At 32.4% G+C, this 140,151-nt stretch overlaps 16 protein-coding genes and 3 long non-coding RNA genes across 28 annotated transcripts in view; 10 read left to right on the forward strand and 9 right to left on the reverse strand.

Annotated features, from left to right (window-relative positions):
* LOC112324985 (uncharacterized) overlaps positions 1–1,651 on the reverse strand; it is a 5,571-nt gene extending 3,920 nt beyond the window's left edge. The window contains exons 1-2 of one of the 2 annotated variants that reach the window (XR_002978989.2): positions 1,089–1,651; positions 493–687 (exon numbers count right to left, since the gene is read on the reverse strand). This is a non-coding gene — a long non-coding RNA (uncharacterized LOC112324985). The remainder of the gene's footprint in view (positions 1–492; positions 688–1,088) is intronic. The other variant, XR_002978988.2, reaches the window with a different exon arrangement.
* A 5,978-nt stretch (positions 1,652–7,629) lies between these two features.
* Positions 7,630–12,444, reverse strand: LOC7461618 (very-long-chain aldehyde decarbonylase CER3). The gene is made up of 11 exons (XM_024589785.2): positions 12,062–12,444; positions 11,698–11,918; positions 11,355–11,590; positions 11,044–11,263; positions 10,596–10,723; positions 9,879–10,138; positions 9,681–9,788; positions 8,916–9,122; positions 8,679–8,789; positions 8,330–8,503; positions 7,630–8,026 (listed from the first exon to the last, which is right to left on the reverse strand). Exons 1-11 carry the CDS (start codon positions 12,110–12,112, stop codon positions 7,844–7,846), a joined length of 1,899 nt encoding a protein of 632 aa, XP_024445553.1. The 5' UTR covers positions 12,113–12,444; the 3' UTR covers positions 7,630–7,843.
* A 17,427-nt stretch (positions 12,445–29,871) lies between these two features.
* On the forward strand, positions 29,872–32,208 carry LOC7493357 (WAT1-related protein At4g30420). 2 transcript variants are annotated; one of them, XM_002324469.3, is made up of 7 exons: positions 29,872–30,095; positions 30,197–30,262; positions 30,376–30,492; positions 30,763–30,973; positions 31,052–31,210; positions 31,322–31,473; positions 31,573–32,208. In XM_002324469.3, exons 1-7 carry the CDS (start codon positions 29,917–29,919, stop codon positions 31,802–31,804), a joined length of 1,116 nt encoding a protein of 371 aa, XP_002324505.1. In that variant the 5' UTR covers positions 29,872–29,916; the 3' UTR covers positions 31,805–32,208. The 2 variants fall into 2 exon arrangements, with proteins under 2 accessions (XP_002324505.1, XP_052304907.1); XM_052448947.1 differs by having other exon boundaries at positions 29,974–30,095; positions 30,205–30,262; positions 31,573–32,206.
* A 7,991-nt stretch (positions 32,209–40,199) lies between these two features.
* Positions 40,200–42,632, reverse strand: LOC7461621 (amino acid transporter AVT1I). Its single transcript, XM_002325061.4, has 3 exons — positions 42,138–42,632; positions 41,137–41,744; positions 40,200–40,990 (listed from the first exon to the last, which is right to left on the reverse strand). The coding sequence occupies exons 1-3, from the start codon at positions 42,196–42,198 to the stop codon at positions 40,472–40,474; spliced, it is 1,188 nt and encodes a 395-aa protein (XP_002325097.1). The 5' UTR covers positions 42,199–42,632; the 3' UTR covers positions 40,200–40,471.
* A 3,304-nt stretch (positions 42,633–45,936) lies between these two features.
* Positions 45,937–48,229, reverse strand: LOC7493358 (tetraspanin-8). The gene is made up of 2 exons (XM_002325062.4): positions 47,528–48,229; positions 45,937–46,489 (listed from the first exon to the last, which is right to left on the reverse strand). Exons 1-2 carry the CDS (start codon positions 48,032–48,034, stop codon positions 46,175–46,177), a joined length of 822 nt encoding a protein of 273 aa, XP_002325098.2. The 5' UTR covers positions 48,035–48,229; the 3' UTR covers positions 45,937–46,174.
* A 5,455-nt stretch (positions 48,230–53,684) lies between these two features.
* On the forward strand, positions 53,685–54,223 carry LOC112324950 (uncharacterized). Its single transcript, XR_002978940.2, has 2 exons — positions 53,685–53,850; positions 53,993–54,223. It is a non-coding gene; the product is annotated as an uncharacterized LOC112324950 (long non-coding RNA).
* Positions 54,224–55,575: 1,352 nt separating this feature from the next.
* Positions 55,576–58,160, reverse strand: LOC7493359 (cytochrome c oxidase subunit 6b-2). The gene is made up of 4 exons (XM_002325063.4): positions 57,926–58,160; positions 57,454–57,542; positions 57,272–57,353; positions 55,576–55,818 (listed from the first exon to the last, which is right to left on the reverse strand). Exons 1-4 carry the CDS (start codon positions 57,935–57,937, stop codon positions 55,765–55,767), a joined length of 237 nt encoding a protein of 78 aa, XP_002325099.1. The 5' UTR covers positions 57,938–58,160; the 3' UTR covers positions 55,576–55,764.
* Positions 58,161–58,853: 693 nt separating this feature from the next.
* Positions 58,854–60,374, forward strand: LOC7493360 (tetraspanin-15). Its single transcript, XM_002324472.3, has 2 exons — positions 58,854–59,495; positions 59,952–60,374. The coding sequence occupies exons 1-2, from the start codon at positions 58,920–58,922 to the stop codon at positions 60,237–60,239; spliced, it is 864 nt and encodes a 287-aa protein (XP_002324508.1). The 5' UTR covers positions 58,854–58,919; the 3' UTR covers positions 60,240–60,374.
* A 3,113-nt stretch (positions 60,375–63,487) lies between these two features.
* Positions 63,488–64,622, forward strand: LOC112324958 (glycine-rich cell wall structural protein 2-like). Its single transcript, XM_024589857.2, has one exon. The coding sequence runs from the start codon at positions 63,854–63,856 to the stop codon at positions 64,340–64,342; it is 489 nt and encodes a 162-aa protein (XP_024445625.1). The 5' UTR covers positions 63,488–63,853; the 3' UTR covers positions 64,343–64,622.
* Positions 64,623–68,344: 3,722 nt separating this feature from the next.
* LOC18107777 (glycine-rich cell wall structural protein 2-like) lies at positions 68,345–69,471 on the forward strand. The gene has a single exon (XM_006372045.3). It carries the CDS (start codon positions 68,709–68,711, stop codon positions 69,189–69,191), a length of 483 nt encoding a protein of 160 aa, XP_006372107.2. The 5' UTR covers positions 68,345–68,708; the 3' UTR covers positions 69,192–69,471.
* Positions 69,472–74,774: 5,303 nt separating this feature from the next.
* On the forward strand, positions 74,775–75,715 carry LOC18107778 (cell wall protein IFF6). Its single transcript, XM_006372046.3, has one exon. It carries the CDS (start codon positions 75,097–75,099, stop codon positions 75,511–75,513), a length of 417 nt encoding a protein of 138 aa, XP_006372108.1. The 5' UTR covers positions 74,775–75,096; the 3' UTR covers positions 75,514–75,715.
* A 4,714-nt stretch (positions 75,716–80,429) lies between these two features.
* Positions 80,430–82,280, forward strand: LOC7461623 (UDP-glucuronate 4-epimerase 1). Its single transcript, XM_002324474.4, has one exon. It carries the CDS (start codon positions 80,762–80,764, stop codon positions 82,055–82,057), a length of 1,296 nt encoding a protein of 431 aa, XP_002324510.1. The 5' UTR covers positions 80,430–80,761; the 3' UTR covers positions 82,058–82,280.
* Positions 82,281–88,874: 6,594 nt separating this feature from the next.
* Positions 88,875–91,166, reverse strand: LOC7459838 (cinnamoyl-CoA reductase-like SNL6). Its single transcript, XM_002324564.4, has 6 exons — positions 90,656–91,166; positions 90,399–90,556; positions 90,105–90,293; positions 89,571–89,724; positions 89,248–89,440; positions 88,875–89,168 (listed from the first exon to the last, which is right to left on the reverse strand). Exons 1-6 carry the CDS (start codon positions 90,777–90,779, stop codon positions 89,087–89,089), a joined length of 900 nt encoding a protein of 299 aa, XP_002324600.2. The 5' UTR covers positions 90,780–91,166; the 3' UTR covers positions 88,875–89,086.
* Positions 91,167–93,010: 1,844 nt separating this feature from the next.
* LOC7493362 (uncharacterized) lies at positions 93,011–104,272 on the reverse strand. Of its 4 annotated transcripts, none has more exons than XR_008058008.1 (17): positions 104,109–104,272; positions 103,986–104,022; positions 103,490–103,681; positions 103,021–103,400; positions 101,734–101,835; positions 100,408–100,572; positions 100,142–100,252; positions 99,258–99,355; positions 98,087–98,210; positions 97,029–97,118; positions 96,880–96,924; positions 95,217–95,537; positions 94,286–94,469; positions 93,913–93,953; positions 93,489–93,815; positions 93,344–93,401; positions 93,011–93,214 (listed from the first exon to the last, which is right to left on the reverse strand). XR_008058008.1 is itself a non-coding variant. In XM_052448948.1 (14 exons), exons 1-14 carry the CDS (start codon positions 104,151–104,153, stop codon positions 94,440–94,442), a joined length of 1,647 nt encoding a protein of 548 aa, XP_052304908.1. In that variant the 5' UTR covers positions 104,154–104,271; the 3' UTR covers positions 94,080–94,439. The 4 variants fall into 4 exon arrangements, 2 of the variants coding, with proteins under 2 accessions (XP_052304908.1, XP_024445970.1); XR_008058009.1 differs by having other exon boundaries at positions 93,913–94,016; XM_052448948.1 differs by lacking the exons at positions 93,011–93,214; positions 93,344–93,401; positions 93,489–93,815; positions 93,913–93,953 and having other exon boundaries at positions 94,080–94,469; positions 103,021–103,170; positions 103,264–103,400; positions 104,109–104,271.
* A 1,690-nt stretch (positions 104,273–105,962) lies between these two features.
* LOC7493364 (uncharacterized) lies at positions 105,963–109,230 on the forward strand. Its single transcript, XM_002324475.4, has 5 exons — positions 105,963–106,357; positions 106,461–106,643; positions 106,754–106,880; positions 106,963–107,076; positions 108,744–109,230. The coding sequence occupies exons 1-5, from the start codon at positions 106,061–106,063 to the stop codon at positions 108,857–108,859; spliced, it is 837 nt and encodes a 278-aa protein (XP_002324511.1). The 5' UTR covers positions 105,963–106,060; the 3' UTR covers positions 108,860–109,230.
* On the forward strand, positions 107,083–107,923 carry LOC127904699 (uncharacterized). The gene is made up of 2 exons (XR_008058010.1): positions 107,083–107,338; positions 107,483–107,923. It is a non-coding gene; the product is annotated as an uncharacterized LOC127904699 (long non-coding RNA).
* A 3,466-nt stretch (positions 109,231–112,696) lies between the features above and the next one.
* LOC7493365 (uncharacterized) lies at positions 112,697–119,093 on the reverse strand. Of its 4 annotated transcripts, none has more exons than XM_002325069.4 (15): positions 118,794–119,093; positions 118,228–118,514; positions 118,042–118,121; positions 117,647–117,747; positions 117,383–117,505; positions 117,096–117,165; positions 116,612–116,698; positions 116,443–116,508; positions 116,242–116,334; positions 116,053–116,109; positions 115,805–115,933; positions 115,631–115,721; positions 115,178–115,266; positions 114,161–114,354; positions 112,697–113,129 (listed from the first exon to the last, which is right to left on the reverse strand). In XM_002325069.4, exons 2-15 carry the CDS (start codon positions 118,436–118,438, stop codon positions 112,997–112,999), a joined length of 1,524 nt encoding a protein of 507 aa, XP_002325105.1. In that variant the 5' UTR covers positions 118,439–118,514; positions 118,794–119,093; the 3' UTR covers positions 112,697–112,996. The 4 variants fall into 4 exon arrangements, with proteins under 4 accessions (XP_002325105.1, XP_052304910.1, XP_024445307.1 ...); XM_052448950.1 differs by having other exon boundaries at positions 118,228–118,497; positions 118,892–119,086; XM_024589539.2 differs by having other exon boundaries at positions 118,892–119,086.
* Positions 119,094–128,872: 9,779 nt separating this feature from the next.
* On the forward strand, positions 128,873–130,989 carry LOC7493366 (uncharacterized). Its single transcript, XM_024589887.2, has 5 exons — positions 128,873–129,157; positions 129,244–129,437; positions 129,659–129,743; positions 130,543–130,608; positions 130,707–130,989. The coding sequence occupies exons 1-5, from the start codon at positions 129,074–129,076 to the stop codon at positions 130,797–130,799; spliced, it is 522 nt and encodes a 173-aa protein (XP_024445655.1). The 5' UTR covers positions 128,873–129,073; the 3' UTR covers positions 130,800–130,989.
* Positions 130,990–135,505: 4,516 nt separating this feature from the next.
* LOC7489417 (autophagy-related protein 18b) overlaps positions 135,506–140,151 on the reverse strand; it is a 5,254-nt gene continuing 608 nt past the window's right edge. Inside the window, exons 3-12 of one of the 2 annotated variants that reach the window (XM_024589629.2) lie at positions 140,020–140,093; positions 139,831–139,940; positions 139,652–139,743; positions 139,201–139,313; positions 138,711–138,830; positions 137,983–138,128; positions 137,202–137,315; positions 136,666–136,731; positions 135,892–136,013; positions 135,506–135,792 (exon numbers count right to left, since the gene is read on the reverse strand). In XM_024589629.2, the coding sequence (XP_024445397.1) occupies positions 135,764–135,792; positions 135,892–136,013; positions 136,666–136,731; positions 137,202–137,315; positions 137,983–138,128; positions 138,711–138,830; positions 139,201–139,313; positions 139,652–139,743; positions 139,831–139,940; positions 140,020–140,093 (986 nt within the window). In that variant the 3' untranslated portion in view covers positions 135,506–135,763. Of the gene's footprint in view, positions 135,793–135,891; positions 136,014–136,665; positions 136,746–137,201; positions 137,316–137,982; positions 138,129–138,710; positions 138,831–139,200; positions 139,314–139,651; positions 139,744–139,830; positions 139,941–140,019; positions 140,094–140,151 lie in introns of those variants that run through there. The other variant, XR_002978904.2, reaches the window with a different exon arrangement.

The following is a 140,151-nucleotide window of genomic DNA, read 5'->3' on the forward strand; positions in this document are numbered from 1 at the left end:
CTTCCAATCAAATTTCTTAATAATAGGAAACGTCCAATACTTGTTCATTGATGCTAGAGCTAAAGAGAGCAGAATGCAAGCTATCGATTAGCCAATGCAAAATGGATTATAATCACAAAATTCAAAATATGTAAGGATTAAGGTGCTGCATAATGTTAACTCCCTAATTTTCAATGGTCAACTCCATTGATATAATAACTTTTGACAGATAAATAGCCTCTGCTAGCCAGCAATATGAATCTAAGAAGAATAGAAATTTGAAGGAAAGCCTTATCAGCCTAGAGCTGATGCATTAAAAAAACAAAAACAACTTATTTCCCAGAGGAACATCCAAACACTCCCAAGAGAAAATGAAATAAAAGAGAAGTTCAAACCTAATTATTTGAAAACTGAAACATCAAATAGACAAAGCTGGTAACATAAAAAGCCTATTGTTGCTCAAGCATCCTTCTAGAAAACTGAAACATCAAACAGGACTGGAACTGATATTACCTGTAGTAGAAGAAGAGCTGGTCTTTGAAGCAATATGTGGTGTCGAGATGAAAGGAGAAAACATGTAAGAATCAGATTTCATGTAGTCCACAATTTTCTCGAGGAACCTTTTCTTGTTTTTCTTAATGGGATTGCTCTTCTTTTGAACACCTAATTACACTCTCTTCTCCATCTCTACTTGATCCACTCGGAATTCTGAAAACAGAAACAAACATAGAATTCATCACTCTTTCAATTAGGCCAAATTACTTAATCAACTTTTCAAATTCTTAGGCTCCAATCCCACAAAAAACGTAAAGGAGAAGTCACCATGAACGTAAGGATGGCAAGTTGTAAGTACGAAGAGAAATAAAAGCATTTACCAAAGCAAAGAAGAAAAAATAACGGGGAAAAAAATCCTGTAAAAATCATCTAAAAATAAAGCACAAAAATAAATGCAGAATTGGACAAATCGTCAGAAATCAAATCACAGCTACAAACAAAAAGAAAACACAAGCTGATGCATCGATATCTATCATCTATGTATGGTAATATAATCAATTGAAGATTCTAAACAGAATAAAGAAAGAAGGACAGTACAGACAGAGAGATTTCACCTCAAAGCCAACGATTTTTTTGGGGAGGCTGGAAAGAGAAAGCAGTTAGTCTTGAAAGCCAAATATTGTTTTCTGGTTATCTTTGATGGGTTTGCTGACTTGTTCTTGTTTTGAACTCCTAACAACACTCTCTTCCAATACCTGTGTCACTGTGTGCGTGTGTGGTCTCAAAGGAAACACTTCGGAACAGAGAGCAGAGAAAGGGAGGCAAAATCAACTAACAAGGCTTTCCTTGCTTCTTTTGGCGGTTCGGATCGTTAAGAAATACGTGGCACGTAATGAGAGTAGCTGCCTTTCTCTGCGGATCTTAAGGATTTCAATATTTTAGATATTTTGTTCTTGTTTCAATATTGAAATGATCACTTTCTTTTTCTATCTCTTCAAAATCAACAACAATTTCTTACATATTTGAGTTTTTCTCACATCGGCACGTTTGTTAGTTATTTTATGTGTTTTTACAGTGACAACTTTTATTTTTTGTGATGGCAGAAATAAAAACAGCTCCTTGTTATTTTCTGTGACAGAGCAAGAAGAAGAAGAACCAAAAAACTACATAGAAACAGTAGAGAAAGTGTTTCCAAGCTGGTAATCCATTTTTTTCTTCACAAATTAATCCTTAACTCATAGTTATAATTTTACTAAATTCAAACATAGGGTGTTGCTGATTGATTAGTTTACTCTAGATTTTAGGCTTTTAGGTAGTTTAATTTAGATTTTATGTTCTAACACTAATGTTCATTCTTTCTACTTGTTAAGGCTAAATTAATGTAGTTATTGATTGTTTCAAGCTCAAGGTTCTCTACAGCTAATTTTTAGGATTTTCCCATACTTGTTATGGCCTTATTACATCTCTTTCTTAATAATAAATCTGCATTATTTCTTAACACTACTTCTTGAAATGCATTTCCAACAAAATCAATGACGAACCACCCATTTCATCATTAGGGATTGCTAAAGTGATGAAATAGTCCATCAGAAATTGAGCTTTTTATTGCCGATGCAATCAATGATGAAATAAAAAAATATTTAAAAATTTAAAAATATCTTCGGTAATTTTTGAAAGTAATAGAAGATGAATAATTACATATTTAAAAAAAAACAATTGACAATTACTAAGGATATATGTAATCCTTAACCTCTCGAATGGATACATTCATTTATACTGTATAAAACCTCCAACTTTTACCTCATATATACACTACATTAATAGGTAGATGCTCTATTGAGTTGAATAACGGAGTGAAGATCATTTCAAGTTTGTAAATTATCTTAATAATGTTTTTTTCAAGCTGCTTCATATGTTAAATATACAACTTGTTTGGAAAAATATCTTTAAAAATGTGATTAATTTTTGTAAGTGTATTTCATATCCCTTTTGGCAATAAATCTCTATAAGTAATTGGAATGAATATTTGCATAAACACATGACTCTTAAACCATTTATAGATAAATAGTTGTGCATCCTTGTCTAATACGAATGTGTATTTGAGATTTGCAACACATAACTCATCATTAACCAACTTTATATTCTCATGGTCACATTACAAAGCTAGATTCATTCTAGCTTTTATATTCTTTTTTGTTTTTCTTTACACGTCCATGATCTTGTTAAAAATGTTATTGAACATATTTTTCTTGATATGCATGACATCTAAATTATAGCGGATGACATTGGTCTTTCAATAAAGAAACTCTCAAAAAATACTTTGTTTTACTCAGTTATGAGTCATACCAAAACTAAAAAACTTTTGCTTACCAAAATAAAAACCAAAAATACAATGTTCTTATATTGTGAAACTTCATCGTACACTTCTTCACCCAATAATATTAGCATTGCAATCAAGGTTGTTAAAATCACGATTTAACTCGTAAAATCGTACGATTTTACGAGTTAATATATGCTTAATGTGCAGAATCGTCTTAAAAACTCGAAAATTAATAAAGTCGGGTTGAAATCAAGTGAAATCGGTAAAATCGCAAAAAATCACGATTTTGGTACCGATTTTATGATTTCAACAAAAACATATACTACACTGCAATAGTGCAATATATGTTTCCTCCAGACCAATAATGGTATGACATTTGTCCACACAAAAGACATTGCTGCTAGCTACACCCCGAAAAAGATGACATGGCAGACTTCCTTGTCAGGCTCGATTCCCAGTATATCCCCTCTTGCCTTCACTTCAACGGCACAATTAACCTCCCTTGATTAACTACTCCTTAATTACTTATTAACTCAACTTTTTAATATCTCACAGTCCAATAGTGTCCCAGTCCCTCGTCACTAATGTTATAAACAAAAGCTATTTCTAGCCTGGTCAGGTAGTGTTTGTCATGTTCTGAAAGTCTTTTTTAACTTTTTTTTAAGTTATAAATTAATATTTTTTTATATTTTTGAATCGTTTTGATGTATTAATATTAAAAATAAAAAAATATATTATGTATAACACATTTATTATGGTACTTCTTTTTTAACAAAAATTTAATTAGAATCATATTATGTTTGGATTAATTACAAAGCTGATTTGAGTTGATTCTTGAATTATTGAACTTATGGCATCTAGAAAAAAAATTCTGGTAATAGACTTGAAGTGGGATGGGAACAAGGTATAGATATTGAATTGTTGAACCATATATTTTAATATGCTTGAACTATATATGAATTTTTATTTGAACCATGTATTTTAAGGTGCTTGAACTATGTATGAAAAAAATTTCCTTACGATTTTATGATCCGTTTTTACAATCCAAATTTATTTTACATTTTCCGTGCCATGTCAAAAATATATTTTTGATAACCTTAATTGCAATATTCATTTTAGCTTTACCTTACAAGAAGTTCTTTGTGTTATTTCCGAATCGATAATAACTTGGTAAGAACATCTTGTTACAATAAAAAAAAAAAAATAGAAGCTTTATTGCCATAAATGCATCATCATCATGGCAGATTAGTCACCCACAGTCATGGCAGTTTCGTTAATGAGATGATGAAGCCAAAAGATCTCATATCTACTTATAATTTCTTAATTTTGTTTCGTGATGTTATGCAGTGATAGTGAGAAAACTGGATTCGTCAACCTTGTCTCTTGCTATCTTAGGTAATTCATTATTCTTCAACCAGCTACCTTTAAAAAACTTGATTTTATTGCTCAAAGATAAAAATAAAAATAAAAATAAAAATTGAATATTTCTATTTTATATGATTGTGAATTTTGTGTGTGAACATTTTTTTGGTATGACTCATAACTGAGTAATTACACTATTTCGTTGAATTACACTGTTTCGTTGAATTCTCCATGCCAAACATTTTTTTTTTTAATTTTAATTGGCTTAATTCTGCTTTATACTGAATAGGATTGGGCTGTTTGTTCTAAATAGCATACTGGTTTTTTGTGAATTTGAATGTGATGTGCTGAATTGGAACCAAATGTAGACCTGGATCGTGGGAAAGTTGATCACACCAAGGGAAAAAAGTTGGGCCCCAAGAGGAACACATTTCCATCAATTTGTTGTGCCCCCCCATTTTGTCCTTCAGAAGAGATAACCATGACCTGACGATGTTCAAGGGCTTGGAAACTGCGAGGTAACAAGCTTCTTCAATTATTTAATAGAGAATTAAATGCATCAACAGTTTCTGCTTCAACTTCATATATAGACTTTTCTAGCATATCATATCCCAGTGCCCACATACGGGCCCCGACTCTCATTACTGAATACTGATCATCTTCATAGAAAAAAGAAAATGGAGGCCCTACCTTGCTCAGGTTAGTTACGTGTTGTGTTTGATTATTTCGTATTTTGGCGGAACCTGTAACAGGGACCGGTGGTGGAGTTCACCTGCTAGAAGGTTGCTCTACACTGTTTCAGAACTAAAAATATACCCTCTCGGTGATTGAACCTACTGGGTCTTGATTTGCTAATATATAGCTGATGATAATTTACAGAGTTGGATAGCTCAAATCCAAAGCTTGCAAGCGAGTGACGTATTGTGAGGAAAGAATATGATGGAATTACTGGAACAGTGGAAGCGAGTCTGGAGCCAAATGAAGGGGTTTAGATTCCAAAAGGTAACATGAGTTTCCTGTCAAGAACATGATGGGCATGAGCCAAATGAATGAACAGCACATGAGCAGAGGACTCCCTTCACAGAAGCTGAAGCAGATTGGAGTTCGAGGGTCTTTAAGCTGCAGAAAATTACATATAAAGAGTAGCAATAATTGTTGAAGTTCAATTACATATAAATTTCAATATCAACTAGGATTTAAAATAATAGAATTTAGAGTTAATAAAAATTTTAATATTAATTAAAAGAGAAATCCTAATTAATATAGAAATACTTGATGAAGAAGAATTTGTAATAGACTAGTTTATTACTATTCTTGTTTAGTTAGAATGTTATATTCTTTATTAAATTAGGATTTCTTTGAATAGTTTAATTCATTGATTAGCTAGAGCTTGAGGCCTATAAATAAATTTATAATCTTAAACATAAAACACAAGTTGAGAGAGATATAAAAAAAAAAAAAAAAAAAAACTAGAAAGATTTATCTTATAAGAAAAATCTTAATAAAATATTATTCATCTTTTTTTTTTATTATTTAGCTTTGTTTTTATAAATCAGCTATCATATTCTATCTTTTTTGCCAGTAATAATTATGTTTGATTGGTTTATAGTCTGATTAAGAATGTAATTGTAGTTGCTTTTAATGTGTACATAACTAGCAGATTAATTTCTTGTATTATTGGCCAGCAATAATGACGAGTAGAAAAAGCTTTCTTGGACCTAAGCAGATTAATTTCTTACCTATTTACTGGGGCCATAACTAGCTAGAGGCTACATATACATGTAGTCTTGGCCATGTCTATATTAATTTCTTACTTGTGCACTGAAAATTTTAAAAATGAAAATATATATATATATATATAAACGGGTTAATGCATTTGTTGTTTAAACTAAGATATTGATTTTTTAATTAAAAGTATATTATCCTATGCTTGTATTATTATAATAAAAATATTACTATCTTATTTTTTCTCCCTAACTCTTCTATAAATGTGCATCCTTTTCTTCTATAAAAGATTTATAATGTTATGTAATTTAACTTTCTTTTGGGGCTTAATTAATTCCACTCCAATTTTATTTAATATAAAATAAAATTAATATATATATATATATATATATATATATATATATATATATATATATATATATTACAAATCAAGTTTGGATCTTATTGAAAATTTCTAGCTCTTTCTTTATGTATATACTGACTTGTTACCAACATCCTTATCTGATAATCACCTTGTCTTCCTCTTTCTCCTTTTACTGTCTCCTCCCTTCTCCTGCAAATCTTTTTCCAAACCCAACTTATAAATTGATTATATAGTTACCATAGTTAAGAATATTTATTTAGGTATTGAAATTAATTGATTTTGAGTGATTTGCTAGAGATAATTATTTGAGATGTGATTTTTTAAATTGATGTAACATGGATAAAAAAAATTTAAGAAACTGTAACAACCTATTTTGAAAATTCTAGACAAAATGAACTGCGAGATTACATAGGTTGACCTGGAAAAATTTTAAAAAAAATATTTGAGGTTTTAATATTTCATATGAAAAAATTAAGAAACAATCCATGTGAATATAAACTATATATGTTGTAAATAATGAAGTTTAAAAGATTATTTCAAAAACAATTTTATCTCATATTAGAAAGATATTATCTTATTTTTTAAGTTGAAGTATTTAAATCAAAAAGATTTTTTATCTTACATTCAAAAAACATAACTTTTTTTCTTGTAAACATAGAGTATATATACTGAATAGCTTCAAATCCCATATTAAAAAAATAAAATATTATTTTAGTATTTATATAGTGAACTTTGAAATAGAATAGTAACCAACTGAAAAATATAAAAAAAAAATCTCTAGCTAGAAAAAAAAACACATTTAAAAAACAAGTCTCTACTAAGTTTTGTCGGGTCATTCGGGTTTAAATATATTAGAAAAAAACACATTATATCAAATATTTTAAATGATGTACTTTGAAAAGGATGTTACAAGTTATTTTCTAATATTTTTTTAATTTAATGTGATAAAAATATAATTTTACTAAAACCTCAAAAAATAAAAAAAAGTTTACAACTGACGAGAGTATTTCTTTTCATTATCTAGGTTGTCATAGCGCTCCATATTTCAAGGCCTCTCTTTAGTGCCAGGGGCATAAAAATAACAGACTGAATTAATTTAGTAATATTAAAAATACCAGATTTTTAGTGACCTTACATATATATAATTTAGATTTATTATATGGGTCTATTTAAATCACTGAATCCACTAACTCATAAAATAACTTGATTTAAGTAATGTTACGTCCTGAATAAAAAGAAGCTGGAGAACAGATTTATTTAATAGATATTTTTTTATGAAAAAAAAAAGTTTTACGCGCAAACTAAGAACACGCCTTGACCATGGACATGTGATTTTCTTTTACTACTTTTTATATATATAAATAAATAGATTACAATAACCATCTAAAAATTTGAATATTTATTATATCCAGAACATCTTTAATTACTATTTAGAATTTCATGACAACAGAAATAAAATAAAAGCGGTAACTTCTGCTCCATTCATTAACATGCAGATCGGATTTTGGAAGTACAGATGACAAAATATATATCGCCTATGAATTGCAGCTTAAAACCATTTATGTCTCTAAATCCTTGGTTTCTTCATAACAAGGCATTCACATGGAGTTTTGTTTGATGGAGTTTGAGACTGGTTTCAAGCCATGCTTTAATGCAGCATTCCAAACCACGTCGATTCTGTCGACATCAAGTGCCCCAACTTCATGGTGAGTCCAGCCTTCTAGCAGGTGAACCACACCACCTGCATGGCATGCGTGGACTACTCCTCTGTCCATGGTATACTGTTACATCATCCACCAAAATGCTAATTAATCAAACAGCAACACGTAACTAACCTAAGCAAGGTAGCTTGCTCATCATGACGACTGTGTTGGCTGTAGCTAGGGGCTCAATTTTCTTTTTTCCATGGAGATTATCAGTATTATTCAGTAATGAGAGTCGGGGCCCGTATGTGGGCACTAGGTATGATATGCTAGAAAAGTCTATGAAGTTGAAGCAGAAACTGTTGATGCATTTAATTCTCTATCAAATAATTGAAGAAGCTATACTTCTCAAAGAAAAAAAAAATTGAAGAAGCTTGTTACCTCGCAGTTTCCAAGCCCTTGAACATCGTCAGGTAGTCTCATGGCTGCAAGATCACCATAAGTGCAGTCTCTTCTGAAGGAAAAAATGGGGGGCACCACAAATTGATGGAAATGTGTTCCTGTTGGAGCCCAACTTTGCTCCCTTGGTGTGATCCACTTTCCCACGATCCAGGTCTACAATTGGGTTCCAAATTCAGCACATCACATTCAAATTCACATAAATCCAGTTTGATATTTAGAGCAAACAGCGCAACCCTCTTCATTATAAAGCAGAAATAAGCCTTCTTCTTCTTCTTTTCTTTTTCCTGAAACAAGCTTTAATATCATAAATAGTTTTTGGTCACAGTACCTTGCAACTACGAGCAGCCTGATACTTTGTCACTTGGACAAAATAACTTTGATATTCGAGTGGGGCCTCTTTCTGAATTTTTTCAAATCTTTCTGTTGATGAAGTCAGCATCTGCAGTATTTGTTTTTCTCCATCAAAACCAAAGATGCATACTTATATATAGCCATTACAATTTGTAAATTATATATTGAAATAAGAAAATTTAATGAAGAAGATTGGTAGTGTGGGAACACTTACTAGGACTCTTACTCTCCTTTGGCTGAGGTAGAGGGCAATAGCTCTTCCAAGTTTGGAAGTCGCTCCTGTTAAAAACACTTCTTTCACATCCTCAGGGATTTCATTGAGAATAACTGCAGCAGTTAAGGTATTTCCATGGACAACTCGAACTCTAAGGTTTGGGTGCTTGTTCACAAACAGTGTACCACCTCCATTCAGAGCTTCATTCTGCACACAGATTTTGGGGGAAACGTTATTATTTTTTACTTGTAAAAATATATGTTTTTATAATGTTTTGATGCGTCAGTATCTAAATAAAGAAAGAAAACAGCAACCACCATAAATGACTAAATAAAGAGACTGGCAACATCAATTATTTTGATGAACCTTCATTCACTAATTTACGGCGTTGGCCTTTTCGGACACAAACCGCAACCAATATGACTGACTAATGGGTCCCGATGAACTCGAATCCCTTAAGCATGTACAGTATTTTAGGAGAACATGATTGATGGAGACTATTTGCTTCTGAATTTGCATTTACCGGACTGCCAAAAGTTATAAAAAAAAAAGGTGAACCTACCTTTTCCAGCACGGATTTTTTATTTTTTTTTCAATTCAGAACATGGTTGATGTCTAGTATTCCTATCAGAAATCACCAGAAGTAATTTTTTTTCTTTTTTAATTTTCAAAACAAGTACGATATGGCAAGGACAAAATCTATATATATATATATAAATAGCAAGGGAAGAGAAAATGAATTTTACCATTAATTTAATTACCAACCTTGTTCAATGCAGCAAGGCTAATGATCTTGACCCCGAGCCTATCAGCCCTGAGAATGGCCTGTTCTATGTGCTTGTTGATACCCTCTTTAGCAAATGGCAAGAAATACTGCATAAAAAAAATTTGCATAAGAAATTTCCTAGCAAGCTTCAACAATGGGTTACTGCAGAGAATTCAAGGCCAAAATTTGAAGCAAACCTGAAAGCCGAATCTAGGAACGCTCCATGTCTCATGCAACCTGCCTCTGAGATTATAGAAAGAGACTAGGAAGGTCTTAGACCAGACCCACATCATAAGCATAACAATAAATGCCGAAGGCCAGCAAAACAGTAAAAAGAGCCTCATCTGGTAAGGCAATGAAGCATACGATCGTATGACAAAAGGGGCATGTATTGAAGATGATACATCCACAACATGTGCTAAGAAAACGAAATCAGGTATAGTTCTCCTGTCTTTTCCTGCATTACAGCAAATCATTTGTCAAAAATCTTGACTTTTTAAGCTTCAACTCTGAAAAGAAAGGGGAAATGCAAAAATCACTAAAAAAAAAAAGGATATTAGAATCATGAAGCATGTCAGAATGGCAAAAGGAGACGCTTTTAACTCTACAATTTCCTTAACCAAGTGCCATCCCTAAAGAGTAGTTCTAGATTTCCATTATTGATTGTAACTCTGTGCATGTGCGATGCTCTACTGTCTACAGCATTTTGAGGTGCACTATTAGCGCAATGGGTTCCATCAAATTTATGGAGCCACTTGATCGATGGTCCCCTATTATCAATGTTCAATTTATTGTCATCATTGCTGCATGGATCTATTGTTGATTGACTAGCTTAAATCTTTTAGGCACAAAACTTGATATCCCAGTCCCATTTATTGTATGATAGAGGAGTACTACTATAGTGTGTGGCTTGCCTGCATCTGAGCTCAATTTCCTGTGTAGTTCCCAAGACTTGTTATTAAGTGTCTTCCATATTGCATCAAAGAATGGCATGAAGAGGCAGAAATTGGTGCCCGTGTCTGTATGGTGCAGGCTGTGGTATCTGTATCACTCACCAGAACAAAGTTAACATAAGTCATAATTAAAAAAAAAAAATTTGTTTAAGAATAAAATTAAATAAATGCAAAATTGAAACGGGATATATTTGATATTTGGGTTGGATTAATGTCTAATTGGAGATTGCAAGTATTTCCTCACCAACCTCACCCTATTGTTACATAATATAGTAGGGCCTCTATAAATTAATCAAGAATGCCAACATATGGAATGGATTCTCCTCCACGATAGTACAGTGCTGTGAGAGCAAATGTTAGTGCTACTTTTTGTTTCTTAATTATATGAATTGCAAAGATTACTACTTACGTTGGAGTGTAGAGAAGATATCTAAGAAAGGGAAGGGTCTCAAACAATTGAAGAGGAACAACCTCCACATTGCTATGCCCCAAGCATCTAAGAAAATCAAACACCAGGGGATACCCATAAATTATGCTTCTTGATCCGTATCCCATCATATGAGATCCAATTATTGGAATTCCAATGACTGTGGATAGAGCAAGATGCTCCAAAAAGGTTGCATTTGCACCTGAATTACCAAAAAAGAAATATCTTGATCATAAAATGAAGTTTCGATTCTGTCAAAATCTGTGACATATCATACTGATTCTTTTTCCTACCTGTATAAGGATGCAACACTGGAGAAGAATGGTGGGTTGAATGGTACTGGGTGAAGAGATAACCTTTATGAAAGCATCTGTGAACCCAATAGTACAGGGGCTCTGAAATTCCCACATGGAGTGTCAAAATGGTAATAAAACCTTTTGTGTTCCATAGAGGAACATTTACAATAAATGGTGGGTAGATGTAACATGAAATGGAAGCAATGAGAGCTTGAAGAAGTATGAAATTATCCCTGTAAAAATAACCAGCAAAAATAAAAGCAGCTATAATTATGAATTGTGCCAAATCTTAAATTTTAATTAAAAACACAGATGAGATCGTGTCAGGAGAAGCTTGTACCAATCCCACTCTTTGTCTATCTGCTTGAAATCATAGCCTTGTCGATTAATCCGGCGAGTACGTGTTAGGAAAAGCATGTTGACAAAACTGTTCCACAGTTGATGAAGAAGAGCTCTAGCAATACATATAATCAAAATATGGAGACACCAATCACCCTTGAAAGAACCCTCTTGAGTCCTTGTATACAAGACTTTACCAAGAAGAGGTCCGTATAGCAGATACTTCACACATAATACACGAGAGAGAGAGAGAGCATAAGCATAACAACAAACTAAACAATGAAGAAAAACATACATTGATAATACTTCATTAAATTTCTGAGCAAAAGAAATTCTTGATCAAGGATATGTGAAAGTTCCTATACCTTATAAACGCCCAGGTTCTCCCAAGGCCAAGCTGACAAAGGACCTGCCATTTTTTTGCAGTAAAGCACCTGATCTTCAACGGTTTTCTTCAATTTTTTCTTGAGTTTTTACTGGAGTATATGTCTCAATTTTGCTCCTGTAAGCAGCTTTATCTTGTTGGGTAAAAAGATAGTTCCCTGGTTATGGCTCAAAGTGGTTAGCTACACCACAAATGAAGCGAAAAAACATGAACGCAAGCTCCAGATGGAGCAACCCTTAGAGGGTAAGAGGGGGAGAGAGAGATGAAAGGAAGAGAGTATCAAGTTCAGTCTCTCTCTCTTTGATTTTTTCCTTTAAAGACTCGACTAACACTGTATATCTATTACTCGTAACTGCGATATCTTTATGGAGGCACCCACATATATATAGCTTGAAGGAAGGACCAAAAATACAGTTGAAGTTCTTAATCAATCTTTATTTAGCAGCTCACACTTCCATGTTTTTGTCTCATTTCCTCTCCTCCCTTGTCATTTGGCACACAGCTGGAGTGGTGGCCTCATGCTCCTAGAAATTAATGACTCTTTGGTTGGGCAGTTGAAGAATTCAGCTCACGGTTTGTGCCAAATTGGTAATTAATTCAAAATACGTGTTTGTTTTTTTTACGTTCTATTATAGGGTTTTTTTATTTAAAATTAATTTTTTAATTTTTTAAAATTATTTTGATGTGTTAATGTTAAAAATAAATTTTAAAAAATAATTAATATATTTATAAAAAAACAACCGCTATTATAATATCAAATAAACCAATAAGAAATATATTTTATGGTGGAGATGGAAATAATAATTAATTTTTGTCTTGATTTTAAGAATATTTTTTAACTATTTTTTTTTATTCTTTCTAGCAAGGAAGGTTAAAGAAGATAAAAGATAGGGATGGCAATAAATTAATTTTTTTATATAAATATCTCTTTAAATATTTTATCATTTTAATGTTTATGTTTACATCATATTTAGACTAATAATTTTACCCAATTTAATTTTTACTATTAAATTTGGAAAACTAAAAGATATAAAAATAAAAAAATCGTGAAAAATATGAAAAAACATTTCTTCAATGTTTAACATATAACTAAAAGGTATCAGTATTTTATTGTGGATTGTCCACAGTGCAATTCATAATAAAACGATTAATTTGTCCTTCAAAGATATCAAAATATAAAATACATATAAGAGTGGAATAGTATTTTTACATTTTGTTGCTTAGTATAATTACGCCCATGATTTTAGAAGGAAAAAAAAAGGTTTTATGTTCAATGGTCATTTCTTAATTTTCATATTTTTTCATAGTCTAATTACCAAATAGCTCTTGGGGTCAAAAATATTTTCTAAGGGTAAAGGGTATCTTTGGTTTCTCAAACCTAGGTTTATTTTTGCAATTATCACATGGGATTAGGAGTGTTTTGCTCTCTGTAATAACCCTTGGAATTAACTTTTTCTTGTTTAAGGTCAAGGGGTGTTTTTAGATTTTTTTTAAATTATCATGTGGGGTCATGAATGTTATGATCTTTCTGTAATTCAAAAAAAAAAGTAGTTGGGGCGCGCAGAGCACTCGCCAGCAAGTGGAAGGCGCTCGCGCCTTTTGAGTGGCGCGTGAGGCTCCTCCCAGTGGTTGTTAGTGGTCTTTAACAACGGCATCCGAAGTGTCATGTCGCCCTCCACACGGTGGGCCAACACATGTCATCATTCGTGGCGCAGCGGAGTTCAAGCAAAAAATTTTCTCCACCCCTCTTTTCTCTCTCCTCTATATCAAAAGATGTGTTAACCTTGTAAAGTTGCAAAATGGTTCTCAATTTTCTAATTGTATCGAATCTGATTTATTTATTTTTTAATTTCATCCCTTAACATTTGATTTTTTTATGTTTTTTGTCAAATTTGATCCTCATTTTTTTATTCCTATTTATTTTGCTTTTAATCTTTTTTTTTCTAATTGGAATTTATTTTTCAATTTAATCCATTATCATTTGATTTTAATTCTTTTTTTTGTTGAATTCGTTCATTATTCTTATGATTGTAATTCCTGTTATTTTTAGTTCTCTTATTGATTAATTTTTTTTCGCAATTTCATCAGTCATTGTTTAATTTTATTGGATTTTCATTTCATATTTAGTGCTTATTTTTTTATCATGCTTTTAAAACCCGGCTTAGGAGTCGACCCCCATCATCTCCCGAGTCATGGGTTGGGTCGAGTGATCAGGGTTACCAGGGTCAATCGAGTTTTTTATTTTGCAGGAAGTAAAATGACATTATTTTGATAAAAAAAAATAATGGCAAAAATAAAAATCAATGGGTGTTAACATGATTTTCCCCTAACTAATAACTTGATTTTTTATTCAACTAAAAAGTAAAATTTATATTATTTTGATAAAAAAAATAATGGTGAAAAAAATTCAATTATGATCCTCTTTCTTTTAATTGCTCTTTCTTTGTTTTGGATTTTTTCTTCATTTTCATCCATTTTCATTGATTTTGTTTTGTTATTATATCAAACATGGTACTCATTCTCTTGATTGTTGTTTTTTTTTATAATTTTCTTGGTTTGTTTTTCTTTCAATTTTGTCCCTCGATATTTTATTTCATTTCTTTTTTTCCAGATTTAGTCCTTATTTTTGGAATTGCTCTTTTTTATCCTTTTCTTAATTTGTTTTTTCTTTCAATTTTGTCCCTCAGTATTTTATTTTATTTTTTTATCCAATCTTAGTTGTCATTCTTTTAAAAAAATCTTATCCTTTTTCTTGTTTTATTATATTTTTTTATTAAGTTCCTCGTCATTTTCTTTCATTATTTTTTATCAAATAAATAAATAAAATTTTCTATCATAAAAATAAATGGTGTTGGAATTTCTAATAGGAAATAGATGGTAAAAAATGATTTTTTAGATCAAATATTTTCACGATGATTTTGTTGGTATTGAAAAATGCAGATGAAATAAAAACTGGACAAGTTATTTTTTCACAGTATTATTCCATTACCTTTTATGTTAGCATTTTTCAATATTGATGAAATCTTTTTTATATGCCATCAAAATATTTTTTTCAATATTTTTTTTATTTTCTGATAATGAAATGTACCCATTAAGCGCCCGAGCTTTAAATTCTCCTTATTATAACCCCAAAACTCCTTATATATTAATATATAATATCAAGTTTTAGTATTCAAATATCAACCTCACAAATTTCTTCATTTTCTTTTATTATTTGTAACAACGTTGCAAATAAATGTATCCTTGTTTAGGAGAGGGAACAAATTTGATGGGAGAATTTCCTATTATTCCGAATATCTTAAAGAAATCCCAAAACATCATATTAAAATTTAATAAAATTCATAACGACAGATTGACGTTGTAGGGCCCCCTTAATTAAGTTTTTAATCAACTACCAGCTGAAACTTAGAAACCAGAAACTACATGTAGCCTTTAAATCTAATTTTTTTTTTTAATTTAATATGGGTGTTCGGGACAGTTTGCGCGTACCTTAATTAATTTTACGAGCTCTGAAGTTAATGACCATATAAACCTCTAATAATTATTATATAAACAACCTCAGGCTCGTATGAGGTCTTTAAATCTAATTTTCCAATACAAAAACGAGTTAACATGGTAGGGTTTGGGTGGCGCTGCGTGTGCGATGGAGGACATGGTGGTGCCACAGACAGCCACACGGTTATCTGACTCGTGGTTCCGTAAGAAACACTCTTGTATTGTGTACGTACCTAATTAAACCCTGGATATGATATTAGTCCTTCTAGTTTCAATAAATACTTACTTGACCCTTATATTCTTTATTCATTTTAGCTTAATCCTTCTCTCCTTTCGTCTCCTTTTTCAATTTATTTTGTATTTTAATTCTTTTAAGTGAAGAAATAAAAGAGACAGCTCCTCCTAGGGTTTCGCTTTTCATGGAAAAAAAACTAAAAGGTATCATCAAAACACTGTGACTCTAGATTCATTATATTATAAATTAAAATAGTGTAACAACCATTTTTTTTCAAATAAAATCAAGATAATATGATATTTTTTATATGATTTATTAGTCATTATTAAATTGATATGAATGAATTGGTTTTCTCATATTTTTTTAGAAAAGTAAAATGATTTAATTACCTTTAAAAACAAAAAATAAAATAAACTAACATTAAGAAGGTTTTTTTTTATCTTTTCAATTTTTTCAAGCATGGTGAAATTATTGAATTATCCTTAATATCACTTTTTAAAACTTGAGTTCAAGTGTTCTTTTGTCTTTTCATTATGATTTTTTTTTGTTATAATCAAGTACATTTATGGGATTTTTGGTAGTTTAATAAAAATAAACATTATTAAAAAAAAAATGATTGATATGTGTGTTGCACATGTTATTGCATGAATGGTTGTCTGCTTTTTGGGAGACATATGTTGCATAAGGGTGGGGTTCAAGTCCTCGCAATTACCCTCTATTTCTAAGCGACACTTATGGTCAACAAACCTCTGATTTGGTGTAGATGATTTTTATTTTATTTTCTCTCTCCTCCTAAATTTCTATAACTAGCCCTCTAAAGTTTCAAAGCAGCCTTTCAGTTTATTTTTCTTTCATACTTGGTTCCTGCTCTTTTGATCACTATTTGTTTTATATAAAATAATTTATAAAATTGAATTTTCTTTCTCAATTTCATCCTCCTATAATTTTTTCATATGTCAGATTGAGTCTCTATTCTTTTGATTGTATTTGTTTTATTTAAGGTAATTTTTTAATCTTAATTTTTTTACAATTTTATCTCGATTCGGTATTGCTATTTTATTTACTTCAGAAAAAATTTTAAATTGATTATTTTTTCTCGGTTTCATCCTTCAATATTAAAAAAATATCATAGGCTCAGAGCTTAGTTAAATCCAGAAATAATGGATCTGGCAACTTGCCGAACCCATATATATCCGGGCTCAGCACTTGACTAGACCTCAGGGTACTGGGTTATTACTCTATTTTTAGTTTTTTTTTTAGAAAAAGAATCCAGGTAAAAAAAAAAAACAAAAATAGTGATCTCTAAATTGCAATAAGTATGTAATAGAATTCATATAAATAAATATATTCGAGGGGTTGAAAAGAAAAATATAAAATGTACAAGGAAAAAAAGAAAAAGAAACATCGATGGGCTGTAGACAGACTTGCCAGGAAGAGAGAGAGGGATGGTGGACTTTAAATGCAGCCAACAAATAGTATGTGTCAAATGATCATGACTCATGCACATTGTGTGGAATATTAATGTGCCCAACAAACCACGAAGGAGCTTTAAATTCTCCGGTGTATCACCCCAAAGCCAGCCTTATGAATGCCGCTGGACACCTAACTTAGATTAATTTATAATTTCACAAAGAGCTAAGATTAATTTATATTATTTATTCATTTTTAACCTAATCCTTCTCTCCTCTCGTCTCCTTCTCCAATTTGTTGTGTATTTTAATTCTTTTAAGTAAACAAGTAAAAAAGACGACTGCTCCTGGGATTCCTCTATTATGGAGCATGCTTTATTTGTTGATGGTTTAGAGTATAATTTACTTAGTATTAGCCACGAGATAGTTATATTTGAATTTTTATATTGCTAGATTATTTGTATTGTTGATAATAAAATAATTTTTATTGGAAAAAGACTTGAAAACACTTATGTGATTGATACAAATAAAATTACTAAAAATGTAAAGTGTATCAAAGACTTGGACATACCAACATGAAATTGATTTGAAAACTATATATATAAAAAAAGTTGTTCTAAAGGGCTTACCACATCTTAAATACAAGGAGGGAATAATATGAATGTGATCCTTGTCAATATAAAAAGCAAGTAAAAAGCTCACTTAAAAGCCAAAAATCAAGTCTCTATAAATAGTGCACTTGAACTTCTTCATATAGACTTAAAGCGTGTTTGGCAGTGTGGTTGCGGATGCTTTTCAAATAACTTTTCGTGCCAAAATGCATGTCAATGATGTTTTTTTATTTTTTAAAAATTATTTTTGACATCAGCACATCAAAACGATCCAAAACATACAAATCATATTAAATTTTAGTAAAAAAAAAATTCAAATTTTTTAGAAACGTCGCAGCCGCAACCGCATTCCTAAACAAGCTCTTATTCAGTCTCATATATGCTTCAAGTCTTGGAGATAAAAAATTTGCTTTTATAATTGTTGATGATTATAGGTAGAACTCCGTGACAAAATGGAGTTGTTGAAATAAAAAAATTTCATCCTTAAAAAATAAAAACTATGTAAAATGAATATAATTTGCCTAGACGAAAAGTATTAATATTTTTAGTTATGTTTCAAATCAAGTTTTCATTCCATCTATTTTATATAAAGAGCTTTGGTTTGAAAGGAAATTTAATATCTTTTATTTTTATGTATTTGAATTAAAATGTTTTATTTTGAATAATAAAGATAATTTAGAAAAATTTGATGCTAAATTTGATGAATGTATATTTCTTGATTATTCTTCAATTAGCAAAGCTTCTAGACTATATAATTGTAAAACTTTAATAATTGAAGAATGTGTACATGTAGGATAACCTATTTAATCTTAAGATAAAAAGATAGTCAGCATAAATATTATTTTTTATAGATTAAATTAAATTAAATGATGAACAACACACGGTATCTCTGGAGAAAAAATCAAATGAAAGAACCTATTTATAATAGTTTAAAGAAAATACAAAACATCTTTTCATAAATTAACTAGCATTCAGAGTCATTGTACATTTGTACCGATTTGCTTTTATTGCAAAGTTAACACAATAGACCGACGGTGTAGGGCCTCCTTAATTAAGTTTTTTTTATCAACCACCAGCTGAAACTTAGAAACCAGAAAGTACATGTGGCCTTTAAATCTAATTTACCGATCAAGAAACCACTAAACGTGGTGGGGCTCGGGAGGCGCTGCGCGTGCGATGGAGGACTTGATTATAAACACGGTGATCTGACTCTTGTGGTTCCGTAAGAAACACGTTTCTACTGCGGCCGTACCTAATTAAACACAGGGTACGATATCAGTCCTTCTGGTTCAAATAAATTGTACTGTACACATTATTGTTTTACGTGCAGTGCACAGTGCAGTTTACAATCAAAGTCAATAACCTATATTTTTTTTTTCCTTTTGCTTTTACTGTGGAGTGCATTTATTTTTTAATTTTTATTGTGAACTTCACAGTACACAAGTCTACAGTACACTCCAAGTAAAATTTTATTTTTTAAATTAAGGTTTTAAGTTTTTTTTTAATAATTAATTTTTTTATATTTAGTTATCATACTTTCATGATACTGGTTCCGGGTTTAACGGGTTAATATGATTTGACGGGTTAACCCAGTTAATTCGGGGTCAACTCGTCAAGATTTTTTATACTAAAACGCATCAGTGTTTTACTGTGCACTGCACAATGCAATCCACAGTAAAATATTGATGCCTTTAGTTTTTTTTTCTTTTTTAATGATTAATTTTTTCTATTTATTTATTAGACTTTCATGACACGGATCTCGGGTTTAACGGGTTAACCCAGTTAACCCGTCAATTTTTTTTTCTATTTAGTTATCAAACTTTCATGACACGAACCCTAAGTTTGACAGGTTAATCTGGTTTGAAGGGTTAACCCAATTAATTCAGATTTTTTTTTCTTCAGTAGTTTATTTTTCTTCATGTTGGTTTTTTTTCCTTTGTTTTTTTCTTTTTAATTGATCTATTTAACTATCACACTTTGTTGACACAACCTTACAACAAGACACACATCTAAGGCTCTTGAGTCTGGTATTACAGTCAGACCCACTTAAACTTGAATCGTGCAAGTTTAATATTATTATTAATATTATAAATATTACTCAGTGTTTCAGGCTTAGGTCTTTAGTTTTTTTTTTTTTGGTTTTTTATGCTTTTCACTGTGGACTGCACATTGCAGTTCACAGTGAAAAAGCTGATGCCTTTCGGGTTTTTTTTTGTTTTTTTATGATTTTTTTTTGTTTAATTTAGTTTGTTAATATTAATTTTTTTTTCTATTTAGTTATCAAACTTTCAATATACGGATCCCGGGTTTGACGGGATAACCCAGATTTTTTTTTATGTTTTTTCTTTTTAATTAATTTTTTTCGTTTAATTTAGTTTGTTAATGTTAATTTTTTTTCTATTTCATTATCAAACTTTCATGACACGGATCCCGAGTTTGACGGGTTAACCCGTAAATGTTTTTTTTCCTATTGAGTTATCAAACTTTCATGACACGAATCCCAGGTTTGACAGGTTAACCCAGTTAATTTAGATTTTTTTTTCTTCATTAGTTTTTTTCTTTTTAATTAATATTTTTTTATTTAATTTAGTTCATTAATATTAAATTTTTTTCTATTTAATTATCAGCTGATGCCTTTAGTTTTTTTTCTTTTTGTTTTTTTGCCCTTTTTATGCCTTTGACTGTGGACTGCACAGTACAGTCCATAGAAAAGGGTGATGTCTTTTGTTCGTTTTTATTTTTTTATTTTTAATTAATTTTTTCAGTTTAATTTAGTTTGTTAATGTTAAATTTTTTTCTATTTAGTTATCAAACTTTCATGACACGGATCCCGGGTTTGACGGGTTAGTCGAGTTAATTCTGGGTAACCCGTCAATTTTTTCTTATTTAGTTATCAAACTTTCACGACACGAATATAAGGTTTGACAAGTTAACCTGGTTTGAAGGGTTAATCCAGTTAATTCAGATTTTTTTTTCTTCATTAATTTTTTTTTTCCTGTTGTTTTTTTTATTTTTAATTAATTTATTTAATTATCATACTTTTATGACACGGCCTTGCAGCCAGATCCACATCCAAGGCTATTGGGTCTGGTATTGCAGCCAGACCCACTTAAACTTGGGTCATGCAAGTTTAATGTTATTATTAATATTATAAATATTACTCTTGGGTCAGGCGTTGCAGTCAAACTCAAGACTCTTAGGTATAGATTTGCAGAAAGACCTAATACTTTTAGATTTTATTTTTTTTTAATATTTTTTATACAAAAAAAATTGACCCACGGCATCGCGCGGGTCATCTAACTAGTGCTTACCTAATCCTACTCTCCTTTCGTCTCCATTTCCGATTTATTTTGTATTTTAATTCTTTTAAATGAACAAGTATAAGAGAATTAAGTAGATAATATGAGAAAAGTTTATAAGAAAATAAAGCATCTTTGAATATAAAAGAACTACAGTGATGATGGTTGATGGATAACTCGTCGCAGGTTTAAGAGCTATGTAATTATTTATTATAGCATACAAGTTAACAATCTTATAAGATTCTTTTTAATTTTTATTATGGGTTTTATAAATTGATCTAAGTTGATTTTTTAATTTGACTTACAGTCAAAAAATATTTTGGTTTAAAGAATCTTTTGATTTAAATAAAACAATTGCCATAAAACTGAATTAAATTAAAAATTTGATTTAGTAAAAAATTAAAGTTTTTTAATTTTTAATTTTTTGATCAATTTATAATTCCACCCATCTTCATAAAATTTGCTTTGATCTTTTTTAAAAACATGTTGCTAACCTAAATTATTTTTTTTATTGTAAATCATTTATTAAAAAAAAACTCATTTTTAAATTATAACGTTAGGGATTTATTGTATATTAAAAAAACAAATTAATGTTTGGATATGATTAGCATATCCAAACTCATACTTAATGTCAGGTTAGTTTGGATATGATTAGCATATCCAATATTACACATTATTATGTTTCCTCGTATAAGAATTTATTGTCTTATGGCTTGGATCATTTTATCCTTTTAACAACTCAATAGTATTGTTGTTTAATTATTTTTATAGGTAAGGTTTTTTTTTTTTTTTTAGGTTAAAGACAAATCTCATTTTATAAGAAAATCTCTGTCTTTTCAGGCTAAATTCTAACCATCCTAAAGTTTTAATTTTAACATTATATTTATTTTTATATTTTTAATATCTGAAAAAATATTCTACAGTGTAGTTTTATACCTTTATATACTAAAATTGTTAACTAAATCCTAACACTTTAAATATAAAGTGAACAAAATGATTGGTGGAGAGTTTTTGATATTTTAATCAAATCCTAATGGATAATTATAAACTGGTTACGATATCCATTTTGCATTTTAAAATATGAGAAAGATGTAATTTTTTTTAATGAAAATATACTTGGAAATTTTTTAGGATTTGACCGTATTCATGAAAACTAAAACTCTTTTTTTTTTTAAAAAAAAGAGGAAATTAATTTAATTTTTTTTAGATTTTTGAATTTTAATTTTTTTGAAATATTTTGATGAAAATCAGGTATTTTAATATCGGATCTGTATTTTACAGTGTAAATATATAATCATATATTATGCAAAATTGATAGAAAAACATCCAAGAAAATCATAAAAACTTTGAAATGATTTTTGGATTTTTTTTTTTAAAATATTTAATATTATAATATTGTTTATTAATATATTATTATTATATATTGGGCTGGGCCCAGCTATGTAGGCCGAGCCCATCCTAGTTGGTTGGTGATGATGGTCGGTGGCTGGTCCAAAAGCTGAAGTCCAAACATATTGATTCCAGTTTGCGAAAAGGACTTAGAACTTGCAATTGTATAATGTGGGCCAAAGACCAGGCTTCGTAATTTAGTTTTCAAATATCTTTCCATTGTCAGGCTGGCATTTCGTGCGTCAACGAATGAGCCCAATTCAGCTCCAAGGCCCTTTCCTTGTCTAACAACCAGGCTACCTGGATCAGATGCCCTGCTCTGTGCATACAAGACTTGAACATGATCCGATTTCAGAGTAGCTAAGGAAAAATCATGAATCAATTAGTTCCATTAAGATTTAATTTTAAAGATTTCTAAAAAGCCTTGTTTTATATCATTTATGTGGGTTTGTTGTTTAATGATGAAGGCTCTTACAAGATTTCTTGTGGTGTCAAACTTGCACAAGTATACTAGTAATTTGTGCCGAAATTTCTTATTATTAATTTTTAATTAATATGAATGTTTGGGTTAACTTGCGCGCACCTCGACTAATCTCACAGATCTTGAAGCTAATGACCATGTAAACCTCCAGTGATCCTGAGATTTGTAAGACTCGAACTGGTGACCTCTAAAAAGTAAATTTAGAGCTGGACCAGTTGAACTACACCCCTTATCATTGAAATTCTTTACTTAATTAGAAGAATAAAAGATAGGATTTGAAATTCAAGTCTTTAACTGTGTCAAATAATCATTTTAATCTAAAATTTTAAATTATTTGAAAAAATCCAAGAATAGTTATAAGCACTGCACGCCTAAAACTTGGGCAACCCCGTTCGTGTGTGCGTATTTTTTTCTGGACATAAACATGAACACGGAATAGGAAGGATATCACCACACTCATTAATAATTAAGTCGTGCTTCGTTTTCAGATTTATATTCGATGCGTTTTACTTTATCAAGTGTTTTCCAAATTCCTTGGGGCTGAAAATGCTTCAAATTACTTCTTTCTAGTAATTTTTATGGTTTTGATGTGAAAATGTTGTAACTATAAACAAGTTTTTTTCTTAAATCATCAATTTGGTAATTTGTTTATCAAGATATTTATGGGATAATTGCATTTTGGTACACTAACTTTACACTTTTTCTCAATTGAGTACATGAAATTGAGTATACTGCCTTTTTTGGAATTTTTCAATTAAGTGCTTCTGTTCACTTGTCATCAATTTTTTATATTAGATGATGTGTTATTTTTCCTTAAAATGCTATTAATACTCTAATTTTCATTTTATATCAATCAAGTATATGAATTTTAATATTTTAATTTTGATATATCAATGTTTTTTTTATCATCCCCATCAAGAAAATTTTTATGATGTCCAGAAAATAACTAATGGTATCATAGTAGTTATTATCCAAGTTCAATTTTAAGAAAGATAAACACATGAAAAGGAGAGAAAATCAAATTCAAGACCCACAAAAAATAATAAAAATATCTTCACTTAAACATTCTTTCTTCTACTTGTTTTTGCCTCTTTTTTAAAAAGTGAATCCAAGAAAAAAACTATTAGGATGCAACTAGTTACTCTCTAAGCACCATGAAATTACTCTAAATCAAGTACTTTAACTCAATTTTTTATTTTCTAATATGAGATATTTTTAGTAAAAGTATCCTCTAAAATAAGATTATTTAGAAAAAAAATTAAAATTAAAATTAAAATAAATCCTTTCAAGATGTAATATCTTTTCAATATTTTAGTAGAAAGTTCAAATTAAAAAACATAAATTTGAAATGTTAAAAACAGAGAAAACATATGGCTAATCACAAATTCACTATAATTTTCATTTTGATCTAAAAATTTATTTTATTTATTTTCCAGTTTCTAGTTTGAGAGATAAGATATAAAGTTGCTGAAAAAACATGAAAGAGAGAGAAAGTTTTCGGTTATTACAATTTTGAAAACCAAAATGGTCAAAATTGGTGTCAAAGGGTTTTATTTGACAAGAAAAGTTCAATGATGATGGTTTTTGATCATTATCTTTCCAAAAAAAGTAAATTGGGGCTTTGAAAGTTTTATAGTTTTGAGTTGTTTTTGTGATTTTAACAGATTTTTTTGCTGCTTTAATAGCATGAATGAGTTTATTGAGATTTATAGGGTATGTTTTTTTTTCATTGTGTTCATGTGAAAGATTGGTTGGAAAAGAAGTTTTCGACCCAAAAGTCAAAAACCCGACTTTCTAATGCTATTTCTGTCACTTAAGGTAGTTGGGAACTAGGCAACATGAGATGCATATTTTTTCGCACCAATGACACGTCATCAACTTTAAATTTTTTTAAAATAAAATGTATACCCATTTTAGAGAAAAACATGTAAGCCCATGCATGTGGCCCTGAGTTTAGAGGCCTAAACATGTTTGGGCTTAAATAGAAGGCAAATTTGAGCAATGCCTAACCTTTCTTATATATTTTTAGTTTACATTAATTTTCAGTTTTAATTTAAATAACAACCTCTCTCTGATTTTTTAAATTGATTTGTTTATTTTTTTAAAATAGTAGTTATTTTTTAAAAAATTATATTTTGTATTTTTATAATTTTTCAAATAGAATATTGTCATTTATATTTTGGATATAAATAAACCATATTTGTATGATGTATTTTTTTTTTAATATTTGTTCTTGATGAGAAAAAAATAACCTCTAAGATAAAAAAAACAAAAAAAAAACACATAAATTCAAAAGAAAAGTGAGTATTAAATATTTGCATAAACATCAATCTTTTTTTTAGAAGAATTATTTACTTAAAAATTTAATATTTAATTAATATTAACAACTTTTTAATAGTTGTTCGATTCAACCATTTTTAATTTTTTTTACTAAACATATATAACATCTTTACATTTTTCAATTAAAAAAAATTATGATACAATAAAATATATATTTAAAATTGATATATTCTTTTAATATATTAAAAATTAATTTGAAATTTTATCTATAACCAACACAAGTTTTAAAACTAGTACTCGAAAATAAATTTGAGCCCAATTGAGTACACTAACTTTACACTTTTTCTCAATTGAGTACATGAAATTTGAAATTTGAGTATACTGCCTTTTTTGGAATTTTTCAATTAAGTGCTTCTGTTCACTTGTCATCAATTTTTTTTATTAGATGATGTGTCATTTTTCCTTAAAATGCTATTGATACTCTAATTTTCATCTTATATCAATCAAGTATATGAATTTTAATATTTTAATTTTGATATACCAATGTTTTTTTATCATCCCCATCAAGAAAATTTTTATGGTGTCCAAAGAATAATAGTATCATAGTAGTTATTCTTTAAGCCAACTTTTAAGAAAGACAAACACATGAAAGAGAGAGAAAATCAAATTCAAGACCCACAAAAAATAATAAAAATATCTTCACTTAAACATTCTTTCTTCTACTTGTTTTTGCCTTCTTTTTTAAAAAGTGAATAAAAAAAAAAAACTATTAGGATGCAACTAGTTACTCCCTAAGCACCATGAAATTACTCTAAATCAAGTACTTTAACTCAATTTTTTATTTTCTAATATGAGTTATTTTTAGTAAAAGTATCCTCTAAAATAAGATTATTTAGAAAAAAAAAAATTAAAATTAAAATCAAAATAAATCCTTTCAAGATGTAATATCTTTTCGATATTTTAGTAGAAAGTTCAAATTAAAAAACATAAATTTGAAATGTTAAAAACAGAGAAAACATATGGCTAATCCCAAATTCACCATAATTTTTATTTTGATCTAAAATTTTATTTTATTTATTTTCCAGTTTCTAGTTTGAGAGATAAGATATAAAGTTGCTGAAAAAAAATGAGAGAGAGAGAGAGAGTTTTTGATTATCACAATTTTAAAAACCAAGATGGTCAAAATTGGTGTCAAAGAGTTTTATTTGACGAAAGAAGTTCAATGATAATGGTTTTTGGTCATTATCTTTCCAAAAAAATTAAATTGGGGCTTTGAAAGTTTTATAGTTTTGAATTGTTTTTGCTATTTTAATACCATCAATGAGTTTATTGAGATTTATAGAGAGTTTTGTTTTTTAAATGTAATCATGTGAAAAATTGGTTGAAAAGGAGGTTTTTGACTCAAAAGTCAAAAACCTGACTTTCTGATGCTTTTTCTGTCACTTAAAGTAGTTGGGAACTAGGCAACATACAATGCATATTTTTTCACACCAATGACACGTCATCAACTTTAAATTTTTTAAAAATAAAATATATATTTATTTTAGGGAAAAACATGTAAGCCCAGGCATGTGGCCCTGAGTTTGGGCTTAGATAAAAGGCAAATTTGAGCAATGCCTAACATTTTGTATATATTTTTAGTTTACATTAATTTTTAGTTTTAATTTAAATAACAACCTCTTTTTGATTTTGTAAATTGATTTGTTCATTTTTTTTTAGATAGTAGTTATTTTTTAAGAAAATTATATTTTGTATTGTTATAATTTTTCAAATAAAGAATTGTCATTTATATTTTGGATATAAATAAACCATATTTGTATGATGTATGTTTTTGTTTTTTTTTAAATATTTGTTCTTGATGAGACAAAATAACCTCTAAGATAAAAAAATAAAAAAACACATAAATTCAAAAGAAAAGTGAGTATTAAATATTTGCATGAGTATTAAATATTTGCATAAACATCTATCTTTTTTTAGAAGAAATATTGACTTAAACAATTTAGTATTTAATCAATATTAACAACTCTTTAATAGTTGATTGATTCAACCATTTTAATTTTTTTTTATTAAACATATATAACATCTTTATATTTTTCAATTAAAAAAAATTATGATACAATAAAATATATATTTAATATTGATATATTCTTTTAATATATAAAAATTAATTTGAAATTTTATCTATAACCAACACAAGTTTTAAAACTAGTACTCTCTATAAAACAAATTTAAACCCAAAATTAAAAAAATAGGCTCTGAATGATTAAAAAAAAATACAACAAGACAACAGAAAAACTTATGAAGTTTTTTTGTGCATATACATACAAAGTTGTGATTTTTGTCGTGTCTTATGTCAAAATTAATGTTCCACCAATTTTCCCTGGGACAAGCTTGTCATAACCCCCTCGACAAAATTTATATAAAAGATTTTCAAAACTACTACATAACCATTCCCTTAAATCCAAAAATAGGTTTTTTTTTCTTTTTGAGTTGGATTGTTTTTCATATGTTTTAATTATTTGAATCAAATTAATATATAAAAAACATATTTCTTTTTTAAACAAAAATAAATTCATCATTTATGAGAATGATAAAAATATTAATTCAATTTTCATAAAAATAAATAAATTAGATAAATTATTTTTCTTAAGACATCAAATATAATAAAACTAATAATTTTATTTTTGAGACTAATCAAATATGTTACAAGTACAAAAATAATTTAAGAATGAATAGATTGGTTATTTTTATTTTTGACTTGGAAATAATAACGGATTATATTTGATTATAAAAGATAAGATAAAAGACATAATTGAATAACCATAGGAGAATAATTATTTTTTATGAAAATTTAAATAAAAAAATAAAAGGAATTATTTTTAACATAAATAATTAGTTTTGTTTATGAAAAAAAGGAATCAATAAAATAATTATTTCGTATAATTAATTAAAAATCTATTTATTTTAAAGATTTTCAAATTATTATTTCTACGTTCATATACATGAGAGAAGATAAAGGTATTGTAGCCACTATAGCATTTCTTTTCTCATGTTTGCAAAACGGAAAACAGAACATTTAATTGTCTGATTTATTTATATATTTATTTATTTTATAAATTGTTTTCTAATTTAGTCCAACGCAGCAAATAATTGATATAAATAATGTTTGTATAATTTGTTACTGAAGAAGACAAAACAAATCAATACCCACAAGCTCCAAAAGCAATGACTCGGCACTCACAACTGGGTCACATGGAGGACAAGATTCACTAATAATATAACCATGCTGGTTCTCACTTAATTTATTGGTAACTCTTTTTTTTGGCTTTAGGCATGGCAGGAAGCGAAAATTGTTGACAACATCTCGCTTCATCAATATTTTTTTCAACATCTATTTAATATCTTGTTATATTTCTACACGCACCGTCGTATCTTTAACTTTTAATATTTTGAATATTAAAATTATAATGAGATAAAAAATAAAAAATATCTTCTTTAAAAGTCAAAACAACTGTATCTTCAACATGTACTATATAGGAGGTTGGGGCTGCTCAACTATTGATTCAACATTACACACTGGATTTGGTTTCCTAGGTTAAAAGTTATTAATATTTTTCATTTCTTTTCTATAAAAAGAATTAGTTCTTCTTGTTTTATTTATGATTCAACTTGAAATCAAAAGATCTTAAATTGAGAAGGAAAAATGTGAGGGATGATCTTATTAGGATTTTCATTATCAAACTGGGTATATGTATGTGCGCGCGCGCGCGTTTTATTTATTTTTAGATGATTATACATAAAAAAGACTTTAATTCAAATGTTGCATGCTTCCATGATTATGAATGATAAAACATCATGACATGTGTTTTTGCTTGCTTGAATGATACATAAATGAATAATATGAAACTTTATATCTTTTATTCTTAGGATTAAATTGTGGTCTTGGGGTTTTATTCTTATGCTTGTTGTATTTATCATTATCTTCATGATCATGCTAAAAAAAAAATGTGTTTCAAATCTCATGCATTTGGATCAAACTTCTCTCTCTCTCACACACACACACAAATAAGAAAGAGTTTTGGCATTTATTTAAATTCTTCACAAGTTTATTAATTATCATGTCATTCTGGTATTTTTATATTTGCGTAACTTTTTTTTCTAAAAAAAAAAAGAAATATTTATCATATTACATGTTTATATATTGAGTTTTTATAACTTATTTATAAAACTTATTGAGTTTAATAAAAAAAGTTTTTATAGGTTAATATTTCAAAACCCTTTTAAAAAACTAAGATTAGTCTAATCTAGTGTTTTAGTGGAGTCCTTACCATACTAGACACAATTGTTACGTTAGACGACGCTGTCAATTGTTGATGTTTTTAAAATCTTAGGGCCCAAGAGTCACTGAGCACAATATTATGGTCCTTTGTGAGTTTATTGATTCTCTTTTAAATCATCATCATCATCATCATCATGTGTATGCTTGCCTAGCCTATATATACCATACACATGTGAGCTTTGTAACAAGCAATATATATATATATATATATATATATATATATATATATATATATATATATATATATATATATATATATATAAAGCAGTTTAATTTGTTGCAATTGACAAGCAAGATATGGGTGCATTTGAGGATTCCAAGCCTGCACTGGCTATGTTAGGAATGCAATTCAGCTATGCAATTGTTTCTCTGATCATAAGAGCTGCTCTTATACAAGGAATGAGTCCTAGGGTCTTCGTTGTCTACAGGCAAGCTATAGCAACTGTGGTCATTGCACCTTTAGCTCATTTCTCAAGGTATTTTCTATATGCTTAAAATCTTCTGTATATCTACACACACACACACACGCCCCAACATTCGTTTGATATTCTCTTTCAATCTTTTATGTTCACGGAAGAAAATCAGGTGGAACTTCTATGGGATTGAGGAGTTTTTCTTTGGTGTTTTCGGCCTCGCTTATTGGGTATGCAAGTGTATATCAGTCTAATCTAATTTTATTATTTGGCTTCTATGTGTTGAAATCGAGCAACACCAGCAGCAGCTAGCATGATCATTCCTGACTTTAACCTGCCACAGTGTAACAATCAATCAGAATGTCTTTGCTGAGGGACTATACTTGGCCTCATCATCAATGGCAAGTGCAATGGGTAATCTCGTTCCTGCAATCACATTTGTCATGGCATTCCTTATCGGGTAAATGATTCTTACTTTATTAATGATGGTTGATGCACTGTTAAAACTCACATACAAGGCACTATTGAAGGTAGCAGCTATCAACACTTTGAATTATGAGATCAGTCGACAAGACTTGTATACAAGGCCTAAAAGAAAAATAATGGGATGCTTAGTTCCACATAAAACATAGAAAAAACCTCATTAATCAATTAGATTTTCACTTCTTAGGTTACATACTCCAAAATTAACGTGTAATTAACACTTGCAATTTATTCTGAAATTGAATAGATTGGAGAAGATTAATATTCGAAGCTTCAGAAGTATCGCGAAAATAGTAGGAACAGTGATATGTGTAAGTGGAGCCATATCAATGGCATTGCTCAGGGGACCAAAGCTGCTTAACACAACCATTTTTGAGTCGGGAGGTGAGGATTGGTTGCTGGGTTGTCTGCTTATTTTTGCGAGCACTTTTTGCTGGTCAATTTGGCTGATTTTGCAGGTGTGTGGATCTAAAATTTCTGCTCACTCATTCAGAGATCTTGTTTACTAATATAAGATTACAAATTAATTTTAACAGGTTCCGGTTACAGCTAGCTATCCTGACCACCTGTCCTTGTCAGCCTGGTTGTGTTTCTTGGCAACACTGCAGTCAGGGATTCTGACTTTATTCTTAGAGAAAGACTTGGAGGCTTGGAAACTGCATTCATACTTGGAAGTTGTTGGTTGTTTATTCACAGTAAGTAGTTCTCTCTGTTCCTGATATTGGTAACAGGCTGGCATTTTTTATGCTCTAGCCTTGACAGATATCCCAATTACTGAAGGTCAAAATTTTCTGATATGAACACAGGGAATTATAGGATCTGGGATTTCTTTCTTTGTTCAGGCCTGGGTGATTTCTCAAAGAGGCCCCCTCTTCTCTGCAATGTTCAATCCTCTATGCACTGTTATTGTCACTATACTGGCTGCCATTTTTCTCCACGAAGAGATTTACACTGGAAGGTAATAATAGGATTTGAACTTTTATCTTTGTCCACCTTTTCTTTTCTTTCTATTTGTATACTGGGTTCTCATCAGAGCCCTCTTTTGCAACATGTCCAGCTTGATAGGAGCAGTTGCTGTGATTATTGGTTTATATATTGTGCTATGGGGAAAAGCCAAAGACTTCACAAAGGAGGAAGACAAAGTCGATCCAAAGCTGGAAATTGATGAAAGGCAGACAGTTAAAATCACGATTGAGGAGTCTAGAGGAGTCGAGCCTGTCTTGGAAGAGCCCCTTCTATCTGATAAATCAAATGACATTGAAGAAAGCAGTAATTTCCATAAAAAATAGAGTGGATCTGTAGAGTGTATCATTTTGCAGTTCTTGTGAGATTACATATTGAAAAAGTTTATTACTCAATTAGTGCACAGCAAATTAGTATTATTTCACGAAACCTCCTGCAAGGAAGGATGGTTTGGAAAAGACCTTGGACCTTCCCGATGCTATTTAGACATTCCAAGCCAAACAGAGGACAAAAAGCTTCCATCTCGAAGACCTGTCAGAACCAATCCTGCTTATGTCAGTAACACGTTGAAAACTCTTGTCTCATTAGTGATGATCAGCCTGGTTCGTTCACCTCTGCTGTCCAATTAACATAGTTAATTAAGAAGATAACTACAAAGTCCTAATTAATCTTGCGCCGCCACTTAATTAGCGGTTTCATTTGTGTAAGGCGGCGCCATTTCTATATGATTGAAGTTTGAACAATTAAATTTATTTATTTTTTGTATGTTTTTGAGTTTAATCATTCAATACATTTTAAAAAATATTTAATCTTCATCTAATAATATTATAATTATAATTATATATATAAAAAACTAATAGCCCTCACTGTAGATAGTGAGAGGAAGCCCTGTGCTTCTTCTTTTTTTAATCCCTGAGATTCTTTACACTTTAATCTCTAAATTTCATTGTTTTCTAAATTGGTCCTTCAAAATTGCCTTGATTTGCCATTGGTCTTAGTAATTTGTTTTCCAAGAATGCATATGGGGATCTCGAGGTGTCGAGAAAATATTTCGTACCTCAACTTCTTTTTTTTTTCAATTTGATTACATTATATTGGATTTATTTGAGATTTGACTTTGTAATATGTTTTTGTTATCTTGATACGGAGATCTTACACTACCAAAAAACAATTTTTGTGCTCAGTTTTACAAAATAAAACAAAAATTAGCTATTTAAAATAATTGTTAAGTGACTAAATTGAAACAAAAATAAGTATAGGAATTAGGGTAAACAGGCAGGGAATTAATTTACTGCATGCATCGCATATGCTAGTAGGTAAGAGGCATCCATAGTCTTTAAGAGGTGAATGAGGAAGCTCTTAGGTGGTGCAATATGTGTAGGTGGTGGCATGGAGGTTTGGTTGTGGCGAACTTTTTTCGTGTCCTTTTTCTTTTCTCTATCATCTTTTTAGGAATCGCACTGACCTTTATAATTTCAAAGGTATCCTGTCATTTGTATTTTGTATTAAATTTTATCTTCATTTTTTTGATTACTATTTATTTTGTTTTGAGTCATTTTTTCAATTTCATCTATTGGCATTTGACTTCATTTATTTTTATATCAAATTTAGTCCTTATTTTTTTATTGCTATTTCTTCCCATTTTTTTCTTGATTGATATTTTTTTTTAATTTTATCCATCAGCATTTGGATTCATTTTATTTTTACCTCATATTTATTTATTATTATTTTGATTGCTATTTGTTTTGTTTTTTTTTATCCTTTTTATCGATTTTTTTTAATTTCACCCCTCGATATTTTATTGATTGAGGATTTGGCTCCATGATTTTTTTGAGTTTATTTTCTATGGGGTTAGTTCAGACCTCATGACCCAGGTCATGTATTTAAAAAATTAGTATGAGTTGACTTCAATATTTTTTTGGTTCTTTTTTAAAATTGATTTTCTTTCAATTTCATTATTTAATATTGGGTTAGTTGGGGATTGAGTTTTGTGAATGTTTTCATTTTATTTTTATGAAATTATCATAATCTCATGTCGTGGGTCACAAGCTTAGTAGGTTAACCTAAGTTTACTTGGGTTTTTTTTTCATTGTTTTTTTTTAGATTGATTTTTTTTCCAGTTTTGCCCTTCAACATTGGATTATTTGAGATTTAAGCGTCGTTGTTTTATTCAATTTACTTTCTTCAGGGTTATCTTAATCTCACTACTAGATTGTGCATTCGGCAGGTTGATTCGAGTGAACTTAAGTTGTTTTTTATTCTATTTTTAATTTGATTTTTTTTTAATTTTCTCCTTGAACATTTAATTTTTCTTTGTTATTAATTATTGAAAGAATATTTTTCTATAATATTGAAAAGTATTTATTTTTGAGATGTTCATTATATATAATACAATGATGGTAAGTAAACCAAAATATATATAGTTTGATTTACTTATTATTGTTGTTTATTTTTTTTAATTATATTATTAAATTAAATTCGAGTTTTAATTTCTATTTCAGTCAGGTATTGCCGAAAAATTACTATGCCTACCCTGAAAATAGAAGGTTGTATTTTTCAAACAAAAAGTTTATATTATCGTTTAGTACGAAAGAGAAGTCACCAAAATCCTAAGGTTTCGATTATTTAAGTATCCTTTTAAATTCAATTATTTATTAATATTCTTATTCAAGTTACCTAAAGTAAGAGATTTTTTAATTTTTTTTAATTTTGAAATTTAATAAATAGAATCATTTTAAAATAATTCGATAACATCATAACATTTAGGTACAAAAATATTTTCAAAAAGTAAATTATTTTACCTGATGCAAAAAGAGTTGAATTCTAGAATAAAAAACTACAATTTTAGCCAAGGATCCTAATCTTATCATACGTATACATGTGAAGTGGGAGAGCGAACGTGGGCTAGCACTCTTAGACCATGTAAAGCAACTTGGTCTAAAGAGTGATCAAGCAGGACCATTTCTTTCTTTCTTTTCTTTTTCGTGAAACACAGGTTCTGAGCTAGTTATTGCGCACCAGACCATATTCCTGCGGCCAGAAACTAGCCCTTACCCAGATCTTAGCCTATAGCTCGTGAGTTCTCTGATTGGTAATGCGGTTTAAAAAATTTTAATTTTTTTTTATATGATTTTAATTTTAATTTTTAAAAATAAAAAAAATTATTTTGATATATTTCAGCACGAAAAATTATTTGAAAAATAATAACAACCACACTCCCAACCAAACTAGCTGACTAGATAGAAATAGTTTACTGTAACAATGTTATGCTATGACTTGAATAAAAAAAATTAACATAAAAATATATATTCAGATTACATAAAATTATTTGATATTTTTATTAAATATGATATTATAGATTAATCTTAAAATTTTTAAATCTGATTTTTTATTTAACTCGAATTTAAAATTAAATTAAATAGGAGTTGTCATGATATAAACTAGTTAATTTAATAATATATTATTTTTTTAATTATATTATTAAATTAACCATGTTAATATATATATATATATATTAACATCACCTGCACGTCTTATATTAGAAAATTTTGAATCGGCCAGCACGCCTAATCTAGTGGACGCTAGAGTGCATGGTTTTTCTATTTTTCTAAGAATTAGATTGAAATATGCCTTATTTTTTAATTGAAGCAATATGCGACCATAAAGAGGGTTGATGTGACACGAATATTGTCAAAGACCAATAGCTATTTGATCATTGGATTCGAATTCATTATTGTTTGGTTCCATGCCAAGTGATGTGGCTTTGTCTAGGCTCTAGGTTTATTTAATCTTTTGCTTTTCTTATTCTCTTCGCTGCTCATGGTTCCATTGCAGCCTCTCTGTATGCCTTCACAAAGTTATTTTAATGCTTTCCATTGCTTGGGGGAAAGAAATCTTATAATTATCTGGAGTTAATTTCTTCGAGTAATAAATTTTAGGGTTATTAATTTATATAATTATTAACTTTAAAATCCGTAAGATTAGTTAAGATATATGTAAGTTAGTTCGAACACATACTATTAATAAAATAAAAAAATCTTATAATTATTTTCCTCCGATCCTGTGATTTAACCGTCATTTGTATTTGGCCCTCGGTATTAATTCTAGAATAAGAACCAGCCTATGGGAACGACGCCAGCCCATATGGTTAGGTTGTCATATGCAAGAATCATTCTGAATTTTCTTCACGGGCATCATCCAGTGGGGCTCGTCTTAATTATAATTCAGACATGGTCGCCTTTCAAAATCGATGTAACAATTTCTTATTTCAGAAGAGTGGAACAAAAGATTGGCCCATGGAGGTATGGCTGATTAGCGTTTATATTAACAGAACATGAACAAAGAGGAAACAAGCACAGCAGTAACATCCTGGTTTCTGATTTCCAGAAGTCCTTGTCAGATTAAAAACAAGAAAAAACGAGACACATGAATGTGGGAAGTCTGTTCTTAATTTTGTCTCTCTTCCTTAACTTCGATTTTTAATTTACACTGGCAGAAAGGTTTATAATACTAGGAATATCATTGTCACCTTCTGCTGATACCTGGATTAACGATTCTCTTGTCCATGTAAGAGCACTGCATACACGTGAGATGAGGTGTGTGCATCAGTGCATGTCACAGCAGAACTTTTATCGTTGCCCTAATATCAAGCCTTGACAGAGAAAAAAAAAGGGTGGATTTGATGATTACAGGCCTGCAATGGCTATGTTTGGGCTTCAATTTGGTTAAGCAGGAATGGCTCTCGACTACTAGTTTATAAGGATTCCAGGCCAATAGTTTTGAGTGGACTTGCTCTTACTTTTATTTTTTATTTGTGTTTGTTTTGGTGTTAAAAACATGTTTTTTAAGAAACTTAAATCTATTTTTAGTTTTAAAGCAAAGTATATATATAAAAAATTTGAATAGAGTTTTAAAAATTAACTACTTAAATTTTAATAATGGAAGATGATTTTTATAAAAATAATTTAAGGGTATATTAGTTTTTATTTCAAAAAGTATGAGAAGTGATATATATATTTTAAGACAGAAAATTAGGGGTTCTTTTTAGATTTTCAAACAAACAATAATAAAAGATTTTCCACTACCAAAATCAGGTTTTTTTTACGTTGATTATTGTAGAAGAATAAATCACTAATTTAAGAAGGTCGTATATTACAATTGATCTTATTCAAAAGGTAGAAGAAGGTATGGTTCTGCCAGAGCCTTGAGCTGCCTTTAATAGTGCCAACTATTTACACTGTTTCTCATCCTTACTGGTGTGGGATAAGCTCCAAGCCATATCTCTGCTGATTTCCTCCTCTTACTGTATTGGAAAATCTAAGCCTCAAGCAGCACATGTTGAGTTGTATGTTGACCAATTGCTATCATTCTGTTGAACCTGACAGAAAACTTGAGCATGCTTTAGGCCACAGTCATTTTTGCTACTTAAGAAAGCATTGGTTCTGTTCTTTTGAAGTGGATGCCTGTTATTCTACTCCAGTCCCTGAAATTAATCAGATTGGAGAAAGTTTATATCCGAAGCTTGAGAAGTATTTCCAAGATTCTTGGGAAAGTAATGTGTGTTACAGGAGCCATTGCAATGGCACTACTCAAAAGGCCCTAAGCTGTTAAGCATTAACAAAGTACTGTTACAACCGAGATCCTTTTTGAGCCCTGGAGGCGACGATTGGTTATTGGGGTGTCTATTTCTCTTCGGAAGCAGTTGTTTCTGTTCATTTTGGATGATCTTGTAGGTATACAACTTCCCTTTCAATTACTGATCGATCATGGGATATCCTGATGACTAGATTTTTTATTCAATTTATCTACAGGTACCTGTATCGGCAAGTTGCCCTTGCATGGATGTGTTTCCTCGCATCATTGCAATCAACTGCGATTGCATATTATTCGCCGAAAAAGATCTTGCTGCTTGGAAGCTGAATACACATCTTGAAATTGCTTCCTGTTTATACGTGGAATGCAGTTTTGTTTTTCCAATGATTGTTTTCATATTGCGTTGCTTGTAATTTTGGACTTGACCCTTTTATTTTTGTTACAGGAAACTGGACTAGCTGTGTCATTCTTTGTTCAAGCCTGGGTAATTTCTATGAGAGGTTCCCTGTTCTCTTCAATGTTCAATCCTCTATGCACGGTTATTGTCGCCATTTTCTCTGCTATAGTTCTACATGAAGAGACATAAACTGGAAGGTAATATCTTTTCCCCTATCATTTTCTTCATGTTTAACTTTTATGACGTGGAACCTGGCTGTCACAGATGTTAGAAGAGAGTGCAACGGTATTATTACCTTCAAGAGGACGACCAAAGGTCTTCTAAGGTTCAAATTTTGTCCCAATCTTGATATTTTTTAAGGATAGGAAGGATCCTTGCTTTCCTTCCTTGGGTCTCCAGCCATCATGTGCCAACAAGGAAATTATCTCACCCATCCACCCTACCATACTACCTAACACACAAATCCAGGCAAACATCCGAAGTCTGGAAAGCAAAGAAATCTTGTGTTAATTCTGTTGTCAGTGAACATGAGAAAACAGTGCAGTTACAGTTTTAGAACACATAAGCTGTATTCTAAGGGCTACCTTAGTAGCTCCATCACTGACCAAATGGTAGTCTATGTTGTTTTAGTCCATGTTGATTTTGAGTTTTGTATTTCCTATCCGTTAAACAGATGAAAAGATACGAACCAAGTTGATGCAGCAGGTCATGGCAATGGGCAGCCTAAGCAGTGAAATATTAAATTTACCCAGCTAGCAAACGTCCCTATACAACTGTCTAAACTTTGAATTATGTTGATATTGACATGTCTTATTCTTTAAATTTGACAGAATGGAGAAAGCTAACATCCGAAGCTTGAGAAGTATCGGAAAAATAGTAGGGCATGCATCTGTGTTAGTGGAGAAATGTCCATGGCACTGCTCAAAGGACCAGAACTGCTTAACACAGAACTTCTACCAGTAAAATCTTCCAGTACTGGTTCTGGAAGCAAGACTTGGTTGTTGGGTTCAATAACCCTCTTTGGAAACAGTTGTTCAATTGTAATCTGGAAGATCATGCAGGTATTTGCTCTGTGAGTTCATTCCCAAATTGCCTGCTGTGTCAATATTAGTGAAATCACATATCTAGGTCTACATGTTTGCTGAAATTCAGAACAGGTTCCAATATCAGCTAGGTGTCCTGATCCCTTACTCTCTACTGTTTGGATGTGTTTCTTCGGATCCCTACAACAATAGCAATTACGATCTTCATAAAACCAGATCCACAAGCATGGAAACCGCATTCAATTCTTGAGTATGCTTGTTTACTCTACATAGAATGTAGCATGCTCTCTCAGTACTCTTGTCTTGTTGCACATATTTTGTTAATTCAAAATCATAAACATGTCCTTCCATGGTCTATTTAAATTGCTGTGACCAAAACCTTTGTTGACCGGTGAATTGCTTCTGCAAGCATCATTATTCTTCAAACCTGGTGCATTGCACAAAGGGGACTACACTTCTTAGCAATGTTCAAACCTCTGCCACCGTTATTGGGACCGTCTTAGCTGCTACCTTTCTACATGAGGTGATCTACACGTCAAGGTACATAACTCCTCGGAATGTTTTCATGACAATTTATTTTCTTTATGAAGAATTCTGTTAGTTATAAAAAGAAACAAGTATGAATAGCTAATTAATGCTGATAATATTGGTCATCTGATATATTTATCTCACTTCAGCTTGTTAGGTGCTATTGTTGTGATTTCTGGTTTGTATATGGTGATATCGGGTCAAGCTTCAGACCAACAGGAGATCAAACAAGAGACAAATTTTGTGCCACAAGCTGACGGGAGAAATATTCAGCAAGGTTCTATGGATGAATCTTCAGGACATAACATCTGTAAAAAACATTTGGAAGAGCCACTTCTATATGAAAAACTCCCTAATGTAGACAAAGTGTGAAGAATCTGAATGACATCCTCAAATTTAGTTTTTTTCCGAGATACAAATTTCATGTCGAAATATCCTAGTGCTATGCTTCACTCAGGTTCCATCTTCAGAACAACTCTTCTGTGGTTACTTTCTGAAATTGTGATGTTCCCCGTCTCATCAAAGTTTTATATAGAACAAAGTAAATCCCCTGATATAATAGATGACACATACACGAGCAATCGAAGACAGAGAGAATGGATTTCAGAACTCATATTATAGCCAACCCGAAAAGGTAACACTATATTGAACTCTGTTCATTTTTTAAGTGTTCAGTGTTTCTATTGATTGACTTCACATTTCAACTATAAAAATCCTCCTAATTATTGCAGTTTTACTTCTCAAAGTTTCTGGATCAATATAATAATGCATGTAGTCAAGTAGAAAACTAATAATTTTTAAGGATCATTCCTTTTTATCGAGGCAAATCTGCAACATATAATCTTCTTATGCATTTCCAATTCAACAAAAAACATTTCCACTCAAGATTATTGAATTTTCACTTTGAAGGCATTCAAGTCGACATGTGTATTAGGCATTTAAAAAATGATGATATCAAAGATCAATTCATGATATTGAGGGAAGAAAAGTGTAGGATATAGAATTGTAATGTTAACTTTTTTTCGAAATCTAGAAAGCTACAATTTTGCTTGCCACCATGTTGATTTGCAAGAAGCAGATTCTACAGATGACATGAATAGATATCAGTCCATGAAGAAGAAAATTGCTGACATTACCAAACTCAAAGACTGACACAGATCAGAAAATGAGAAATAAATATCATTGACAATTATTAAAATAGTTATCCACATCCAGAAACTGTCTAAGTAGGACTGGAACTTTCAAATTCAGCTCAATTTTTTCTCTGTGCCCTTTCTTTTCGACATGGTTCTGGTAATGACTTCGGGATCCTGTTCGAAATATGAAATACAGTGATATTTGAAACCTACACATAATACCATCTCAAGGAAACATATCCCATTGCCTGTCTATTTTTGTGTGGCATTAGTTACTGAAAACCGACTATTGAATTCTTAATTATGCTTCACAGTCTGAGCAATAGATGAATATGTGCCCACAGCACCAACAACAACTGACATTAGCATTATTGTCAAGATACCTGCTAGCTCAATTCCCCATTTCTGATATACTTTAAAAATCTTCAAGTAACATGCACATGGGAGGAAGAATGAAACAATAACGATGAGAGCCGCTCCACTTAGAGATGTCAAGGACTGAAAAGATGGAAATACCATGGCCATAACTACTGTGCTAATTAACAAAGACATTCTGACAAGAATACCTATCGACTTACTATCTTGATACCTGTCTGGCAAAACACTTTCAATTGCAGTGGCAATCGGTGTTATTGTTAATGCATACTTGGCAATTGGACCTGCCAATATGCTGTATATTGCTATCTTGGAGCTGAGCTTTTGCGTAGGTAGATTTAATGTAACTTGAGATTGCACATTCTGACCATATATAAGATAGCCCAATACGGCCATAGATAAGTTGGTGATAGTACATATGACAAAACTTACAAACATGACCTGCAATTGGAGCAACAAAGAGAAAATCAGTAGTTAGTCACCACTAGCAACAAAGAGAAACTTGTATGTCTAATTCTTGCATCATTAGGCATATTGAATTGACAACTACAAGTCATTGAAGTGATAGAAAAGACACCAAACCTCACCTTGGAAAACTGGTTTTTCTTTCTCATTGAATTGTATATGCTAGGGAACAATGCATGAGCACCATAGCAAAAAGCGTACAAACTGAGTGCAGTAGGCACCCCTTGTAAATTTATCAGTGATCCTTTGCCATGAAATCCAACCCCTTTAGTCACACCAACACACAAAACACAAACAACTACAACCAGAGAAGACAGCACCCCGCAGGCCGAAACATAGGACATAACACCGAGGTTACTTAGCCACATAGTAGGCAAGATCAAAATACCTGAAAGAATAACAAAAGAATGCCTGCCATCTATAGAAAGGCTTCCCAGCTTTAATGCAAAGTTCGGAGAAAGCTTATGCAAGCTGTCCCCTTCCATTATTAAAAAACCAGTGGCGACAAAATAAAGCTCTAAAGAGGTGAAGAAAGACGCTACTAATTTTCCTCTGCGTCCAAATGCATGACTGGCAATGTCAGAATAACTTGTAACATTAGGATTTCTATCCATGCATCTGCGCATCAGAAGTCCAGTAAAGCAGGCTGCAGCCGCAATCAAGATCAGCAGGATCAAGCTTAACCAGCCTCCTGCTGAAAGGGCATACGGAATGGATAGAATGCCAATTCCTGAGACATGAAATAAATCGCAAGCGCGCTGTCAGACAAATATCAACGCAAAGCCATCTACACTGTAGGAATTGTTGGAGTTTTGCATAGAATAGATCCTGTTTCCCTGTAAAAAGCGGGTTTATAGAGAATTTGCGAGATCGAAAGCAACAAACAATGTTGCTACACTTTTCTTAAGAAAGTATGATCTTCATATTTTTCTGATCATCTGTTTTTTTTTTTCTTAGTTCAGTTCAATCATATTGATACTAGCTCTTCAATACAGTAAAAAAATACTGCATCTTTTTCAGCCTTCGAGGCTCGATTGCCGAATTTTAGCTCTATTGGACAGTATAGAAAAGAAGAGAAATTAAAAGGAAACAAGAAGAAAAGGATGATTGTTAATGAACATACCTGAAAGAGCGTTGATGCCATTAATGCAAGTCTTTAGGAAGCTTACTTGTTTATTTTCCATTGTTTCTCAGAATTTTTGTTCACTTTTTTAACCATGTGCTAAATAAAATGAAGGGTTTCGTTTCTTTTTATACATCTCTCTCAATGCATATTGTATGAACTCAGTGATCAGGAAAAGGAGATGGAAAGTAGGGATCTAAGAAGATACCTAGTTTCCTACGACTACTGAGATACTGCACATTTTACGGAAGGAATTCATCAGGATATTTGTTAGCACTAATTGTGTTTTCGGTTTTACCTTAATTCTTGTCTAACAACCTTGCACATTATCCTAATTTATCATTTTTTCAAGCAAAGAAATTCTTTTCTAACAATCTTGTAAACCTTGGAATGGAGGGTGAGTGATGTAGGAGATTACAGTAGATTTGAGCTGTTACATATGGTATTGTTGCCATTCAACTACATGAACATTCAGTAGATATGTTTATGTACAAGTCTATAAAGAAATCTGAATGCGTTAAACATTTTTCTGATGGAAACATATACAATTTTTTATCTAATTATTTGATCGTGCTTATATTTTATCGAGATGCTTGAGGGGCCTTGTTGCCATTCAACTACATGAACATTCAGTAGATATGTTTTTTTCATATTTAAGGTTAATTATTTTCCTTGTAATATGACTATATACAGCTACGATTCATTTTTTTCAATAAAAATACAGTTTTAAAATTTTATGGGAAAGAATAAAATTGATGTTGTATCTCTCAAAAATCGTCTTTCTACAAAGGCGATATTTTAGGAGTGGCTGATGATCAGTCACGATGATTTATCAGAAGGGAAAAAAAAACCTAACAGGAGCTTAATAAAATATAAAAGAAATCATTTATTTTTTTGGTTAATTTATTGGAAGATTTAAATAAAATAGAATAAAATTTGTCAAATCCCCTCCCTTTCCGTCCCTTCTATAACAAATTTATGAGATGCACCTACATCCAGAATATTTTCTAAGAAGGTCATCCACCAATCAATCACTAAAATCAAAATAATGGATTTTAAGGGTTTTTTATTATAAAAAAAGGTTCAATTTTGATTATTTTTTTTATTCTGAAGATAGTTTATAGGTTTGTGCTATGTGTGTCAAATCCAAATTTATTTGAACATTGCAAAAATTATTAAATACGTAAAAACTATTTGATATTTTTATTAAATTTAATTTAGTGGATCAACTTTAAAACTTCATGATTTAATTTATTATTTAACTTAGGTTTAAAATTAAATCGTATACAAGTTCTCCCAACATAACTAAATCGACTAAGTTGGTTCAAAGACATCTTGACCGACCGGTAAAAAATGACTGGGGATAATAGAGAAAAAAAGACGAAATTGACATAAAAAAACCTCTCAACCCAACTTTTTGCCTAGCTTGAGTTGAAAATTAAATTGTGTAAGAACTGTCCTGATGTAACTCAATCAACTTGATCAATAAAAAAAATCTAGGGATAAAATTGAGAAATTTTTTTGATGAAAGGCATCCCTTCCTCATAGAACATTGTGAATTGGAGTAGTGTCTCTCTTTTTTTCCGGTTATTGTTTTGCTTCAATCATCAATTTTTTTTTTCAATTTCATTCTTTGATATTGTGTTGATATGCATTTGGAGTTGATGATTTATTTTGATTTGCTTTTTATGTTGTTATTGAGATCTCAAAAAAAATATCCTAACATCAAATTAGTGATCAATTTCACAAAAAAGAATTCAATTTATTGTTTGCAAGAGATTGAAAATAAAAGGACCAGAATTGATAAAAAAAATAACAACCCTTTTTGTTTCTTAACAAAACTATGGTGTCGACTTTGGTCCTTTTTCTTCTTTTTTTTTTGCTTTACAATCGATTTTTTTTTAATTTTATCTTTTAATGTTGAGCTGATTGAGATTTGAGATTCATAATTTGTTTTGATCTACTTTTTATTTGGTTATCTCGATCTAAAAAAAGTCTCGATATTGGGTTGGTACTTAATTTCACGATAAAAGAATCTGGTTTTATTTTTTGAAAAAATTGAAAATGAGATTACAAAATTGAAATAAAGAAAAAATAAGGCCCTTTTAAAATAAAATGGTGATAGGGGCTTTTTGCTTAATTTTTCCTTAGGATATTTTCAAGTTTTTTTTAATCCTTTTAGCTTTGCAATTAAACAATTTAGTTTAAAATTTTAGTTTTTAAATTTAAGAGTGGAGAGAGAGAGAGACACTGAAAAACATTTGGATGAGAAAGAAAAATGTTGATTGATTGGATTTCAATAATCAAAAAAAGCTAAATTTGATGTCAAAGTTTTTTTTTTTTGGCAAGATGAGTTTCATTAAAATGTTTTTGGAATTTTTAATTTTCTGAAATAATATATTAGAGTTGAGATAAATTTGTTTCCCATTTGATTTTGTATTTTCTAATTGATTTTGAATTTTTTTAGTTGAGGAATTATTTTTTCAAGGTTATCAAAGTGTTTTTAAATGAAAATATGTAAAGAATTAAGTTTTTAATAGAAAAAAATACCAACACAATTTTAGCCACCTGGTCAAAAATTAGGTTTGCTAAGCGTACATGGTTCGCTTGTTTTTTTTTTATATAAAAATAATGGGTGGGCAATTTAAAGAAAAAAAAAGCTCGGGCCTAAGCTAACATGCACCCACACCTAAGCTTGTTTTATGGCCTAGGCGTGTTGGGTAACCAGCCCTATATGGCTAGCCCCTTTTTTTAATATTTTTTAAAAGAAATTGATTTAATTTAAAAAAAAAAACCAAACTAATAGGACTTAACTTACAAGTATGAATGCAGAATGGGACTTGTTAAAAAAGAGGAATTTTAATGGTAGGATGTATGGTTACGATGAACCAATTAGAAAGGTATATATAGGAATATAACAAAAAACAATTACAGTATTCAGTTATTTAAAAAAATTTATTTCATGTGGCACTTAATTTTCCTTGAAAAAGACGAGGAAGAATAAAAAAAAATTATTTTTTATCTTAAATTTTTTTTTATTTAACATAAAATGAATCTCTTGAAATTAATTCCTTGAAAAAATAATTCCTCAACTAAAAAAATAATTAAAAATAGCATACATAAAATTAGTCTAGCTTTTCACTATCCATATCAAAATTAGGATTTTTTTTTCGCATTTTAGTTTGAAATTTAAATCCTAATAATTAAGAAAGGATACCTTTAATCATCTATGGAGTCCTTTGTGCTAGATAAAGACGTTCCAAAATGCATTTCAATTTGTTTTGTATGATTTGATCTTCACCAAACTTTGAGACAAGACAGTACTTTGGCATGTACACCTTTCTTCTCACTGTTCACGTCGAAAGACTTTTCAGAGAAAGTCCTTGTCCTCTCGTTTGCAATCAACACGCTCGAGGAGAAATATTTACCATTTTTTGTTGAGTTTACACATCGCACCCAACATTAAGTATCTGGAATAAGAAATGGGAGCCCTGCAATTAATGGTGTGTTTCCACTCCTGCAAAATATGGCAGCAACCGCTCACAAATATAATGAAATCAGTCTTCTGCAGAAGCAATTAGCAGGGATCAGTTTGTAACCACAGAATCCACACCTAGAAACCGAAGAAACCCAGTTTCCCTGACCTTATTTTTTTATCAGCAACCGCTCACCACACCATGGTAAGAAATATATTAAAGGAATAGTATTAAAGCTGCTTCACAATGTCATCTTCGCCTAAGAAACAGTATAAACTAATGCATGGTTTGGCAACTGATGCATTAAACAAATCAGAGAAGAATGATCAAACAAGGTCTCAGATATAGAAAATGTGAGCTCCGCAGAGCATACAAGGCCATATATAACCAATATGTTCCAAAGATACTAAAAAGAAAAGCATAAGAACGCTATACAAAGAAACCAACTGTGGAGAAAAAAAATATATAACATCGGAGTGAGCAGCAAATAAGTATGCTGCCTACAACTAAAATCCTAAGCAATACTATCTGCATCCATGCTAGCTGCAAGAATTCTCCAAGTTAAGGGTGCTTCCATCCAGCAGAGTAAGCATTGTTGTCCCTTCTGTTGTTCCTAAAAGCACAGCATCCGACGGAGTACACAATGATGAGGAATACGAGAAAAATAATGTTGATAACAGCCACCTTCTTCCAATCCCTCCTGAGGTTGTCCAGCAATCCAGCTTTGCAAGAGTTGCAGTTAAAGCAGAGAACATCTGTTTGATTATCCCATGCATTACAGTCAGGATCGGAGGTGGAATTTGTAGGCGTCTTCTCCCAGTTAATCGGTGATTTATAAAGAAAGCCACAGCTATCTGATGGCTTACAGCAGCCAGCCTGCCAAAACAATAAAGAAACATCAGAACCCAGTGTAGTGTTATGAACACTTCATGAAGAAGAAGTCTACTGCAATAATAACTACATACATGTCAGGGTTCATAGAACACTATTTACCAAACGTTCATAGAAACAATTGAAGAACTACACAAAAATTATATGTCAAATAAATAAATTATCTAAGGGTAATAATAACCCCTTTGGATAAAGAAATGAATATCCATTTTCTTGTCCCAGGGTAATCAGAACCACCGGCGCACACAAAAATAAAACCGCAACAGCTCAGTTCATACGGCCCGTGAAAGGCCATCGAGGAATAGAGACCCCCTACTGGCCCATACAAAAACAATTAGTAGATGATAAAAATATTAATGATCAAAGGTAATTAACCATAATGATTGAGGAATAAAAGAGGGTCATTTCCCCCAACTCATTACAACTCAAGCACAAGGTAAAGCTAAGAAAAAATGGGGTAATTTCACATATCAGCACACAGGAAGGATCACTAGCCACAGAATCCCAGCAAAGGATACTGTAAAAGATAAAAGAAATGAGAACAAATGATATATATATATAATTCACCACAAAGAATCATATTCTTCATACAGTAACCTAAAAGTGTTCTTGCTTTCCTTTCTAAAGCTATAATAAACTAGAAACAACTGCGAATAATCCTAAAATAATAAAGAAAGAGAGAGAAATAATTGAAAAAATCCCTTATTCCTATATCACAAAGAATAAAGCTTTTTTTTTGTCATTATGATAATACTGATCAAAATTATTAATCACAACATTCTTAATCCACAATTACACACAGAAAATTGTACTGACATCTAACGACGACCAGTAACCCATCATGACTCACGAGTGCCATCTCGTTTCTTCAATAGGAAAGAAAAATACTAATGTTAAAAATTATCATCGTAGATTTAACATTATTTCTTTTTAACAACAAAAACTTAGATCTAACAAAAAAAAAGAAAAACCGCAAAGTCAAACAATAATCAAAAGCATAAAAAAAAAAGATAAAAAAAATACCTGAAGAGCAGACAGATGGCGGGTATACAAGACTTCAACAGTATCATTCGCGAATTTCTGGTTAAAATCACTGCAAACTTTAGCATCAATCAAACAACTCTTGATCTTCCTCCAGTTCTTCTGATTGCCCACTCTCTTCTGCAACCAATTTGAATAATCTCCCAACTTATACTCCTTATACCCCTTCCCGGACAAAACTTGACCGGCACCTTTATTGGTCACGACAAAAGCGAAAATCGTGAAGCAGAAGAGCAAGACGATGAGGAGAAACATGACTAGGAGGTAAGCCCAGAGAAGCCATGACACGCGACAACACGCGCCAATTAGGCCAGCTAGAGAGACTAGTAAGAGAAAGATACCCAAGATAATAACTGGGGTGTCGAAGAACTTATCACATTCTGATGTCCCTTTGTTTTTTAACCATATCCCTGCCCACAGGATGGGGATTGAGAGCAGGAAGGTTATGAAATTCAGGATTCCTACCAAGTTGTTGCTTAAACGAAACATTGTTCTTCTTGTTTGGTTGCGGAGATGATACAGAAAAGAAAGGAGCGTTTGTTGGGTTTTGATAGGAAGAGGGGAGAAGGCTATTTATAATGACAAGTGATGGAGGAGGGGGGGGATGATGGGGGAGGAGGTTGCAGGGAAGGTTCTTCTATTTAGCCTCGGAGGTTACGGCTACACGCGCTAAAGGACGCGTATTAATTGAGTCACGCGTGGTTAGTTGAAAGGCGTAGGGTTTCTTATTATTATATATTTTGTTTTTTAATATTACAACCCTCAACGGATACAAAGAGTAGCGGTCAACGTGTATGGATGTGACAGTTTAGTAATTAGCACAGCTATATGTTTCAAAAACTTTTTAACCTAGTTATCTCTTCTTTTTAATTAATTAATTAGTGTAAATCCTTCTTTAATGCTTGGTGTTTTATTTAGATTTTATTCTGAATTTATCTTCTTTCTTTCTTGTGCATATCTTGAAAAATCTAATGTAATTTTTCATTAATTGCATGTTTTTTTTTTATGGTAGAAAAGTGCTTTAGCAAAAACAAATTATTTTTACTTTATTTTTTTATGTGTTTTTAGATAGTTTTAACAAACTTGTGTTAAAAATAAATTTTAAAAAATAAAAAATATATTATTTTAAATTATTTTCAAACAAAAACATTTTGAAAAACCATTGATATTATATTATAATATTAAACGAGCTATAAATCACTTCTAATTTTATAATAATCAATATAAATTTATGACTTTATATGATAAAATAAATAAATACATTGTAGTTTTTCAAAATAAATACTGCATTGAAATTTGTTTCATTACATTTAAAATATTCATTCTTTTTTTAAGAATGATAATATATAATTTTATTTTTTTATTTGGATAAAATCTTTTTCGTTAATTACAATGCAAATCTAAATACGAAATAGCTGTAAAATAATTGATTTTTATTATTAAGAAAAATATTACTCACAAAATGTGTCTATGAACAAAAATACCAAAGAAAGAATTAGTTGTTCAAGACAAAATAAAAATAAGAAAGGATTACATATTAATTATTAGCCAAATACATGTTTTACAAATTACAATAATGAAATGATAAAGTCTTCCTTTTAAAAGCAATTAATAAAATAAAGTTTCAGAGGGAGCCGTTAGGTAGCAGTCTTCTGGTGACCCCGTGGGCTATACTACCAACATGCGCTCGTCACGTGTCACCCATCGCGGCTTGTCGGCGTGGTAACTATGAATGAGGGGTAACCGGCATGTCCCACACGCGTCCACTTCTAAATCAGGCAAATTATTATTACTATTTTTTGCTATTTATGATGATAAAAATCCTAAATCAGTCAATGTATAACCGCGTTTACTGAGAAAAGGGGGTGAACTCATGTTTTGCGTTTGCAACAATTCCTGTATTCTTTCTTGCTTTTTCTACCCTTTTTTTTTTTTTTAATGTTTAAAAAGATGATAGTGATTTTTTTATTTAAAAATATATTAAAATAATATATTTTTTATTTGTTTAAAATTATTTTTGATATTAATACATAAAAATATATAAAAATTCCAAAAAAATATGAATTTAAAGTAAAAAAAAACTTAATTTTTTTTAAAAATACTTTTAAAATACAAAAACAAACTGAATTCTTTCATACTGTTAAGCGATTGGCTGAGAATGAGATATTCAAATTGTCCATCATCATCTTCTTCTTCTTCTTTTTCAAAACCAAGCAGTTCCCAACACCACGAAAGTCATGCAACCAACGAAGAAATTAGGTAAAATGTTAGCAATAATTCTCGACAAGAAGGGATGGCTGGCTTTACTTCAATGTCCACACGGTCACGGCATTTTATGGATTCTAGCTATGTTTGACCCGTGTTTTTCGTGGATTAAATATTTTTAATTTTTATAAAAATATTATTTACACATGTAGTTAAATAAATTAAAAAATATATGTGTTAATAAATCGATAAAAAATTATTAATAATATCTAAAAACAAAACTTGAAAAACCGAGAGATAAATATAGATCAAAATATTGAATTTTGAAAAATAAAAAATTAAATTGATTGAATAAATTAAAAAGAAAAAAAAATAACATGTAAGGCTACACATATTAAAAATATCATCTAAAAATAAATATTTTTTATTTTAAAAAACATAGTTTATCTATATAAAAGATAAAAACAAAATCATAAATGAACCACAAAAACCACTCCGAAAATTAAACACATAACAAAAAAATCAATATTTTTTAAACAAAGCACCTGAATAAAATAAAAGAGATGAGGTTTTGTCTATTTCTTTTCAATTGCATCCGTTAAAGTTATATTTTCATGGCAATCATAATTATCAAACTCGGCCTGGGGGTTGACTTGATCAAGGGGTCAGGTCACAGGTTACATGGGTTGACTCTGGTCAACCTGAAAAAATTAGAAAAAAAATTGAGATTTTAATATTTTATATGAAAAAATTAAGAAATAATCTATGTGGATATAAGTTATACATATTGTAAACAATTAAGTTTAAAAGATTATTTCAAAAGATTTTTTATCTCATATTCGAAAAATATTTTTTTCTCTTGTGAAGATAGAGTATATATACTAAAAGGCTTCAAATCACACATTGCAAAAATAAAACATTCTTCAATTATTTATATACTAAACTTTAAAATGACTCGGTAACAAATTGAAAAATTTGAGAAAAAATAGCCTCTGAGTAGGATAAAAAACACATTTGTAAAAACAAAAAAGGGGTCTCTACTGGGGGTCGACTAGTTTACTCCGGGTCAATATCAAACCTGAATTTTGAATTAAACAGACCTGGCCAAGGCCCAGGGTCACCCATAAAAATTTTAAAAAAATATTTGATGTTTTAATATTTGATATGAAAAATTAAAAAACAATCCATGTGGATATAGGCTATACGTGGTGTAAATAATTAAGTTTAAAAGATTTTTTCAAAAGATTTTTTTATCTCACATTGGAAAGATACTATCTTATTCTTCTAAGTTGAAGTATTTAAACCAAAAAGATTTATTATCTCACATTGAAAAAATATAATTTTTTTCTTGTGAACATAGAGTATATATATCAAAGGGTTTTAAATCCCACATTGAAAAAATAAAATATTTTTCAAGTATTTATATAGCGAACTTTGAAATGAGTTAGTAACCAACTGAAAAATATAAAAAAAAAAAGTCTCTGGGTAGGAGAAAAAACACTTTTGAGAAAAAAGGTCTCTGCCAGGTTTTTGTCGGGTCTCTCAAGTTTCGGGTTGATCCGACAGGTCTACCAGTTTACTCCGAGCCAATTATAAGACTAAATTTTGAATGAACCAGATCCTGCCAACGTCATTAGGTCGTGGTGGCGGCAGGGCCCAATGTTATTGGGTCTTAGTGGGAAGTAGGGCCCAACACTATTGGTTTTGCTGGCAGCAGGGTCCAACTCTATTGGGTCCTGCTGGGAGGCAGGGCTCATCGCTATTGGGTCCTACTGAGCAGCACAACCCAACTCTATTGGAAGAAAAGATATTCAACTAGCCCAACCTCAAATGAAAAAAAATTATCATCACCCAACTTTTGTACAATATAAAAAAAATCCCATCAATTTATTTCCTCTTTATCGTATGAAAAAAAATTACCTAAGAGAAAAGAAAAAAATCTAAAGAGAAAAAAAAACTAAACATATGTGGGTCTGGCTGTGAGTCAGACTCAATAGCGTTGGGTCTGGCTGACAAGTCAGACCTAGAAGCTTTTGGCACAGAAAACACAAAATACAACGCCCCCAGTAGCACTTTTTGACAAAAAAAATAGCAAAGACAACGCCCTCATGACGCTACAGCGTGGCTCATAATATAAACACTTTATGTCTACAGTGTGATTCACAATGCAATGAGTCTGTGTCCACAGTAAATATACAATATTTTTCCCATGCCTTTTAAAGTATAGTATAATATTGGTATGAATAAATGTGTTTTTAAATTTTAAAAATATATTGGTTTGTAAGTGTTATTTTCATTATAAATATCAGTTGATACTGGTAAAAAATTATTAGAAAACAATCTTCTTCTTTGCCTATTCTTTTCTCTACAAACTCTTTAATTATGTTTATCATAAACATAATAGAAGTTCTTGAGAAATTTATAGAAGTTTATGTCTATAAGTTTCAAGGATTTTCTATATCATGAAGGTATATTATATTAATTCTACAACAAATATAGTGGAGGCAATTAATATCTTAAAGATAGTGATATTCTCGTCTCCAAGTCTGTTTATATACCACTAACTTAACAAATTTAAGGTATTAATCCGCAATGAAATCCAAGACTATGATGAATCAAGAGTTTGTGAAGCAAGATCGTTTTGATGGAATGAATTTTGTTTGTTGAAAAGACAAGATGATGTTCTTGTTTACTACTTTAAAGATCTCTTACATCCTTGATCTGAATCCGCCTAAAATTTCTACATCTACATTTAAAAACAATTATCAATTGAAGGCAGATCATAAGAAACAAAATGAAGATGAATGGTTGTGCAGAGGCCACATTCTCAATAATTTTTCAAATTATTTGTATGATTTTTTTACATCTATAAAGTCTTTCGCATGAAATCTGAAAGTCATTGGAATACAAATACAACACCAAAAAAACAAGGCTCCTTTTTATATATATATATATATATATATATATTAATTAATGATGCATGACACATCCTATCAGTTATTCAATTAATTTGATTAAAGGATTGGCTTTTAAATTCTATAAATGTATTGGTATGAAAAGATATGTTTTTAAATTTTATAGACACATGGGTATGAAAGAGTATTATTTTTCTTTTAAATATTAATTTGATAACAACAAAAATCAATTCAAAAACAATCTTCTTCTTCTTCTTCTTCTTATTTTTTCCTTACAAGCTATTTGTTTATATTTATATCACAAACAAAATAATAATTTTTAATAAATTTATAGAAGTTGTTGTCATTCGATTTTAAGACTTTATTATATACTAAATGTATATTATTTTAACTCTACAAAAAAATATAATAAAAAAATTAATACTTTAAAAATCATAATCTTCATATCTCTAAATCTGTTTTCTATGCCCACATTTGATGCAATTAAAAGGTAGAGAGACTTTATCTTAATGTTTGTGTTCGGTGCACTGAAAAATATACGTTCCTTATCGGATGCTATTTGAGCAAGAAAAGGAAATAAAGTTGAATAATTTGATTTTTGAATCTCAGCAATTTGGCCCTCTTGTTTTTTTTTTTTAATGTTTTTTCTCATGTCGTCTCCTTACCAAGTCATTTTTTAGCAATTTGATCTTTTCACACAAAGCACTCACCTGCTTTGGCTAGCACTCTAAGAAATATAAATAAATAATTATAAGGTTAAGAAAGAGGACTGACGAAGAACATGTGGAGCTGTGGAATTGTAGATTGTACTCATCAAAGAAAAAGAAACGCTAATGTACAAGGTTATGTGCAAGTTTCACATGCACTGCTAACCCATATACTAATATTTTCCAAAAATACAGAGACGGAAATTGCCTAGAAACTTACAATGCCGCGTTTAGCTCCAGAAATACGATGGTCCTGCTCTAGAACTTGAAGGGTATAATATATTTTACCAGATTTATTTATTTATCTATTTTGAACAGCACATTTATAAATTTTATAACTACAGTGCCTCTTTCTTCAAAAAGAGAAGCACACAGGGCCATGGCAGACGGAGGGTGGAGATCCCAATGTGAGAATACCTCTTTCGAACCGGATGACATTTTGGACCAAGAACTAGTTTTGTGACCTCTTCTGCGTCAGGTGGCCAGTCAACATATTGCCCCTGCATCTTGCACTTGTTTATTACTCAAGCTCAACCTCCCCTCTCTCTCCTTTCCTTCCTCTTGTTCTTTCTTTTAATCTATTTTTGTTATATGCTAACCATTCCATGACGGTTTTGCAGGCTCTGCCATTATATATTGCCACAATCCACATGATCTCCTCACAGAGACAGAGCATTGAAGCAAATAAGGAGCCAGTAAGCTACGGAAATCACGTTCTATGCACATTGTGAATGTCATTGTCAGCGAGACAGCGCTATATGATATCCATGTAAAAATTTCATTTTATATGAAAGAAGCCTTTTTGCCCCTCTGTGATAATTTGTCACGAGGCAGCGTGGTGGTGTTGCGCATACTATATACTCGTATGGCTTGTTTCCGATGCTCTGTTCCTGCAAATTATGACAATCTAGCTAGAGTAGTTTAACAGTATAATAAATCATATCCCCGCTCGACAATAAAGGAAATCCCAATATTTTCCCAGTAATCACTTGATGTTTAATTAAGCCAAATGAACCTTCTTAACATGATCACATGGCATTTGATGCTTTGGTCAATCTGTCAGTGAGAGCAACCTTTTAAGAAGAAGGTTCTGATTTTCTGTTAATGCTTTGAATATCACCATACATCTCTAGCTTTATGGCTGTAGAAGCAATAGTTATATTGTTGAGCAGAGCTCCCGAGAATCTTTGATGCAAATTAAAGGTAACAAGTTGACATGCGTAGATTAGTGGCGCTGATTAAGAAAATTACTATCCCGTCACGTCAAGGTAAGCAAAATTGGAATGGAAGCAACTAGCAAGTAAAGTAGAGGTGGTTGGTGATGGTGGTTGTTGCTGATCCACCAGCAAGGACGATAGCTTTTGTTTGCAAACTCTTCTTCTATGAGGACTGGTAATCAAATTGCTTCACTTTATCGCCTAAGACGATTTTCATTTTTCATCGTATTAATTATATGAGGTTATTTAATTGGAGCATGATTAACAGACAATAGGACAGCTCCCCCCACTTTGACCAAGGAATTTTTTGTTTCTTTGTTTGTGTAATGCTTGAATTCCTTAGATACATACCTCTTACGAGCATACGGTAATGGTAGCCAAATTAAATGTCAACATCCGACCACGGATTCAGCACTGAAATTTAACACACAATCCACAGATATGGCTTGGCCCCATTCTTCAATCCATCTCTCTAATAAATAATTATACCTAATATCGAACCATCCACAAGAATCAAAAGGGAGGCACCCTGGCTGGTTCCAAAACTTCAAGGTTTTAGACTTCCGCCAAAGCAGGGCCTCCCTTCCCCCTGAGAAGTCTGTATTCGGTCTCGGCTCCAGCATACAGTTGCTGCATTTTACCTCAGCCAATTCCATTCCTGAACTTATGCTAAATGTCCATCAAAAATACAAAAACTTAGGCTAACGACTACAATGGTGACAAAGTAAAAGCATTGCTAAGCAATCGTAAACACCCTGGTTGCTGTTCTAGCTTCTTGTCCTTTCCACCAAATCCTCAAATAGCCATCTCAGGCTTGTTGATATCCTATTCTAGATTCCAGAGAAATCCACCCCAAACTCCATGATAGAACCATTTTGACCTCATAATATGTATATTTTTTAAGTTCTAATAATCAACAAGGTATTCCAGAACCATTCACTGTCAACACACTCAAAGGTTGCACCCCTAACAGTGAAGAAGAACAATTAACAGTACAATGAAAATAAACAAATTAGAAACCAGCACAAATATCCGCAATAATTCATGTCAACAAACTGACAAGGAATTCCAAACAGTGCCTTATTAATTCATAGTCAAAGCACAACCACAAATGTAGCTAGAAGAAAATGAGAAGACAAATACAGCCAGAGACTGTGCAGCTCGCTGATGTGAGATCAAAGGGGACCTGGAAATGTTCCATTCTCCCTCTGCTCATTCCACCTCTCGACCTGCAGCAATTCATTCACATGAAAAAGAAAGAAACAATGGTCAATTACAATGCTAAATTTTTTTATTGACTCTAAATGCAAATCGCTGCCACTTCAAGCACTAAAGACAATATTCTACAAAACAGATTCCATTTAAGAGGCTGAAATATATAATAGACCAATTATGGTATATTCCAAGACAACATCTCACTGACTACTGACACCGCAGAGAGATGACATACCAAATTTGAGTCAAAGTTAAAGTAGTAGAAGGTATGATTCAATATACAAGAGTGATGAACATAGCATTGCAGCATTAATCAAGAACAGACTAAGTCAGCACATAAAATATTCTGTCTTATAAACTTTTCATTCAATCCTAAACTATATCTTACCACTGACTGGATGCTTCCACATTCTAAGTAATGGCATGTTAAAGCACCAAATGCAGAGATATTCTGTTTACGTGTAATCTAGGCCCAAATATTTGTCTATGTTGGCCAAGGAATGAAAGAAAATAGGTCATGCAAAAATATCTCTATTACAGTCTCAGATTCATAATTCATCAATCAGATACTAACAAGCGTAATCAACATGGAGCTTTACTTGGTAATTTTACTTTTCTTATTAGTCTAAAAATCCTGATGCCATTTGGATTAAATATTAGTCATATAACTTTCTGGGGATTCTTTTTCCAATAAGGATTAGGATTTAGACCTAGTACTAGTATAAATAAAGCTGCCTAGCTTATTTTTCAGACATGTTTTGTATATTATCGATCATAATATGTTTAAAAGGTTGTCTACAAACCCTAAACCAATTGTTCCAGTTCCAAGTTCAATTTTTTTCTAGTTTTTGCCATCAATTTATTGTTCTTTGTTGTTTTGAGTTGATTTCTCTTCCCACACTACATCACTAATTATACTCTTGAGAAATTGACCAACAAGCTGTCAAACTTAAACTTTTATAGATAGAACAGCAAATATAGATGGCTTGTTGTTCTGCACAGATGACAAATGTGGAGAGCATGATGTTTGAGAGGTGAAATGGGTTTCTAACATAAAGGCAAGCTTGTCTGATTTCTCAATACTGTAAATAAGCTCGTAAAACTGGTATCAGTGTATTCCGATAGCAAATAGGAGTAATACAGTTTAAAAAAAATTTGGCAATGTCGTTAAACACACCACATCATGTAGCATCAGACAGGCGTGTTTGCATTTAGCCTGACTCCCAAACCATGAATGATGCAATAACATTCACGATAATGCTACAATGCAAAGATGACATCCCACATGAATAAAAAAACCACTTAAATTAATTCTAAATTCAATAATTTGCTGTTTTTACTAGCAAACTTTCATTGAAAATCATTTGCCAACATTTTACAGAGAACTACAGTATATTAAAAAAAAAATGTCCTTGGCAGATCATAAATTAATTGAGACAAAAAAAAAAAGAGGCTCAGTATACTCACCCACTCAGAGGGACAAAGGGAACGGTAGTATTTAGCAAAACGCTCGCAATCATTTCCTTCATCACCCTTCGCTGCCACACACCTGCAGTCAATAATAATTAACGTTCATGGAAAAAAAAAGATAACCACTAAATAATAGACAGATAAATGAAATAAAATCGACAAAGACTAATGAACAATACCTGTGAAATTCAATGTAGCGGGTGAAACAGTGTCTGGTTTGATTTGTCGTAGGGAATCGATAATCAGCTGGAGCTGTTTTCAGCTCAATCTACGCAGTAAAACAATACCATTATTACCCGAAGAAACATCACATCATTCTCAAACAACAGATAAAAAATAAAAATCAATCACAATTTTCAAAATGCCTCATCGCTGTTTCCTTATTCTTAATTCGAAAAGAAAAAAAAACCCTAAATCTTAATAGATCACCTACAAACCAGGCATACGATGTCGTAAGCATTAGGAGGAATCAACCTAACTTAAATAATTAATTATTTGTAAAACATGAAAACATAGTACGTAAAATATAGAACACAGCCAGAAGATATAATAAATCTTTTGCAGATCCGAGGAATTGATTGTATGAAAATGAATTCGATTCCTTTATTTTCAAATCCGGAAAGTGAAGATAGAGGAGAGATTAAAGAATACCTCTTTTCCCATGGCTGCCAATAGCGATCGAATTCAGACACAGAGAAGCGAGAAATCAATCGAAAGAGTTCGAAGGGAGAGATGGCTCAGTATTGACTAATTAATTCTATTTTTTTTTTCCTGCGGTTCGTCCGATTAACAATAAAATTGGGACCCACGTGCATAACGAAACGAAAAAATTGAGAGAGTCATGTTTGGGTACAAGAAGGCATGGACTGTGAAATCGGGTTATGAACTACTGTTTGGTTGGCTTTGATATATATTAAACCCGAATTACAGTTTTGTTTATTGGGCCAGACCGAGACCACTTGACATTTCTTCTTTTCTTACGAAACTTTAATCTACCTAACAGGTTGTCTAGTTTTTTGTTTCAATGATACATAATAATCTTATACATGCTTGACCCATTTTAAATAATTTATTTTTCTTGTTTTCATGGGAAAATAAAAAGAAAAAAAAAACATAAAAGAATCATATTATTATTATTGAGTACCAAAATCTCTTTCCTATGACTATAATAGATACTTAATAAAAAAATGTTATTAATTAAATCCAAATTTACCATTGAGTCAAACATGTGATTTCTATCTAATCCCTAACTCAAATCAAGTTTAAAATTAAATTTGATAGAAATTGATGGAATATAACTCAATTTAAATATGATTTGATTTTAAAAAAAAATATCCAAAATATTTTAATTTTTTTTAAAAAAATAATAACATTATTTTAAATTAAACTAAACAAAATAAATTTGAATTAACTCATATAATATATAACTCACATCATAAGCCAGCTGAGTTTAATAATAATAAAAAAAAAAAAAGCTAAAATCCTGTATCCCTTAAACAACGTTGACTCGTTACTTTTTATTAGGATCTCTTTTCCCTCACACTTACGAACCGTACCTCTTAATAAACGATTGACTTGGTAAACACCTGACAATAATAAAACCCATTACTACTTGTTGATTTTATGTGATCAGCTCATCTCAAATATGGCAGAAAATTCTAACCCTACAGAAGCACTTGCAGTGACAACAACAAAAGAGACTACCAAAACTAATAAACGAATTGTAGAAAATACAAAGTCTGATAAAGGAACTCAAGTAAGAAAATATGCAGGCTTATTATCAATATTCACTTTTGTGCTTTCTGTTTTGATCATTGCCTTAGCTATTTGGTTGCTTTACATGAGAGATTACGACTGTGAGAAGCTCTTGAGGCTACCGAGATTACAGATGGGCATTGGCATTGGATTGATATTTGTTTCCTTGATTAGCAACATTGTTGTGTTCTTGAGACCACGGTTTCCAGTGCCAGGTTTTTTCTTAGTTATGGTGCCGTTGATCGTGATGTTCACAATGGGACTTGCACTTGTGGGAGCTAACAAGATGGAAAGCAGGAGATTGGTGGCGACACCGATGTGGTTCAGAGAAAAAATCCGCAATCATGACGACTGGGAAAATATTAAATCTTGCATTTTCAGTTCAGGAACATGCGATGATTTGGTGTCCAGGTCGTTGAATCTCAAAGCATTTGATTTCAGTATCAAGAAATTATCATCTATAGAGGTAGTTTTATTGCATTTACACATGATATGTTGTTGTCTTTGAATCATTTTTTGCGCCTATTTTACGTGGATATGATTTCTATAGGAAAATCGCTACGCATATACATGATTATAAATGCATATTTAACCAATGTTTTCTGCTCCTACAAAAAGAAAAGAGAGGAGGGAGGAGTAGGTTTCGAACCCATATTTTTGCTCTTTATGAAGAATTACAAAGAAAAAAAAAGTTCATATATATATGACCCTATCATTATAGCAAACGTCCTTCCTAATCGCAGTAGCCATGCTTTTTCAAGTGATATGCAATTAGTTATTTGTTGATTTGTGTGTGTTATTTTAAGTTTTTATGGCATTGAGTGCAACTAACTAATAATCTAAAATCTAAATATATTCTTGCATATCAGCTCTGCTTCCAAATTAATTTAATATATTTTTATTTTATTTTGTTATATGGAAGTCTGGATGTTGCAAACCACCATCAATATGTCAAATGGAGTATGTGAACGCCACATTTTGGATAAAAGTTGACGGCGCAGTGGATGAATCACAACTGCAATATAGTGACTGTGCTACATGGCGGAATGATCCAAGCAGCCTGTGCTACAACTGCGGATCTTGTAGACGTGGTTTTGTGAGAATAATGGAAAGCAAATGGAGGAATCTCGGAGTCCTACTCATCTTAATGGGGTTACTTCTTGTTATTGCTCACATATTATTATTCGTTATGGTTATGTGGGAGAGATAATGAAGAACGATCGATTCGTCTCCACAAATTCAAGAGAGGACCTTTTCGTATTGTGTTGCCAGATCGTTTTTATGAAAAGGGTTCGCTTTTTTTTTTAATCTTTTTGAAATAAGAATGGTTTTCTTCTTTTGCTTTTTTTTATGGTGTTGGTCACCTGCGCGTGTGTTTTCTAGATCGCTGTTATTTTGCAACTTTTGATTCTATGCTTTGAATTAGCATGTATGAGGGGAAACTTTTTTACCAATAACGGAGCGCATACCTTTTCTCTGGGCCATTTGCTATGCATTTAACTGGCCTCACCCACCATGGCAGATACAGATCTAGACTGATCTTGATCTGTAGAAGCCAACAGCTTGCAAGTTTAGCTACCCAGTTGAGCTGCAAGGAAATGAGCCTATCTACATAACGAATCAAGCCTCTTGTGAAGGATCAGTTTCGGCATTTTAGCTTTAATTAGCTAGCCGCATGAAGTAACCTCTAAACCTTTCGTTTTCCTGCGAAGGATCTTAATATGGTTTTTATGTTTTCGTTTTCTCATTCTTGAGAGAACCTGTCTGAACTTGTTATACAGTTTATAACGAAGGTGGCTGGAGAATGATAATTCTGATTGATGGAGAAGGCAAACTCTATGGCTATCCTACTGCTGAATATTGATTCAACAAGAAGACTGGTGAATGGAAATAAAGAAATAAATTTAATAATGAATTACCAAGTGAAGGAAGCATCTAATCTATAATTTACACAACATCAAATGAACTGTGCATTTTACAAATGCAGAGCATTGTGTGGGTAGCAAAAGCTTGTGAAAAGCCGCTGATGAAAACTTCATCAGACTCGCATGTTCACCTTGTAGCTATTGATGGAACCTTTGAAGAGCTGCGGTAAGCCCAGAATGCCAGGCAAGGCAGAAAAGCTTCTGGATAGCTTCTGATCAAAGCTTCATCATGTTCACCCCCGAGCAAGAGATGGATCAAAAGGCCCTACCCAGTGAACAACACCACCAGTATTGGACATTGTAGCACCACCAGCGTTGGACGTTGTTGCACCACCAAATGCAACACTGGACACTTCACCATTGCTACTGTTGTATGGAATTATCCAATCCCGAGCTGACCCAACACCCATGTGAACAAGAGTCCTCCCATATCCATCAATATTGGCACCACCACCTTCTACTGGGGGTGGATAAGAAGCATCAGGATTCGCATAGCCAACACAATATTGGTTTGGAGCTAATACAACACAGATCAGCACAAGAATTAGAGTATATGAAAGAAAATTTTGAATGATATAACCACCACATTCAGATGCAAGAAAAAGTTACCGCGTGCTCTGTTATCAGCATTCAAGACATCAATGTGCAACTTTTCCATTTCTCTTGCCATCCCTATGAGATTTTGTTCCATTGCTCTCATTTGCTCCACCTTCCCTATATTTAAGGCTTTTTCATATTCAGATCTAGCTCTTTTCACCAAAACAGCAGATAAAAATAGTATACATATAAGTTAGAACTTAACAAAATGTACATAATACATCGCAGTGTAAAAAATATCAACGCAACAAAAGTTGAATCCTCGTGATATCAATGTTTGTATTATTATGCTGATATTCACCACCATTTCATCAGTGTACACTGCATAACCAGCATGCTCACATCTATTACTTCCAAGACGAATACAATTTTTCTGCAGTTTACCTTTTTCATCCCTCCCCTCTCGTATCTGGTTTCCTCACAAATTGTCCCTCTATGCAGCATAGCAAGCTATGTCACAGCAATCAAGGGGTTGCTTCAATATTACAGTTGCATATGGCAAGAGAATTTGTATATACCAATGCATTTAGCATATGGGTGTTGCAGGTCTGGCCACGATTTAGGCATAGGCTAACATGGAGCGCACGACCATGTTCAGGGTACAATGACAAAAAAACCTTGAGCTCGACACTCGCAGGAGATGTGTCAGACGCACCCTTTGACTTAGCAGAGCACCAGGCCAAGTCATTGGGCCTAACAGCACCTATCAGACCCAAGTTTTGGGTCCGGTAGGAGCAAACCCAATAACTCCTGGATTTAGCAACACCTGCTAAATCTAGCTACACTTGAGCTAACAATGGATAGCTATATTGGGGCGTGTTTGGAGCTAGTACATACCGGCCCAACTTATCCAAGAGTTCAAGATATTTATTCTCAAATGTTTTCCTCAATATTATACTTTAGGAAAAATATATAAAAAATTGCTGATAAAATATTGATTCATCGTACACAAATGTTACTCCACTATGGTTAGTGGAAATCAAATGGGTCGGCACTTTGGCCAAGTGTCAAAAACAAACAATATCTCCAAGAACAACCACAAAGTTTTGTCTATCAATGCTAGTTGGAAATTATGCAAAATCAACTTTTCCACTGCCCTACATCGTTCAGTTTTTGGCCACATATACGTGCCTTACCTTTTCTGTTCCAATCTTAAGTATCATGATCAAATTAAGTATATAAATTAAGGTTCTCCTTCATCTAGCAAATTATCAATTAATCCATTAAGGTCAAGAATTGCATTTTCTTTCCTGCTACAGAAGTCATTTACTTGCTAAAAGTTATATTCTTGCTGTGGCCTCACAACAATATGGCTGCATTTAAGTCTTTAGTTGCTGTTGTTCTGCTTCTTGCTATGTCAAGCATGCATGACGTAATTTTAAATAAATTACAATTACAAAGCTCCATCGCGACCATGTGCCGCCTTCAAAGAAAACCCTCGCTAAATGCGCATTAACGTGGGTGTTATGTTGTTGTTCACATGCAAGGCGTCTTTTCCTTGATATTTCTTAATTAGTCGGAGTTAGCGCATAACATTAATAGGTAGCTAGCTAGAAGTTAACATAACAGCAGGTATCATATTATGAAATAAATTAAGCATCACTCTAAAATTGAGAGAGGCTAGCTAATGTCGCACCTCCTGAGCACGCATGCATCATCTTTTTCGCACACTCACCGAAACTGAGTCGTCCTTCCCATCCTTGCATGTGCAAATTATAAGAGCCACTGGCATTGGACCAAACATTGGTATATAAGTGTCAGGAAGTTGGTGATGCCTGAATTCCACTTTCGATACTCAGATAATGACCGCAAAGGAAATAAAAATGTCAACTGCGTAGAAGCAGCGAAACGTAGTCAGCAGAAATGCTGCAGATAGCAACAGTACGTTTCCACTATATATGGTGGGTGCAGGTGAAGTGGGGCGGCAACATCGTAACACATGTCCAGGAATACAGAAATCTCCAACAGGTTAGCTTTTCTTGGCCACAAATTTCTGTCCAGCAAAACCCGAGATTAGCCAAATCATCACCTCCACTTCCAATTCAATCAAATTGTGAAAAATATTCATTTATCCGGTAGTTCACTACTCGTTTTCTGTAACGATGTAGTACGTTCAGAATCATCAACTATAAATAGCATGGTCTCTCCATAGTCTCTCCCACGAAACAATCACTCTTCCACTCTCTCACATCTACTTGCAAGATTCAAGAACTATAGCCCGCTCGTGTTATCTTTTAAGTGCCCTTAATTATATTGAAGCCTCCTTTGTGATATATTAATTAACAGCCAGCCTTAACGAAAGATGGCTCCATACAGGTCTCTGGCTTTGATTGCATTGCTCGTGATCATGTCAGCTATAGAATCTGAGAGTCGGGTTGCAAGAAAAGACTTGGGTGTGGATCTTGGTGGTGTGGGAGTTGGGCTTGGAGAAGGAGTGGGCGTGGGTTTAGGAGGTAGTGGCTCAGGGTCTGGAGCTGGGTCTGGTTCGGGTTCTGGTTCGGGATCACGTTCCGGGTCAAGTTCGTCCTCTTCATCCTCATCCAGGTCCAGTTCAAGCTCTAATGGCGGGTCTGACGCGGGCTCTGAAGCGGGTTCCTATGCTGGGTCTCGAGCAGGATCAGGATCAGGATCAGGTGGTAAACAAGGTGGTGGAGCAGGTTCCGGGTCCGGTTCTGGACATGGGGAGGGATACGGTGAGGGTTCTGGCAGGGGAAGTGGGTCCGGCAACGGTGAAGGCTATGGCGAGGGTCGTGGACAAGGATCGGGCTATGGCAGTGGAAGCGGTAACTAAATGAGAAAGATAATTAATACCAGTGTGGTGAAAATAAGAATAGAACAACTCACCGTTTGGTATATAAATAAATAAACAGATGGTGGAATAAGATCACTCCTTCGTCCATGGAGTCTTTAACCTAGTTGTCTACCAGTCATGTAACTCATGAGTCCTTCTTGTTGCCTAATATTATCGTTGTGTTCATGTGCATGGCTTATCAAATAATTTACCATCCTTGTATTTCTTTTGATGTCACATGACGGTAATGACATTGCCATGAGCTTCAAGCATTCTATTACCCTAGAGGCCAAGACACGTTATTGACATTGCCATGAGGTTCAAGCATTTTATTTCTTTAGCTAACCTCTTAACAAATTTTATTATTATTATTACTATGAATGTCCAGTCGGCTTGTATTTTAACTAATCTCTTCATAAATTTGATTAATTAATAATTTGATTTTAATCTTTATTTTTGATATATTTCAAAACAAATTTAAATTTTTTTAAAATATGCATCCTCGACTGTTTGAAAAAATGAGTAGTATAGTTTATCAAACAAGAATCTGTTTGAAAACTTAGAAGTGATACAAGGATTTTTTTTTTAATTTTTTTCTTTTAGAGGAGAGCTAAAAGCTATACAGGAGATTATCCAATAACCCCGCAGATATCCTATAACGGAATCGAAAGACAATTCGTTGTAGCCTTTTCTTATAAATTATTATGCCGGTTGCTAAGTAAAAATATAAAAGTTTAAATTGTTAGAAGAGATTTCAAGATATAATTTATATTATTTTATAATATATTATTTTAAATAAAAAAAATTTTGATTTAAAATTTACACAGGTTTATATTATCTTATGTTTAATTTTTATTAAATAAATAGTGAGATTTAAATTTTTGACCACTTGGTTATTAGTTAAGACTCTGATACTATATTAAAAAACTAATTCAACTTAAAAATTTAAATTATTAGATGAGATTTTAAAATATAATTTATATTAATTTTTTATAAGAATGAGACGCCACCTAATTTACTAATGAATTAGTTTATTTATAAATGACTAAATGGTTAGAAAATGCCTCTATTTTTTCCAATTAAACAAGTTAATTTCCAATACTAGGTAACCACAATTCGGTAATACAGATACTACATCATTCATTTCCAGAATTTTATGGTTGGAATTATAGGAAAAAAAAAAATACATGGTGTACTCAAATGAACTAAACATTCAAAAGTAGTTGGGAGCCTGCAATAAGCATAACAAATATATTAAAAGGCAAAAGAGATTTATTGTAGCTCCTCTTACCTTTTTTAATTCAATACCACAATGTAGTGATTATTTTGTTATTCTCATTAAAAAAAAAATGAATACCTTTGAATAGGGGTTTCACATGTTCATAAATCATTAATAATTTGTTTGGTGGTTTTTTTAATTTTTATCCATTCAATATTTTCATAAACAGTAAAATAATCAAAATACTTATAGGCATATAACTTGATTACTAAAAGGTATGTCAACTTAGATTAATCCGTAAAATTCATGGTCTAAATTATGAGACCGAGATAACATAACAAAAAAAATTTAAAGAAACCCATAAAACTAATTTTTTTTAATAAAAAAACAAATATCAAACGATGAAATAAAAAAAACAAAAAAAAAACATTGACCAGCATTATTTTTAAAATTCATGACCTGAGTCAATAAACCTGAAGCAACATCATGGAAAAATCACGAAATTCAATCCATAGCAAATCAAATGCCAAAAAAAAAAAAAAAAATCAATTAAAAAAAATCTAAAATAAATTTAAAAAACCCAGTGAGCATGACATTTTTGCACCACCAAATGCAACACTGAACACTACACCATTGCAACTGATGTATGGAATTATCCCATCCCCAGCTGACCCAACACCCATGCGAACTAGAGGCTTTTTATATCAATTTTAAAGGGTGTAATTCAACTCGTCAGGTTCTAGATTTGTTCTCTAAAAATTATCAGTTTGAATCCCACAAACCTCAGGACTACTGGAGGCTTATATGATCGTTAATTTCATGACCCGTGAGATTAGTCAAAGTACACACAAGCTGGCTCGGACACCGACATTAATAAATAAATAAAAACCTCCCATATCCATCAATATAGGCACCACCACCTTCTACTGGGGGTGGATAAGAAACATCAGGATTCGCATAGCCAACACAATATTGGTTTGGAGCTAATACAACACAGATCAACACAAGAATTAGAGAGAATATGAAAGAAAATTGTGAATGATATAACCACCACATTCAGATGCAAGAAAAAGTTACCGCGTGCTTATCTGTTATCAGCATTCAAGACATCAATGTGCAACTTTTCCATCCCTGTGAGATTTTGTTCCATTGCTCTCATTTGCACCACCTTCTCTATATTTAAGCCTTTTTCATATTCAGATCTAGCTCTTTTCACCAAAACAGCAGATAAAAATATTATACATATGAGTCAGAACTTAACAAAATGTACATTATACATCGCAGTTTAAAAAATATCAACGCAAAAAAGTTCAATCCTTGTGATATCAACGCTTGTATTATTATGATGATATTCAGCACCATTTCATCAGTGTACACTGCATAACCAGCATGCTCACAAATACGACAAAAATTGATGTTTGATCAACTTTTGTATCATCTATTACATACAAGACGAATACAAGCTTGCTACAGTTAAGATTTTTCACCCCTCCCCTCTTGTATCTGGTTTCCTCACAAATTGTCCCTCCATGCAGCATAGCAAGCTATGTCACAGCAATCAAGGTGTTGCTTCAATAAAATTACAGTAGCGTATGGCAAGAGAATTTGTATATACCAATGCATTTAGCATATGGGTGTTGCGGATCCACGTTTTAGGCCCAGGCAAACATAGAGCGTCGACGTGCGATGACAAAAAACTTTAAGCTCGACACCCGCAAGAGATGTGTGCTAGACCCACCCAGTTGACTTAGCATAGCACCAGGCCAAGTCGTTGGGCCTAGCAACACCTATCAGACCCAAATTTTGGGTCCGGTAGGCACAAACCCAGTAACTCATGAGTTTGGAACTGATGCATGCCAACCCAACATAAACAAGAGTTCGTCACATTTATTCCCGAATGTTTTCATCAATACTGTACTTTTGGAAAATTATTCAAAAATTTGCTGATAAAATATTGATTCATCATACAAATGTTACTCCACTATGGTTAGTGGAAATCAAATGGGTCGGCACCTTGGCCAAGTGTCGAAAACCAACAATATCTCCGAGAACAACCACAAAGTTTTGTCTATCAATACTAGTTGGAAATTATGCAAAATCAACTTTTCCACTGCCCTACATCCTTCAGTTTTTGGCCACATATACGTGCTTTACCTTTTCTGTTCCAATCTTAAGTATCATGATCAAATTAAGTATATCAATTAAGGTTCTCCTTCATCTAGCAAATTATCAATTAATCCATTAAGGTCAAGAATTGCATTTTCTTTCCTGCTACAGAAGTCATTTACTTGCTAAAAGTTATATTCTTGTTGTGACCTCGCAACAATGGCTGCATTTAAGTCTTTAGTTGCTGTTGCTTTGCTTCTTGTTATGTCAAGCATGACGTAATTTTAAATACATTACAATTACAGATTACAATATAATATTATATATGAAATAAATTAAGCATCACTCTAAAATTGAGAGAGGCTAGCTAATGTCGCACCTCTTGAGCACGCATGCATCATCTTTTTCGCACACTCACCGAAATTGAGTCGTCCTTCCCCTCCTTGCATGTGCAAATTATAAGAGCCACTGGCATTGGACCAAACATTGGTATATAAGTGTCAGGAAGTTGGTGATGCCTGAATTCCACTTTCGATACTCAGATAATGACCGCAAAGGAAATAAAAATGTCAACTGCGTAGAAGCAGCGAAACGTAGTCAGCAGAAATGCTGCAGATAGCAACAGTACGTTTCCACTATATATGGTGGGTGCAGGTGAAGTGGGGCGGCAACATCGTAACACATGTCCAGGAATACAGAAATCTCCAACAGGTTAGCTTTTCTTGGCCACAAATTTCTGTCCAGCAAAACCCGAGATTAGCCAAATCATCACCTCCACTTCCAATTCAATCAAATTGTGAAAAATATTCATTTATCCGGTAGTTCACTACTCGTTTTCTGTAACGATGTAGTACGTTCAGAATCATCAACTATAAATAGCATGGTCTCTCCATAGTCTCTCCCACGAAACAATCACTCTTCCACTCTCTCACATCTACTTGCAAGATTCAAGAACTATAGCCCGCTCGTGTTATCTTTTAAGTGCCCTTAATTATATTGAAGCCTCCCTTGTGATATATTAACAGCCAGCCTTAACGAAAGATGGCTCCATACAGGTCTCTGGCTTTGATTGCATTGCTCGTGATCATGTCAGCTATAGAATCTGAGAGTCGGGTTGCCAGAAAAGACTTGGGTGTGGATCTTGGTGGTGTGGGAGTTGGGCTTGGAGAAGGAGTGGGCGTGGGTTTAGGAGGTAGTGGCTCAGGGTCTGGAGCTGGGTCTGGTTCGGGTTCTGGTTCGGGATCAAGTTCCGGGTCAAGTTCGTCCTCTTCATCCTCATCCAGGTCCAGTTCAAGCTCCAATGGAGGGTCTGACGCGGGCTCTGAAGCGGGTTCCTATGCTGGGTCTCGAGCAGGATCAGGATCAGGTGGTAGACAAGGTGGTGGAGAAGGTTCCGGGTCCGGTTCTGGACATGGGGAGGGATACGGTGAGGGTTCTGGCAGGGGAAGTGGGTCCGGCAACGGTGAAGGCTATGGCGAGGGTCGTGGACAAGGATCGGGCTATGGCAGTGGAAGTGGTAACTAAATGAGAAAGATAATTAATACCAGTGTGGTGAAAATAAGAATAGAACAACTCACTGTTTGGTATATAAATAAATAAACAGATGGTGGAATAAGAGCACTCCTTCGTCCATGGAGTCTTTAACCTAGTTGTCTACCAGTCATGTAACTCATGAGTCCTTCTTGTTGCCTAATATTATCGTTGTGTTCATGTGCATGGCTTATCAAATAATTTACCATCCTTGTATTTCTTTTGATGTTACCTTACGGTAATGACATTGCCATGAGCTTCAAGCATTTTATTACCCTAGAGGCCAAGACACGTTATTGACATTGCCATGCATGAGCTCGAGGTTCAAGCGTTTTAATTTAATTTCTTTGGCTAATCCCTTCACAAACTTGATTCACCAACATCCGATGTATAGCAACTCGATTTTAACCCTTGTTTTTTAATATATTTTTAAAAGAAAAACACAAAAATTTTAAAAAAATTTTAAAAAAAATGCATCTTCGACTGTTATAGTTTATCAAACAAGAATCTGTTTGAAAACTTAAGAAGTGGTATAAGATTTTATTTTTTCTTTTCTTCTTCAGAGGAGAGATAAAAGCTATACAGGAGATTATCACATCTTGACAATAACCCCACAGATATCTAAAGACAATTCGTTGGAGCCTTTTCTTATAAATTATTATGCCGGTTGCTAAAGTAAGAAGTGTGAAAAAATTTAAGTTGTTAACTGATATTTGAAGATAAGATTTATATTATTTTTTAATGTATTTATTAAAATAAAAGTTTTTTGGGCTTAAAACTTGTACAGATTCACACTACTTTATACTTAATTTTTATTAAATAAATTGTGAGATTCGAACTCGTAACCGTTTGGATATTAAGGTTTTGATATCATATCAAAGAACTAATTCAATCTAAAAATTTAAATTATTAGGTGAGATTCCAAAATATTATTTATAACAAGAATGAGACGTGGCCTAGTTTACTATTCAATTAGTTTATTTATAGATGATTAAATGGTTGGATGCCTCTATTTTTTTCCAATTAAACAAGTTTATTTCCAACACTAGATAACCACAATTCGGTAATACAGATACTAGATCATTCATTTCCAGATTTTATGGTTGGAATTATAGGAAAAGGGAAAAAAGATACATGGTGTACTCCAATGAACTAAACATTCAAAAGTAGCAGTGAGCCTCCAATAAACATAAGAAATATATTAGAAGGCAAGGGAGATTTGTTGTACCTCCTCTCACATTTTTTAATTCAATATTGCAATGTAGTGATTATTTTGTTCTTCTCATCAAAAAATAAATACCTTTGAATAGGGTTTCACAAGTTTCACAAATCATTAATAATTTGTTTGGTTTTTTTTTATTTTTTCATTCAATATTTTCATAAACACTAAGATAATCAAAATACTCATGGAAGCAAAAAAAAAATTAAATGTTGCCATTCAATGTTTTTGAAATTTTAGTTTGATTTTTCAATTAGATGTTATATATTAACTCTTAAATCATCTTGGTTATTACAATAATGTGTACAAATGTTTCTTTAAAAAGAAAATAGCTAGATAATATCTCCTATGCACCCCTACCTACATGTCTCCCGTATAATCAAGTATGATCGATCAGGTCTTGGATTTGTTACTCAATGATCACGAGTTTGAGTTCTCTCAGGACCACTGAAGACTTATACGATGGTTAACTTAAGGGCCCGTCAAATTAGTTGAGGTGCATGCAGACTGGCCCGGACATCTATATTAATAAAAAAAATATATGATAAATTTTTTATTGGATAAAATCGTAAAAATAAAAAAATAGAACATATATAATTGTGTGAATATTATATATCAAATTTCTTAAGATGAATTAGCTTTTTTTTTCTGTGGGATGTAATTGATCGTGATAAATATTTCATCTTTCCTTATCTTATAATTAATCAATTTAATTAGCCAGGTAGCATGTTGAACATGTCTGAGCATTTTTCTATTCCCTAATTCATTGCTGCAACATTACAGTGCAACCCAATCAAACTCCACAATGTATGTATCTGTAGTGGGTTTGGGATTCATGGGACGGCACTACCATCTTGTCCAAACGTACGTAGATCTCAAAACCATCATGCACACTTGGCAATCCATTTCTCAGCCACAAACTTTGGACAAATACTAATTTAAAAACGTGTTCACATGATCATGCACACTTGGCAATGCACGATAATTCATAAAGCAAATTAATTAGAAACAATCGTGCAGGTAATGTCTCCAGGCTCCACTTCTACGCTGCTACAGTCTACAATCGTACCATCTCTAATTTTATATACTAGAAACATGCCCGTTGGTTTGCATTCTTTAAAAATAATGTCTAAGGCAATTGAGGGTCTAGCTGTTGTGGTCAATCGTGTGACTTGTTTCGTTCCCGTTCCGGGTTCGATCCTCTATGTGCACGCCTGTCACCCCCGCGGTGCCTTACCTGCTCCTGGGCTTGCAGGGTGTCCAGTGGGCCGTGGGGAATAGTCGTGGTTCGCGTAAGCTGGCCCGGACACCCCACGTAAATCAAAAAAAATAATAATAATAATAATGTCTAGGTCAAGAAAACGTGTTTCAAAAAAATAAAAATAAAAACAAATTATCTAACCTAGTTTAAATTTTTTATTTTGTTTTAATTAAAAAATTAGTAAAATAAACCGACAGTTCTTTTTCAAAAATAAAAAAGAATTACAATAACTTGAAAAAAAACCTCATGAAGCATGTAACTGGATAAAAAAGAGGAAAATAAAAGGCTCGAGTCAACCTAAAATAGCATGATAGGCATATAACTTGATTACTAAAAGGCAAGCCAACTCGGGTTAACCCGTAAAATTCATTATCTAGGTTATAAGATTAAGATAACCTGAAAGAAAAAAAAATTGAAGAAAACAACAAAGCCAATTTTTTTAATAAAAAAAAATAATATTAAATGATGAAATCAGAAAAGAAAATAAACAAAAAAAGAGTACATCGACCAACATTAATTTTCAAACTCATGACCTGAGTTAATAGACCCAAAGCACCATACATGGAAAAACTGCAAAACCCAATTCATAGTAAATCGAATGCTAAAGAATAAAATTGGAAAAAATCAATTACAAAAAAAAAATCTAAAATAAATTTAAAAAGTATTAATAAAAAGAATGAGGGTGGAAATCAAATAAAAATTAAATTACAGGGAAAGAAAAAATTTTGATGGAAGGGTTAAATTGAAAAGAAAAATAAATCTAACAAAAGGAAAAAAAAATCAAAAGAATGAAGACAAAATTAGAAAAACAAAATACATCATAAACTTGGATTGAAAAGTAAAATTTAAAACATCAAAACTTTTACAAAAGAGCAAAGAAAAAAAATTAAAAATCAAAAGAAGAATGACCAAATTAGAAAAACTTATACATGACAAATTAGAATTTAAGCATTAAATTGGAACCAAATAAAACTTTAACAAAAAAATCAAGGATAAAAATTAGAAATCAAAATAATAAGGAATGAAGTTGAAATATCAACAATAAAGAGGACTAACCTGTGTTTTTTGGGGGAAGAGAGAGAGAACCAAAAAAAAAAGGGTCAACCGATGATAAACCAGCTCACCGCCACCGACATGCATTGTATTAGGAGGAATAAGACATAACAGCACATCCAACGACATGGCAGAACAACATTTTATGCCACTAGAAGGCGCCACACATGATGTCTAAAGGGAGTGAGTGCCTCTCATATGTAATGCACACACCAATATCTTTTTAGAATTAAATAATATTTAATTGATGTTAAAATAAAAAAAAATCCTTGATTACCTTGTTATTACAAAAAAAAAACTAAAAAAGGACCAAAAAAACCCTTGAACCTATTGTTTAAATCTTTTTATTCAAAGGGTATGCTTGTAAAATTACTCCACATGAATAAATGAAAAGACAATTATATCTCTCTTTGTTAGTGTTATAATTTATTGATTTCGGGGGTAATTAGGTCATTTTATTGTGCTTAAGAGATAAAAGTATACCCCTGGACAATTCTTTAATGACTAATGTATGGTGTGAAGACAAAAATATCCCTTAAAAAAGGTAAGTGATTTTTTTAGAAAAGACAAAACCATTATTTTACTATTGTAATGAATAGTAAATTAAGTCTTAGCGTAAAATGTTTTTGTCTTCCCCTTTAGTTTTCTTTTTTATTTATCCACTATGATAATAAAAAACAAGGACTAGTTCCCATTGAAGATTCATTATACACCTTCTCACATATTATTGTGGATGAAAACATTAAATTGTTTTTGCACGTGTTGCCTGTAAATTAAGAGAGAGGAAAAAGAGGAGAAAGAAGAAATGAAAATCAAAGTCTTGTCGTGAACTCGCAGATGACATGTGTTGCCCTAAGAGAGAGGACTAGCGATGATAATTCCAATGCCGCCTATAAAGGTCATGAATGAAGTCAAGATGAGGCCTAAGATGTTGCTTGAATGTATCAGGGCAACTTCACATGTAGTCCCTAAACAACCAATTATTTTTATTTGATCTCAAGTTCTTTGATAAATTTTATGTTTGTTTTAACCACTAATTCTTAGATGGCTCTTCAAATAAGTCCCAAATTTCATCTCACACGAAAAAAAGAAAGTGAGGTAAATGAATAGGATGGATTGTCATACCGAGTTAGTTCATTTTGATCATGTAATGACCTGGACTGTAAATTTAATAGATTAACCCAAATTTATTATGGCCGATCTAATACGGGGTCGTCTTTTTGTTTCATTCCCTAAGCTTTTTTTTCAATTTTATTCTTTGGTGTTTCATTGTTTCACAATTGATTCTATTAGATTAGGCAAGGGTTCAAATAATAGCACACTTAATTTTTTTCATCGCCAACAATAAAAATTTAACAGCTCCTAAATTTTATTTTTTTTAAGTTGACTCTAGCACGAGTACCATAACTATTATACACTAAAAACTGAATACATACTAAGTAGATATCGCTCTAGCTTTCCATTTCCCTCTCACAAAAACTTTCCAAGTATATCATAGCTAAAACAATAAATACATAGTATTTGATATTTTTCGACCATTGTTTGCCAGGATTAAAAAATGGCCAAGTTGAAGTGTCTAGCAATTCTTGGTCTCCTTGTCGCAACTTTCGCTGTCAGTGAAAGCGGGTTGCAAGAAAAGGCTTGAGGTTGGACCTTGGTCTCCAAGTTGAAATGTTTAAAAATGGCCTCAACTTGGAATATATATTGTAATTCTCAAAACTAAAAACAGGAGTCAAACAAAACTTTCACCAGCTTTGCCAGATTTTCCTTTGTATTTGGTTCTTGATTCCAACCTGCGAGGTGCGATTCCGAATTTTGTTATAGTTTCTTTCTTCTTGACCTGGGCGATGCCTTCTTGGTAATGATATTCCGGATATTATCTTCCCTGGCATGTGTTTAAGCGATAACTTTCCTTAAATTCATCCTTAACAGCATCCTACATCACAGGCCAGTCAGAGTCCACTATCTATAATGGGACGGCATGATCTTCATAATGCTGTGTCCAACGTATCAGACACCAAAATCCTGTCCCTATGCTCAGCTTTTTTTCCACCAAATTCTTGTAAACAGCCAATTTAGAAAAAGAACCTTCACACTACACTTGGCATGCACAAAATTCATAAGGCAACTTAGCATTCGATGTCCCTCCACAACTTTCTGATACAGTCTTCACGCCTACAACTTTTTAATTGTGTTCACTGCCACATACCAAACCTCACTATCTACTAGTATAAATGCAGCTCTATCTTTCCATTCCCCTCTCACAAAAGCTCGTGATCTCTTAATAGCTGAGAAAATACTCTTATAGTAGTATATACATACATAGTATCTGGTATTCTCGGACCTTCGGTTCCTAGGCTTAACAAATGGCCAATTTGAAGTGCTTGGCAGTTCTTGGTCTCCTCGTTGCATCTTTTGCTGTGAGTGAAAGCCGGGTCGCTAGACAAGACTTGGGCTTGGACCTTGGAGGCTTAGGGATTGGTTTGGGTGTTGGAGTGGGTATTGGGCTGGGAGGTGGTGGATCAGGTTCTGGTGCTGGAGCAGGTTCGGGTTCGGGTTCCAGACCTGGGTCTAGCTCAAGTTCCAGTTCATCCTCTTCTTCGTCAAGCTCTAGTTCTGGGTCCGGAGGCGGTTCTGGTGCCGGGTCAGAAGCCGGTTCGTCTGCTGGTTCTAGGGCCGGGTCAGGAGCTGGTTCGTCTGCTGGTTCTGGTTCTGGGTCAGAAGCCGGTTCGTCTGCTGGTTCTAGGGCCAAGTCCGGGTCAGGAAACGGGAATGGTAAATAGGCTTAACAAAGGACCTTTTTTTTTTTTTTGTTGAAAGAAAAAATCAGTACTCCGCTATGAATACCAATAAGCATTCACCACAAGGTTGTGAACGTTTGTGTCTTGCTCCTGTGTTATAAGTGCGCACTGTAATATTGTAATTTGTACTTTATTTACCTTCTATGCGTCTATTGAAGAAGGCTTAGAACCTTCCTAGTGTTTATGCTCTCTTGTCTTTTATTTTAGCAATTTTTAAAAAAAATTTAATTACCGTATTTCTCAATTCCTTGACGATCGACACTAGACACTAAGGATTTATCTTTTTCTTTTTTAATCAACACAAAGGTGTTCGATACCTCAGATTAAAGCTAAAAATTATATGTATTGATGAAGTATGGGCACTTTAAAATCTATAATTTATTAATGGTTCTTTAAATGATTTAATATTTTTTTATTGACATGGGTATCTGAACCAGTTTGTACGTACCTCGACTAATCTTACAGGCCGTGAAGTTAACGATCATATAAACCTCAAGTGATTATCTAAATGATTCAATATTTGATCTTATATTTCTTAGTTACTGAATGTATTTAAAATTAACAAATAATTAAATATGATTTTGTTGAAAGTGGTTTTACAATCAATCATTTGATATCTCATAATACTCGTCACTAATATAATTTCAATTATTCACGCTGTTGAAAAGATTTAACATTTTAGTAGTTTATCATATTTTAATTGTATAATATAAAGTCAAGATAATAAGATTTATATGTATAATTATTTATTAACCTCAACGATGGTGCAGGCTTTATGGAGACCTTATGATGCTTAAATATTTGAGGATTGATTCTCATGATCTTGAAAACTTCACGCGAGATGGTGTACTTAATGAGTATCCTCTCTTAAACAGGAGACTCACCTTGTCCAATTCCATGTTCATGAGTGGAATTATAGGGCCTCTTCACGCACGAGTTGATCTTCTCGAAGCACAAGCTTTGAAATGAACGGTTTTGGAGTGAATTTTCATATGTTTTTTTTATTAAAATTTAATTTTTTAAAAAAATTAATTATTTTTTAGTGTTTTTTATTATTTAAGAGAAATGAATATGTTAATTCTAAAAAACTAGCCAAATAAAATAATTAAGAGAACACCACCCTTAATTTTGGTATGAAAACTACAAACGAAATGAATTGAGAGCCATAAAATCCAGTCTTAAAAAGATGGAGTAGTTTGAATGGAGTAGTTTTCGTCAATCTTTCAACTATTCAGCTCTCATACTGCAGAAAGTAACAAGGAAGTGACAACTCACCCTCTCTGATGTCGAAAGAAAAAGATTGTCCATAGTTTACAATGTATTTTATTATGTTTAATTATGGCTTGTCACTCTTTATAGTTTATTTCAAAATAAACTAAGATATAGAGTTTCTACTGTAACAAATTATTGAAACAAACGTTTTACACACGCTCGTCATATTGTTCACTTAGGCATTTTTGTCACTTTCTTTTAATAAAAAAAATTAAAAAAAATGACCAGGAACTTTTCTACACTTTGATTCCTTTGATTCCTCTAGTTTTCAATCTTTTTATTCAGGGTATTATGATGGGCCATAAAATTAACGACCATATAAATTTCTAGTGGTTCTTATAAAACATAAACTCGTGATCATTGAGTATCAAACTCAAAATCTGATCCATTGAGCTACCTGGTTTGGCATTATTCTTCATTTATCTAGAAGTTGAAAAACTGGAAACCATGTTTTTCTAATTATTTAGACTGTAATCCAGCAAGGAGGGGGAATAGATTTCTAACGGCGATTTTGCCCATTTTCTTTTTTTATGTTTGAAATGGACCCGAAAGCCACAACCACTCATATTCAATGTGCATATATGGAATCATCAATCAATCCGACCTGAATTCACGTATCATATCAAAAGGGTGAAGAACACATAAATATATTCATATGCATCAACCATGGACATTAACTCGCTTACCTTTAATGGGATATCAAGAGGAAAGACCTCATCAAAGAATGGGGCTGGATCGATGCAATGGGATCCGACAAGATCTGTGTGTGCGTGAGAGAGAGAGAGAGAGATGGCTAGTTTTCTTTTTTTACATGGAGGGTTTTTTTTTTCCGCCAAGCTGCTTTTTGTTGTTTTTATTCTCTGTTTTTTTTTTTTTTTTTGGTTTTTCTGTACTTCTTTTCTCACTATTTATTGAATTTTTTTTTACCTAGGGTTTTGGATCCCTATTTATTTGATTTTTTTTCTCATTGATGTAATCTTCTCTTATTTGATGTTTCATTATCTAAGTCACTTTTTTTTGTTACTCATTATTTAATTTTTTTTTTATCATAATCATCACTGTTGCTGTAAAAATAATGATTATAAGGTGAACATATTACATCAAAAGGATATTTAAAAAAAATTAAAATACATTAAAAAAAATAGAAGTAAAGAATGTGTTAAGATAAGAAAAATATTATTTAAAATTTATTTAATATTATAATAACAGTTATTTTTTAAAATATTTTTATTAAAAAAAGCATCAAATGAATTATTTGCTTATGAATTGGTTCTGGCAATAATAAAAGGAAAAGAACTGTCGTGGAAAGCTCCCGGAGGCAGTAGCGAAGAGACATAAACCCGTGCCTCAGAAAGGTGGATGAAGAGAGATGATATTCATGTTATGCCAGCCAATTTTAACCGACGACTTTGTCCGTTCGGCCATTAAAGGACCTCCCTTTTATGGGCCCCATCACCGCAGTAGTTATCCAGCTGAATAAAGAAAAGAAAATGCCAGAGAGACGAGAAGGAATAACAATATCAAATATTAGATAAACAAGATGGAGAATATAAGTTTAGTCAAAACAGATGAGTTTAGTCAAAACATAACAGTAATTTACAGCAGCTCCTTTAACTTTATGAAATTGCAATCGAATACCAAAGAATCTACATGGATTTGAGGTTCGCTCGTCTAATCTAATTAAATTAAAATAAAAGCTTTTCACTTTAAAAAATATCAAAATAATTTTTTATTTTAATTTTTTTTTATATTATCATAATTAAAAAATATTAAAAAAAAAATAATTTTTTTAAAAACTCTATTAAACTACAAAAATAAATCAGCATGCATGATCTCCATCCAAATTGATTTTAAACTAAAAATAATATTAAAACACATCATGAGATAATAATATTAAACATGTATAAATCTTATTTCAATAACAAATCATAAAATAATTTTTTTAATGAATAGTACTTGTTAGGAACCTTCATATTATAAAATTAAGTTGTTTAAAAGTTCTTCTTCCAATATCTTGTTAAAAAACCATCTCAATTCAACAACTTAAACTGATAAGTGAGGTCCTAATATATGATTTATATTATTCTCTAACACATCTCTTTAAATAAAAGTTCTTTATGCTTGAAATTTGCATAAATCCATATTACTTGTGCTTAATTTTTATCAAATAAATGGAAAATTGTAAAATTCGAACTCGTGACCGCTTGGTCATCAAGTGATATCATGTCAAAAAATCATCTCAACCCAATAGCTCAAGCTATCAGATAAAGTCTCAAAATATAATTTATATTATTCTCTAACATATTTTCTAGGCTTTTAAAATGAAGATCAAAAAAAACTTGGTTAATCAATAGCTTTACAAATGCAATTTCTTTATTGTTTTTCAACAAATTACATACATACTTAAATATAAATTGCTTTATTTATATGCATCTATCAAATAATAAGATAAGATTTACGATAAATAAAACATACATACTTAATTTTTTATAATCACTTCAAAAATATCATGTCATCAACTAAGCAATAATAATACAAAAGTTCTGTGAGAATTTTATAATTACTCATAATGAACTATTGCCACCTGAATAAATCATTTTTTTCTCTAATTAAAAAAAAAGTATATATTTATCGAGATCATATTGGACTCTATTGTTCATTACCACTACACAACAAAATACTAATATATATATATATATATATATATATATATGAATGAAATGAGTAGATATAATCTTAAAAAAAATTATAAAACATATCCCACGATATTAATAAGTATTAAGATTTTCATTCATTTATTGACTTGGAATTGCCAGACGGGGAACCTCTGATTCAGCTGAAAATATGTAACCGAACCGAACTTGTTGACATGAATTATAAGTAAATTGCAAGCAACCTTTTTAGAAGGAGCATAATGTCAAGAGCAAAGACATTTAGGTAACTGACCATAATCTTGGCAAATCTCAAGGAGCTCTTAGTTTATTCACCGTCAGATTCTGCTACGCTGGCCGTTCCCGGTTTCATTTAGTCTTGTCTCCTCTATCAACTGTCAACTGCTGCAGCATCTTTCGGTCATGACCGGTTCTTCCGGTGTCTAGCACTTCCTTAATTATCCAATTCTTTTCTAATAAGTTGTTATTATTATTTTTATTATGCACACATATTTTCAGCTCCCCGAATAGGCTATTGGCCCCCTGTTCTCACTTCTCCCACGTTGTCCAAAAAAGTCCGCATATATTTACAAATAAATATAAAGACCAGTTCCATGTCATTTTTATTATTTTTAATATTAATATATTGAAATCATTAAAATAATATTAATTTAATATTTTTTTCAGAAGAAATGTATTTTATAACTTATAAAAATAAAAAAAACAACGGCACCCCGAATCACTCATGAACATCCTTTCGCTCCCATCAAGATTAACAATAAAATCCGGCCAAATTATTTGCTACTGCCATTTCATTTTTCAACAGAATTTAGCGCGTAAACGGTGTGCTGTGTTCCCGCAACAGAACCCCTGCTCTATATATTTTTCCGAGGAAAAAATAATGAAAGTGATCTCTCTTTATCTTTATCTATCTGTTAAAATTTAAAACTCCAAAACTGAACAAAATACTACGTAGCAATAATTTCCTTCCTTTTATCTGCTGTCTCTTGACAGTTCCCCTCTTTCTCCCTGTTTCTTATTATTCCAATCTGGCCGTCCTTTAACGCGTTCACGCGTATTAGTTGTCGCTTCTTTGTGGGTTACCACTATATATATCCCTTCTCCTCCTCCTTCCATTAGCAGGTGCAGTCTTCCCAATATTCTCTGCATCTGTACCACTTTTTTCTTAATTTCTTGCTCAATTCATTTTCTCCAATCCAGACCATAGCCCAATTTTCTTTTTGAATCAAGACAACCAATACCTATTTCAAGAATCACATATAGAAGCCCAGGGGGATCGTCACGAAATGCCATCGTTAGAGGAAGAGCTATTCCCTTCAACACCTGGTAAGTTCAAGATCGACCGTGCCCACAACATGAATCGCCAGTTCAACCGTTGCTTCGCTTCAACAAGCACCATGTTCTTATGGGCACTTTTCTTGATTGCTTTAACGGCGTCCTATTTGAGTTTCCAGTCTTTTGTCGATTCCGGTAGCCGATATTTCACTGCTTCTTGGGGCGGCATTCAATGGGAGAAACAAATCCGAAATTCTGCCCAGATCCACCGTTCTAAGGGCATGTCCGTTCTTGTTACCGGAGCGGCAGGTTTCGTGGGAAGCCACGTTTCTTTAGCCCTCAAGAAACGCGGAGATGGCGTCGTTGGGATTGACAATTTTAACAACTACTACGACCCATCGTTGAAGAAAGCCCGAAAATCTCTCCTCAACAACCAAGGGATTTTTATCGTTGAAGGAGATATAAACGACGCCCGTTTAATAGCTAAGCTCTTTGATATTGTGGCTTTCACTCACGTTATGCATTTGGCGGCTCAAGCCGGAGTCAGATACGCCATGGAGAATCCACACTCTTATGTCCATTCGAATATAGCAGGCTTGGTTACTCTTCTTGAGGCTTGTAAACTGGCTAATCCTCAGCCGTCTGTCGTTTGGGCTTCTTCAAGTTCTGTGTACGGTTTAAACGAGAAGGTCCCTTTCTCTGAATCTGATCGGACGGACCAGCCCGCCAGTCTTTACGCGGCAACGAAGAAGGCAGGTGAGGAAATTACCCATACATACAATCACATTTACGGTCTTTCAGTTACTGGGTTAAGGTTTTTCACTGTCTACGGTCCGTTTGGAAGACCCGATATGGCTTACTTTTCTTTCACGAGAAACATTTTACAAGGGAAACCGATTACAGTTTACCGGGGCAAGAATCGGGTTGACTTGGCCCGGGATTTCACTTATATCGATGATATTGTGAAGGGTTGTGTAGGGTCATTGGACACTTCAGGTAAAAGCACAGGTTCCGGTGGGAAGAAACGGGGACCCGCTCCTTATCGGATCTTTAATTTGGGTAACACGTCACCAGTCACGGTGCCGACACTTGTGAACATACTGGAGAGGCATTTGAAGGTAAAAGCGAAGAGGAACATCGTAGATATGCCTGGGAACGGTGACGTACCATTCACTCATGCAAATATTAGTTTGGCCCAGAGAGAACTTGGGTATAAACCGACTACTGATCTGGAAACCGGGTTGAAGAAATTTGTCAAGTGGTATCTCACTTATTACGGCTATAATCGTGGGAAAGCTGTACATTAGTTTCTTTGTTTTTCTTTTTTTTTCTTCTTATGATTTCTGTTTTCCCATTGAAAAAGGGAAAGAAAGACAAATGGGAAATAGAAAATAATCTGATAAGGTCGACAAAGTGGGGGGAAAAAGACAAATTATTCTTTTCTTGGAGGGGTAAGCCCCAGTAATTTTGTTGTCTCTTTATTTGTTTTTGTATGTAAAGTATTCATTAGAAACATCTCATAGTTTTTTATTCCCCCTCTCTTTCACTCTTGTCGTTGAACTTACAGCACTGAATTTTTTCAGTATTATATGGTTTACCCTTTCTTTATTCTATATCTAAAAAATATTTTAAAGATAATTTATTGTTCAATATCATAACAATTATGGCATTTTCTAACGATTTTAATAAAAAAATGTATTAATTAATTTAAATTCAGAAATTGAATATATCTTCCGGATTATCAGGTAGATTTGTTGACATTAATTCGATATCTAGATAATTGATAGATATCGGATTGATGAGAACTGAGAAGATATATTTAGCACCTAAGAAGTAGAAAGGTGACAGCTAAGAGGAAAGACAGACAGCTGGTACAACCATGGTACGCATGTTTGGATGTTGCGTCCCCCTTTGTCAAAACAAAATGACAACGTACGGCACCCACTGGTTTCGCTAAATCCAAGGGCTCGGATCGCGTCATTTAGATCCAGCTGTAAAGCCAAAGCTAGTGGGGACGTTTTAAAGTATTTTTTTATTTTAAAAATTATTAAAATAATATTTTTTATTTTTAAAAATTTATTTTTAACATTAATATATCTATAAAAATAATAATAAAATTATTTTAAAAAAAGTCAGATTTTAATAAAAAAATAAATTAAAATTCACACTCAAACGGTGCCGCAACTGGGACTGCTTGCTTGCCGACAATGATGGGAATAGATATGAAGGTGATCGGTGGAAGTGCTATTTTTGGGTATTTATGGGCCTTGGGCTTGTTATGGGTCCTTTGTTCTAATATCGGTGTGTTGTATTCATCTCATTCAGATTTTTATTATATAATATCTCAATGATTTCACAAGTGGATATATCTCCGTGTCTTTATCTTTATTTCTTTTTCTCACGTTTATTTTATGCTCATTTAATATTTTTTTTGGATGTTGCTATTTTGAATAATAATAAGCTATAAAAATCATATTTTTTTGGATGTAGCAATTTGGAATAATAATAAGCTATAAATATATTGTTAAAAAAAAAAAAAAACCCAATCCTTTGCTTGCGAGTTTGCCTCGGTTAATCTTTCTTGGTTTGTAGTGTCCTTACCAGCAATTATTAACGGTGCTAATACACTCCATCAATGATAGCTGCAGCTCTTTTGGATTTTCTTGTGATGGAGAAGAATCCAATGAAGGTGTCCAAAAACAGAGTAATTTGCTACTAAAAAAACAAAGCCACCGACAGTTTTGTGGACCCATTTCTGATTGGCTAGCATGTGGGATTGTGTTGGCAGGTGATTTTAGAGCCTGGTCGGTTCTGGATTCGAATGGTGGAGCCATCTATATTTTTCAATTGTTTTAAGCGTGAGGCAATTGTACTCTACAATGGGTTTTTTAATTTGAAATTTTATTAAAATAATATTTTTTTTTAATTTTTGATATTATTATATTTAAATAAAAAAACAGTTTGATAGTTGATTTGACGGTGAAGACATCTCGTAGCACAAACTCTTCATTGATTAGCCTTTGAAAAGAAGGCATGATAATGGCTACTAACGGGATTTGTTTTTGTATTATCCTTGTTTGAATTGAAATCCCAAATAACTATTAAAATTCTACCTAAATTCGGTTGAACTGGATCTTGAGTACTCATAATTTACTTTTAAATGTTATAATTTATAATTATTTAGTGTCTAATTATCTTATGGTACATATATTTTTTAAATTTTTTAAATTATTTATTTATTTTGAGTTTAAACCAATATACATATTCAATCCTGAATTTTTGCCAACAAATTTTGACCGTTCATGATGAAATCTATCCTGTCCTGAAATTGTCATTCTGACTGAAAGATGACGTAGGAAAATGTCTGAGCTGGATCACGCTTGATCTCCCTGAGTTGAGATAAATGGGTTTAGCTTTGATTTGTTGTTTGTTTAGAACGACTTCCACTGTGAAAGCTTCAATCTAGAAACTAAGCAGAAGAAACCACACATTCATGAAGGTGCTGCATGAACAATGATAAACAAAGACAAAAAAAAAAACAATTAAACATTGAATGATTTAATTTAATTTCACTCTATTACCTTTATGGGTTCAAATATAATTTGGATAACTAAAAAAAATATAATTTTACTCTAAATAAATATTTAATATAATATTTTTTTAACAAGCATTGAGACAAATTACAAAACTTATTTTCCAATAAATTCAATGTTGAAAAATAAAACAAAAAAAATCAATTCAAAAAAGAAGATGTCAATCTGTATAACAAGTAGTGAGATCATGATAACCTCGTTGCCAAACGAGTTCTCATTGACTATTGTGTTTATTATGATACCACAACACTCCTAGAATTAACTAGATATGGATCGCACTATGTTGTGGGTAGATTTTATTATTTTTTGCGACGTAAAAAATGGATGCTAAGGTGACGCAAGCTTTCCTAAAAAAACAAAAAAAATTTAAGATTCTGGTCGTTGACTTGACTAGGTTTAATAAGCTCAAATAACTTAAATAATATGAATAAGAAAAATACAATGACAATAAATAAACAGACAAACATGTTGACAACATAAAAATAAAAATAAAAACTCTGAATCAAACCCATCCGGGTTAGCATTATAAAATATACAACTTAGTCGAGATATCAGGGTAACCATATTAAAAGCAAATTGAACAAGACTATAAAGCTTAATAATTAAACAACTCAATGTTGAAGGGAAAAATTGTAGAAAAAAATTAAAAAAGCATAAAAAAAAAGATTCATGCTAACTTGAGTTAACCTACTGAGTCTGCGACCATTAGGGGTGATCATTTTCGGTTCGATTCGGTTTTTATAAAAAAATAGTAACCAGACTGAAATTTTTTTAAAAACAAAACTGAAAACGGCTCAAACCGACTGGTTTTAGTTCGGCTCGGTTTGGTTTTTAGGACAAAAACATGTTCAAACCGGTTTGGCTCGGGTTTTTCCGGTTTGGCTCGGTTTTTTTAGTTTTGCTCTGTTTTTTTTCGGTTTGGGTTCGTTTCGGTTCGGTTTTTTTTATTTTAGGCTTATAAAACCGAAACCGAACCGAACAGGCCAGTTTTTTAAAAATTTTAATCACCCCTAGCGACCATGGGCTCAAGATTAGGATAACCCTAGAAAAGAAAGTGAAAAAAAAAGCACAAAAACCAATTTATAATAAATCAAATGTTGAAGGATGAAATTGAAAAATAAAACAATTTCAAAAAATGATCTAAAACAAAACCAAAGTCAACTTGTATTAACTTTCAAAACTCGAGACTCTAATTATGAGCACATGATTAACATTATAGAAGGCAAACCCTAAAAATTAAAAAAGAAAAAAATATATAAATTAAAAAATATTGAGGGATGAAATTGAAACAAAAATGCAATGAAAAATGATTTAAAATAAAAGAATAAGAACTAAATTTGATATAAAAATAATTTAAAAGCAAATGTTTAGGGATGAAATTGAAAGAAAAAATTAATTAGAAAAACGATAAAAAAGAACCACACAATAAAAACAATGAAGACTAAATTTGATATAAAAATTAAATGAAATCAAATGATGAAGAACATGATTAAAAAAAATCAATTAAAAATGTAAAAAAAAAACAGCAATAAAAAAACAAAGACCAAATTAGAAAAAAAAAAAAACAAATGAAAGGACACATTTATATTTTGATAAGAAATGAAGAGAGAAAATGAGGGTGTAGAAGAACAACTCTCCACCAAAGTCAACCATTATGTCGTCATGTACATGTGTCACCAACAGAAAGATCACGACAAGACATTTCCAACAATGATGTGGAAGGTAGCATTTTGACATGGAATGACACCTCACGTGTGGTCCGAAGGGCGCTGACATCACACACGTCAATTGCTTTTGATTTTAAAATTAGATTTAGATTTATCAAAAGAACAAATTGCCTTATAAACAACTTGTTAGTTACTAAAAACCAGTTTGAAAATGCAAAGAAGCCTCTGTAAGCAAATTTGAAGAATTTTTTTTTTAAGGGTAATATAGTCCTTACATTATGATTTTAAAGTATGAAAAGACTAGATTGCCCCATATGAACCTTTTGATTTTTTGTTTCTGTTTTCAAGGGTAATATAATCTTTACATTCTACTCATAAAAAGTCAAAAGACCAAATTATCCTTGATTAATCTCATAATGATTGATGGATCATACGAAAAACCTTTATAGCAAGTCCATTCATTGTTTGCTGAAAGGAAAAAAAAAAGATAATTACACTAATACAATTGCTATACATGTACGAGATTACAATGATTATCCTTTTGGATCAGATTTGTTATCCTTTTGGACCAGATTTATGTGTAGAGAGAACACAAAATTCTTTTTCTTTGATAGTTTAAAGGTTTAGAGTCTCTACTTAGTTTATTGGTCTTTAGGTATCCTAAGTGGTTTACAAAGTTTGATTGTGTATAGAAAAGACAGTATTGCTCGTAATACTTCATATATGAGGTAAAATGCATTGTTCATTTATTTAATTATTATTAAGGTTCTGTTGTGTTTATTTAGCCATTAGTTTGTCTATTGATTAATACAGATACATTTCAGTAAGGTGGACTATGATTTTATAGATCTAATATAGTCATTTTTAAGCCAACATATATTTTATTATATTTTATATATTTTTTTCCCTTAGTACTAGGAATACATTTTATGTATAAATTTGTAAATACTGATATGAAAAACAAATAAACTGGTTTTTTTTTTTTGTGTTTTTGAAATTTAGATCAAATTGTAGTGGATATTTATAAACTATTTCTAAAATTCATTAATTGATTTTTCTTAAAAAATAAAAAAAATATTTTATATTTTATAAAAATATACTTGAAAATCATCTTAGAATTTTTCCATATGCAATTTTTAGCAAAAACATATTAAGATTACAAGTTTAAAAGAAATAATAATCTAATGGAATTTGACGCAACATAATAGCGCCACCTTATTTAAGTAATGGCATGAAAACCTTACTAGGCCTCCTATCCAATCCAATTAAAGGAGACAAATCAGCCCATTCACCCATGCTAAAACCTAAGCTCACAACAAACACCCAAACCCAAACATAGCTGAACAAGCCCAGGCCCGTATAAGAAAATACAACTCCAGCCCATAAGCTTAAAAACGGAGCGGGATTAACCGAAGGATGAGCCCAAAACTAAACTACATCCAAAACGTGAATGGGCTGGACCGAAAGACATCGCCCAATTTCCTCTTTCAATATTAACGTAGCCTGACTCACAAACAAAAGAAACAATCAATTCCTATACTTGAGGGATCAAAGCGAGAAACTCTGAAGAACCTCGCCCAGGACTTCTATCATTTAAAAAAAACAAAAACACTAAACATGCACATGGCTTTAACCAAAATTGTTTCCAGGTAACCCACGAAAAGACGTTCATCATAACTGGAGATCCATAGCGCTAATCCATCCAAAAACTTATTTGCAGCAACACAAAACATACTAACATGCTGGATGCTTAACTAATTTCATACTATTCCTTCCGAAGAATGCAGACATTGTTAACAGTTTTCCCAAGATCAAATCAATAGCATGCCGCATGGACTAAACTTCTATTTTCTGCATTTAGAATCCTCTAATCACACAAGGTCATCGTTATTTGTTCGTCTATCAATTGAAAAGTCACAATCTCATGATACTATCATCCAAAACGTAAAAATAAACCAATTAATCGTACACAGAAACCACCACCTACACGCGTGGCGCCACCAGGAAGAGCGCGGTATGACGCTTTTAACGCCGCTACGGAAGCCGATGTTTGCCCATTAGAGAAGTTCCAGACTAAAGTGGGAAAAGCATGAGCCTTGGAGATAGCATCAAGAAGAAGAAAGGAAAAATAGTTTCGCACTCGCACTTCAAAGATTTCAGATTTTCAGGTACTTGCCTTGTTTCTTGGTTCTTATGAATTGTCTAATTAGATCCTTTGGAAAATGCTAAGATTTGGAAAAATATCTCCATAGTCTCCTCTCATCTTATTAGCTAAAACATCTTCAATCTGAATCTTGAAACCTAAACATATGTTTCAGAGACCTAACTATCCATGCAGGTCATGCATTTTTTCTTCCCTTTATCCCTTCTTAACTTGCAAGAAGTAGCAATGGATGAGAGAAATCATCCTCCTCTTGGTTATTTCTACCCACACACATAGTTACAAGAGCACATGGAACAAATTTACAAGCCTTCTAATTATAACCATGGCCTTCTTGGTTATATGATCAACCATAATTTTATACCCGGTCTGTAGCCAAATAACTAGAATGTTGATGAAGTCATGAGAAGTCTTTTCACATGCCGCGTTTGAGCTCCATGTTTGTTGGAACACAGGTTCTTTGTCGAAACAAGAGACTATCCAATACTATTTCATGGTATATAAAGTTGCAGGTACCTCAGTGAGAGAGTCACCTCATCGTAAGTAGAGAATTTGTGTCTGCTAGGTGTGTCATCATGCCTACACAGGCTGCACAAAATTTATGTGCAAGGTGGGTGGTTCGCGACTCCTAGGAACTTAAAAAAAGAAGAAGCTTGGAGGTGCATACACATGGCAGTATTGGATAGCCCGAGGAAAGTCAGGATTGAGTAAGTCAAACAGTAAAGTTCTAGCCGGCCAGAATTTTTTATTTTTTTTCTTTGGATTTACACCGACTATGCAAGAGCTGGAAGAAGAATTTATTTGTTTTTTACTAATAATACAAAGAAGTAGTACTAGAACAAAGCTGGCAAAAATAAACCGCGCTTGATGTAGATCAAGCCTGAACTCGACCTCGCCTGTGTCCCATGAACAGATCTAGGCAGTACCCTCAACCAGCTTGTTCAACTTTTTTGTCCTCAGCCTCTCAGCGTATACCTCACTTCCTTGGTATTCGTACCTGTACATAATGAAAGCACCAAATTAGTAAAACTTCTGCGTCAACGTAGCATCTTCATTTCCTTTATAACACTACGTACCTTTGCGGCAATGATATCAGAGGGCTCAGGCTTTGAGTAAGTTTGACAGCTTCTTCCTCAGTATGCACAGTCTGATTGAAGCAGAAATACCGCCCGCACGTGGAGCGGTCCTGGAAAGCTCGAATATGGACATCAACCAGGAAGTTCACATCTACACAGGCGAGGACTCCATTTTCATACATTTGAGCTATCCCTGTTACATTTTTTATAGTTGAAACAGATTGAGGATCATTTCAGAATCTCACGCTGAGATGCCGACCAACTTTTTCTTTTTTGGTCAAAACTTAAAGAGTAGATGGATATGCCATCGCATGCATCTGTACCTTTGAGGTATGACATTGTTGATAGGGGGTTCTGTTGAGAGACACCAGGACCCAAAACTAGTCCAGCATTTATGGAAACCATGTTGAGCTTACGGTCCATGGCTAAAGCCCAAGCAGCATGTTCAGAGAGTGTCTTTGCCAGGGCGTACCATAACTGTCAAACGACAAGGTAAAACTTTTTAACATAAGCAAATTCTAATCTAGGCATTTCCCTTCATAGAAGCAAAATTCCAGTATATATCTTCTTGCTTCTGAAAGTAAGAACACTGAGAATTTGGTCATGAGACCTTTCAGAAGTAGTTTTCAAAGCAATAGATGATGAACACAGAAGAAAACAATCAACATAAACGCACTAACAGTACTTTTAATCATGTCATGACATTTTTAAAATTAGAAAAAAATAAAAATTTCCTTTTCGAATCTTATACTTTTTTTAAAATCGAGCACCAACTTGAAAGATAAAATAGCATATAGAACAATCAAAAGAGAAGGGACCCAAGAACCAGGGCAAAAAATAGTTTCAGGGTTCCAAACCTTTAGTTTCCTGCAAAATTCTTGATCGCTCCAAGACCTCTCGTCTACATCCTCCTGTGAACAAATGTTCTCTCTCCATATTGCCGCAGTTAGTGAAGAGCTGAATATAATCTTTTCAATGGTATCAGTCTGTGCACATGCCTCTACTACATTGATTGCTCCTCTAACTTCCAAATCAATCATCTTGTCCTGCCAAGATCACATGAAAACAGTGTCTCCTAATCACAAAAGGAAGAGAGCAAAATTGTAGATACAGTGGACAAGCTAGCTAGTTTGATTAGATAATTAACATACATCATAACCATCTGGACAGTCCAAGCAGCAGAACATAGCAGAACAACCCTTCAAAGCAACTAGAATGCTATGGTAATCCAAAACATCAACTTCAAATACCGACAATCTCTCCTCCTCTCTCGCCAAGTCCCTTATCTTCTTCTCCATCCCAGTCTCACCTGAAGAAAACCCAGAACGTGAAAGCTGATAATTAACACAAGCCTAAAGAAACGAAACAATATAATCAAAGACACCAGAGAGTGAAGAAGATGACTTGCCATTATACTTCTGTATGGCTGCGTGAACTGTATATCCTCTACTTAATAGTCCCTTGAGAATCCAAAAACCCACATAGGTTGAGGCATCAAGAACACAAACTGAGGGCAGCTCTTCAATATCCATCCCAGCTCTTCCGACTCTCTTTCAATTTTCTCTTTGCTAAAGTTTCTTTGCTGCTCCTCCTCCAATGAGCTTTTACATATATTTATATATACATGTAGCAATGATTACGATAGAACGCAAGATAAAATAATAGAAGAGTTGGTGAACTGTGTTCCTACACGTTCCCATCTACTCACCATCTTTTCGCTTGAAAGATCTTTTCGATCGGCCTTGTTTCAATTTCATCAACCTTAATTTTATTTATTAGTCTAAGCTAAACAATAAAGGTTAGGTTTATGAAGTCACTAAAGGTTGAGCATGCATGTATCAAGAGTGTGTCTAGACGTAAAATGTCTGTTTTGGGCAGTGAAGGACGCAAAACTTCATTTTAGTTGTTTTTTCCTTCTGTTTTTCTCTGGGTTTAAATTAAATTAAAGGGAGAAAAAAAATCATGGCTTAATTTAAGTAGGTAGAAAACGTGATTATGTGTTGCAGATGAGATGAATTAACTATTGACATTGGGGTTTGACAAGTAAACAAAAGGGTCATATGTGGGGACAAAACTTGCTATAATGTGCTGTGCTGTGTGTGATCGGAAATGGTCCTTATGGTCTATTTGCTACTCATCGACCAGCTGGTGCTACGTAACTAGTTAATAAGTCGACATGCAATCATTGAACTCTTTAACATAACTCTGAATTTGGTGTAGCTTGTGGTCGTGGTGAATGGTTGTTTTTAATATAGTTTTTTAAAAAAATATATATATTAAAAATATTTTTTTTAGATTTTTTTATATTAACACATTGAAATCATCATAAAATATTAAAAAATATATTAATTTAATATATTTTCAAGTAAAAAACCATTCTTGAAAAATATTTTTTTAAAAAAACATAAGTTATAACAATGACCTCTTCTAGAGTTTTTTTTATTAAAAAAGAATTCACATATTAAAAAATAATACAGTTTAAATAATCGCATATGTGGTAACTTTTTTAAATGTGGTAAATTCAATTTTATTAAAAAAATAAGTTATTATAAATTCTAGATTAAAAAATAAATAAATATTATCTTTATGAAAATTACGATAAATATAATATTCATTTATTCTTAAAAAATAACATTTTAAAATAAATAAATAAATATTAATCTCGACCAATAAATATTATTCTCACTAATCATCTCAAAAACATGAATTGAGAATAATAATCAATCAAGAAGATGTGATTCATGCATTTAGTAAGAGATACGCAAATATCTAAATGGAATAATTGAAAACTAATTAAAAAAACATATAACAATGTTGCATACATGCACATTTATTTATTATTATTATGTCTACTAGTGTGATCATATATGTATATAAGTTATCTTGTCGTTAATTTCATTGCTTTGAAGATTTTTGAACTCTCTAAATCATCACAAAAACATGTATCAGAAATTCTAATCAATTAGAAAGATGTGATTCATACACCTCGTGAGAGATACACAAATATCCAAAATCTAATGGAATAAATGGAAACTAAAAAAAAAAAAAACATAACAATATTACATACATACACATTTGTTGTTATTATGATGTATCATAATACATGTGTGTGTACATATATTATCTTATCATAATTTGAGATTGAAACTAATATTTATTTATTTATTTATAAAATATTATCTTTACAGTAGTTGTGATAAAAATAATATTTACTTATTAAATTCAAGATTTTAAATAATTTTTAAAAAATTAATAAAATCATCTCTTCAATATTTTTTTTAAAAAAATCGTAAATGACAACTGCAACTCTTCAAACTGTAATATATTTCCAAATAAGTTTTCTACTATGTTGATGCTAAATTATTTCTACAATTCGATTCCAAATTAATTAGAAGAACCAGGTTCATTTAATGGAATCCACATCTAAACCCATTTTTATGATGGATGGAGCATCAACTTTACGACTAGAAGAAACTTGCACCAATTTTACACGCATGGTGCTGATGAATTATTGGGCATAAAACTGGTGCCTTTACCATGATCTGGATTGAATATTGGACTGGATTGCCTGTTTCTTATTTGATTAATCACCAAAACTCTGTTGTTCTTAGTGGGTGCGGTCACAGCATGAGTGCAAAGTTTGACAAAGGTAACATATGTGAATAGTCGTGCTTATGCAAGATTATCTGTTGTCAACCACGTTTTCTTTTTATACATTTACCTTTTTAATCACCTTAACATTTTGAAATGTCGGCAACTTACCTTGCCTTATCAGGGGGAGTTTGATTATTGTAGACAAGATTGGATTGGCTTAAAACATCAAGCACTCTTGAAGATGAGTGTAAGGTTGTGCAAGGCTTGAGGGAGGAGGCAATCTACTATTTCCTTGACTTGTCCTCCTGGCTATTATATGTTTATTGACCTAAGGCTCTTCTCTCTCCCTCCACAGTCCACGGCTTGATTGATGCTGTAAGGACGCCAAGCATGTTGTTACGTCATTTTACTGATTACGTGACCCTCCATCATTTCTGATACTCAAAAGAGGGAACAGAAAAGAATGACTAAAGGCAAATCACCAAAACGAAATTAACCTCACCTTGCATGAAGCTATAAACAAATTCAGCGCAGGAGTAATTTGTTCCAAATAGCGTAACCTGCTTCGAAGTAAATCTCTAATGGTGAGGAAAACAGTTTACTGGCCACTTGCCTATTAAAAATCAAGGATAGAGCTCATTATTTACCCGATACCATCCAAAGGATATCTAATAATGCTGGCTGCTCAAGCCTTGTGCCCTTTGTTGGGTTGCCGTGCGCGTGCAAATTTAGGAAATACAGCTGACAACTTCGGTGCCTAACCTCCTCCCGTATATCCACACCAGATTGCTCATAAAACCACATGTTAGGCATATAGTAACTAGATAGGATTAGAGTGCCCAACTACACAACCATCGGAGATAATAAATCTTACTACAGGATTTCAAGTGTCAGGGGAAACAATCTCGTTCCGGCTTCAGCTGCATACCAAGTTGCAGTTCAAGGCACAAGTCCCTCTTATTATATAATTGGTTCTGCAATAATACATGATCATAAAATAAGGATGACGCAAATTTGACATCCCTCGCAAATCATCATTTAGCAATCCAAGGTAACGATCCAATTGCTTACCTGAAACTATAGCAAAAGAACACCGCAATTTCTACCACCAACTGCACTCGTGTATAAAGAGGTCAAATAATCAGCTTTATTTATAAAAAAAAATTGTGGACTGCCTGAGAATGTTTCAATTGACACATTCTGTTAGTAAGAGGTTGCAAATCATGGAACCAAATACATATTTTAAAGAACATATTATTGTACATGTAAATAGGATTTAGGGAAATCTTCTCCATGTTTAGAAAAGTTACCTAATCTCATTATGATATCAAACAACAACTTCTTACATACATGAGAAGAGCATGTTCTGCCTCTTCAAATTCAAATGCAGCTAAGGACTAAATTAAGCATTGCATGCAAAAAAGAAAGAATTATTTGTTTATACCTAGTCCTATTGAAATAACTGAAAGGGTACTGCCATGTCCTCGTTGCTGAAACATCATTATCTGAACAAACTTTAGTGTCATCATCCAAAAATGTGAGTCACTTGCTGAATATTGGCAAAACCGGCCCAAGATAACCATGTTGAAAATGAGAATCTATTGATTCTTAAATAAGCTTGATGGAACCTAAATAAAAAACGAAGAAAGAAAGACATTATAAGCAAAGAAGCAGATAGATATAAACGGATGGAATGTCTGGGTTCCCCAAAAGAAGAAGAGAAAGGCTCCATGGGCACTTAGGTTCATGAAAATATTAGTACAGACCAACCAGATGAAGTTTGGTAAAGAGAATTAGAGAAGTATCATGTCTATCTGGCTGAACCTGAATGTATTCAAGTTTTAGGCATTGAAAATATAAAATTTGAGCTGCTGTGCTAAAAGATATAAATCTAATTGGAGTTCACACAAGTCTTTAGTCAAGGATTTGTCAAGCTACTTCACCTCATACATATACACAGGAGACTGGTGAAGAAAAGTAGGAGAGCAGAGACATGAACTGGAAAAGGAAAAATATATTTATTTTCTTCAGAATTGAAATCTAGCATCTTTCTAATAATGGAACATAGTCTTGAATGACAATGACATCCACATCAAAAGATGATGGGACATCTAAGTCCAACATTTAGCAGAAAACTAATAGGGTTTATTTGTTTTGAGAAAAAACAGAACCAAGAAATACAATAATATGTTTATGAGTTCTGACAACCCTCCATGATTTATAAAATGAAAGTGTAACATAAGGCCAGGCAACCATGTGGACAGCATTCAGGATAGAAAGAGGAAAGCCTCACATAGAGCACCAATATATTCAGTCATTTTCTATTCGTTAAAGAAGAGAAAAATGAAGTTTTTCCCAAGTCAAAGCAAACATACCTTCACATGATGTGGCATGATCTTGATATCAAAGGGTACATGAAGCCATGCTTCAGGCGGATAGAGCAAAAAGTTCTCAGGCTTGCTTGTATAGACATCTGCATATTGATGGATGTAGTACGCAAAAGCTGATTCTTGACCTTTGTCAGTTAGGAAAGTTGCTCCAAAAGACTCGTTAAACATTTTTTTCATCTTCTGCCTTGCCTTTAGCCTCTCATCATTTAGCTCCTCTGAAAGCAACTGACACACTTCACTTCTCTGACTATTTGCAACAGTTGCATGTAGTTTACCAAGCAGTTCTTGTATGATATGAAATTTTGCCTGCATCCAGGAGCAGAGGAGACCAAAATAGGGCTTATGATCAACCAGAAGAAACAACTTTAAGCCTGACAATTTTCATTGAACAATTTAAGTGAAAGACACAACCACATTCATCCCAAACAGACAATTTTAAGGCTTTCTTTCATGGATAGGTGAGATTGGAGGTAACAAAGGAGGGTTTTTCTAGTTCAACTTTTCCTTTTCTTTTCCTTTCTAAAATGCACACAGCAGAGAAGGCTAGATAATGGAAGATTCAAGCTGATCATCAACTAAAACAATAAATATTTGCTTCATTAGATATGAAACATAAGATGAAGATGAAAGGCAATTTAGGCAACTGAACAAGACTGACCTTCTCAAATCAATCCTAAATTCAAAAGGCAGCTGGTGAACTCAAAATGTAAAATCTTTTGAATCTTATAGCACTTACTATATGCCATGAGTCTTATATCATCTTCCTATGATCAATACAAATACTTCACTAACCCAATCACAGAAGTTGCTCTGCGACATTCTTTTTGTTGTGCTATAGTCTACTTTGTGGCTGATTACCACTACTTAAGTCTGTAATCACTTGCAGATCTAGTTCAGAACAGATTACAATCACAACTTCTTTGATGTCAATAAGAACATTGTTAGTCAGGTGCCCTAGCTGTTCTAGAGTTTTAGTCCATTTTCCAAAAATTCAATGAAATCTACAACACAATCAATTGCGGGCTTTAATCACGCCTGTGAGGATTTCACTCAGAAAATTAATAAACATGACAATACCAGCATCATGTGATGCAAATAAGATGACCACTCTTATAATGCCCTGAGTGTTCAAGAGTCTTGGTCCATTTTTCAACAAATTAATGAAGTCTAGAAACAATAACATTTTTGTGCTTTTTTTAAGAGATATAAATTTCTCTAATCATGCCAGTGAGAACTTATGTCAGAAAATTGATATAATTGACATCATCAGCAGATGCATTTCCACTTCCTTGAGGTATCAAGATTGCCTGTAACTTGAAAGTCATCACACCACATTTAGCCCCAATTTGTGCTGAGTAATTTACTTGCATGAGACATTTACAAGATTGAAAAATTTTATAGCTCAATACAGATATGCCAAGTCAAGACTAACAACTAGCAGAATAAACTAACAATGATTTAGATGAGGAAGAGGATACTTCAACTGAAAATAAAAAATTTCAAAAAACATAAGCACTGTACTCTAAACAACAAAGCTTTAAAGGAAGCTAAATGTGCCCAGACACATGCATCCTATTTAGCCAAAGTCGAAAGATATAAATATAAAAAGCTATTTACTACTACTGTCAAAAAGCTGAGCAAAGCATACCTGTTCAAAACGATAATTATCATCATTCTGAATACGTATTTCATTCTGCATCATGAAAAAAACCAAAATAAGAGAGTGCTTGATAAGCTAAAATTTAAAAACATGGGCATTTACTTGACAGGTAGAAAAGAACGAGAAATGACCCATACTTCTAGTTCATGGATTATAGCAGCAGTGCGCCAACCAGCCTTTGAAGGCCCCCTTAGGTCACTAAAGAGGTGATCACCAAAATAAATCACCTACAAAGGAAATAAATGGTAAATTGTTCAAACGTCACAGGAGAAAACATTTTCAGTATAACTGTCAAACATGGATTTGCCAAAGTGATTAAATTTTGATTTGTCCAACAAGCATGTAAGAAAAAAATAACTCAATTCTATTAATTGTTAAATTTCCATCGAAAATGAGAGAGGGGGAGCAGATAGGGACTGCTTTCCTTTATTACAAATGAGGTGTATTTTAGTTTCCAGTTAATTAAAAACTTTTTCCAAAGAAATTTAATTACTATAGAAGAAGTGGTTATACATTAAAACCCTTTATTATCAAAAGAATGTATCTTTTACAGCACAATTCATCATCTTTGGGTACATAATCTTAAATTTTTTTTGGATAAGAGTAATTTGTATAAAAAGGGAAAACTGTACATAATCTTAAACATCAAATAACAATCAGAGAAATCTTCTTCTTTCAGCCAAATAAACCTTTTCTGTCCTCAGTTTCAGTAAATCTTTTCTATTAATTATTGATTCAAGAATTTTTCATTATAACAAGCTCAACAAAACAAAATTATACAGAGAGGTGGTATCTAAACCCAAATTCTTAAATGAATTGATTTGATTTTGGCAATAAAGTTCAATAAAGGAACAAAACATATGATTCTCAAATTTTCATCACAGTTACCTATATGGAGAGAAGGATGATAACAAATTAAGAACGGAAGAACTCTATGCTGAAACACTTATATTTGTTTTATAAAGAAAATTACACTAAAAAAGCATAGGAGAAAAGGATGTATATTCAAGGCATGTTTCTTTTTTCCCCAAATCAAGAAGATGAGCAAATATGTAAATCCAATTTCAAGAAGGAAAAGGGTTTGCAGGACAAACTTACAGAACTCACATATATATACTTTTACTTATTGGTCTTTAACCACAACATTTAAAATCTACTGAAACATCTCGAAATCAAAAAATCATATATGATGTACCTCTGGACCATTCCATTTGGTAATTTGAAGAAATGATTTGAGCGATCCGTGGTAGTAAATTTTATTCGGAAGAAACGCATCCACCTTATTGAAAGCTAGGGTGTCCTTCTCCATGTCATAATAGCTTCATAAGTTTCAAAAAGATGGATCATCAAACAATAAATTATTATACATGGATTTCATTGTTAACAGACATAGAACCAAAGTGCAGAAAAAAAATGAAAGAGTAGGATGAAGGACCACTGCTGGCAGCTTAATTTTATAGCATAAGATAAAATAAAACAGGCAGTCATGTCCTTTTCACGTTTCAGTTTTATAAATTCAGCAATAGACACAATTCATCGAGGTTTGACCACATGGGCAAGGAACTTGCTGTCAGCAAGATAAAGTAAACCTAATTGCATTTCCACAATCTTGTTGATTTCTTTTTGCTAATCCTGTCGAGACACAAATGCAGTAAATTTTACCCTCTTGAGAAGCATGATACTACAACTCATAGGTTGTTAGGTACAAAAGGCCCTCTTTTTACAGAAGTAAATCTAAGTTTTTAAAAGGTTTTAATCCCTATGCTTAATAATTTTATTTTCAGGTTGCCTGCAAGAGACCAACTGATGGAGAATGAAGGGAAACAATGGGAATTGATATTTATATTTAGGAATTTTAATATTGCATTACTATTATATATTTTATTGTTTAGGAATATTAGTATTTATTATTTAGTAGTTGAATTAAAATTTTAGTTTCCTTATTGAATTAAGACTTATTAGGTTTTCCTATTTTATTTGGTTTGGTTCATATAAATTAGCACCTAGACATTAGTTATTAATCGTTGAATAAAAAAAACTGAGTTTTCTTCAAGATTGAGTTTGTCTCTCTTGTTGGTGATTTTGGCTCCTATTCTACATCAATTCCCTTGTTTTGATGATTTTGCTCTCTTCTTCTGCATCGCCAACCTCTCTTGTGGTTGTATTTGTTAAGTAAAGCATATCCATCACTTCATTATTCATGACAGCTGCAGTTGTTATCATAAAGCCCTCGCGAAGATTTAATCAAAAACCAAAGAAGAAAATTAAGAACATTGTGAAGTGGCAGAACAAAGCCCCATGTCTGGTTTCTCTTGCATGTATATGTACAAAATAAATACAAGACTTCATAGGTTGAAGATACTAACCGAAAGGGATGCTCCGAAGTGTAAAACTCTGGCTTATTGGCTTTGGCAATAACAACATCAAAAAGCTCCCTCCAAGAGTCTCTGTAACCCAAAGAATCCTAAAGAGCATGTTGAAGCAAGCCAAGAAATTACCATTAATTTTTCTGATGGAGTAATGACAGCAACCTTACCATAATGATACTAACAACAAACCCACAAACCAAACAAAAGACAAATAAGCATTCAATCTTGCACTAACTATTGAAACAAGTTCCAAATCCTTTCCAATGATGAAATTCAGCACTTCCACTCATACCAACTGGAACGAGAAAACCAAACTAGGAGCATTCCACGGTCTACAACCTCCTATTTTATGAAATAAATCTCAATGAGCTGCTTTTTTTAATTCAGAAAAATGAAAGAAAATATTACCTGACAGGACAAAAAAAAAAGCATCTCAAATACCTTTAAGATGCAAAATTAATTCCAAGTGTCAACAATGAAAGTTGCAATGGTGGGTAGGATTCACACTCTGCGTGCATGAGAACATTTCACTCACATTCCTCATAACATAAATCAATTAATCATGAATGAAATTGTGCCATTTATAGCATTCGTACGCCGGCTTCTATTTTACAGCATCCTATTTTTGTATTTCAACAACAGCAAGAATAATCTTTTAAGACAATGCACTGAAGATCTATAAACATGAAATATAGAATGCATTTGCCTCTCAAAGTATCTTGAACTATTATAGGGAAACCAAACTAACTAACTTGAAAGAAAAAAATTATTGCAGGCCAGCTGTTACATTGCAATAGTGTAATAGTGAATGTGACAGGATATTGATCTTCCACTTTTAAGACACAAAAAGAGGTTAAGATTAGATTCTTGTAAGTGAATACCTCCAGCATAAAGCGCATCCCTCCATCCACAAAATTGTAAGGAGAGTTAGTGAGCAAGAAAAGCTTCTTTCCCTTCTCTCTTAGCATTGTAAGAAAGCGAAGTACTTGGCCCTGAAATATTCACCCACATGCAAGAGCTCAGAGCTCAGAAGTATCAAGCAGAAATGCCATCTCACATTCCTGACAGGAACAGATTTGGGAAACAGCTCTGTTTAACTTAAAGCGGATTGTAAATACAGCCAAATATATAAGGAATTGGAACCCACATTTTTTACAAGGTATCTGTAAGGATCAGAAAGAATTCCTCTGTGAACCAACCCACTGCGATGAACATGCTGAATTGCACGATCTACATCTTGATATATGTAAGTTGCATCAAATTCCAGTTTAGCATCAACAAAATGTTGTACAACATCTGCAAGAAGGCAAGCCTACAAAATAAAATGATGACATAGTAGTTTAGGATTAAAGAGAAACACAAATGCACAACCCAAACAGTCAAAGGTCCATCCTATGGATCCATGAAGGGGATTGTGCAATCAAACAAGAATAGCAAAAATAAATATATGACTGTTAAGCTACTGTGTATCAGCTGCAATCGAGTTCAAGTCCTGTTAAGATACTAGCTGAAACATATAGCACCAAGGAAATCCATGCCAAGCTGTAAACCTCTTTTGACTACAAAAGATCAGCTAACCGACTTAACAGTAAATGCTTGGCCCCTAGACATACCTAATTATGTTATTTACATTTGCATGACTTTCCAAGAATACTCCTTTGCTTTACCAGTACTTTACAAGGGAGATTCCATTAAGGTACTCTATGTTATAGTTCCAGTTCAAAGTGAAAATAATACTCCAGGACATCTTAAATTAGGGAAGTGGACATAATGCATGGGATGGAAAGAGACAGTATGGCTGTGATGCATCATAGCCTAAATTTCAAAAGATATGATGCTTCAGGAGTTGACATAATAAACATTCAAGTTCAGACCTCCATAAGTGCTCTAAATACATGAAAATTTTCACGAACTTGCACATTATGACTAATTATGACTAATTACTAAAAATGCCAGGCGGATTTAGGTCTCTAAAGGCTAACACAAGATCTATAAATTCTTATAGTCGGGGATTAATTCATCCCTCCAACCAACATCCTCAGGCTCGGATTAGCTTAATATTGCTTTTCCGATAGAATTATAATGAGACTAAAAACAATGTAGAGGGAAGCTGATTATAGTAGCAAAAGTGTATCCTAGAAAAGAAATAAAGGGGCCCCTCTGCTACTTTTTAAGGAAATAAAAATGAATATAACTTATCTTTTCTAAGTGAAAAATAAATTCATATTTTCCATATACTTCAACCTTACTGGTTTTGAATACTGACTATTCAAAGAATTCAGAGCCATAATATTTTCCACTCATCCTCGGGATATTGAAGTGTAATAAAATCATTAATACCGACCAGCATGTTAAAACCATACTTTCAGCTAGCGCCATCAACATTTCATTACATTGTTTTTAATTTTCTTTTTTGTTTGTGGTCTTGGGTTGGTGGTCCAGAAAGCATAGTGGAAAACAATGTGAAATTAACCTCACTAAAGCAAAAGAAATCCATCAAGCCAACAAGCCCACGTGCTTGGTCACGACCAATATGTCTTGTGCCATATATCTGTTCTATTTCCTTCCTGTTGAGCTGAAAAGAAAAGAATATGACAAGTCACAGTGTTTTCATTGAAAGTGTATAAATCAAAACAATTAATTAAACAACAGCATCACAATATTCTTAGCACATAAACCACAATCAAATTCTAGAAGTCTAATGTTGTGTTGGTTATTGTTGAAGGTTCTGGATTGTGAGAAATGATGAGAAGGGATAAGGAGAGAGTAAGGCAATCCTTCAGAGAATATAACCTAACTGGTAATTTGGGCAGATATGAAGAGTGTTGCCAAAAATTAGAGGGTGTGATATGAAGTTTCATATGGATCCAAAAAATTCTAGTCTGTGGGATGCTTGCAAAAGAAAAACTAATAAAAACATTAAATAAACAATAATCAAAACAAAATACTCGTCTAATAAAAGCAAAAAATCCAAAACTTTGATTATTAATTGGAAACCCAGCCTCAAAGGAGACAAACTACCATAAATATTAATTTATGCCCTGCGCCATTAGAATTTCTGAAAACCCACAAATCTCCATTGGTCATGTTTCCACTGGAATCACTCAAACACATGATTGATTAGTCTGAGATTATTCAGCCCTTATCCCATCACCTGAATTCTTCGAGATGTTTATTGTTCCTTTATGCATCTAGAAAAGAGTTTTCATGTTTGTGTGAATCCAGCTATTACGTTGAAATTTCTTTCAATCCCTTGCAATGGCTACTCATGGCCTTAGTGATTTCCCTACAAAGTTGCATGGTATCTTTGTAGAAAGCACCTTCTTAACCAGTTAATCATCTACCTTAACAAAGAATTTGGGTTAGTATGTATCATGTAGAGGTACGGATTTCTCTTGGGATGTCACAAGTTCAGTTGAAGCAAGTGAACTTCTTGGCAAGAATGTTGGTTGGTGTCAATCCATTTAGTTATGTATTAATTAATTAATGGTTGCAGTGGCTCCATTAAGCCATCTGCTTTTCATAAAAAAAGGAACTTTCATACAAGTGCATGAGACCTGAAACACAACAGGGAGGATAAGACGCCCTCCATTTTCCAATCATAATTTTTGAAGTTGAACAGTAATTCAAGCATTAGAGCTCTTTTTCCTACCTTGCTTTATGAAGAAAACATCCTACAGCTAACCAAAATTTATCTACAATCCTTGGGATCTATAAACAGGGTAAGGATATAAAGTAAAATATATATATTCTGGGGTACCTTGCGACGCCCGAAGTAGCATCCATCTGGCTCAATTGACCCAAAGAAATCCAACTTCAAGAGACATCCATTTTTCTTGTCATAGGATAGGCCTCTAATGGGAAAGGTTTGATCATATCTGAATTTCAAGCATATCTCAGGGTATCTAAACTGCCAAAAAATAAACCAAGATGCAACACTTATCACAGAATTCCACATAAGATAAAATTTATAAAACTGCAAAAAACGAAAGTTCAATCTAACCTCATTAACCATATGCTCTTTTGCAAGATCATATATCAATTGTTGCAAGTTAGGAGAGTAATGTGCCAACGTATAGTCATAATCAAATCCATAAACTTGAATATTGTCCAATCTCAGGTTCTTATTCACATATATGCCTAACCCATCAAACAAGAATAATAAATACACGGACATCATGCCATGAACAAATAAAACAAAAACTCGGCCAAAACATCATGGAACGCACCTTCAGGGTTCATTTTTGGCATTCCCTTGACTGCCTCAGGAATCCTCAAAAAACCCTGCTTTGCTGCTTCAAACTCGCCCCGAATTTTTGCTACTTCACCATCAAGAACCAAACCATCTACCTCATCCAATTTCAAAACTATTTGTTCAGTTAACGCAACTGCATTGTAGCTCCGAAAGCTTCCTCCCAGACCTAGAATTGAATTAAAAGCCAAATAAATTACCAGCATGGATTGGTTTGGTTTGGTTTCTCCTATGGTATTTCTTTTTTGCTAGATAGTTTAATTTACGTACATCTATCGGTCGGCTTGAATTCCTAGATATCTCAAATTTGAATATTAAACAAACATAATTATATGCAAATACGAATTAATTAAAACCTAATTAATTAAATAACAAGTTATGATTAATAATTCATTCATTCATTTCCGAGATTATATTATTAGATGCAGCCGCTTGTTCGGATATGAAGGCAGGATAGAGAGAAGCAAAAGAACCTTCTCGAATTCCAGTAATGGAAGAAATATTCGTCCTCTGCAAGCCAAAGATAAATACATTTATCAGAATTTAAAAAAAATAATAACGTTATAAGGAAAAACAGAGAGAGAGGGGGGGGGTACTAGAAGGGAGGAGGGGAGAGGGAGAAGCCTTCGAAAGAAAGCCATGGATTGGTAAGTGGATTTCAGAGATTGTGCTCCATTGTTAGGGTATGTTCATAGAGAAATGTCAAAGAAAGAAAAAGTGCCTCCAAAAATTGAATGTCGCGATCAAGCGGCGATATTTATAGTGGTAGCCGCCCTTTTCCCATATCCTTGCACACTGCAGCACTGCTTAAGGGTTTTTTTTTTAAGAAAAAAAGAAAACAAACAAGTTTGAGCCTCTGTGTTTTAAATTATTTTCAGAATTGGTTTTGAGTTGTTTTATTATTTTAAAAAAATATTAAAAAAATATTTTTATAAAAATATTTTAATGATTTTAATATGTGATATTGAAAATAAAAAAATATTTTGTTAATATATTTTCATAAAAAACATTTATACATATTACTAAACACATATTTATAAAACATTTAATATTATGATAACTTCTTTTTTTTCTCAACCAAGAAGAAAAAATGTTTAGTTGATTAAATAATTTTTGCTTTTTATATTGTATTGTGTTTTAAATAATGATTTTGTAGAAATTAAAATAGCATGCTTTCACTAATAAAATCTTATTTTTTATTTATTTTATATATAAAAATCTATCTCGTAATAGTTTTAATTAAATATTTTTTTTAAATTCATGTTTTAAAAAATATAAATAAAATTATTTTTAAAATTTTAACTATAAAAACTACTGCAATCTAAAACAAAAAACTAAAATATAATTCGCAACTCCAAAGCTACTCTCAAGTTTCAAATAGTTTTGTATTGGCAATGCAATTGATAGTATTTTTTTATTTAAAAAATAACTTCAAAACATTCTAACAACATTTCTCTAAAAATACACTACATTTATTAATGCTGTCCCTGCCGTTAGTTTTAATTTAACAACTGACCCATGTAGAATGAATACTTTTCTATCACTCTATTGCTAGGATTGAACTTTGAGATTCAAAAATGAAACTATCCGTCTTGTAAAAACATTTCTGAAAAAATTTTAAAATTTTAAAAATTTTTTATTTTAAATTAATATATATATTTTTATATATTTAGATTATTTTGATGCGTTGATGTCAAAAATAATTTTTAAAAAATAAAAAAATATTATTTTGATATATTTTTTAATAAAAAACACTTTGAAAAATAATCGTAACCACACTCTCAAACACACAAGTGATTTATTAAGTGATTTGTTATAGGAGAATTTTGACATAAATGGTGTAGCTTTCACAAGATATTTCGGTTTTATTTGAAATTATAGTCTAATTATATTTTTTTAAAAATAAAATTTATTTATAGCTTCAAATTAATTATTTTTTTATATTTTTAAATCGTTTTGATATGCTAATGTAAAAAATAAATTATTGAAAATAAATAAATATTATTTTAATACTTTTTTAAATAAAAAATATATTGAAAAACAATCAATACTTTAATTAAAATATATATTATTCATGTATATTTGGCTTAGATATTGAAAAAGGAAGTGTTTAATTAACATGTGTAATTAAAAATAAATCTATGTTAAAAAAAAAGTAGTTATAGATGCAACTTATAATAAAGTTTTACTTCATCATCAACTTTCGTTGATACATTCGAATTTAATATAATCAAACGGTGATAAGAGCGCTCATAACAGTTTACACTTTAAACTCAAACGGCTCAAATACTCTCAGGGTAACCTTGCTTAAATCAGTACTAAGGGGATGTAATTGGAAGTTACTTTGAAAATTATAAAACTAGCGAAGGAAACGGTGCGTATAAGAGAAATAGCGAGTAAATTCTTGTACGTGTCAATAAAAATGGTTGAAAAAGACGGTTCGAGAACATTTTGATTCTTTCCTTTCCTTTCGTATTGGGGAGAGAAAACGTGAGCTTGATATAAATAAATCAATCACCACCACCTGTCTCTCTGCAGAAACAAAACAATGGTGGTGATCGATCCAGAAGAAACCGTACTCGAAAATACCCCGAAACCTCCCCAACCAGCACCATCAACATCAAAAACGACGACGGATTCGACCAGCAGCGAAACCACCACAACGACAACGAAAGCAGCAGCAGTGAAGGGAAGCGATTCCGATGGATTTGAAACGGCAAGCGAAAGCGGAGTCAGCGACAACGAAGAAGAGCAGGTAGAAAATGTCAGTAAAGAAATCAGTAGCAAAAACACCACTGAGGATCAGCCAAAACAAGATACTCAAAACGACGACGAATTGATTCAGGTTTTCACTCTCTCTCATTTTACTCAGCTGATAAGGAGGCAAAATCGATGTTACTTTCTCGGTTTCTCCATTTATTATTTATTTAATTTGGTTCTTAAAACAGAGAGGTATAGAGGAAGCAAATGAAGCAAAGTTGGAAGGGAATAGGTTGTTTGGAAATGGGCAATATGAGGAGGCATTATTACAGTATGATGTGGCTTTACAAGTTTCCCCTCCGGACGTGCCATCATCCATTGAGTTGCGTTCCATTTGCCATTCCAATCGCGGCGTTTGTTTCTTGAAATTGGTATTTATGTTGTGATTGTTAATTTGTGTCTAATTGTTTGATTTGATACCACAACTATTAAAGCTTACAGAAATTGAAATTGATTAAATATGTTTTTTTGGGGGGTTAAGGGGAAATTTGAGGACACGATCAAGGAATGCTCAAAAGCATTAGAATTAAATCCTTCTTACATGAAAGCTCTTGTTAGAAGAGGAGAGGCTCATGAAAAGCTTGAACATTTCGAGGAGGCTATTGCTGGTGAGTCTGGATTCTTGAAATTTAAAACATGGATTCTATTTGTCAAGAAAGAAAAATTTTAATTATGTTTTGTTATTTGCAGATATGAAAAAAATCTTGGAATTGGATCCCTCAAATGACCAAGCTAAGAGAACCATTCGCCGCTTGGAGCCACTGGCTGCCGCTAAGCGAGAAAAGATGAATGAAGAGATGATTGGTAAGAAGAAATGAGCAACTCTTTTGGTGCCTTTTATTTGCCCTTTTGTTTCCACATTCTTGAATACAATTTCTTTTCTTTTGGTAGAAGCCTGTGTAATTAGAATTATATTGCACCAAGTCTGCATTGAATACTGGAAGATGGTTCTTTCAGTTTCAATAAGGCTAAAACTTAAGCCTTCTTACTTTTCCTCTCCCTCTCAACATACACCCACTCCATTTACAGGCAGAAGAGGAAAGTAAAAAAAAACGTAAAGGCACAAGTCTGCATTGAATACTGGAAGATGGTTCTTTCAGTTTCAATAAGGCTAAAACTTAAGCCTTCTTACTTTTCCTCTCCCTCTCAACATACACCCACTCCATTTACAGGCAGAAGAGGAAAGTAAAAAAAAAACGTAAAGGCACAGTAGTGAAACTAGAGCCCTTTTGGCCCTTGTGTCGAGCTGTGTCGTGTCGTGCTATGAGATCAAACGCATTATTATTTTGGGCAAAACTTAAATTATTTTTTTAATGAAATTAAACATTTTCTTTAAGAAACTAAATGAATTCTTTGAAAATCCAACAAATATCATAAAAAAATTACAAGTAAAAAAGAAATAATAATTAAAACATTATGTAGTTATTGTTTTAGTAAATATTAGTATAAAATAATTTAATTAAGATCCATACAAGTCGGGAACTAATATAGTTAAATTGAAACAATTAAGGTTAGTTAATTTTAAAATATTTAAGGTTATTAAATTAACCATGTAATTAAATATTTGTTAAGTGCTATGTAAATTTTAAAAATATTTAAATTCTTTTTTTCTTTTAAATAAAATAACCAGCCTTCATCCAAAAAAAAAAAATTATACTTTTTGAAGTGGAAGCTAATATACCTCTAACCTTTTTTTTATAAAAAGCATCTTTCACCCTCAAAAGTTCTTTTGAGTTCCTGATTTTTAAAATATCAACCAAGCACATATTTAGTGCTTTACTTTAAAGCAGAGTGTTTAAAGCAAGAAAAGCAAGGGGCCAAAGAGGCTTTTAAACACCTATCACTCCCCTCTAATCTTCTATAACATTGAGGCTACCAGTGGTGAGGCATTAACTAGATTATGTCTCTTCAACAGTTCATCATTTGCTAAAAAAACACTTTAGATTCTAATGTCTTTTCTTTTTCTTTTTTTCTCTCGGTCATTATACCAATCTATCAAGTAGTCTTGTTGTGTGTTTTGCCTTAAATTTATAGAATTATCATTTTTAGGCTGCACTTGCTCCGCATAGAACCAGATAAAATGAAAGTAGTTTCACGTTTAAGTTTTCTTTGATTAGAATTTTTTGTCCTTGTCCTTATCTGTTATTTGCTATTTAGTGGCTGTTCATTAGAACATCACGTTTCACTTTCACTTTTTTTTTAAATAGTTTTTTGCTTGACAGATATCGAAGTTGTGGAAGCAAGGTGAATAAGAAAATATTTTAATCAATGTGATGATATCTCAAAAGCTTTGTTCTTATTGAAATCATGCAGCGCGGCTTAAGTGCTTTATAGTTGTGAAGTCATGCCATTGTGTTTGTCTTGGTCATGTGCTCCCTTTTCCTGGCTATGAACTTCATTGTCTTCTTTACTGAGCACATGTGTGTGTCTTCTGATCCTGTATCAAATTTGAATTTGTTCCTGGTGAGCAGGAAAGCTGAAAGATATGGGGAACACTTTGCTGGGCCGCTTTGGCATGAGCGTTGACAACTTCAAAGCTGTTCAAGATCCAAATACTGGCTCCTATTCCATCTCATTCCAACGTTAATTTTTGGCTGGATCAGGTCCCTTGAGTACAACATCATCAGCTCCTGGAAGAGCAGTGTGAGAAGAAGTCAGTCTGTCTGATGGAAAGATAGTAAAAACCAACCCGATACTTTATTTTGTGTGCAGAATTTATGAATACAAGAAGGACGAGGAGTTGATAGAGGAGTAAATGCAAGGGAACATTTTTTTTTTGGTTCTCTTATCGACAGTATTAAGTGATGCAGTTTTCCTATATGGGCAGTGAAATTTTAGTTTTTAAATCATGCATTGCTTGGTTTTGTGGTTTGAGTAATCTGTGGTACTTGATTATAGTAACTTTCCTGTGATGAACATTGGTAATCGCTTCCTAAATGTTCTTCCCCATTGCGATTATTTCACTTTCTCGCTTCCTTGATTCCTTCAAGTTTTCATTAGACTGAGGATCAACTAGTGGTCATTAACTCATCACTTGTTTAAATGATTCAGCTATTTAGGTATTATCATGTTTTTCTAGATTTCTGATTCTTAGGCCTGAACTTTCATATGGGTTTTACTCTTTGTTATTGTTTTAAGCAGTTCAAGGACTTCTGCAATTGCATTTATGGAGACCATATCCACTGGTGTGTTTCCATGAGGCATGAGAGACTCGGAGGGGAGGGTTGTATCTTCTACTATAGAATAGAATACTAGATGACTTAAAAGAATATTATTATTATCATTATCATTAACAAAGACTAAACGAGGTTCCCTCCTTATATAGCTAGCTATGTTCTCATAACCCTTTTCTTTTCTTTTTAGGGAACTTGAGTTTTATTTTTTTTAGTCACATATTCTGAGTTGCAGGATTGGTAATTTTAAGTTATTTATTTTTAAGTTTTTTTAATTGATTTTTTTTTAAAATTTTATACTTTAACATTAAATTGATTAGATTAAGAATTGAGTTTTATAATTTATTTTGATTTGTTTTTTATAAAGTTATTCTAGTATTATAACTTGAGTCACGGATTAAATAGTTTAAGTTAATTTAATATGTTTTTTTAAAATGTTTTAAAAAAAATATCTTGAGTTTTTTTTCTACTCAAATCATATTTTTAACACTGAATTATTTTTTAATTTATTAAGTTAACTATACAGCGGCCTAGTAAATCACTGTTCATTTCCGTAAACTGCAATTTCCCTACTTCGTACTTCTAAAGTGGCCCAACCATTGAAAAGGAGGACTGTTTCCGCATTAAAACCTGTCAGCTTCTCTCCTGTCATTCCGCTGCTTTGGCATCTGAAAGCTTTTGGAGCGAAATGCGTTAATCCTGCCTCTCTAAATTAAGCCATGGTTTGAACTTTGAGCTGGATAGAGTTGCGGCTTTTGAACTTCAAAGGGATTCCCAAGAAGGATTAGCTGGATCATGGCCAACCATATTTGACTGCTGTTGCTGCTGCCATACCAGGAAAGCTTGTTCTTGGCTCATGACTGCCATAGAGTTGCGGCAGTGCAGTGTTTCTGGATGCATAAAATGGATCCTGATTCTGATATTCAGAATCAAAAGAATTAGGGGGCACCTGCCCCATGTCATATGCACTCTTCTGATTCAGTCTTCTAGCCATCGCATTATCATGTATACATTATCGAGTGTTAATCTGTCTAGTCCACCAGCCTGCATTTGAAGCCATATGATTGTGTAATCAGAAATAACCAAAAGGTTAAAAAGGCATAATGCTTGGTGCCAGAATCTGCGTTGTGGTTAGAAGTCGCTGAAATAATGACGAGAACAGAAGACTGACGAATGTAATGCCAAATGCAGCAACATCTTAGTTTATTTATAAAGCATCCTGTTCACATGGAAGACTTACTGTCTGCAACTGCAGCTTCGTTAGAGCTCGGAGCTGTAACAAGTTCGGGCTCCTAATTTGTAGTTTGTGATGCCGTACTTGTTTGAAATAAGTAGGGGGGGGGGATTTAGGCTCTTATTCTACGTTCCTCTCAAATAAGAGGAAGTCCCTATATACCTAAACTTGGATTACAGTATTTAACATTGGATTCTTATATTAGTGTAGTGATAAATCAAGAGATTCAAAAGATGAACATTCTTTAACAGTTATAAACGCATCTAGAAGAACTAAAAGAACATTTTGAATGAAGATTTCAAAATTAATCCCAACAGATTCATTTTCACAACTTAGTGGATTGCCTCTACCATTGGTTTAGAAGAAAAAAAATCAATATATGTAGATGGAGAAACACATACACATTTTTATATATAAAGCTCTCGGAGAAAGAAAAAAAATAGGAGCCACTACAAACAAATATTTTACCAGAAGGAGCAATAGCGAGTGCAAGGGAATTCTTTTCATCCAGTTCAGGTGCTTTTGGAGTAAACTCATCCAAACCCTGACAGAATAACAAGATTTTCATGAAAGGGCAGAACAATTTTACAAGCCATTGAAAAAAGAACCTGCAACTTCTATCGGAATTATGTTGTAGCACCCCAAACCTGGGGGAGGGGCCTGGTGCATGGCTGAAAAGCTTCTGGGTTTGTGCAACACCGAGTTAGGCTTCTTATCCTCACTGTCCAAAAGGAATATTCCTCGTTACACATAAGTCCATTAGCCATTCCTTTCATCTTTTCAATCTCCCTTTAATCCTCAAAATTGGGATAAGGGTATCGGATATATACTGCCATTCCGCTGTTAATTTTAACCACCTTGCATAATCTCTTAAAGCTTTGCAGAGAATGGTAAGAAGTTGATGTCAGCAAGATGATCAAGAGCATGCCGTCCAATTATGCGTTTTAGCAAGACGTTTGGTAAGGCCATGTATGCGATAAGCAACATCAGCACGAGGACTTGAAGCAGAAAGTGCAGTGAATATAGCTGACAACATACAAGAAAAGGTATATTCAAGCACAACATTGGAACAAATCCAGTAAGGAAAATTCCTAAATAAATTAGCTGACAACATACAAGAAAAGGTATATTCTCCCAACATCTTACTTTTTTACCAGGATATATATAAATCATAGCTCCAGAAACTCGAAGCAATGGCTTTTCATTGTATCAATGAAGGAATTAGAAGTTCTAGTTAGTCTCGTAAGAAAGTTTATGGGCCTCATGACCAAACAATTTCGCACGAATTTCTGATAATACAGACTAAGGAGATGGAAATACAGATATGCCAGTTGAGCTAATACAAAATTTAATTGATTAACACAAGCAATCTTGTAGCAGCAAAACCTAGAACAAGCCCTCTTAATTCAATAAAAACAAGTAATTGATTCATTAATTAACTAACCTCTCCCTTCAAAAAGCAAATGTACATTTTGGAAATCCAAAAAAAGTTGTCCCAGAGATCATGCCCTGCCTGTGTATATCTGCAATCTCTCCAAAAAAAATTTTAAAAAAATGGTGGGATTTACAATTATATTTACATGCATACATAGACATGCAGATATTATACATATATTGGTGAAATTCAGGGAGTGTGAATTCAAACTTTAATTATTCCATTTGTTATCATGTGATCAGAACTCAAATCATTCTTCTTTTCTTGTGATGATCTTTCTGGCTCCTGTGTTCATGTTTTTTTTAAAAAAAATTGTTAAGGGTTTTTCCCATTTGTTATTTGTACTTTTCAATCTGGTTAAAGAAACCTTGTATCCAGATAGAAATCTTTGCATGGAAACTGGATAGGAGGGAAAGAAAAGGATCCTGCACCAGTCACTAACACCAACAACAAGATCTCGCACGTACTCCGAGACTAAATTAACGCACCCTCGGCATCGTTTGATGCGTTCTCAGTAATTTATTAAATTTCTCCGGGCATTGGCTTCAAGGTTTGAACTTTGAACCCTAGAAGTCAAGAAACTTTCAAAATCAAGCCAACCCCTCGAGGTTAAAACAAGGTCTTATCACATTTGATTGTTACATTCGCGTTAAGCTTCTGGTCAGTAACAAAGACCTGACAAGATGAGAATCTTGTAACTCAATAGAAACAAGATTTTATTACAAACAAGCTACTATAAATACTTTACAGATGGAGAATTTCATTTTATTCAAACAGCAGATATCAGATTTGGCACCAAAACCGCCAGCGCGTCAGTTGTCAGCTGATCCTCAAGCATATAGCCTATATGGTTTTACTTTTACCAACAATGATTTGCTAAGTTTAGATGAACATGGATCCCCCTCCGACTGATGCTTGGACGGCGTTGGCGTTGCTAGCTTCCTCTGAGAGCTGCTTCTCCGCTAACATGGCAGCATGCTGCTCTAGGTATTCTTTGCTGTTCATCTCTGTTAATCTTCATTGTTTGGCAGTTTAATTAGCTAGGGTTATGATAGAATGTCATAAGCACATCCAAATTTGTTACTGTTATGGGGCCGAAAATTAAATAAAAAGTACAGAGCTGTTATGGGAGGATTCTGCTGTAAGAACTTAAACATAAAAGAAGTGAGAACAAGACGGAAAGGAAAAGGAAAAGGAAACATCGCTCAACAAGCAAAAGGAAAGAAAAGAAAACCTAGGTCATTGACTGGATATGGCATTTACAGCAGTAAAACAATTCAAATTGAACCTGAAATGGAATTTGTTTCAAAATAGTGGAAATAGAAGATATGCTATCTCTAAACCTTCAATTAGTATCCTACTTATTTGTGTTTCTTTCTTCCTTTTCTTTTACCAACTTGTAAGGTATGGATTTGGTTCTGTCCCAACTCCACTCATTCCTTTTGGAGCTTGAGCCAACTGCCAAGTCCAGATGGAGCAGCATTTGCGAGCTTAAAGTAGCATGAAAAGTGACAATCGTGAGATGGAGCTGGACGCTCTTAAATTTCCATAATACAAGCTAGCAGTGTTCGATAAACAAGTTTTAGGGCATGTTTTCATGGCCCCTCTTCCAAAATGATCATATCAGACTTGATTAGCCAACTATCAAGCTATTGGAATCTGGTTTGTACTTGGATAATATTTCAAATGAAAACTGAATAAAACCAATGCACTGCTATTTTCCATCGAATAGCTCAAGGTAATGTACTTCACAAAGCATTCATAAATATAAAAAATATCATCCAACGACATCTAATCAAGAAACATAATAACAGCTCATGTCCTATTGGATCACACCTGAGTATATGCATTATCCCATCCCCTAAAGTCCATCTCAAAATCAAAAGAAGAACGTGAGCTAAAATCTCAATGGTTTAATTAATGGAATCCATTTTTCTTGTAAATTTACCATTGGTCTCTCAGATAGATTAGAACATACCCATTGAGAGATTAGAATCATAAATACATACAAAACATAAAAATCTCAATAAAAAAATCCATAATTACCTGCTAATGGTGCGGTCTTTTGTAAATCCAAGTTCATTGTCCACACAGAGATCAGAATCATCATTTTTCCTTGATCTTGTAGAGGTTCTAGGTGCCATTTGCTGGGCATCAGCAATTGTCACTATCCTATCAAAAAGTTCTAGAGGACTCCCCTCAGCTGTACATAACAATATGGCTCTGTTTTCATAAATCACCTGTGGTCATAACAGCAGCAACATTTAAAGAAAAATGGGAAAAACATGTTTCATATAACACCTTTGTAAAAAGAAAAAAGAAGCAAGAAAAAAAAACAAACAGACATCTCTGCACCAGCGAATCCATGAGATGCAAAGAGACCAAGTTTATATATAGTGATTTTAATGCCAGAGATGCACTTCGCAGAGAAGTGATTATGCTATTATATAGTGAGTGGGAACATCATCTGCAATAATATCCCATAAAATTATGTGTAAGGGAAAAGAAAGATGAAGAAAAGGAAAATATGCTAATAATTTCTTGCCCTAGAGACTTTGAAACATAATGCAATCAATAGATTGCATTTATTCTTATTGTGATCTTTTTAACCCAGACACCAGCAAAAACAATTTCAATCCTCAGATTCAAAAGAAAGTGAAAACTATCAGAGCAAACCAAATAGCAACACAGGATGGAACAAATAGATAAATTTTCATTCAGTACCATGGGCATGAAACCAAAAACCAATTACTGTTCAAAACATAAGTTGACAATGAGATATAGGGATGTGCATCCTATAAAGGACAACTTTATGATAACTAAAAACTTCATTATTTGGGTGGTCAGAAAGAAAACAAAAGCAGGGTCATTTATTTTACTTCACCAGACGAAGCCCTTATTAGACCTAAACTCCAGAAGTAATTGCATAAGAACAAGCCAAACTGTGGCTTAAGCAGGATGAGCACATAGAAGGAACCGTAGCGCAATTCCATAGTACACAGCCAAAACTTTGCAGGATCAAATTCAAGATAGTAAAAAAAAAATAAGAAACATTGAACGTACATCAACTAAGGTGACAAATCGATATGCAGCTGTTCTGTTATGGAGTCCAAAGATCGGGACACCTTCCAATGCCAGGGTATGAAAGTTATCTGTAAAGAGAGAGAAATGCATTCCCTCAAGGACTCATAAAAAAATTGCATGAATGTGTTTGAGACATGGTGCAGTGGGTTTTTAGACATTTGGCATCCAAAAGATGAAAGAAACATGCTGGGACATCTCCTACCAACGAGAAAGCAATTTTTTTAGAGTAGGAAAACAAGATGAGTATTAATATGATTTCTTGGTTCTTCATTTTTAGTAACACTTTCAGTTCTATGGTTCAAACCGTGTCTAGTCTATTTCCCAATCTCAAAATGCCAAACGTAACTGCATTTGACATATCCATGCCCCAAGTATCAGTTCTTTTTCATGAATAATATGCAAGTCAAATTGATTCAGCTGGGCATGACTCACTGAATAATCCAAAATAATCTGCAGCTCCAAGTGGTTTGTCACAAAGTTCTTCAAAAGGAAAATACGCACATCCATTGGCACCCAGTGGAACCTGATAGAATTAGATTTTAACAACTGTCAAAAACAAGTCAAAGGTACTTTATATGTTCTAGCGAAACATATTTTAGCACCTACCTGCAATGTTCTTCCCATTACTACTTCCACCTCTTGTGGACAAGCTTTTTCTTCCCCAATCAATTGTTGAAACTTTTGTTTAAGGAGGCTAGATGACTCTTTTCCAACAAAGTAGAAACCGTGCTGAGCCTGCAGTCCAAGCATAGTCATTGACATCAAAGAAATTTTAAACACAAAAAAAAAAAACTAACAGCAGGAAATACCAAGTGAGTTTTTCAGATCTGCACAAGAGATAACAGGACTCATACCGAAGTCATCTTCCGATAATCTACTGCTGAACCAATTTCATGAGCCACACATCTTTCCTACAACAATATAAGGCATCTGAATAATACCTTCATACACCATTGTAATATCAGAAATGAATAATAGCTCTCAGTAAGTCCTGACCCTGTGCTAACAGCAATAGCAAGACGTTGTCAATAGAATATATATACCTTCAAAGTCGCAATGAAGGGTAGAAAAAGATCCCTCTGTAATCCACGCTCATACAGGTTATCTGGTGCACGGTTTGAAGTAACCACAAGAATCTACACTTGTGTCCATCATGCACAAAAATACAAGTTTTTCGTTAACTTTCAACTTAAACCATAGATGTAGGAGCACATTGTGAAGATAGATTACACAAATATACTTACAACGCCATTGTTGAATAGTTGTCTAAAAAGACGGTTAAGGATCAATGCGTCAGCAACATCAGTCACCTATTATGGACCACCCAAAGAAAGTAAACATATGAAAATAATAATATAAATCAATCAAATCTGGTCAATAAGCACAAGGAAATAAATGGTGTGACTAGCATACCATAAATTCATCCAGACATAATAAAATAGCCTCGTCAGATATCTCTCCAGCCACAACTTCAAGTGGATCTGCAACACCCTTGTGTTTCTGCAAGAATTCAATATTTAACAGAAGCTCAGTATCTACAATTGATCAAGAGCCGAGTTGGATTCATCTAAAAAGCATAAAGTAAAATTCACAGGATATTCTGTGCATGTGCACATGATTTGGGTATGCACACGTATGTGTGCAAGTGCAGACAATGCCACGATGAGAGCCAACTTCATTTCCTCATTAACAATACGACTATACATATGAGAATATTTTACCTGCTAGCTTATGTATATTGTCAATCCCTTAATTTTGTGTGTGTGTGATAAAAGTCCAGTTAAGATTAATTGCTCACAAACACTCAATCATACCAGAAACAAAGCCTGCTTCAAGGGAAAACATTTCTCTTTTGAAAATATAATTTGGACAAGTATATTATGAGCTACAATCTTACTTGCAAGCGACTATGGACATTCAACATGAAGTCGTGAAAATGGATCCTCTTTTTTCTCCAATTGACGGGCCTGAGAAAATAGATATCAATAGGGAATAAAACTAAAAATAAATGGTTATTGGGCAACATTGAAGATGAGAAGATGATCTATTCTAATTCTTGCATGTTGTCATTCCGCTTTAAGTTTGCCCATATTTTTTCTCAATAATCTTGGAACAGCACAGCAATGTAACAAGGAAAGTAAACTGTAACAAATTAGACAAATTAGATCAGTAAAGCTTACTTACAATTGATTAAAGAACAAGTCCATTAGCATAGTCTTTCCAGTGCCAACGCCTCCATAAAGATATAGTCCTTTGATGGGTGAATATGAAGACTGTGGCATTAAACGCGACCACAACCACCTACTCCTGAAAATAAAGAAAATGGTGGCAAAATTGAATTTGAAATCAAACCCAAAGAAACCGCAGTTCCAAAACAGAAGGTAAAATTGATAAGAAGAAGAGTCCAGTGGAAATATAAACACATGAGAAACAAAATGGAATATGAACCTTCCAGATTTGTCTGAAGCAGTATAGCGGTCCAATTTACAGGCATCAGCTGATTCAACGAGCTCATCATAAAGCCTCTGAAGCTCTCTTAATGTGCCTACCTGCAAAAATCAATTTCAGCAAACCCTTCACAAGGAAGGCCCAATAATCCCTCTTGAAATCTCAAGTGAACCAGCCACCATCCACAATTTCTCTTTAATTAAGGCACTAGTTTCCAAAATATTCACAACCAAAGCCACATGAAATTTTCTATTTAAGCTACCAGAAGGTATGGCTGAAGAAAATGTCTCAATTAAAACTCGAATAACAAGCTGTTGTTTTTCACAAAGCGTTGACAACGATAGACAAAACTACTCAACAATTTTACATCTCCAGCACTCAAGTGAGCCTCATACCTGGCAGCTGTCACCATCCACAAGCTCACCAGCGGCAATCCTTCTTTCATACTCCACAAGCGGCCCCCCTCCATTAACATCTGCAGATCCAACAAAACCCCAATACCAAAACCAATGAGAAATCCATTTGCAGAAACACTAAACTCCCCAAAATCAAAGCCAAATGGACCCAGAATAGAATGTCACCTCCATTGGAAACTCTAGCCGCATCCGTCGTCAAAGTTCTTGAAGCAATAAATTTGGGACAGCTAAATTTATCAATATCCGCATTATCGGTAACTCTATAACCGGTATCTATCAAAACCTTTTGACATTTCCCCAAACTAAAGGAGTAATTGCATTCTTGTCGTTGAAAAGCATATCGAAATTGGCGAAATGATCGAACACCCCTTCTCATTTTCAACTTCAAAACTTCTCCTCCGCGGAGCTTTTACCAATCAAATCAGCACAAGCTCTCTAGAATATACAGAGTCCTGTAATTAATTGGAAAAAAGCAAACCAGAATTTTCCACTAATTAACTTCATACAAAATTCAAATTTACAAGGAATCATGAAAAAAGAAAAATCGCTGTTAAGATAATTAAATAACGGTCACTTTCAACGGTGACAAGTAAAAAAAAAAAAAACAGGAAGGATCAGCACCAGATAAACCTTTAGTTTTCCAATAATTAAAAGAATCATAAGTTCAGTTAAAAACCAGAATATTATATAAATAAATAGAGAAAACAAGAAGAAAGAAGAAAGCAGCGCACCAGTTAGGATAAAATCTCCTATCTGAATTTCTGATCTTCAAAGAGAAAGAATGATGAGAATACAGAGAGAGAGAGAGAGAGAGAGAGAGTGTTATTACCTCCTTCCTTAAAAAAACCAAAAACAAAGAACCAGGTCAATAAAAGATTCTTATTTAATACTTTCGGGAAGAGGCTGAAAAAAAAAGTAGCTGTGGTAGTAAAGGAAGAGAGAGAGAGAGCCTATGTTTTAGGAGAATCCTCGATGAAGGAGAAGAGACCTTTACGAGATTCGAGACAAGACAACTCCGAGTTATTTTGAGGTGGCTGCTTCATGTTCGTTGCGTGCTTCCTTTTTTTAGTTTTGGTTTTACTGTAGCAGTTATTTTTAAAAAAATTATTTAAAAATATATTAAAATATTTTTTATTTTTAATATCGTTACATTAAAATAATTTTAAAATAAAAAAAATATTTAAATTTTTTATAAAGAACTATCACCCAGCAATACCAAACAAGTCTTTGACTTGAGTTTTCACCGCTGGTGTTGGCTCTCATATGCTAATCTCTCATATGCCTAGGCGCTAAAGATAAATATATAGAGAGGGAGGGAGGATTAAAAAAGATAAATGTGAGAAATTTTATATAAGACTCTGCAACTACAAATTTTAAAGAAAATTATTTTTCAATATTAAAATAGAGTGATTTTGATATGAGAGGGTTTAATATAATTTTTCAATTATTTTTCAATATTAAAATAGAGTGATCATGATTTTTTAATTTTCTCACTTTAAATAAACATTTATTTAAAAGACCATGTTTCAAATAAAATTAAAAATTATAATTTTTCAAATCAACCCAAACAATTCTTTACCTTTTTCGAGTTTTATTGACCGTCTTAGAGGGTGTTTGAGAGTGTAGTTGTGGTTACTTTTCAAAGTGTTTTTCACTCAGAAAAGTGTGCCAATAATATTTTTTTATTTTTTAAAAATTATTTTTGAGATCAGCACATCAAAATAATTTGAAAACATCAAAAATATATTACTTCAAAAAAAATTTTCAAATTTTTTTAAAAATATTTTTAAAAAGCACTCCCAAACAGGCACTTAGGCTCATATAATTTGTTTTGAAAAAAATGTCAAAACTATTCTCAAACCTCCAACCAGATGGGAGTCGGCCACCTAACCATCTATATCATTGACCCTCTGTGCATAAATATGATCTAGGCATGCATGTTCATGTATATTAAATACAATATTACACATCATTTTAAATTAATTCAGAACTTTTACTTATATTTAGTAATGATATATAATTAAAATTTCGTAACTCTTCATTAATTACACTCTATTAAATAAAAGTGTTTTTCAATCACAATTTTTAAATTTATTTATTTATAAATCATACCACTTTATATTTTCAAAGTTCTTGTATGAACAATTGTGTGTTTTCATGACATATTATGGCATGTGTCATTCTGCAAGACACCAAACATACGTAGAAGACATAGTTGAGCATAGTTGAGTCGAACATGCTCTTGAAAAAAAACATAAGAAATGGTGGATATGGGTTTGTTTTTGTGATTATAATTGTATTTGAGTGTATTTTAAATTTTTGATGCGAAACAAATATTAAATTAATATTTTTTAGTTTTTTTTTATGATTTTGATGTGTTAATATTAAAAATAAAAAAAAATATTTTAATATATTTTTAAATTAAAAAATATTTTTTAAAAATATTATATACACAATACTAAATACACGGTAAAGCTCAGTTATTTACCGGTTACATATGAAAGCAACCATGAGATGATATGCGAAAAGAATTCTCTCTTTTTATGAGCACGCAATGCAATGCGCATTCGGATAAGATTTGGCTAATTATATTGGATAAGATTTGACTAATTATATTTTTATTATTATTATTTAAGATTATAGTAGTAGTTATTTTTATTTATAAATATATTAAAAAATATTTTTTTAAAAAAATATTTTTAACATTACAATATCAAGACGGTCCAAATTATTTTAATAATTTTTAAAAATATTTTTTAAATATAAAAACAAAGATAGTCTAAACTCTTATTTAAAAGTACAACTCAAATAGATATGGGTTAAAATTTAAATTTTTTATTTAAATTTTTTTTATATATTTTCATATAATTTTGATATATTATTAAAAATAAAAAATATATTATTTTAATATAATTATAAAATAAATACTTTAAAAACCAATTTTACGTCAACATCCACCAGACAAACAAACAAAACGGGGAAATGTGGGCACCACTCGACACCATTCCATCCCATGATCAGCCCATCGTCACAAAACGGACTTCGTTTTTTTTATTTTCCTTTGCTTGTGTGGCCCCCATCAACTAGACAGATCTTGGTGGAATTTGTTTCTAGTGTGAACATCGTGGGTGTGTACAGCGCAATCGAATGGTTTTAACCGCTTCTGACGGTATTTAAACTACCGCATGCGCTAGGAAGTAGTATCCAGCTGGGCTCTCAGGTCAATTGGACAAACCTGAGGCCTGTGGTTTTTTCTTGGTCATGTCAGGTGCCCCCAATAGAAAAAAAAAAAAAAAAACGGAATATTTGGATATAAATGGGAGCTATCAGCCTTGCAGGTACCCATGCTGCATGCAGCATGCATGGGAACCTTGACTTCTTCTGCTTTCTAGTGTAGTAAAACAAATATATAATAAAATTACACACTTCAAAAAAAATATTTTTAAAAAGTGACTGCGAATTATAAATATCATCTATAACTCATTCAAATTACAAAATTTAAAAAACACAAAATTTTATAAGTAGAGAGGACAGAGAAGGAAAAAAAAAAATGAAACCACACCAAAACTCCGATGATGACACCAATAATAACATTAGAAAGATCTCGACAATACGACTTCAACGACACAAAAAAATATCAGTAATGGTGATCAGAGTGGATCACACCAGATGACTTACATGCTTTTTTACCGCTTGTATGGCTCACTCTGGTTATCGTTGATAACATTTTTTTATGTAATTGAATTCATCTTGTTAAAATCTTTTAAACGGTATTAATGATGTCATTATCGAATTTTTGATGTGTCTTCAGGGCCTTATTAAATCATGTCTTTTAAAAATTGCAAAAATCACAAATAACACTTGTAACTCAAATAGATGTTTTATAACTCATTTTTCTAAATATTTTTGTGTGTATTATTTTATCAAATTTTTTTAGCAAGACAAAATCTTAAAATACTCTGGAACTTTTGGCTGTTTGTAAATAGTTGGGTTTGGGGAAATTTTTGGATCTGTTGCAAGTTGCCTTATAAATTTCTGAACTCTTTTTAACATTTACCCTTTATTTTAATAGCATACTTGTTAAGATAATTATAGTAAATTAACATATTTTAAAAATATTTAAGGAAATAACAAATTAGAATTTACATTAATCGAAGTAGCGTAATTTAAAAGTTACACTCCGGAAAGTAGCACAGCCAACTTAATAAACAATTTAAAAGGTTGTTGAAAAGGTTAAAAAAAAAAGATAACAAGTTTGGTTATAATTTGAAATCTTTAAATACCATAATTTTGAGAAGAGCTTCTAAAATATTTAATTTTATCTATCTATATCTTATTTGTCAAAAAATTATTACAATCATTTATATTAAATAAAAAATGATTCCCTGTGAGTTAAAAAACTAGAAAAGCTTTATAATAAAAAATAAAAAAATTTCTAAGCTTGTCAAAAAAGCTCACGCACCATTTGCAAAATGTTGCACCAGACGCAGCAAATAAAAAATATTTCTAATAACCATCTAGTAGGTGGTCTAATAATAAGAGTTTAGAGTTAAGGGGTTTACTTTCCTGTAATTTCAGGTTCGAGCCATATGGTTACTAATATGGTGGCAACTGGAGGGTTACATGGTTGTTAATTTCAGGACTCGTGGGATTAGTCGAGGTGCGTGCAAGTTAGCCCGGACAATCACGTTAATAAAAATATATATATATTTCTAGTAATGAAACCATTATGAAATCTTTTTTTGCGTGGATAGCACTATTTTAGTAGCACACCTTTTCAAATTGTGATATTTGTTGCTAATTTGCCAAAAGTTTTTTTTTAACTATGCTAATTTAAAATAAAAAACAACTTATTTTACTTGTTTTTAGTGGAATATCTCAATAAAACTTCTGACTGTTTGAGGCAGTTAGGGGATAAAACTATATATAAAGTGCAATAGTCCTCTTCCCATCTGTGTTACTCTATTTCAAGTCAATTTTAATGTAAGAGAAAAAATAATTGGGTTATGAATGAGTTTTCATGTATCATGAATTCTTTTTAAATGAAAAGATTTTGTTTGTATTTTACAAAATAAATTCATAAATATATAAACCGGTAAATCAAAAAAAATTATTAACACTAATCAAATACTAAAGTGAAAAGATAATTTTCATAGAAAAAACAAAATATAGATGCACATATAAATATTTTATATCAATTATCCTTTTAATTTTATATATTTTTATTTATTCTATAGACTAATTATCGTTACTAATAACAAATAATTTTCTTTTTTATAAATATATCATACAAATATAGCTAATTTATACAAAACATAAGAGAGAGAAAATTAAAAAAAAAAGTATCATGAAATTAAAAAATATAGAAAAAAAATCAATCATCAATTAAAAAATAAAACTAAATTAAACAGTTTTAAAAATAAGAGAGAGGATATTAATTAATATTAATTTAAATAGGAAAAAAAGAAAAAGCTATGAATAGACCTACGGCCTATGGTTTTTTGTTGTGACTTAATAATTAATTCTTAATAGGGGAGTTGAAATTGAAGTCATTTTCCACTACAGAAAAAAAAAAAAAAAAGAGGAATATTTGGACAAAATGGAAGCTAGCTGGTGCCATTACGGCAACACGCATGGGGGGCAGTTGGCTGTTTGCAAATCGTTGGGTATGGGAAAAATTTTGGGATCTAGTTCAAGTTGCAACCCTACCTATGGTAGTTTTTAAATGGAGTTTGAATATTTTTTCAAGATAAAAAAAAGGTGAAGATAATTAACGCATAAATGACATGTTTTGTATATTTTTTTGTTTTGAAAATATATAAATTCCATAAAAATTTATTATATAAATATTTATGTCTTTTTTACCAAATATATTATTATTATTATTATTATTATTATCATTATTATCCCTTATCCCACTAGACACTAATCAAACATAGTTTCATGTAATGTTAAGTTATTGTCATGTGATAATAAAGACAAAAATATATTTAATTAATTAGATAGTGATAAAAATATAAAAATAATATAAATGACATGTTTTTTAAATATGTGAAGAGGGTGTATGATTAATGCCATCCCTTTCACAATCAATCGTATATATCCCTAATTTATAAGAACATTGTCCTGTTCAACGTAATTATCTTCCATGGGAGCAAAATATCAATTATATCTGTCTTGTTTGAAAACGCGGTGGAAATTATATTTTATGAAAATTTAATTTTTTAAAAAAATTATTTTTTTTTAATGTTTTGAATTGTTTTGATTTGCTAATCTTAAAATAATTTTTTAAAAATAAAAAAATATTATTTTGATATATTTTAGCATAAAAAACACTTTAAAAAATAATCGTAACCACACTTCCAAACAATAGCGGATGAAAATCAAACCATAAGCTTTGCATGTAAAATAAGCTGTGTTTCTTTCCTTGTTTTTACGTGGTTAGAATTAAGAGAAAATTAAAACAAACAAGTCTTTCAGCAAAGAATAAAATGGAGTTTTTTTCTTTTCTTTCAAAGCATCACCATTAAAAATTAAAAAAAAAATAACACAGTTAAAAATGTAATTAATGAGCAGTGCAATTTAACGAGTTGTGAATAGCATCTATAACCTCTAAAAAAATATGGCATATGCAATTTTATTAGAAGTTATTTTAAGTTTTAAACTGGGTCTATCATAGTTAAAAAAAAAATCATTAAATTCAACTACTATTAAATATAAAAATAGGCTATCTAATAACAAATAATTAACTAACAAGAACAGCTTAATAATAATAAAATATATTTTAATTGAAATAAGTATTTACAAAAATGCCATCTTGTGTAGATAAATACAATGCCCATCGGGAATGATGGAAGAGACCCGAGGAGACTAAACCAAATGAGCATCGGGAATGAGGATCCGATCGAGTCTAGGCACATTATTATGCATCGTACATGGTGCAATATTCTGGTTTTTCAGGCCTAGCAGAGGCAGCAAAACAGAGTGACAGTTTGTTTTTACATTTCATTTTTAAAAAACTTATTTTTTTATTTTAAATTAATATTATTTTAATATATTTTTAAATAAAAATATTTTAAATTAAACAGGTACAGAAAATCCCAAATCATTCACACGCACAAGGCAAGCAATCGTGGTACAGGTGTCCTCTCAACGAAAGGAAATTGATTTTTCCTAGATCAACACTCCAATCAAATCGATTATTGCAGCTGTTAACAATTGACTTTAGCAAATTAAGTGAGACGATACAAGATGGCTTGCTTTCACCAGCCTTGCACGTTACTCTCTTGGACACACACCACGCTTTGAGTAAGAGAAGAGAAAAAAATCAGAAAATTAAAAAAAAAAAATTAAAAAAATCAAATTATAAAAAAAACCGATTAAAATTTTAAACAAACTAGATGGTTCGGTTCAGTTTTGGTTTTCTAAGCCTAAAACTGAAAAAACTGAACCGAACTCAAACCGAAAAAACCGAGCCAAACTGGTTTGAACCGGTTTTTATCCTAAAAAACCGAACCGAAACCGGTTGGTTTGAACCGGTTTTGGTTTTAAAAAAAATAATTTCAGTTTGGTTATTTTTTTTTTATAAAAACCGAACCGAACGGAAAATAATCACCCCTACTTATAGCATCTCCGCTATTTTTTTAGAGATAAGATGATAAAATTTTATTTTAAATGGTATAAATATGATTTTTTTATTATATATATTTCAATAAATAAATTATTAAAAAAGCATTTTGACATTTTATCTATCACTCCTTGGCATGAAAAACAAGCATGTAGAAGACATCCATATACGCCCGTCGCTGGAAATCGTTGACGCAAAAGGTCTTTCTAGATTATCACGCGGCAATTTGCAATTCTAAAATATTATCTTTTGAACTTATCACAGCCTATCCACCATCACCGTTTCTTTTTAATTTAAATATTATGTTATATCTATCACATCTAGAGACTAAGATTGATATTTATTTGTTTTACAAATGTTATCTTTTATAAATAAATAAATAATATTTTTATCACATTTTTTTTATTAAGATAAGTTTAAAAAATTTAATAAAATTGCATTTCCTATATTTTTTTAGAAAATCATAGATGTTACACGGAACTTGCTAAATTGTGTTATTTTTTTAATTAAATTTTGAAGTGTATTATTTTTCCAATTCTTTTACTACAATGCTACTTTAACAAAAAAAAAAAATTAAGAAAACAACTTGTCACCTTGTTTTAGGATCTCGATTGTCTTTATGTTTTAAAAATAATTTTTAAAAAATTAAATTTTATTTTATTTCAAATTATTATTTTTAGTGTTTTCGTATCGTTTTAATATGTTGATGTCGTTTTAACGCTTATGTGATTTTACTTAATGTATGATTTTACTCGATTTTAGCAACAAAAAAGTCAATCTTAGTGTTAACGAGCTATTTTTAATGAGATGAGTTACATTATGGTGTTTTTTTGCCTTTATCTTGCAAAAATAAAATAAAAATAGATTGAATCTCAAGAAGTTCTTTAAACCCGAGTTGATTTTCATCTTTTTGACCCGTTTATGGATAGTTTAAGGCCATATTAGGGTTTATTGAGGTATTCAAAGTGTTTATTAGGTCTTTCAAGTAAAAAACAAATAGTTACAAATGAGTTTTTTGTTTTAAAAATTGGAAACTCGACTTTCCATCACATGAGATTGTTGACATTCAAACCAGAGACGACGAGTCGGTTGTTAGTGCAAACAATATGTTGAATAATATTTTTATTTTTAAAAAAGTCAGGCCAGCTTGCAAAAAAAAGGGTTGAGTGCACTTGTCCACCCGTTTGGGCTAAAAGTGGGCCCACTATGCCTAACCTCCTCAGCTCATTTTTTTAAAAACATCTGTTTGAATTTTGTTTAAATAAAATATTTGGAATTCTTTTTGAATTTGTTTTTGAGTGGGATATATGATATTTCTATGATATTAGTAGGTGTTTTTTTGTTTGTTATGTCTTTCATGATTGTTTTTTTCTATAAGTTTAGTCAAAATTAATTATAATTGAATAAATATTATTGTATTTGAGATATTGTTTTATTAGATATCAATTAATTTAATATTTACTTTTGGATGAGATTCTTGTCATTTTCTACACGATGTTAGCAATCATTTTTTACGCGGATGTGTATTTTTATAATCATATAATTAGATAAAAAATAAATTTTAAAAAGTTTTTTGTTACAATGCACTAGTGGTATATATATCTTTTTTTTCTTTTCTAATACAAAAACATGAAAAGGTATCAAAATATATTTTTTATTTTTATTTTAAAAAACTTGCATTTATAGTTTTAATAGGTTGTTGTTTAAAAAACAATTATTCTAGTGAAGTAAAAAGCAAAAAAGGAAAGCTCGTTATGTCTTAACCAATAGAAACCTTCTTTATTATTATTATTTTAAATTACCTATAATTTTTTATTATTTCTTATTGCTAACTAATTTTATCACATTAAGAACTCATGAAAAAAATATATTAATAGAAAAACAAGAGATTAAACTAGAATTTTTTCTTCGTTGGAATAATTTCTTATTCTACAAGAAATTTTTTATTGTTGTATATTTAAAATAGAAAAATTCTGAAGAGTTGTCTGCATGACATAATAATATATATTAATATTCATCCTTGTTTTAATCTATCAACTTAATCTTTGATTAGAATCGGAATCTTTTTAATGATTGTTGATATATATAGTCCTTAATTTATTTTATTCAGAACACATCATCTTTTTAATTTACAGTTAATTTTTTTTACAATGTAAAATGCGTTGCCACTGCCTATATATATATATATATATATATATATATATATATATATATTTTACATTGATATAAAATATTAGAGTCCAACCTTCGTAAGAGTGCGGGCACGTGAATAGTTGAAAAAACTGAAACTGATAAAGATGCCTTCTACAATTACATAATTATTAAGCTTTTCTGTAAAGTACAAAAATACGCAGTCGAGAGATTTTTCACCAACTCCTAGACTCCAGGTAAGTGGGATTGGAATGGTTAAATTACTTGTTATTAATTAATTAATTTATTTATTTATTTGCTTTGAAGGTGTCCCCTCCTCCCCTACCATTATTATATATCTGACGGTTTGACAAGTACACGTAACCGCCTGCCGGAATTTCACATCTTATCTCATTACTCAAGCACACGGGAATAGCTGAAACAGTATAAAACAGTGTTTACCCGTGATCTTTTTTTTTTTAACACATTAATTTTCCTTGCCCGATTAATATTTAAGTTATTTTTATTAATTTTCATGGCCTGAATTAAGGTGAATAGAATTTGAGAAAAGCTATAAATAATTTTTAAAAAAATATTTAAAAGATATATATATGTATATATATTTTATTTTTTATGTATGTCTCACGAGTGAGTAGAATCTTGAATGATTTTTATTTTATATATAATTTTTATTTTATAACGTATGATTGAAAATTTTATCTTATTTATTTTTGATTTTTTTTATAAGATAAAGGTGTTATTCTATTGTACAAGTTGTCCTTATCTGTCATCCTCGAAAAAGTTAATTATATCCTTCAACAATTATTACCCTCAACAACCCTATCTCTGTCTTATTTAAAGCTTCACGCTTTCAAATTACAAAACTAATCCATTCTAAAAAAAAAAAGAGTCTTCGAACCTCCTGTTATGTGTGAAAAGCTCAATCCGGAAGAAAAATATTAACACGGGCCTGGGCTAAGATAAAGCTAAATGGGCCGAGCCCAAATAAGTCTGGGCTTCAAGTGAACGATGGAAGGGTCAAGTTCGACAACGCCATGCAACCACTCCTCTACGCTGAAGTACTGGGATCTGGTTCGTTCGCCTCTCCGTTTCCTTCACTTCTTCGATTCGCTGACATTCCCTCCATTCATTCACACACACAGAGAACAGATAAAAGTGGTATTTTCATTTTTGAAGCCCTAAACTAAACTGTGAGAACTTATTAGAATCAATCATCTGAGAAGCAGAAAGAAAATGGCAAATCAAGGCGCAAAGAAGCGGAAGGAAGAGAACTCCCGTCACATGGCTAACCTCCGTCGCCTCATCATCGCCTGTAACGTACGCTCCTACTCCCTCATCTTTATCATCTCACTATTAACTTGCCGATTTTCCCCTCTTTCTTATCATTATTTTGTTAATTTTAGGTTATTTATGTGTTGGTGAGGTTGGTGATTTTCCATTCCAGTTTCACGTGGAAACATTGGATTGGTCTGATTTTGACATCTGTGGCCTATTTTATACCTTATCGACAACTTGCTGCTATGGCCAGCCCTGCTTATGCTGACGACGGTGACCTTCTTGATGGTGGATATGATATGAGCACTGGTGGGATTTGTGGGTATGTTTTAATTGTTTAATTTTAATGACTTGACTCGTTTTATTAGGATAAATGAATAGTTGAATTGAGTCTTCTGTTGGGTATTTTGGCTAATGATTTTGCATGAAAGGTGGCTTTTAATTTGTCTTTAGACCTTGTGTTGTGTGTGTGATGCCAATTTTGATTCTGTTGATGGATTATGAGATATCGTTGCCTGATGATGGTGATATCTTGCATTGCAGCTATCTACACGATGTTATCTACATTACGAGCTTTGTGCAGCTCATGTCCATCATATCTGGAAAGTTTTGGTACACATACTTGGTGGTAAGATCCCATTTACTTGATTGCTCATAAAATTGCTTCTATATGTGCATGTTAAAGCACCATGAGTGAAACTTTTGGAATTTTCTTGAGAAAGAACTCGTAGCATGGATAAATTTCAAACGAATACTGGTCTCCTGTTCTTGTCTTTGAAGGGAAGATAGACCAACATTCACTTGGGTATTTTAAATATTCAACTTAAGTTTCTTAACCATGTCTGAAATATATATATATATATATATATATTTCTCAAATATGTTTTGGATTTGTTATTGTCATTGTTGATCTGTGATGAGTAGTTTTAGCTAATCCTATGGTGACAAAGTTTGAGTATCGATATATTTTGATGAAGTTATTGTATAGTTATACTAGTCTGCAAGCATAGGATCTGAACAGTTCAATTTAAAATTGATGTGAAGATATGGTATATTTTGCTAGTTTATTGGCACATCTTGTGATTTTGTCTTTCCTGCAACACTAGCTTGTTGCTTGCTATGAGAAAATGGGTAACTCTAAAGAAAGGGAAATTGCTTTTTTTAATGGCTCATTTAGAAGAGTAAACTCCTTGGTAAACCCTGCCCTCGCTTTTCCAATTGGGAACACTTGTTTCCTTCTTTGTAGAGGGAAGGATAAGGGTGGTGCATTGGGGATTGAGGTGAGTTCTTAACAAGAATGATGTGAAACTAGGACCTGAAGAAGGAGATGTCTATTTTCGTTTTAGAGATGTTATTGAAGATACACATGGAGAGAATTTTTTATGATTATTCACATTGTGAGATGTTGGTTCTATGTTTCTTTCCAGATACCAGCATTCGGAGCTTACAAATCTTTTGGATTCTTCAGAGGATTTTTATCAAATGGTTCAGAGGTATCTTTTCTTACCCTATTTTGGTTGACCATCTTTTAAAGACATTAAAAACTTTTATGTCCTCTATATAACCCTGGCTGTGATCTTCCCTTGATTAGGAAGGTGCTGAGGATGAAAAAACCCGCAAGAAGAGGGAAAAGTTGGAGAAGAAAGCTTCACGAGGAAAGTTTGTCAAGACAAGAACTAGATAAGTTACACGATTGAAATTAGTTAAACCTGACTCATAGGTGAAGTTGGTTCTTATAAAATGGAGGTTGCTTGCCAATTTTAGACAATTATGAGAAGTTTGGCAATCTGGTGTAACTCGAGGAAATTCATGATATAATACAAGGATGAATTTGTTTTTCTTTTCCTTTTGGAGAAAGGGAAATGTTGATGTAATCTCTGTTTAGTTTGGTTTTGAGTGGTTTATAATTGTCACTACTGCTGTTAAGCTAGTGGGACTACAGCTTCATGCACAATGAAGAGAGCAAGCTTTCAATGACCCCGGGGGCGAGCCTCGGACATCTTGTGCTCTGAGAATAGACCAAATCACCTTTAGTTTGGTAAGATGGTTTGGTCTTAAATAGACTCGGCGAAACCAAACCAATGCGCATTCTCTTCAGGGAGGCAACTTGGTGAGTTTGGGACAAGCCCAATACTGGCAACTCTCACCTTGTTCGAACAATTTTTTTTTCCTGCATAATAAAGCTGAAATTTGATTTTCCGGTGAAGAAATCTCAAGCCATTTCACCATCTTTAGGATGTAGGGAGCTTAAAGTTTATTGTTGACATGGATTTTCTTGGTTGCTAATCTTGACGGATCATTATGAATTCTCCGGATCAGTAGTGCCAAAAGATTGTTAAAGAGATGATGGAGGAGGTGGCAGTGATCATAGTGAAACTAGAAGTGTATAGAACAGTAAATAATATCCGATGATTATTATTCTCAATCAACGTGATTGATCCTTAAGTTTACAATCAATCCTTCGACCTTGTAAAATGTTGAACCCATATTCCGATCGTTGTGAGATTCTCTCATGTCTTGCCAGAAATTGAATAGATTGCCGTGAGAAATAGTCCATCGGCAAAACGAAACATGTCTCCAAAGAAATTATACCAAGAGTAAAAAAGCTTATTGTTTCGAATTTCATGCCTTTTTTTTTTTCCACTTAAATATTCACAATGAATGGTTGAATAGAATAACTTATCAATTTACCCCATTAATTTTGTTTAGTATTGCGTATTTTACTCTATTATATGACTTTTAATCTCCTGTTTATTCCTCAAAACAATAGCATCAAGTCCACTTATCGTCATAGATGACTCCCTGAAGATGTAGATAACTTCAATCCCTAAATGGTGACAGATCCAAGTAGCGATTTGTGCTCGAAAGATTACGAAAAAGAATATTAACTGCTTGGAAATAGTTACTGTTCGTCATCTGCGTTAGCCGACTGGCTTTCCCACTTTGTGGAACCTGTTACTAGCAGTGCTGCAATAGAGGTCTCGACTTCTATTTACGTTTTCTTTAACCTTAGCTACTTCTGTTTCTGTTCTGCAGCTGCCACTTGAAAGTCTCTGTTTCTGCTAGTATAGTTAGGCATCAAGCTTGGGATACTATTCAAAACACTACCTTATTCCTAACTTCTTCAATTTATTTTTATTTATAAAAAATCTTCTTAAATAAAATAGGTGTGGCAAACATGTCAGACCTAAAGAACTTGGACTTGACAGTCAGCTAAGCCCAAAGCAATGTGGATCTGAAAAACATGTCAAATCCAAAAAACTTGAACATTACCAAGTACTAACTTTATATGCCTGATCTTGGACGATTCTCTACAATAGAAGTATAAAAGACTTGATAAATCGTCATGTCTCTCCATTAAGAATAATCGTTCATAGTAAGGTAATAATTTTTCTATACTTATAGGTGTATATAAGGTCTCTTAAAGGATCTACTATATTTACTGTCTCATTAATGATATGTAAGAGGTATTTGCCTTCCATTATTGTTGCAAAAAATAGAGGACTTTTCAGTTCTTCTTCTTTGAAAACGACAAGGTTCAGGGGGTATAAATACCATATGAACAATTCAGACAAAATGTTCATAACTTTTCATCTCTTAAGATAAAAGATGCATAGATTTCAAAGCATTAACCAACTTAAAACTCAAGAACAAACATCTTTATTCCTTGAATTTAAGACTTTTTTAAATCATTTATTGCTTTAAGTCATTTTATATCTTTCTCATAAATATACTGATTTTATAATCGGAGGGTCTTTAAGTCCTCCTAATTAGGACTGTTTTTGCAGGTATTCAAGCTTCTATTATTAGCCTGGAGTTCTTTAGATTAAAAAGAAGAAATCCAAGCACTTGAATATGTTGATTAACTACTATTTCAAACACTATATAACATTTTAGTTATATATCTTAGATTTTAGGACATCATCAATGACGCCGTTTATGAGAGAGTTTATATAAAGTCATAAATAATTTTATTGTTTAACTATATTTCCCTCATTATCATTATCAATGACAAATAATCAAGACACTCCGGGAATAGAACGAGTTACTGATCTTCCAGCCATAGTAGATACTCCAGCCCACGTATAATCAATCCTTCAACAACTTATGGAACCGATACAACTCCTCATCCAAGTAGTGCTGGAAAATCAACAAGCGAGAGAAAATCCACCTCAACGAGTTTTAGCTCTTCCTCAGCAAATTATTGCATCTCTCCACTCACCTTCACAACAACAAGCCCCACCCAGTATTCGTAGATGATAAAATTATCCAGAAAAGTGCAAACAAAATGATCTAGTAGAGGGTCTTCAACCTCAAGGGTCATCATGCCATTTCAAAGAGCATGCACACCCTCATGATGCTTAGGCGTGGAGTGGTTTTTCTAACATCCATCCAGACAGCGTAAGAAAGAGGTTGTCCGTTTATCATGCCATCCTACACCAGAGGCTCTTCTTGTTGGATTACATCTTGCAGAAGCTTTGAATGCCTATCCCCTCCAAGCTCACAATGATTCACAGTTAATGGTTAGTCAATACTAAGGAACAAGTGAAGCAAGAGAACCCGTCATACAATTGTATCTTCAAAAAGTCACGTCTTATCTCAACATTGAACTTAAAAACATTTCAACCACTCGTATTTCTAGAAAAGACACTCAACAAGTAGACCTCTTGTCTAAATCATCAAGCTCTAATTCTGTGCAATTTCTTGTCGATGTTTGAGTAGAAGTCTTGGAAGAAGCTAGTATTGGTAAAGATGATCGGATAACTATTTTCATCAATATAACAGATGACTAGAGGATCCCTATTAGAAACTATTTGCAAATAGAAGAGCTTCCCTCAAATAGAAATGAAGTCATTTGTCTGACAGGACGAGCATCGGGATATTGTATAATTCACAACGTCTTGTACAGAGATCTACCTCAACCCCATTACTAAAATGTTTGTCCCTATATCAGAGCTCCCATATTTTACAAGAAATACATGAAGACATGTGATCTATATATAGGCTTCAGTGCTCGTGCAGCTTAAGCAACACATATAGCTCTAACAGAAATAACCACCAACAAAGTGTTTTTTTTTTTTTTGGAAGCATATCATATATTGCTTTGGGCTCCCTATAGTTTTGATCATTAATAATAGAACGTAATTTGACAATCATAAGATAAGAAATCATTGTCAGAGGCTTTATATAGATTATTATTTCATTTTAGTATTACACCTTAGATAAATGGTTAAGCTGATAGATTTTAAAAAAATAAATAAATAAAACCAAGTCAGAATAAGCAAAATTGTTGAATAAAATTTTATAGATTTATAGAACCACTTAGAAAATATCATCAAATGAAACACTATTTCTTTTTATATACGAAATAAAAATCATGATGCCTGCTGAATCGAATATCAAGCCATCGAATTATTCTTTATGCCTCAAAAGGGTTAGATTGGCTTCATAGGGGTGCATACTCATTTATTAAGGGAGAATTTGGACATCAACCAGCCCCCCAGGCTATGATTCTAAAAACGAAAACAGCAACAACCGGAGCTAAATAAATAGGAAAAGAGGCAAAATTATAAAGAAAAAAAAAACACGAAAAAAATTGAGGTCTTTTAAGAAAATCGATCCCAAAGGGCAGACCTAACCACCAGCGCAGGAATCCAAAATTTCTCAGGCAAGAAAGGCAGCTCCTGCAAAAAACAAAGCCAAAAAAAAGAAAAAGAAAAAAAGAGCACGATCATGAGAAACCATGAGAGACAATCTAAACAAACAACAGCACACAAAAGCAATCGAAGCCTATCCAAACAGCAGATCGAAAAGGAAAAATAGCATGAATATACATATATAAACAAGAACCCACTAATTATAAACACCCAAGAAGCCGAAAAACCAATCCATTTCAATAACAAAATGGAGACAGAGAGAAAAGGAAAGAAACCAGTTCTTGAAGGGTCCTGGCAAGAACAAGGTCAGCATCAACTTGACTAAGATTAGTGAATGGAGTTCCAAACCCCCCCCATTAGAACTCAAATTTGGTTTCTCTACATGTTCTTGTTGTTAATTGTGGGGTTTTTTTTTTGGTCTCCTGAACCCAAATTCGTGCTGTTTTCAAGGTTTGATTTAACAACCTCGTCCCAATTTTGTTAATTTTGGGCAGAAATGCATGCTTGCTAGTTGCTTGCATATTTTTAAGGTGAGATTTATGGAGAACAATTTCCATTATTTACTTGAGGAGATCACTTCGTTCACTTGAAAGTTTAATCTAATTGAAGATAATTACCATCAATCAAACATTCAAATATCATGGAATTCATCGCAGTTGCAACAAGTTTGAGTTAATCATCCCTCCACTGTAGCTCTGGAAGTCCGTAAATTGAAGTGTTGATCGCTGGAAAATGTGCAAAATAATGCAGAACATGCATCTATTACTTGGATTATCTCTCTACTTTACATATCTAAACAAATCAACTGTACAAAATGAGGGAACTGTAGAAATTTGCTTTGCTATATCAAAATCTGGTTTATTTACATGTATGCTCCGAAGAATCACAGATCTCGGTCATCGGTTTAGGCAGTGTACTATATTTCAAGAACAGTTTCTTCAAGTTCCTTGAACAGTTCTGTTATGCTACCAACGGTGCTATCAGAGCATCATCATACGAGCTGAAAATGTTGCTCTTCACCTAAGAATAGTAAAGCTCTAGTAAATTACCAGAAATACAAGTGCGGTAAAAAAGAAAGAGATGTAGTCCAGAAATTATATCATGAGCTTTCAAAATTACCTGATATCACTGCCAAGAGATTAAATTCACTCTCCAAACGCCATTTAGATTCATTTTGAGTGTTAACATCTACAGTGTACTCTAAAAAATGCCCATTAAAGGTTATTACTGATAGCGTGGCCCTAAAAAGAGTTCAAAAACAAGAAGACAACAAGCAAATGAAAACGCATCCGGGACAAATTAATATAAATGACAATAGTATAAATATATGTACATGAATAATGAATAAATTGCACAAGGGAAATCATCCAAGCTCATTTTTTATGCTACTGAAATAGGAATGTGTGATTAACAAATGATATAATGAAGCTCATTGATGAAATTGAGACTAGAAAATATTTTTGGCATACAAGGATGCCAATTGAAAAAACAGAAATTGATTTCCCTGAAGAAGAGATGCAGTAGGCGGAGATCTGATGTGTCCAGTTGTTTTACCAAAAACTAAATCAAGGTAGACAGAAGCTATCCAGTTTCTAGAAGCTGAAAATAGAGAAGGTGAAAGGAAGAGGAAATTGGTAATAAACAACCCCAAAGCGGCACTGCCACCCCCCAACTCCAGAAGACTTTCTTTATTTATAAGTGAATATTGTTGTATATAAAATCCCCCCATGTTCTGGATACTAGTAATAATTTGCCCCTGCCCACTAAGAAAAACAAGTTTGAAGCTCTGCCAGTGGGATACAAAGAAAGGAAAATAAAAACATGGAGGAATGGAAACTGATGAGATGAGATGAGATAGAAACAAAAAAGCCTGCCATAATACAGAGAACTTACCTAGAAGCTACAGATTCAGATAAACTTGTGTCAGCAATCTTGTCTACCTTGCGCACGACCACATTGCTGCATTATGTCACCTGATTAGTAAATCAATGAGCTTAAAGAAAATAACAAATGTGAGCAGGCACTTCATATCGAATATGAACTGTAAACTAAAATACATCTACACCCTGAAGATGCTCGCTCAGACCACACATGCACATCTTTTTTGGGGTTAGAAGAAAAAAAGCACACAGCGCAGATTTTGTTGTTTAGAACCAGGAACAAAAAACATTTTTTCTATTGATTATGCATACTCCATTCTTTTGGTATTAAAAAAGAAACAGAAAAAAGAAAACAAAGCAAATCCATCCTGTAGATGGTAGAATTGAAGTCATAATTAAAAGAATTAGGTTAACCTATGAAGTTCTGTCACACAATCTTTCCATTCCAACAGAAGTTCAATTGAAATGCCAAGAGTAGGCCTCACAATAGGTCGCCAGAGATCCTTTAAATTAGAAATCAGTCAGGAGTTAATTTACAAACTATTTCACCTTTTAACTCCAGCAGGAACAGCCTTTTGAAGCACACGGTGATGAGCTGGATCAAATGCATCATTTACAGAATCAGGTAATAATGATCCAAGAAAACTGCTTGATCTTCTGCCTCTGTTGGGCATAAAAAATTAAGCAAGAAAGATCAGATGACTTCGCAAATACTTAATAAAATCAAACACATTTGACACGTTATGTAGTAGAGCTTTGTAAGGCCTCTCATCTGCAAAAAAATTGTCAGTGCTGATCTTATCAATTACTAACATCCAAAGAGAAACAGGATCCATATCAGGTATGAATAAAACCCCATGATAGTATTAGCAAAAAATACAAAGTGATACCCTTTTATGGGGGGCCAAAATTGTCCTTCTGGAAGTAACTAACGCAATTTAAAGCTTGGAAAGTGCACGAGAAGGACATGCAATACAAATCAACAGGACAAAATACTGTTGGATTTGAAAACCTAACCAAAAACACATGATTTTATAAGACGAAAAAACAATAAAGAACAATAAACAAGCAAATGTCATTTATGTGAAACATGCCATAGAGTGAAGGAGAAAATAACTGACATGTACAGATTAGAAGAATGTATTATACCAGTGATTTTATAACATTATGGTAACCATGGGGCAATGCTGCATTCCATAAAGAGGTGAATGAACAGCAGCTATGTGATTTTATTATTGAAAGCATCAACAAGAATAGATGTTTTGCAACAAAATATCATTCCTCAGCTAAATCAACATATCCAAACTACGTAGTTCATGTAGTTTCTCACCTCTGATTTATGGCAAGACCCAGTGAGAAGACATGAATGGAACCTGAACTACTCAGGGCTACAAGAATTTCTGGAAGTTGCGTTGATGGTCCAAATGACAAGGAAAATATTGTTGATGGGTATGTCCCCCTTCGAAAACTATATGACTGCTCAAGAATCCATTAACAGAGAAATGCTATAAGATCCATTGGAATCTACTCTTTAATGAGTTAAAAAAAGGTGGAAATACAAAAAATGGATGGCTGCGCATTATAAATAATGAAAGGGACAATATGGCTATCACACTGATTATCAACACCCACTCCACACCGAAAAGCAGTTGAAGTAACAGTAACAATAACAATAATAATTATCAGAATGGTATTTGTTTCATTAATTAATCCCTTTAGACAATTAGCACTTGTTTTTGGCTTGTGAGTATTGCTAAGCTCTGCAGAAGTTGCAAATCTCTAAATACACTTCATTTGTAAGCACATATAATTTGGGTTTCATAATTCCTATTTCATCCACAGTTTCTCATTTCTTTGTATTCATTGAAAGTCAGTTAGAACCATGTAAATGGTCATGCAGGGAAATTTGCCAGATAATTTTTATAGCAAAGACAGAAGGCAGTAGGTCCACTCTCCCATTTGCCCGTGCTGCACAGATGGAAACTGTGTTTGTTATCTTGCTGACAAGTCCAGACTTCCATAAGTTCATCATCAAATAAATGGTGTATTGTTGCTCACCTTAGTTGCTTCTGATACCAGATGAACTCTGATTATGGTCCCCTGCTCAGATGCTGTTGCAATGTACATCCCATTGAAAGACATGACAATTGCAGCCAATGGCGAACGGTGAGCATCTATCTGTCATTGAATTCAATAAATATATAAGTGAACCTGAGGATGCACACGAGTGAGCAAGAAAAAGATTCTTTCTTATCCAATCACCATAAAGGAAAGCGAAAAGTATGAGATTCTGCTGGGTAGTGGGTTAGAATAATGTTAGTGAAATGAGATGAAGACCCCCCCCCCCCCTCCTTCAGAAATTCATACCAAAGCTGGTATCTAAGATTCCTTCTTCTTTTTCCTTCTAATGAACTTGTATCCAAGATTTCAACTTCTTTTTTGGGAGCGGGAGCATTAAAGAGAGAAGAAACAAGAATTCCTAGAAGATATGAAATTTTTAATCACATGTTATGCTTATCAATCAATTTTAAAAGATTTTTTCCGCAACCTCGCAATGTGAATGAAGCTCCATGACATTGTACACCAAAACAGATCCTTTGGTCGTGCTGGAAGGAAGAGCCAAGAAGCAGCCATCCAAACTAGGAGAGAATGCACAAAGTCCTGTGGAAAAGATAAACAAATGACAAGGCAATTAATGGCAAATACGATTTGATTAATTAGTCTTTCTCTCATCCTCGTAGAACTATATAAACTCAGCACTCATCACTTGTGTTTTCTTTTACAAGCACAGATTGGCATGACAAGAAATACAATAACCCATCTCTAGAATGTGCAAGATCATGCAATTAGTCACAACAAACCTTTGACTCACAACTGTTTGAATTCATTCTGCAAGAACTTCTGTTTAAACATCAATTTAGTAATAAAACATAGATAGCTATAAAAGCAGTCGTGAAAGCTACCTCGAAAACCCACATAACGAGGATCTTCTGTCTCACCTTTTACATTAGGAACTGTATCGATGGCATCCAATATTGCCAGCGTATTTAAATCATAGATATAAGTCTTTTCTTGCAAAACAACAACAAGCCTGCAATGATCAACAACAACAGAATAATTCTTCCATCAAATCCAATTAAGGACAAATTTGAAAAAGATAAAAGAGTGAGTGTTCTGCCTCTTTTTATTCAATCGGACGGCGAGGACTGAAGTTAAGAAATTCAATTCGCGAAGAGCAGTTCCTGTTGTAGTATTGAACAAACAGAGTCGCCGGGGAGATAGAGATGGCTGTTTCAGGGGGGGAAAAACAAAATTAATGCTTTAGAGAGTAGTAAACTAACAAAAAGAAAAAGAAATAAGGAAGCACCTGTTCACCGCCGCCAACAATGGCGAGGAGGCTTGAACTATATAGCATTTCCACAACAACAAAAGCTCCAGAAGCTAACAAAAAATAATAAATACAGTATTATTCAAGAAATATTCGCTTTCATTTATAAAA

The sequence above is a fragment of the Populus trichocarpa genome, chromosome 18 (genome assembly GCF_000002775.5).
Source record: "Populus trichocarpa isolate Nisqually-1 chromosome 18, P.trichocarpa_v4.1, whole genome shotgun sequence".
In the NCBI taxonomy this organism is placed as follows: Eukaryota; Viridiplantae; Streptophyta; class Magnoliopsida; order Malpighiales; family Salicaceae; genus Populus; species Populus trichocarpa.

What these genes read in the sequence shown, in the direction of transcription:
- LOC7461623 (XM_002324474.4), top strand. Translation starts at nt 80,762, where the DNA reads ATGCCATCGTTAGAGGAAGAGCTATTCCCTTCAACACCTGGTAAGTTC.
- LOC7459838 (XM_002324564.4), bottom strand. Translation starts at nt 90,779, where the DNA reads ATGGATATTGAAGAGCTGCCCTCAGTTTGTGTTCTTGATGCCTCAACC. An exon ending in AGCCATACAGAAGTATAATG is followed by an intron (nt 90,557 to 90,655) that starts GCAAGTCATCTT and finishes GGTTTTCTTCAG; the next exon opens with GTGAGACTGGGATGGAGAAG. An exon ending in AACAATGTCATACCTCAAAG is followed by an intron (nt 89,441 to 89,570) that starts GTACAGATGCAT and finishes AAAATGTAACAG; the next exon opens with GGATAGCTCAAATGTATGAA.
- LOC7461621 (XM_002325061.4), bottom strand. Translation starts at nt 42,198, where the DNA reads ATGGAAAATAAACAAGTAAGCTTCCTAAAGACTTGCATTAATGGCATC. An exon ending in TGGCATCAACGCTCTTTCAG is followed by an intron (nt 41,745 to 42,137) that starts GTATGTTCATTA and finishes TTCATGTCTCAG; the next exon opens with GAATTGGCATTCTATCCATT. An exon ending in AGAAAAACCAGTTTTCCAAG is followed by an intron (nt 40,991 to 41,136) that starts GTGAGGTTTGGT and finishes CTCCAATTGCAG; the next exon opens with GTCATGTTTGTAAGTTTTGT.
- LOC7493366 (XM_024589887.2), top strand. Translation starts at nt 129,074, where the DNA reads ATGGCAAATCAAGGCGCAAAGAAGCGGAAGGAAGAGAACTCCCGTCAC. An exon ending in GCCTCATCATCGCCTGTAAC is followed by an intron (nt 129,158 to 129,243) that starts GTACGCTCCTAC and finishes TGTTAATTTTAG; the next exon opens with GTTATTTATGTGTTGGTGAG. An exon ending in AGCACTGGTGGGATTTGTGG is followed by an intron (nt 129,438 to 129,658) that starts GTATGTTTTAAT and finishes CTTGCATTGCAG; the next exon opens with CTATCTACACGATGTTATCT.
- LOC7461618 (XM_024589785.2), bottom strand. Translation starts at nt 12,112, where the DNA reads ATGGCAGGTCCTTTGTCAGCTTGGCCTTGGGAGAACCTGGGCGTTTAT. An exon ending in TATCTTCTCTACACTCCAAC is followed by an intron (nt 10,724 to 11,043) that starts GTAAGTAGTAAT and finishes TGAGTGATACAG; the next exon opens with ATACCACAGCCTGCACCATA. An exon ending in TTCCTAGATTCGGCTTTCAG is followed by an intron (nt 9,789 to 9,878) that starts GTTTGCTTCAAA and finishes TTTTTTATGCAG; the next exon opens with TATTTCTTGCCATTTGCTAA.
- LOC7493360 (XM_002324472.3), top strand. Translation starts at nt 58,920, where the DNA reads ATGGCAGAAAATTCTAACCCTACAGAAGCACTTGCAGTGACAACAACA. An exon ending in AGAAATTATCATCTATAGAG is followed by an intron (nt 59,496 to 59,951) that starts GTAGTTTTATTG and finishes GTTATATGGAAG; the next exon opens with TCTGGATGTTGCAAACCACC.
- LOC7493359 (XM_002325063.4), bottom strand. An exon ending in CGCTACATTGAATTTCACAG is followed by an intron (nt 57,354 to 57,453) that starts GTATTGTTCATT and finishes TATTGACTGCAG; the next exon opens with GTGTGTGGCAGCGAAGGGTG. An exon ending in CCCTTTGTCCCTCTGAGTGG is followed by an intron (nt 55,819 to 57,271) that starts GTGAGTATACTG and finishes GAATTGCTGCAG; the next exon opens with GTCGAGAGGTGGAATGAGCA.
- LOC7493364 (XM_002324475.4), top strand. Translation starts at nt 106,061, where the DNA reads ATGGTGGTGATCGATCCAGAAGAAACCGTACTCGAAAATACCCCGAAA. An exon ending in ACGACGACGAATTGATTCAG is followed by an intron (nt 106,358 to 106,460) that starts GTTTTCACTCTC and finishes TTCTTAAAACAG; the next exon opens with AGAGGTATAGAGGAAGCAAA. An exon ending in GATGAATGAAGAGATGATTG is followed by an intron (nt 107,077 to 108,743) that starts GTAAGAAGAAAT and finishes CCTGGTGAGCAG; the next exon opens with GAAAGCTGAAAGATATGGGG.
- LOC18107778 (XM_006372046.3), top strand. Translation starts at nt 75,097, where the DNA reads ATGGCCAATTTGAAGTGCTTGGCAGTTCTTGGTCTCCTCGTTGCATCT.
- LOC7493365 (XM_002325069.4), bottom strand. Translation starts at nt 118,438, where the DNA reads ATGAGAAGGGGTGTTCGATCATTTCGCCAATTTCGATATGCTTTTCAA. An exon ending in GGCTAGAGTTTCCAATGGAG is followed by an intron (nt 118,122 to 118,227) that starts GTGACATTCTAT and finishes TTGGATCTGCAG; the next exon opens with ATGTTAATGGAGGGGGGCCG. An exon ending in GACTTGTTCTTTAATCAATT is followed by an intron (nt 117,166 to 117,382) that starts GTAAGTAAGCTT and finishes CTATTTTCTCAG; the next exon opens with GCCCGTCAATTGGAGAAAAA.
- LOC7493357 (XM_002324469.3), top strand. Translation starts at nt 29,917, where the DNA reads ATGGGTGCATTTGAGGATTCCAAGCCTGCACTGGCTATGTTAGGAATG. An exon ending in CAATTTGGCTGATTTTGCAG is followed by an intron (nt 30,974 to 31,051) that starts GTGTGTGGATCT and finishes TAATTTTAACAG; the next exon opens with GTTCCGGTTACAGCTAGCTA. An exon ending in TTGTTGGTTGTTTATTCACA is followed by an intron (nt 31,211 to 31,321) that starts GTAAGTAGTTCT and finishes ATATGAACACAG; the next exon opens with GGAATTATAGGATCTGGGAT.
- LOC18107777 (XM_006372045.3), top strand. Translation starts at nt 68,709, where the DNA reads ATGGCTCCATACAGGTCTCTGGCTTTGATTGCATTGCTCGTGATCATG.
- LOC7493362 (XM_024590202.2), bottom strand. Translation starts at nt 104,153, where the DNA reads ATGGCTTTCTTTCGAAGGCTTCTCCCTCTCCCCTCCTCCCTTCTA. An exon ending in CTCTCCCCTCCTCCCTTCTA is followed by an intron (nt 104,023 to 104,108) that starts GTACCCCCCCCC and finishes TTTGGCTTGCAG; the next exon opens with AGGACGAATATTTCTTCCAT. An exon ending in GGATGCGCTTTATGCTGGAG is followed by an intron (nt 99,356 to 100,141) that starts GTATTCACTTAC and finishes CATGCTCTTTAG; the next exon opens with GATTCTTTGGGTTACAGAGA.
- LOC112324958 (XM_024589857.2), top strand. Translation starts at nt 63,854, where the DNA reads ATGGCTCCATACAGGTCTCTGGCTTTGATTGCATTGCTCGTGATCATG.
- LOC7493358 (XM_002325062.4), bottom strand. Translation starts at nt 48,034, where the DNA reads ATGTTTCGTTTAAGCAACAACTTGGTAGGAATCCTGAATTTCATAACC. An exon ending in GCCATCTGTCTGCTCTTCAG is followed by an intron (nt 46,490 to 47,527) that starts GTATTTTTTTTA and finishes TTGTTTTGGCAG; the next exon opens with GCTGGCTGCTGTAAGCCATC.